Here is a 144,179-nt window from a genome sequence, read left to right as displayed (position 1 = left end):
GCGCCCGGAGTAGACAACATTCCATTGGAACTACTGACGGCCTTGGGAGAACCAGTCCTGACAAAACTCTACCATCTGGTGAGCAAGATGTATGAAACAGGCGAAATACCCTCAGACTTCAAGAAGAATATAATAATTCCAATCCCAAAGAAAGCAGGTGTTGACAGATGTGAAAATTACCGAACAATCAGTTTAATAAGCCACAGCTGCAAAATACTAACACGAATTCTTTACAGACGAATGGAAAAACTAGTAGAAGCCGACATCGGGGAAGATCAGTTTGGATTCCGTAGAAATACTGGAACACGTGAGGCAATACTGACCTTACGACTTATCTTAGAAGAAAGATTAAGGAAAGGCAAACCTACGTTTCTAACATTTGTAGACTTAGAGAAAGCTTTTGACAATGTTGACTGGAATACTCTCTTTCAAATTCTAAAGGTGGCAGGGGTAAAATACAGGGAGCGAAAGGCTATTTACAATTTGTACAGAAACCAGATGGCAGTTATAAGAGTCGAGGGACATGAAAGGGAAGCAGTGGTTGGGAAGGGAGTAAGACAGGGTTGTAGCCTCTCCCCGATGTTATTCAATCTGTATACTGAGCAAGCAGTAAAGGAAACAAAAGAAAAGTTCGGAGTAGGTATTAAAATCCATGGAGATGAAATAAAAACTTTGAGGTTCGCCGATGACATTGTAATTCTGTCAGAGACAGCAAAGGACTTGGAAGAGCAGTTGAATGGAATGGATGGTGTCTTGAAAGGGGGATATAAGATGTACATCAACAAAAGCAAAACGAGGATAATGGAATGTAGTCCAATTAAGTCGGGTGACGTTGAGGGTATTAGATTAGGAAATGAGACACTTAAAGTAGTAAAGGAGTTTTGCTATTTGGGGAGCAAAATAACTGATGATGGTCGAAGTAGAGAGGATATAAAATGTAGACTGGCAATGGCAAGGAAAGCGTTTCTGAAGAAGAGAAATTTGTTAACATCGAGTATAGATTTAAGTGTCAGGAAGTCTTTTCTGAAAGTATTTGTATGGAGTGTAGCCATGTATGGAAGTGAAACATGGACGATAAATTGGACAAGAAGAGAATCGGAGCTTTCGAAATGTGGTGCTACAGAAGAATGCTGAAGATTAGATGGGTAGATCACATAACTAATGAGGAGGTACTGAATAGGATTGGGGAGAAGAGGAGTTTGTGGCACAACTTGACCAGAAGAAGGGATCGGTTGGTAGGACATGTTCTGAGGCATCAAGGGATCACCAATTTAGCATTGGAGGGCAGCGTGGAGGGTAAAAATCGTAGGGGGAGACCAAGAGATGCATACACTAAGCAGATTCAGAAGGATGTAGGTTGCAGTAGGTACTGGGAGATGAAGAAGCTTGCACAGGATAGAGTAGCATGGAGAGCTGCATCAAACCAGTCTCAGGACTGAAGACCACAACAACAACAGTTGACAGTATACACTCTACTGAAAGATGTACTCAAATAAACGTACGTCTTTCAGCTGACACTGCATACCGTTAAGTGGAACTAAAAGTTGAGGACAGGTTGTTAGAGGTACTCTGAGATAAAGAGCTGTCTGAGAGAAATTCGAGGAATGTCGCATCAAACGAATCTGAAGAATATGATTTCACACATACAAGCTAATGCAGCCTGACACAAAATGTGGTCCCTGAAGGCTTCCATTGAAGTCCGTAATCAGTCCACACTACACAGGTAAACGGCCCAATGTAGAGAGAAACCCTCATGCGCTGTCACAACATTATAGGACCAAAGCAATGTTCTTGCCGAAATTAAGGGAACTTCTCATCCAGCCGCGAACTGCTGGTCCAGACCAGCCACGAGACAGTTACTGTTTCCCATTTTACGGTTTTTCCTCCCATCCTAGATTCTTTCCTAGTTTCAATTTACGAGCTGTTGTAATTGTTTTCTCCTCGTTCTGTTTCGCTCTGTTTGTTACCTGCTGCCTCTGTAAGTACGCAGGACGTCTGACGATCAGCCTCAGGATATATCTCTTCTAGGAGTCCTCTGCCTTCTCGAACAAAACTAGCGACATCGTGCGGAGGTGCTGCCCTATGTACCGGGCACCGTTTCCTGGTGCACCAGTCCCATTGGATAGTTTCGCGGTGGATGCGTCGCCTGGTTAAGAACACAGCTGTGGACACGCTCGGAAGGGTTGACCGAGGTGCTGTGCTTCAGCGTTACCACAGGAAACAGCTGCATAATCGATGAGGGGTCGCCAGAGTATCTGGCACAGTGTCGGACCAACGTTTGCTGGCAATGTAGATCGTGTATTGATACTGCAGACTCAGGTCTGTGACACCGCTTGCAGCTGTCTCTTACGTACCACAGAATTATCCAAAATCATACGAGTGACGCACAGAGTGCTGGTGCTATGGCAGACCGTCCAATTTCACCGTAGTATGGACAAGTGTTCCGGTGGGGTGATCATCTCTGTCTTGACATCTCCTGCCGTAAACAGTGAAAAAAGTCTGCCTTTTCGCAGTCGGAATGTGATCCATTGCTATCTCTGCAGGATACAAGGTTCCCCGTTCATATATCTGGGAGGGGACACCTAAGGAACTGTAGATATGAGGGAGAAGAAATTGATGAACCAAGAAACGGTAGCATCTTACAAGTCTTGAGTATGAATACGGTGGGGAAACCAGAAAATTTGAAATGTAAACAACAGAAGCTTCATCTAGATGTAGTAGTAGTAAGTAAAGTCAAAACAATGGGAGAAGAGGATTCCTGTCCAGACAATGAGAGAGCCGTATGGGATAACAAAATAATGGTTCAAATGGCTCTGAGCACTATGGGACTCAACTGCTGTGGTCATAAGTCCCCTAGAACTTAGAACTACTTAAACCTTACTAACCTAAGGACATCACACACATCCATGCCCGAGGCAGGATTCGAACCTGCGACCGTAGCAGTCGCACGGTTCCGGACTGCGCGCCTAGAACCGCGAGACCACCGCGGCCGGTGGGATAACAACGAAGCGTGAAAGCATGAGAAAATAGGGTATGGGTATAAGAGCTACTTTGAAATGAAGATATACCCAGGAAGCTGTGGTGATATGCATTTAACCAATCAGAGAACGTTGCTGTCTCTGGATCAAAGGGTTCCGGTTTCGGTCCCCGGCCGGGTTGGGGTTTTCTCCGCCAGGGGACTGGGTGTTTGTGTTGTCTTCATCATTTCATCATTATTCATGAAAGTGACGAAATTGGAGTGAGTAAGGATTGGGACATTGTACGGGCGCTGATAACCGCTCAGTTGTGCATCCTACTAAACAAACATCATCACCATCAATCAGAAGAATGACGACTCAAAATCTAGAAGATTAATAAATAAAACTCTAACCATGCGAAATATTGTGAGACATACGAGAGAGAGAGAGAGAGAGAGAGAGAGAGAGAGAGAGAGGGAGAGAGAGAGAGAGAGAGAGAGAGGGAGAGAGAGAGAGAGGGTGGGGGGGGGGGGAGGGAGAGATACAGACAGAGAAGAAGTGAGAGAGAGTGAGAGACAGAGAACAAAGTTGTTACTGTAGACTGCATAGATTTTGTGGATGATTTTGCTCTACTGTCTGAGAGTTTGACTGATGTAACGGTGCAAGTAGGTTTTCAGAAAAAAGTAGCCGGTTTTCAAGGAGAAGTGGCTGAGGTATCCGCCTTAAGAATCTCTGCAAGTAAAACAAAATTTATGACTGATACACAAAGTGTGACAGAACATTTAACAACAGATATTGGGCCAACAGAAAATGGATGAAAATCAAATAGTCGGGGCATTCATTTTAAGAAAAACGGTTTGGAAAAATCTGCTTTGGATGAAAGGATACACAGAGTGCAAAAGACGCAGGGTGTAACTTACAATTATCCTAAATTTTAAAATAACGCATTGCATCACACCAGTGAAACCGGAATGCCAGTGTGCTAACAAATGTCTAATATTAAATTGTAAGCTGTATAAGTTAGACACAAGTACTCCATGGGAAATAATAGATCTACAGATAAATGGGGCCTTTTTTAAAATTAGGAAGTAATCATGAAATTTATCAGAACGCAGAACAAGTGTCAGTTACAATTTGGAGGAGGAGTTTACTATTTGTAGACAAGTTTACAGAACTGATGAGAATAGACTAACCAAGGAGACTTTTTAATATCTCAAGGAAGGAAATTAACAATGGTCTCGATTGAATAGACTGGGAAAGAGTTGGAAAGAAATAATATATAAGAAAAAAGAGATCTTAAGGACAAAGTTTCCAAGGTCTGGAAACAGTAGAGAGAAACATCAGTGAATGTACGAAGGAATAGTGGAAGAAAAAGAAAGAATCTCTAGGGATTAAGAACTGAGAGTGGAACGTTGCCCCTAGAGTGCATTAATGCATGAAGAAGAAAATGAAAAATATATAAAATATTGATAGCAGTGGCCAGGGTAATCTGAAACGCATACCTTACTAGATACAAGAATTTTACACTAGGCAAGCTGGTGCTGAATATTGTAGCATCGCCGGCCGTGGTGACCGAGCGGTTCTAGTCGCCACAGTCTGGAACCGCGCGACTACTACGGTCGCAGGTTTGAATCCTGCCTTGGGCATGGATGTGTGTGATGTCCTTAGGTTAGTTAGGTTTAAGTAGTTCTAAGTTCTAGGGGACTGATGACCTCAGTAGTTAAGTCCCATAGTGCTCAGAGCCATTTTTTGTAGCATCCTTAATGAATTCGGAATTGAAATTCTCTACGTTTTAATTATTTACTCGAGAAACTTCTCTAAAGGATACGCCGACATTGTTCTCAGCATCTGCTGCGGCGCGCCGCCGTTACGCACATGTGATTCGACCGTAACGACGCGCCAGGAGTTTGGTAACGACCGACTTGGAAGTCGGATGTGCAGTTCCAGGACTGCCGGACCACGAAATCTGTGGGGAGAACTGCTGCGCCATTACGGGGTACAAACATCGCCGGGAGGTTTTACGATCACTTAACTGCGCGCAGCAGCCGCGAAAGAGCGCCGTGCTGGGTGGGGACACGTGGCGGGCCGTGTTGACTCAGCGTATGTGCCTCCGAAATTCCGCGGGCGGCACAGTGGGGGCGGCGGCGGAGGCGGCGGCGGCGGCGGCAGCGGCTGCGGCGGCGTGCGAGATGCAATCCGCGCGGAGTGTTTGCCGAGGCGCCCGCCGACCGTCCGGAAACCAATTGCTGGTGTTTGCCGCCGGCCTGGACGGCCGTCGCAGCGACCCTCGGCGTCAAATCGCCGTCGGCGTCCCCACGTGACGGGATTACCGGCGTCCAATGTGCAAGTGCTGCGGCCGCCTGCTTTAGTCTCCTCTTACTGCACGGAAGGTGCCGCGAGGCAGTTCTCACGATTGCACTTGGTAATGGAAGCAAGACTTAAGAAAAATCAAATGATGCAAGATGATCGAGATTCTCACAAGGAACCCGTGAGTACGAAGTCGCAAGTTCAATGTTTAATAAGGCTCACTGGAAACTGTTTTGTTACCTGTTGTGAGAGGAAAAATATTAGATGCTAATGACTCGCCATGTGCATCTGGAGGGCAAAGCAAAGCGAGTGTCCGGGAGGTGCAAAGATCAACCTTCTATGGGATGTTTGTGCCACACCTCACAAAATGGGCACCTTCGACATTCAAGAACAATGGTTATCCACAGTATCACAATGATTCGCACCATCAAGATAGAAGGCGAACACCTTGAGAGTTACAAATCATGCAGGACATTCAACAAGATGTCCACTCTTAAAGAATACATATAGAACCATATTGGTGTAACGGGGATGGAATGTGATGGCACGCAAACAAATGTGAAACAGTCTGTCGTAGAGTTTATGGTGAAACTGGCTATCCTTTAAGGCGTAGCTGCAGACAGGGCGATAATATGTTTTATGGGCGCATAAGAAATGAACACCTAGAGGCTGAAGTTTTGCAGTGGTTTCGGGTCACATGAGAAAGAGTCGCAGGGGCCAGAGAACCTCCAACTTGTCGCAGCACAACAGATAACTTTCCATACAATTTATCATCCAGATGAACAGTCAGCATAATTGCATACAAATGCGTTAAGAGACTGATGTTAGTTGATATTGATAAAACTCTCTTCGTACCTCTAGTTTCAAAGTTTCCTTTCGTATGCATTTCCTATTCAAATCCCGATTGGTCGAAGTTGAAAACAAATTCTTTTCTGAACGATGGCATAAGTTTGTTTATCTCATCTACAGATTTTGAGGCTGATTACGCAGTTTGCTGTGCATGGTCACGTGGACAGTTTGAAATGTAGTTAACTTACCCCTTCCAATTCCGTAGCACTGTTTGAAGTTATGCAACCATCCACTGCTTCCCTTCAAACCACTGTAATCAGTGTCGCGCAATTTGGTGCGCATAACGTAGTCGGTCACTATCATGCACATCATGTAAATTGTACTGAGCATCCTTGAAACGAGCAAACACCAGTTGTTTTGACGACTGCGCCTTGTCCTCCCTTCAATATCCGTAGTTTCTCTTATGCACTACACGGTCACATTGCTGCGGACTTATTCCAAATCTTTTCATTATTGTTTTTTTACTACGCTGAGGATGATCTTCTATGGACGTAACTATGTTTCGTACCCTATCTTCGGATGACAATTGTCTTTTACTACGTTTCACTGGAGACGGAATTTGTAGCTCACTGTCCGACAAGAATGCTGAACTACATGGCTCGAGACCTGTTTCAGTATCACTTGCACTTGTTAAGCATGTATATTGTCCACATAATCGAACGTATACGACACCATATGTTCCACTGATTCATCTTGCAGAAACGCTAATATTTCATCTGCCATTTCTTCCTCATTCTACGTAATTTCCTAAGTTTCTTTCCGATGAAATATCAACTTCGGTAACTGTTCTTGTAGATATAATGCAATATTTGCTTTGTTGGCTGTTACAATTACTCTGCTTTGTGTCAACACTGCTATCACTGTAACACTGCTGTGAGTTACTCGTCGACTAACCAGTTCGCCTATGCTCCGTACCCTCATACTGTGCTCACCATTCTATACCTCGAGTCCCAACCTTGTTTCCACTAGCACCCAGTATTACGGTCGCATGGTACTCAATATAATACTAGTAGAATACCGTAAGCATCATTGGGATTTTCGACGTCGCACTCAAGGGGTTGCTTGTCAGAAGGAAACGTGTAAGCTGTAGAAAAAGACAGGCAGTAATTAACAGGTACGGAAACAAGGAAAGAGCAAGATCCAACTGTTCGCATTAAAGAGGGTATAAGACAACAACGCAGCATTACTCCTCTAGTATTCAGTCTATACATCGAGGAAGGTATGATGGGGATAAAAGATGGGTCCAGTAGTGGAACTACAGGATGAAAGAGTATGGCTGGTAAGATAAGCTGATGACATTGTTCTCCTCAATGGAAGTAAGGAAGACTTAACAGAGTACATTGAAGAAAAACGAAAGTGAAGAGAAGCAGAAATGACGTTATTGATCAAAATAACATCGAAATCAACTACCTGGAATTAGACGAAGTGAAGGAATTGTGCTACCTTTGAAGGAAAATAACGTAAGGCGAATGTAGCTAGGACGACATGAAAAGCAGCACTAGCACACGAAGAGAGGGCATTATTGGTCAAAAGAAGTCTACCACTATCAAACATTGACCCACATATGAGGATGCAATGTCTGACAATCTATGTAGGGAAGACAGTATAGTATGGAGGTGAAGCACAGACTGTGGGTGAAGCTGACAAAAAGAATATCTAAACGTTTGAGATGTTGTACTATAGAAGGATGAACCTCTCCACAGAGCCGATGAGGATAGAAATATGTGGAAAAATTTGACAAGAAGGAGGACAGGACAACAGGACATGTGTTAAGACACTAGGGTACTATAGGGTGAGAGAGTATAATCTATAGAGGAGAGCCGAGATTGGAAAACATGGAGCAAATAATCGAGGAAGTTGGGTGCTAGTGCTAGTCTAAGAAGAAGAGGTTGACACGGGAGCGTAAGCCGTGGCGGTCCGCGTCAGACCAGACAGAAGACTGATAACGAAAAAGAAAACAGAAATGACTACTTAGTGATCCTCTCTGCTCTTAACGAAATACACAAAGTAACAGGAAGGCTGTTACACAGAAACTGTCCTAGATCTATGCTTTTTATGAGTGGTGGTCAGTGTCCTCACCTGTTTGATGCGTACATACAGGACATCCAGCAACACATTCAGTGGATTCTACATAGCCTCTGAACATAATATAGCACACAGTACTTTGCATCATTATCACTGAAATTCAGTATTATTCAGCTCGAGTTATAATTCAGTGTAATATGTCCACCTATATGCGTCTGAACGCACAATCTTCTTCACGTAAAAGTTCCCAAAATCAACCAAACATATTTCCGCTACAACTACGTAATTTTTCGCCCAAGGTCTCTCGTCTACCTTTCCTGAAAATGTCTGTTGTACTTTCATGAGGGCCATATTGCCATGTTACGATTTTAGCAGTGTTAGTCTGAACTTATTTGGTATCTACTCTCATGTCTTGTTGTTAAATGCTCCAGTGGCTGCATCAGTATTCCAGAATTGGTTTCACTATCGTTTTGTATGCAATTTCGTCTAAACGTGCACAGTATTTTCCCAGATTTATATCAACTAATGTAAGTTCCTCATTTGTCCTCACGCAACAGTGATTTTAGGTGGTTGTCTCCTTTCGTATCGCTTCTTAGTGTTACCTCCAAACACTTATCTTATTTAAATAGATTCACCGTCAGTACAATAACTGCATTCTTATGAAATTACATTTGTTTTTTTGTAATTACTTTATCTACATTTGAAGAGAGATGTCACAAGTGAAATTTGATCAAAGTCTTTTCCTTAAAGTCGTTCTACGACTATACTATGCTGCAAAGAACAGCATCTTCCTTGATGATCCGGTCAGACGAATCTTTACGATCAGAGGTTCTATTACGCTTCGTTGGGGTGCACCAGATGTTACTTTTGTTTCTGTGCAAGGAAGGAAGATTAGGCTTTACCATCCTGTCGACAACAAGGTTATTAAAGATGGAGACAATCTCGGATTGTTTCACTGTTGAGAGAGGAAATATGATGTGCCCTTTCGAAGGAACCATCCGAGCGTTTCTGCGCTCCACTGTACCTTACTAGATTCTGTTAGTCAATTGTTTATTGTCTCAATCACATAGTTGTCGTCCTCTGTAGCGGAGTGGTCAGCTCCGCTGACTGCCATGCGCTCGACCCGAGTTCGAGTCCCCGTGTTGATATGAATTTACCGTTGGTGAGAGGACAAGAATGGAGTGCGCCTAGCCTCGAGAAACCTACTTAAGTACTAATTGACTGAGGGGTAGCGGTTTAAGGTCAGGAAGACTGACAACGGCCAGGAGAGAGGTGTGCTGACCCATTAATGGAGCTAATGGCAAAGGACGACACGGCGGTCAGTCGGTCGGTATCAATGGGGCCACCAGAACCCATACACAGAGTTGAGTTTTTGATCGCATATTTGCAAAGAAACTGCGCATGACCGTACCAGCGTCGTATCGCAATGCTATTTCCATTAGATTCGATATGCTAGGATTTTATTTAATGGTTTGCAAATGGTTTACTCCAAATTGCGCAAGACTGCATTCCGGACCGGGACTCCAAACCTTCACTACCGCCATTTGCAGGCAGATGGATTAAATGTTAAAGTGCAACTTTAGTTCGCTTCCTACACACCTACAAGGTGAGCTTACGAGGGTCCCGTCGCCGATTTGCTTCATATTGACAGGATGTGTAGAGTACTACTAGGACTCCAACTTACATAAACAGGAGGACACCACTCTCAGCTGCTTTCGAGAAAATCAGGTTTCAGAACTATAGGCATTCTAATATACTTTGCGTCGTCGATAATATCCAAGGATTCCGCGGCCTAAGCTCAAGGATTCAGTATCAGTTCTCACTGCTGGTACTTCTATTTCATTTCTACGCATTGTTAACAAAAAATTTATTATGACTGTGCAGACCATCACTATTTAATTATTCATTTATTATTTTCATATTCTTTATCCTGATAAAAAGACAAAAATATTTGTAGTACGGAGGTTAGGGGTAAATACAGGATACACAACAACTTTCCATCACATCGGTACAGTCATTTTATTTATATTATTGTATCGACATTCGTGACAAGTGTAATGTGTAGCCTACGGAGCACTGACCCGAATCGTGATGATACTGACGAGAATAAAATGGAATACAGTTATTATTGAGGAACACAGCACATTTAATGAAGGCCAAATTTTTGCATGGGCATTGTTTTTTTTTTCCTCATGTCTACTGAAAAACATGGTTTACATTTGAGAATTGTTTTCTGTCATCACAGTTACGTGACGTACGTTGATATCAAGTGTTAGAATTGCCTGGGTAGGGAGATAAAAGTACCAGCCATTAGATTCGATTTAGAGCTCTCGCTATTATGAAACTAAGCTGTTATTCGCTCGGCTACAGAATCCCTAAATTTTAACAGCCACACAAAGTACATAAGCAGACCTAAAAGCTTCAAACTCGATATTTTCCAAAATGGTGAAGAGTTGCGTCCTGCTGTTTGCATATGTCAAACGAAGTCTTTGTCGTGTCCAACACACTTTGTCAATATGTAGCAAATCTGTGAGAGAACACCCTTACGTTCCCCAAGAGCGGTGCAACTTCTGTGATATAGACCGTCTAACATTACGCAAACGTCCGCGGCGAGTAAAAATACTGTCAACGATAAAACTTCTCCGGGTATATGACCGCACCATCATGTTTGTATGCCAGCATTTCGGCCACTGTAGCAAATGTCCTTCGTTGAGACGCTGTGTTTTCTGCAGCACTGTGATGAGGGGCACTCTCACAACTTTGCTCACAAGTATTACCTCGATGACAAGATGTTTTCTTTTTCCTTCTTTACAAGTAGAGTTATGTGTCATACGTTGTTGTCTTTGTTGTTGTGGTCTGGAGTACAGACACTGATTTGATGCAGTTCTCTGTGCCATAAAAGCAATCCATTAATTCAAACCCACCGGATACAAAATTCTTCACGATCGAGAGACACGCTAATACCGTGTAACACCGCCAGTAGCTATATTGATGATGTCTGTTCGGCGTCCACATGTTTCGTCAGGTACACAGCATCCAGCTGAAAGCATTCAGTGACGACTACACCCATTTTAACTACCAAATAGGGAAGCTGTTGACTGCTACGTTTCTCCCGTTCTTCTAAACAGTCCTTGATATTTCCTGTTGGATTCAAAATCCAGTAATTCAGAGGAGCAGTCGACGTGCGATAGCGTGGCTCAATCTTCGTCAAACGAGGAACGTATGCAAGCGGCCCTGTAAACACTTGTGTTGTCATCTTGGAAGACGGGTTCAGGTTCACCATGATCTAAACGAGTGCACACACACCATGGTACAATGAACACCACCAAAATAATCGAACGATCCCCTACTGCGTCAATGACAATTGCATACACTGCGAATAAGTGCCTCATTGGACTGTATATGCAGTTAAGGGTCCATTCTTCTCAGTCAGAGAATTTTTTGGAATTACAATTGTGTAGAATAATATATCAAAACCCAAAGGTGCTACCTCAAGAGGAAGAAAGATTCGCGTCCGCGTCATTTAATTCGGGCGCACAGTGACACGCCAGAAGGCAGATACAAATGATGGTCACTCTCGCCCCTCTCGATGAAATATCCGATGGTAAACATAAATGCCAGTCTGTGTGAACAATCCCGCAGTCTGTTCTGAAACACATCAATTGCGGCTCGAAGACCACTGAAATGTCGTGCTTTGCTGCATCTTCGATTCCATATGAACATTTCAAACCCGTTTCTAAAATGCTTGGAGTCGAAGTATTTGCCACATATCGAGACGCTGATCGCCTGCAAGACTCTCATTACAGAGCTCTGCACGATTCCCGCGAAGAGAGGGCGGCCAGCAAACGTGCGGGAACTATCGTGCTGCAGGATTTCGAGGTACTGGAAGGTCTCTGTACTGTGGCGGGATAGCAGACTAGCTGTGGGTATGAACATTTTTGCAAGAACAGAAACCATACATTATCTTTAAATGCGTATTTCTCAATGTAGTGTTTTTCAAGCTGACTACATGGATTTTGCGAACACTAATAAACACATATTTTTCAAATTAGGCGGAATCTCTCCTAGATCATGTCAGCAGCATGTAACAGGCTACTTCTTATTTTAATTTATTCATGCCTCTGTGGCACTGTAGTGAGAAGGAAGCGACTCTACCTTACTTCTCTGATTTCTATATAACTAACCTGGTGTTTAGATGCTTCGGTTGTCCGTCGTCGCACAATAGTAGCCTCAGGCGCCAGGTTCAGTGTTGGTGGGTGATCCTGCTGAAGTGGGGTGTGTGGGGATGCAAGTTGTTAAATGTTAGCAACGTCTTTTAATATACTCGTTTTAATGAAGAATCCTTTGAAACACACGTCACACACTTTTCAATATGGTGGCCCTTGGCTACGGCATTATAGTCAACCCTTTACAAAACAATGATTACTTTCAGTACTCGTTATAGATACTGCCCACGACACGTGGCGTTCACTGATAATTAATACCTTCATTTTATATTATTTTTATCACTGCTATATTTACTAGCGACCATTCTTTTGGAGCCGCCTCCGGTTACTCGACCGTGCGTTTTTGAGTGGTGCCTTGCTACTAACTCCCCCTGTCTTCCCGACGCACAAGAGAGACCCCCATCTTCCTCCCTCATCCAATAGGGACACTCCACTCGTCTCTTACTCCTATATATATCAAAGCTCTCAGGCAATAGGCGTTTAGATCGCTGTTGCCAGGCGGATCTGACGTCACGTTTGCGGACATTGTGACGGAAGTTTGTTTCGGAACACTGCCTCCGATTGTAAGTTCCTACTCCCGAATAGTCGGATCTTGTCCCTGTGATGTTTGATTCATTGGCTTTTCCAAAATAAAAACGTAAAAGTCGCTTATTTTAATGGTTATGGGAGATGGAGCCTTATTGTTTATCGCCATTTCAAAAGAGGTAACTATAGTGGACTGACAAGGCAGCCAGTCCACAGTGACGGGTAGCCGAAAGGGCACGCGTCAACTCACGCCGTCTGGCGTTAAGTCTGGAAAAGGATTCGTAATGAATGTGATAGAGAAAAGAACGTAGCTACTAGAACACTTAACTTTTATATTGTCCTTTGGTATACAGCATTCTGGATGATACAAGTGAGACTCTATCTTGAGGTACATGCAACGTTACAAATGGTTAATGGCGCCTTGCTAGGTCGTAGCCATTAACTTAGCTGAAGGCTATTCTGTCTCTCGGCAAATGAGAGAAAGGCTTCGTCAGTGTAGTCGCTAGCAACGTCGTCGTACAACTGGGGCGAGTGCTAGTACGTCTCTCGAGACCTGCCGTGTGGTGGCGCTCAGTCTGCGATCCTGACAGTGGCGACACGCGGGTCCGACATGTACTAATGGACCGCGGCCGATTTAAGCTACCACCTAGCAAGTGTGGTGTCTGGTGGTGACACCACATTCCTCCCCCGCAAATCGACGAACTGTCGTGTGATAAGTCTTCCGCCCGCCGTGGGGAGGACCCCATGTTGACGTATGCGATGGTGTGGGGAGCCTAACAACAGGCGAGGCTGTGCCACCCGCACCCTGCCATTCGGTCCGAGGGGAGCTAGGAAACGCCTGAAAACCTAGTCCAGGGTGCACGTCAACATGCGGTGTATGCGCCCGTAATGAGACAGGAGGGGCCGAAGGGTCGACCTCCATTTGGTCGGAGCACCCGATGGGCGAAGACGACATCTGGTCCGGAGCGGGCAAGAGTTCCATGGCGGAGGACATCTGGTCACGGGAAGCGATCGGTGGCGCGTGACTCAGGGAGGCGCTGGGCGGCTGCAGCGAAGCGTCCACTGCGGGCGGCGCCGGCGGGAGAACAGGCGGCGCCGGCATGTCGCCATGAGGCAATAGGGAAGGCAGCGTCGGTAACACCTGGGGATGAGGCGAGCCAGTAGATGGGTCCCCAGGGCGCTGACCGGACGGCACTGACGCTGAAAGCAGACGGGGAGCGGCAGAACCCAGGCGACGACAGAGGCGCAGCTGATTGAGATGCCGACGCACCTCACCAGAGGCCCCCAAAACCAAATACATCGCGCGGCCGAGGCAGCGAAGAATGCGCCCTGCGAGCCAACGCCGTGAACCTCGATAGTTGCGATAAAATACAACGTCGCCAGGAGAAAAAGCAGGAGTCTGCCGCTGCACAGGAACCTTATGCGGCGGATGCAGCAAAGACATCAAGGTTCGATGAGGACGACCATGGAGCAACTGAGCCGGCGAGCGACCATCTCGGGGCTGAGAGCGATACGAGGACAAAAAGAGCAACAATGCGTCCTCCCGAGAATGCGACTCTTTCAACTTCAACATCTGTGACTTGAAAGTCCGGACCAGTCGTTCAGCGGCACCGTTTGACTGAGGCGAAAACGCCGCGGATGTCAGATGTTGAATACCATTGGCCTTGCAGAATGACTGAAATTCTGCAGACATGAATTGTGGACCATTGTCGGAAACAATAGTCTGTGGAAGACCTTCAATGCAAAAAATTGCAGATAACGCTTGGATGGTGGCAGATGACGTCGTGGAAGACATCCGGACAATAAAAGGAAAATTACTGAAAGAATCGACCACAACCAACCATCGAGCATTCCAGAATGGACCAGCAAAATCGATATGTAAGCGTTGCCAAGGGGAAGTGGCTTTTGGCCACGCAAAGAATTTCCGCGGTGGTGCGAATTGTTGTTCGGCACACGCCATGCAAGAAGAGCACATATTCGTAATCGCAGCATCGATTCCGAACCAAGTACAGTGCTGACGAGCAAATTGTTTCCTGCGCACTATACCCCAATGTCCTTGGTGAAGAAGCCGTAAGACAGAGGACTGTAGCGAACGCGGGACCACGACTCTGGACTGGTCATTATCAGAACGCAACAACAAAACACCACGTCGTACAAAAAGTCTCGCCTTGTGAGCAAACAATCGGCGAACCAACGGATCCTCGATCTGTGACTTCGAAAAGGGCCATTGCGTAGCAACAAAACGCAAAACAGTAGCAAGGACCGGGTCAGCAGCTGTGGCTGTAGCTACACGACGAAAATCAATCGGAAACGATTCGACCACATCATCGGTTTCCGAATCAATGAACATGTAAGCAAGTTCGGAAGAATCGAATGCTTTATCCGCAGCAACAGGCAAACGGGACAACGCATCAGCGTCTCCGTGCTTAGCAGTGGACCGATAGAAGATATCGTAGCGGTACTGCGAGAAGAAAATAGACCAGCGAATGAATTTCTGCGCTGTACGTGGAGGTACAGGCTTGTCCGGATGAAAAAGCGATGTCAAAGGTTTGTGGTCTGTGATGATGGTAAAGTGACGACCATACAAGAAATCATGAAACTTTGTAACACCAAATACGAGAGCCAAAGCTTCTTTCTCTATCTGTGAATAATTTCTTTGCGCCGACGACAGCAATTTGGACGCAAAGGCAATAGGGCGATCATGTGAACCATCTTTGTGCGCAAGCACAGCACCGATCCCGAAATCCGATGCATCTACCATCAATAAAAGTGGTTTCTGGGGATCGAATGGCGTAAGGCAAGTATTAGAAAGCAACGCCGATTTCAACTGGCGAAAGGCGCGTTCGCATTCCATCGTGCAGACAAACGGAACACCTTTACGGCGTAAGCGATGAAGCGGAGCTGAAATGGAAGAGGCATTGCGCAGAAAGCGATGATAATAGTTAATTTTTCCCAACACACTCCGTAGCTGCTTCAAAGTCTGCGGCGAAGGCAATTCTTGTATGGCACGGAGGTGCTCTGGACTCGAATGTATGCCTTGGGCATTGATGACATGTCCCAAATAGGGTAAGTCACGAGCAAAAAACACACATTTGTCCTTCCGCAAGCGAAGACCATTTTGTCGCAATACCTGAAATAATGTTCGTAGATTTTCTAAATGTTCGTCTGCTGTCCTTCCGGAGATCACAATATCGTCCAGATAGTTCGCAGCAGTAGGGACCGACGCACAAACAGTTTGTAAATATTGCTGAAACAATGCAGGGGCGGATGCACACCCGAACGGCAGTCTTTTGAAGCGATACAACCCAAGATGCGTGTTAACCACCAAGACGCGCTGGGATTCTTCGTCCACCGGTATTTGCAAGTACGCATCTGCGAGGTCCAACTTCGAAAAATATTTACAAGGGCACAGTGTGACAAAAAGATCTTCTGGGGGGGGGGGGGGGTAAAGGAAAAGTAGCAGTCACAAGTTGTGGATTCACAGTTGCCTTGAAGTCCACGCAAAGTCTCAATTTTCCGGAAGGTTTTTTCAAAATAACTAAGGGTGAGGCCCAGAGAGAAGCCTGCACACGTTCAATTACACCTTGCGATTCTAAATCGTATAATGTTCTGGCGACCTCATCACACAATGCGTGGGGAACATTGCGCGTTCACTTTTAGTTCCAAATGTGCTTCATAGTTCTTAGCGCAACCAAGGCCCGGTGCCAAAATGTCTGCAAATTCTTCACATAGACTAGAAACACTGTCTGAAGGCACAGTCTCGTTCACTGATAGGACCTGATTTACGATAGACAAGTTAAGCAACTGAAATAAATCTAAACCCAACAAGTTCACAGCCGAAGAAGAACGAAGAACGTAAAAAGACACAAGGTTTGTTTGTCCCTTGTATGTTGCAAGAAGGCTGCACTGTCCTAACACAGGGACATTCTGTCCTGAATAACTCGTGAGCAGAACATTTGCGGCACGCAACGGAGGTGCGCCCAGTTGTTTGTACGTGGCGTGATTGAGCAATGAAACTGCAGCTCCGGTATCGAGCTGGAACGGTATCACTTGTCCGGGAAAGTCCAAATCTACAAAAAGTTTGTCCCGCTGACTACAAGAGCGACTGTTTTGTGCAACGAGAACAGACACTGGTACAGAATCACGTGCGACGTGACGGGAGTGGCATCGACGGCGACGCACACTTTTTGTGGGACGAACACAGTCACTGTTAGCGAGAGGAACACTGGGCGGAGTGGCACTAACTACCTGAATGTCCATGGGCGAAGGTTCCCGAGCCTGTGTGTCCTTGATTCGATTCCGGCGCGAAGTGTTGTGAGTGTCTGATCTGATCTTTTTCTGGCAAACACTTTGAACATGCCCTTTCTTATTACATAAAAAGCAAATAGCTTGGCGTGACGGGCAATTCTCACGCGAATGTCTAGTTGCACACCGCGGGCATGATTTCACTGCATTTGCTTGCTTCCGCGGGACACGTGGCAGTGCGGACGTGCGCGAAGGCTGTTTACAGGTCCGCGCAGCGCGCCCGGCAGGCCGGTTAATGCGACACACTGCTGGCGAAGATTCAAATGATTCCCGAGCAAAGTCAAGTGCGTCTTGCCTGTCCAATATGTCTATCACTTGTTGAAGGGAGGGATTGACTAGTTTCAAAATCTGTTCCCATATGCGAACATCAGAAACGTTCTGTGCTATTGCATCACGCACCATAGTATCTGAATAAGGGAGTCCACAGTCACATTCAGATGCACACTCCCTAGTAAGTCCTTGCAAAGTTGCAACCCACTCCCTATTAGTCTGACCGGCCGTACGTTTTGTACGAAAGAACGTATACCTTTTGGCAACGACATTTACTGTTTCCTTGAAATAGGCATCTAAAGCAGACAAAATTTCTTCGTAGGACAGAGTTGCTACGTCGCGTCGGGGAAACAATTTCACTATCACACGGTAGGTGGACACACCTACACACGAAAGCAAAAACGGCTGCCGCTCATTACCTTGAATTCTGTAGGCGGCGAGATGAAATCCAAATTGTCGGGACCATTCTGTCCAAGACTCTTCGTCCGCTTTATACGGACGAAACGGTGGTGCAACTGCGTTTTGTGGCTGCGGTAGCGATGAAGCGGCGGCGGCCGCATCGGTTTGCAGCGCACGTTCACCCTGGACGAGTCGTCAAAGGGCATCCAACAAGGCCTGCGTCTGCTGATTCTGCAAGCGATAAAATTCGGACAGTACATCTGGAGAATGTGGCGAAGCCATGACACAAGCAAATTAATACAATACGAACGCTAAAATCCCTTTTAACACTCGTCGCCAATGTAGTGGACTGACAAGGCAGCCAGTCCACAGTGACGGGTAGCCGAAAGGGCACACGTCAACTCACGCCGTCTGGCGTTAAGTCTGGAGCAGGATTCGTAATGAATGTGATAAAGAAAAGAACGTAGCTACTAGAACACTTAACTTTTATATTGTCCTTTGGTATACAGCATTCTGGATGATACAAGTGAGACTCTTATCTTGAGGTACATGCAACGTTACAAATGGTTAATGGCGCCTTGCTAGGTCGTTGCCATTAATTTAGCTGAAGGCTATTCTGTCTCTCGGCAAATGAGAGAAAGGCTTCGTCAGTGTAGTCGCTAGCAACGTCGTCGTACAACTGGGGCGAGTGCTAGTACGTCTCTCGAGACCTGCCGTGTGGTGGCGCTCGGTCTGCGATCCTGACAGTGGTGACACGCGGGTCCGACATGTACTAATGGACCGCGGCCGATTTAAGCTACCACCTAGCAAGTGTGGTGTCTGGTGGTGACACCACAGTTACATCATTACTTATGCGATAGCACAAACGGCCTCCAGTCTGTTATTATCATATTTCAGTGTTGCTTCGTCCATAAAGAAGAGCAGAGAATGTGCCGCTGTGAGGTACGCCATTTCAGGGCTTCCCGACTTCAAATGGCAACTGCACGCGACTCTTTTCGCAGTGTTCGCTCTAAAAGTGGTTGAGATTAACGAGCACTCACTGAAAACGACATTTTCCGTATTTTTTGAAACGGATAGTGAGTGACAAGGCGTGTATTTGTCTCCAGTTTTGGTTGGTGAGGAATCTTTTTACGGCTACAGTTCCTACGTCGTGATACATTGCTGCGTGTTATCACCGTTCGTTTTAGACACGTTGTACAGTCCGAGTTGATGCGCCAGCGAATAGGGAAGCTTCATGCACTGTGTGGTTGCGTGCATGTCCAAGCACGGTAGCGACTTTTTGAAGTTCTGTGAACTTCGACCAATCTTATAATGCTGATTCGCTAAAGGGCCATGTATTATCGTAAACGATGTGTAATCACGTGGTCATTCTGGCAATAATTCCACATCATCTAGAGTACTGAAAAGGTACCACTGCATCCTTTTAAGGGTGTGGGTAATAGTTTATCCACCTACCGTGGCATTCAGTATGTATGAGGACATTTGTGAAAGAGTACTCCTTGCTGTTATAATAAACTCTATGGAATTCATCATTTACTGGACTAAGCAGTCAATTTTGTTCTTCGCTATAGTTCCTGGACTGGAAGATGGAGGAGGCTTTTGTTTAATGATCACTATCTGCACCACTGGCGTGGAAATCTAACATATTACTATTAGGTAGGCCTCGTGGCCTACCTCTCTGCCGTAAACGTGAATAGAAAGGATGTATCTGCAAAGTACGGTAAACGTACTGTTTTCCGACGAATGTTGCCTCTACCCTGATGTCGAGCCACATTTTTCTGTTCTACTTCACGGTATTTGGACAGTATTTGTGTTTGTGCTAATAATGAGGTATCTGAACTTGGGTTACTGACTTTGTAGCTGCGTTATAGTGCAACATTGTGATTTATTCTTTGGCAGCCTTGCTATTCTCAGTATATGTTTTGTATGCAAACTTACGGGCTTTGGGCAGTCGTAGGGACATTCGAAAGGAGCGAATAGAAGACTGTGAAAGAAGCTATTAAAAATGATAAACACAGTTCTGGAAACCATTGGTTTCCCGAATTCGATGTATGCACAAATGCAGTCATGTACTACGTAATCAACTATTTGTATGTGGTACATGCACGATGTCACTTTTCGGAAACACTCAGTATTAATCTTCAACATTCACCAATACCACGTCCTCCCACATCTCCCGCAAACGTTCGATTTCTTTTCTATTTTTCGCGTGTGAATATTAAAAAGCTTTGGTGTGATTCCAGTAGGCATTGTTCAGCTGTGGCAACGCATTGTTGGTGGTTCTCAGTCCCTTCGGAGCACGCTTGGGAAAGCTTCCCAGTTGACAGTGATGAGCTCTGGTAACGCATTGTTGATGGTTGTCAGTGCCTACGGAACACACTTGGGAATTCTGGAACGTGTCTGAGAATCAGCGAGAAGACGTGATGAAGCCTGTTTTTCATGAACACTGGCAATGTGGAAGACTTGCGATGTCTTTGTCATCAAGCACTTATCGGCAGTTTGGGACCTCGTGGTCACTGCTACAAGATATTCACGTACTCAGTTACAATATTTGGCACCCGGAAAACCATTCGTCTCCGGATCCACGTTGATTATGATGATTTGCTTGTTTCAATTTCCTTCACTCGCCACTTTTATTTGCACCTATAACATTCAAACAACTCGCATAAGTACACGCTCATCACGACCTCCAGGAGGATAATTTAATAATAGTTGTGTAGTACAGACATAAAACCCTGATATTTATTTTCCGTGAATCGTCTAGTACACTTGAACGGCGTTAGAATATTTCCACGAAAGTGTCACGGCCTATTGACACTAACGTATGAAAAAGTAACGTATTGCTAATATACTTTGGGTAGTTCTGTCACTGTATGACATCACAGTTACCGATCAGTCATTGTGAAACGCGACTGTTAGCGTCCTTGTTAGTTAAGGACTATTGTTCCATCAATTTAACGCTTATTAGAATACACACCTGCTCTACATAACATCACATATCGATTATTGCAGCAGCAAACGTACATGTCATTCCACCAAGCGACAGAATCAGTCAGTAATTTTCTTGTGTAAAGCAATATCGAACAACCTACCTAGAGCGGTAAGCGGAGTTCTAATAGGGATAAGCGATTTAGTTACAACAAAGACCCTACCCTTGGATGCTGCATACTTATAGCCAGCAGCACATTCTGGAATTGTTAATCCTACATCCCGTTACCTGTGCTGCAGCTGTTATTACTTTGCACTCTTTAACGCCACGTAATTCTCTCAAATAAGTTTGCATACATGAAACAGAGAACGCATAACACTCTTATAAAATACGAAATCACACAAATTCATTTACAACACAAAATTATGTTCATGTTTGTTATTGGCAGTCCACATCTGAAGTCACCAATTTAATGTGACCGCCTCTCTCTACATGAATCGATGTTATGTAAAGTAACAAATAAATGAAAATATAAACTTTCTATTAATTCTGGTTTGAAATAAGTAGTAGTGACGACAATATTAAAGAAATGGTGCCTCCACACGTGTAATATAGTTCCCTTCATTATATTGTTAATGCTTTTGCGTAAATTATCAAACAACTGCAGTAGCTACGTTAAAATAGCTACGGCCCACAGTTAGTTTGGAAGGCAGTTCTTTTGGTAATCTATAAACAGACCGTGCTGTTTCCTTTCGGGAAGAATGTGTAATTTATAATCGGACTTCGTAATGTAACTATGATTGCAGTTTCTATCGGAATTTAAAGACTACAGAAAGCTGCGTATTGGAAGGTCGCTTGAAAATTACGTGGACCAAAAGAAAAGGTTGCGTCTTTAATTATTTCACAATTACTAAGCTTGCAAAGAAAGAGGTGGTGTTTTAAATGAAATAAGCAATGAATTTAACAATATACTTTCAGAGTAATTGATACAAATACTCATCACCATCACACTTACTAATGGATAGTTGGGACGGAAAGAAATATCTGTGAACACTATACTTTTATATGTTTCCTATACATTTAATTATTCCCGGAATCTGCTGGTACATTAGTCGCCAGATAATAATTAAAGCAGAACACTCAGTTAAATTAACATCATGTCAAAGCTAGCGCAATTCAGAGGGAACTAAACGAACGAATAAATTGAAATCAGAAAGTGAGATCGACGATCCTTGTGCAGTGGTTTATATAATCAACTATGTCGATGAGATCAGTTTATGATTACAGCTCTGATACCTCTGATACTTTACAGTGGCTTTTTACATACATTTACATCAATAAATTTCAGGTTCGGCAGCGACGCTACAAAAACCCCCTTGTTGAGGTAACACTATACGCTTTTATTGGAGATCAACATTCACCTAGTTTTCATTTTACTTGTCATTGATAGAGTTCATGGCTATGAGGTACTGTAGTCTACGTTGAAATGGATATTTTTATACTGCACCACAATCTGCACATGTCTTTACATTGTGCTACCACTATTCGCACGGAGGGAGTGTCCTTAATAGAGCACATATATGTCAATTACACTTTCAGCTACTGCCAGTACAGCACGATCAAGTGACTGACATTCCACGGTGACAGTCTAGATTCTCGAGCGGAGCTTTGTTGTTAGGCTTTGCTTTGACCTCGCAGAAACGGCTGTTCGTGGTACACATTGTGTTCAGTCACCTCGTAGTGTTTTGTGTCGGAGCACTCATGTTTATATAGGTGTTTTTTCACATGATACTGCACTTGGCCATGCGATTCGTCACTTAGATTAAGGTAAGTGTAACTTTTATTATGTATTTTCACCATTAACACGGTTGTCCTTCACAACACACTATTACACTTGCACTATTTCTTTTTATTTTCCTCTTGAAGTTCATGTATTATGGCTTTCAATGAAAGTCTGTAATGGTCGTGACTTCGGCATTCCGTTTCACTGCAACTTTGGATTACATGCAGTCTTTTCTTTAGATCAATGTAATGCTGAAACTATTCGCTTTGTGTAAAGTACAGGTTAGCTCTCATTTTAATGCGGGAGTGGTATTTTAACTCGAATATTTCATCAAAGAACTTGATTTACACATAATGTGAAGACATTAATATATATTTGCGTTATTTTCAATAAATCTTACTAATACGCTTCACGAGTCGCGACACGGACAGGTTGTGGCCTCGTTTCTTTGTGCTGTGTTGCCGTACTTCACTTGTGTCTATCCCATGAATATTTGGCATCACTCATTAACTGAAAGAAACCAATTCAAGAGTTTTTTTATATCTTTGTGCCTTGAACACAAAGAAAATCCCGAAGACAGACTCACTACAGAGTACAACTAATGTGCAACGACATCAGGTAGTGCTAAACATTAAATGCACAGTGTCTGTGACTGACACCGTCGAAGAGCCAGATGCTATTGCCCGTCCTCTGTCATAGGAAACTTCTCAGCCCGCAACATCCGGACAATCACAGAGGGTGGGATTAATGATAGTAATGAGTTCCAACGTTAGGCGCGTTATGCGGCCCCTTAGGAACATGGCTGCCAAGACGAGGAAGAAAACCATTGTGCACTCCGTGTGCATACCCGGTGGAGTCATCCCAAATGTGCCCGCATCTCGTGGTCGTGCGGTAGCGTTCTCGCTTCCCACGCCCGGGTTCCCGGGTTCGATTCCCGGCGGGGTCAGGGATTTTCTCTGCCTCGTGATGGCTGGGTGTTGTGTGCTGTCCTTAGTTAGGTTTAAGTAGTTCTAAGTTCTAGGGGACTGATGACCATAGATGTTAAGTCCCATAGTGCTCAGAGCCATTTGAACCATCCCAAATGTGGAACGGGTCCTCACGGATACCATGAACAGCACAGGGTGCTCGCAACTGCACGTGATTGCTCACGTGTCTCACTTTGGATAAGAAGAGATTCTTTCTGGTTTCTAGCGGCTAACAGAAGTGGTAAAGGCTGCCAGTCTTGCTTGCAAGATGAAAGCAGAGCTGACCATTAACCGCGTAGTCGACAGGACCGACTGCGGACCTCTGGTACATAGCTCAGTGGAGGGTCTGAATCAGAGGCTCTGACGGTTCTGCGACCGTGTAGGTTGCAGATACCTCGACTTGCGCCTAAGGGTGGCTGAGTTTCGGGTTCCGCTGAGTAGGCCAGGTGTCAACTATACACAGGAGGCAGCTATACGTGTAGCAGGGGCTGTGTGGGTAGGACTGGGCGGTTTTTTAGATTAGAGGGTATCGGAAAAACAGAAGAAGGGCTGCAGTCACAAAGGGTGCAGGCCGAACACAGGAAGGACGTAGATACAGGAAACATCGGTATAACATTTGTAAATTGTCGTAGTTGTCCTGGGAAAGTATCAGAGCTCCAAGCGCTAATAGAGAGCACTGATCCTCAAATCGTTATAGGCACTGAAAGCAGGTGAAGAAGGAGACAAGCTCAGCAGAAATTTTTGCGAAGAACCTAACGGTGTTCCGAAAGGATAGGCTAAACACGGTTGGCGGTGGCTTGTTTGTAGCTGTTAGAAGTAGTTTATCTTGTCGCTAAATTCAAGTAAATGCTACCTGTGAGTAAGTATGGGTAGAGGTCAATGTTGGCAACCGGAATAAAATTATATCTGGATACCTTTACCGACATCTCAATTAAGATGATACTGCTGCTGAAAGGTTCAATGAAAACTTGAGTTTGATTTCAAACACATACTGACTAATACGGTTATAGTTGGTGGCGACATTAATTTACACTCCATATGTTGGCCAAAATACATGTTGAAGTCAGGAAGTACGCATAAAATAAAGAATCACCCTTGTCACGTATTTGCTTAAGTAGATTGAGGGAAAGTACATTTTCAGACGCATCTGTGTTTACAATTACTACGGTAGGTACTTTACCCGCTACAGCTACAAATGAAGTTCGGACTACAGTGTCGTTATCTTCCTTACAGTAGTTCTCATCAGATAATAATTCGTCACGTTTACCTTTTCCTTCATTGTATCTGATGAAATCGATCTGTTCTGTAGTGCTGCAGGCTACATTATTCCGACCGCTATCTGAGGGCAGGATGTTGTCGAAATTAGATTGTTGACCTGCTGCTAGATGGTTGATCGCTTTCAATAACTTCAGTAAGTCTTACTGGTTGGTTTTATGTTCTCCCGTTTTACTACAGTTATTATGACTGTTGTTCTTTGATTCTCATTTTTATTTTAAATTTGCACTACTCTTCTGTGTCACAAGATTCTTTTGGCAGTTACTTTGGACATTACCTTGCCAAGCGTTTGATCTCATATTGTTTTTATTACGGCTATTATTATCATTTCGCTACCCGAGACTGTAGTATTTCGCTCATTCTCCTTTTGCCAAAAGATGGCCTACTAGAAACTTCATTAGCATGGCTTTTTTATATATTTTTTTGGGGGGGTCAGGATCTACCGTTACTATTACCGTTTTGATTTCGGCTTTGGTTGTTACTTTTTTTAATTATTATTGTTATTCTTCTTTCTTTCCTTTCTCAGATGTTATGTCTGGTTAAAAATGGAAAGTGACGCGGACCTTGATCAAACGTGACTTCCTTCTAACTGTACGGTATATGTTACATTGCATTTAGGAACTTTCGGGTAATTGAACATGTATCAATAATTACAGATTTCTGTAGTTGTATATATATCTTTGGATGTAGCTGTATTGCGTTGATGTACTGGTGGATAGTGAGTGGTATGATTCCTGTAGTTAATAGTATTATTGGTATAATGTCAAATTTATCCTGATGCCACATGTCCTTGACTTTCTCAGCCAGCTGGATGTATTTTTCAATTTTTCTCCTGTTTTCTTCTGTATATTTGTTTTATTGGGTATGGATATTTCGATTAGTTGTGTTAATTTCTTCTTTTTATTGGTGAGTATGACGTCAGGCTTGTTATGTGGTGTTGTTTTATCTGTTATAATGATTCTGTTCCAGTATAATTTGTATTCATCATTCTCCAGTACATTTTGTGGTTCATACTTGTATGTGGGAACGTGTTGTTTTATTAGTTTATGTTGTAAGGAAAGTTGTTGGTGTATTATTTTTGCTACATTGTCATGTCTTCTAATGTATTCTGTATTTACTAGTATTGTACATCCGCTTGTGATGTGATCTACTGTTTCTATTTGTTGTTTGCAAAGTCTGCATTTATCTGTTGTGGTATTGGGATCTTTAATAATTTGCATGCTGTAATATCTGGTGTTAATTGTTTGATCCTGTATTGCAATCATGAATCCTTCCGTCTCACTGTATGTATTGCCTTTTCTTAGCCATGTGTTGGATGCGTCTTGATCGATGTGTGGCTGTGTTAGATGATACGGGTGCTTGCCATATAGTGTTTTCTTTTTCCAATATACTTTCTTCGTATCTGTTGATGTTATGTGATCTAAAGGGTTGTAGAAGTGGTTATGAAATTGCCATGGCGTAGCCGATGTATTTATATGAGTGATTTCTTTGTGTATTTTGCTAGTTGCTGCTCGTTCTATAAAGAATTTTCTTAAATTGTCTACCTGTACATAATGTAGGTTTTTTTTATGTCGATAAATCCCCTTCTTCCTTCCTTTCTGCTTAATGTGAATCTTTATGTTGCTGAATGTATGCGATGTATTCTATATTTGTGGCATTGTGATCGTGTAAGTGTAAGTGTAAGTGCTTCTAGGTCAGTGTTACTCCATCTCACTACTCCAAATGAGTAGGTCAATATTGGTATAGCATAAGTATTTATAGCTTTTGTCTTGTTTCTTGCTGTCAATTCTGTTTTCAGTATTTTTGTTAGTCTTTGTCTATATTTTTCTTTTAGTTCTTCTTTAATTTTTGTATTATCTATTCCTATTTTGTTCTGTATCCTAGATATTTATAGGCATTTGTTTTTTCCATCGCTTCTATGAAGCCACTGCGGTTATCCAATATGTAATCTTCTTGTATAGTGTGTTTTCCCTTGACTATGCTATTTTCCTTACATTTGTCTGTTCCAAAAGCCATATTTATGTCATTTCTGAATACTTCTGTTATCTTTAGTAATTGGTTGAGTTGTTGATTTGTTGCTGCCTGTAGGTTTAGGTCATCCATGTATAGCAAATGTTTGATTTTGTGTGGGTATGTTCCAGTAATATTGTATCCATAATTTGTATTATTTAGCATGTTGGATAGTGGGTTCAGAGCAAGGCAGAACCAAAAAGGACTTAATGAGTCTCCTTGGTATATTCCACGCTTACTCTGTATTGGCTGTGATGTGATATTATTTGAATTTTTTGGATATTGTGGTTTTCCAATTTTTCATTACTATGTTTAGGAACTGTATTAATTTAGGATCTACTTTGCATATTTCCAATATTTGTAGCAACCATGAGTGGGGTACACTATCACAAGATTTTTGGTAATCAATGTATGCGTACTGCAGCGACCTTTGTTTAGTTTTAGCTTGATATGTCACCTCTGTATCTATTATCAGTTGCTCTTTACATCCTCGTGCTCCTTTGCAGCAGTCTTTTTGTTCTTCATTTATAATTTTGTTCTGTGTTGTATGTTCATTAATTTCTGTGTAATGACTGAAGTTAATAATTTGTATAGTGTTGGTAGGCATGTTATGGGGCGATATTTAGCTGGGTTTGCTGTGTCTGCTTGATCTTTAGATTTCAGATAGGTTATTCCATGTGTAAGTGTAACAGGGAATGTGTATGGGTCTGCAATGTAACTGTTAAATAATTTAGTTACATGTGAATGTGTTGAGGTGAACTTCTTTAGCCAGAAATTTGCTATTTTATCTTTTCCAGGGCTTTCTAATTGTGAATGGAATTAATTTCTCGGGTGACTTCATGTTGCAAAATTATCACTTCAGGCATTTGTGGTATCATCTTGTATGTGTCTGTTTCTGCTTGTATCAACCGTGCATGTCTATTATGTTGTACCGGGTTTGTCCATATGTTACTCCTAAAGTGTTCCATGTCTGTTGTGTTTGGTGGATTGCCTATTTTAATGTGTGTGTTATCTACTGTCTGGTAAAATTTCTTTTGGTTTGTGTTGAATGTTTGGTTTTGTTTCCTTCTATTTTCACTTTTTTTGTATCTTGTAAGTCGTTTGGCCAATGCTTGTAATTTCTGCTTCTTTTCATCTAATTGCTCTATCGCTTCTTGCTGTGAGATTTTACCTAACCTTTTTCGTTTTTTGTCTGATATTTCATTTCTTATAAATTGTGTTAGCTATCCGATGTCTTTTCTCAGTTTTTCTATTCTGATCTGTAGCCTGTGTTGCCATGCTGGTTTTGTGGGTTTCTTCTGTGTGTTGGTTGGTTCTGATCTCGGCCTAGTGTGTATATTTAGTGTGGTGAGTGCTCCTACATAAACCAGTAGTTGTAACTCTTCCATAGTGGTATTTTCATTTATTTTGCTGTGTATGATTGTGTTGATAGTTGTTATTGTTGTTTCAACTTGTGGGTTATTTGGTGGTCTATGCAAGAATGGTGTAATGTCTGTATTTGTCTCTTTGTATTCTGTATATGTCAACTGAAATTTTTCTTCTATGTCTAACATATGTGTAACTTCGTGTTCTATTTGTACTTGTTCTGGTGGCTGTCTTAAGATTTCGTTTTCCTCTGATTGTTTAGTTGATGTGTATTGTTCCTTGTTTGTTTGCTTTGGGATGTTTGAGTCCATTACTGTATTTTCTTCTTATTCTGATTGCACATTATTTTGTTCCAATATTTGTTGTACTTGTTGTTTGATGTTTTCTAATTGTGTCTGTGGTATCCTGTTTTTTTATTATTACACGGATCTGATCAGCTAGTCGTTGTTCTGTTAAAAATTTTAATTCCGGGTATCTGGTAATAAATGTTGTGTATACTTGTGATCTGTAGCCAGTTGTGTTGGTTCCTAAGTTTCTTGCTTGGTAATAACAGAACATGAGGTGTCGGTTAACTTCATCCGACCATCTCATCCTCTGCCTTTGTCTTTCTTCTAGAGTGGTTGCAGGAAGCATATCCTGCAAAACACCTCTATTTCGATTTAAACATTTGCCGTGTGGCTAGCAGTGTCGTTACCATTGTGGACGGGCATACGGTTCAAGTGTCGCCCCGACCATGACAGCGCTTGTCCGAGACTTCATTAGTTCTGTCCTGAACCAACTAATCACAATAAAAGGGGAGTTAGCCCTATTAGTGGTTTGTTCTTTTCGTCGCCTTTTACGACTGGAAGAACATACCGGAGGCCTATTCTTTTCCCGGGCCTCCATGGGTTATTATTATTATTATTATTATTATTATTATTATTGTTATATTGCTGTAGATTTTCTTTAGGCGTTATTGTGACTACTACCATGAATCCACGTTTTCAAGACCTTGTGCAGAAAGTCAGTTGAATCAGCTTCTGACGTGAACTGTTCCATGTCAGTTTCAGATGAATGTAACAACTTTCTTTCAGGTTCAGAAGCAGTTTTGTGATGAGGATTGTCATTACGTCCTTCTTTGCTATTGGATCACCCAAGTAGCTAGTTTTGTGTATGTAATTTTCGAAATATTTACTTTCAGTTCCCTGCTTACTGTTGTAAGCTTCTGGGGAATAAACTTCTTTGGGGAAGAATAGCTATTTCAGATTACTCTTAAATTTTTCACAGATCGAGTATTTCCATTGCCTAGAGAGCTCTATCACCGTGAATATGTGTAACGACAAATTGAATCTTCTGAGTGTCTGCCCAAGGCCTGAGCGGCAGCCCTCGAAAAATTTAGGGATGAGGTCCTTCTTTCTTGTCGGATGCATACACTTAAAACCGACGATGCTGTAGAAGACTTTCTTCCATCAATATTGTGGATGAAGCATTCGCTGCCCCCGCCTCGTACCACGAGTATTTTGTGTAGGGGTTTGGGTGATGGCTGCGTTGAAGCAAAGTATTCCTCGTCGTTGCTGGCTACAGATGGTGGACTCTCACCTGAAATCTTGCGGCGAGTGGCTAGTTCTTGCGATAACATATTTACGTGAGCTTCTACGCCTTGTTTCCATCGAGAAAGTTCACGTAGTAACATAGTTTTAATCTGAAGTAATTCTGCTTTGACTTTATCGTTTTCTTCTTTACTACTGGTCTGAACACCTATATTTCAGTTTTGTATTCCTGTGCTTTATTCGTTTGTCAGTGTTTCAGTAAATTGGGCGCTTTCTGATTCATCCAGTTAACAAATTATTTATTAATTCTACCTGTTTGTGCACTTAAACACCCGGTAACTTGTCCACCTTTGTTCTGTAACCAGGTAACAGATTCATCGTTCGTCTGGCTACTTTGCGAACGTATTCGTTGTGCAGCGTTCTGTAACTCAGACTGCATTCTTTTACAACAGATTTCAGTTACGTTACTGATTCTGGTAAACGTTTAGAGAAAGTTTGAAATTTGCTAACTCATTCGTGACTGTTTCTACATTAGCATTCAGTCTAGTAAATTCAGTGGATTTCTTTCTGCTAAACGTTTAAAATCTTTACTTGCTCTGGTACGATACGTATACTCATTAGCACAGTTTGCTCATTAGCAAAACGTTCGAAGTTTTTTTCCACTAGCTGTTGGACTTCGTACTACTAGTTCCTTAACAAGATGTAAATTTATTCTCTATAATTGTGCTTAGTCCTTTGCATAGCTGAGAAAATAGACCTGACACGGGACATGATAGTTCAGTGTTACATTCGGATTCCACCGATAAATTTATAACACCCACAGCGGAATTTGTTCAATTTCTTGATAAGGAATTTGCCGATCTTCGACATTTGATTCCCGATCTGGCGCATCATTCGCTTCCGCAGTTATCGAGACTTTACTGACTTTACCCATCTCCATTGGTTTTTTCAATAAATTATGAAAATTAAATTAATAATCCAACATCGCCTAGCCATTATGTATTCATGATAGCAAAAGTTTGATGTCTTGTGACCTGTAAATTTCAATTAACATTTCAATCAAATAAACTTCCACACGCTTTTCTGTTAAATCCACTATAAAGGAAAGAAGTAGAGGTACGTCTACTTTGGAAATCCTGATTTGGAACACAAATATTTTTCATTCTCAACACGAGATGACTGGCCTGGAGTTTGCAATCTATTATCGCGTTATTTCTTGAATTCTCTAGGCTGATTTTTTCAATTCCTTTGCCTTTTTATGCTTTAGTGCATGTTATTGTCTCAAATATGTCTCGATACATGAAACATAGAACCCATAATACAATTACAAAACCAGAAATTTCACAAACTAAATATGCATCAGCAAGGAAAGGAGACAGTAATATATATAATGAAATATAAACTTAATTTGGGAACATGTTTTCAAAGTACCTGGCTCACACTTTTGCATTTGGCCGTCACAGCGACTAATTAATAGTCATGGAAAAACAAAAAGAAAATTTTGTCCCCGAACATAAAATTTTATATAGTACCTACACATTTAATTATTCCTGGAATCTGATTAAACGTTTACGCTCCAGATAAGACTTGAAACTGAATATCCAGCTAACTAGCTAAATAAACATCAGGTGAAAGCTAGTATAATTGAGAATCGACTGAGCTAACAAAATGAGCGAGCAAAATAAGCAAAAATGGAAATCAAAACGTTAGATAGAAGACCCTTCTGCAGTGGTTCACATAATAAATTACTTTGATTATCTTTGTCCTTTTCGAGACTACATATATGTTACTGCTCTGGTACTTCTGATACATTTCATATATCCCTAAAGTTTTATAGTTTTCGTTTCTGCACTTTACAGTGTCTGTTTACACACATTTACGTTAATTAAACACTGGGAAAAATTTGTGAAATTCGGCTGTGACAGCAAAAAAGCCCGCTTGGTATTGAAATCACACCATACCCTTGACATCAAGAGTGAACCGCCGTTCATTTTACTCATCATTGACAACGTTCTTGGATATGAGTCTGAATTTTTGATTACATGAGAAACTCACAGCGGCATTGTTGTCATTCATTCAGTTAAATGAGGGCGACTCTTCGTAATTTTATTAGGTACTTCGTAATTTCTACTTCCATTCTTGACTTTTTCCTTTGGCGCTTGACGGGGGCCTGCGTTCTTGCTAAAGTTTTATACATTTCGTTTGTGCACTTTACAGTGTCGATTTGCATTCCTTTACATTAATAAAATTCTGGAAAACTACCTGCAAATCTCGGCTATGATGGCACAATACGCACATGTGACCCTAACTGAACCTTCCATGAGGGCAACAACACGCTGAAAGGGGTCGGTGCACCATTAAAGAAACCACGAACTAACGTGGTAAAAGCAAATATTTTAATCAGGACCTCTGCCCTCCAATTTGATTCATGCACATACGTTACAGAATATATGCCAAGCTGATAGAAGCACAGATATGAAACTTCCTGGCAGATTAAAACTGTGTGCCCAACCGAGACTCGAACTCGGGACCTTTGCCTTTCGCGGGCAAGTTCTCTACCATCTGAGCTACCGAAGCACGGCTCACGCCCGGTACTCACATCTTTACTTCTGCCAGTATCTCGTCTCCTACCTTCCAAACTTTACAGATGGTAGAGCACTTGCTCGTGAAAGGCAAAGGTCCCCAGTTCGAGTCCAGGTCGGGCACACAGTTTTTAATCTGCCACGAAGTTTCATATCAGGGCACACTCCGCTGCAGAGTGAAAATCTCATTGTGGAAACAGCCCCCAGGCTGTCGCTGAGCCACGTCTCCGCAGTATCCTTTCTTTCAGGAGTGCTAGTTCCGCAAGGTTCGCAGAAGAGCTTCTGTAAAGTTTGGAAGGTAGGAGACGAGATACTGGCAGAAGTAAAGCTGTGAGTACCGAGCGTGAGTCGTGCATCGGTAGCTCCGATGGTAGAGCACTTGCCCGCGAAAGGCAAAGGTGCCGAGTTGGAGTCTCGATCGGGCACACAGTGTTAATCTGCCAGGAAGTTTCATATCAGCGCACACTCCGCTGCTGAGTGAAAATCTTATTGTGATAAAACCACACATCAGAATTGAGGGGTCTGTGAGACTGAAAGTAATTCCCATTGACGAGACTGTTCCACGCTATCAAATTATGTAATCACACTTTACATTACAATCACTTAGCTGCTCTGCCGAGCGAGACTAGGATACGATTTGCCTGGATAGTTTTGCTTTCTGTTGGCAGTAAGTGACACAATTCCTCCACGATTAAAAATACGGCAACTCCACAGTCGTTACCAGACGGGCATCAACTATAATCTATAGCAACAATGAGCACGTACACAGCTTCACAATCCGTACCTTCCAACACACTCTCATTTGGTTGAGTGATAACATATTGTGCGTGATAAACTTTGTGCAATCCACCTACCTCCGTTTATGTCTGTTGGTATTACCACCAGAAAAAATATACTGCTACGTGACTGTACAATTGGTGACGCCTGCCTTTTGTCTACAGTTTCACTGAAAAATCGACATGCACGCCACCTCCTGGCCTATCACACCATGGTATTGGCTACCAACCGGCAGCCTTGATGAGCTGTCGCTACATGGTGACGCCCTTTACTGCACAGTAAGGTTCTTTAGATGTCGTATCAGGATAGGTTGCCCCTGGGTTGCCCTTGACTAGCAAGTGTTTTCTAGCCGCAGAGCTCAACACTCGGCCGAATTCTCCAGCCCAGTGCTACATGCAAATTAAATAGTTTATAGTAAATCAGGGTTACTTTAAAAGGGATAGCTTAGCTCGACCTCTGCAATTATCTATATCATCGATTTTGATATGAAAAGTTTGAATTCATGGAGAAAAAAATGAAAAGTTCTCCTGTGATTGAAGAATACTTACTGATAATCACAGTCAAAGTACTATCTGGATCAGCGTAATTGTTCGTGTAATCTGGAGGATAAATTCTGCAGATGATGTCGCACATTGATAGATTTTTGTGTGACTATTAATGTAAAACCTATTGATATCCTTCACGTGGGAGGTCGCTAAGCATTCCAGCAGCCACATTCATCCATATAAGCAGGAATGGGATGGATTACTCTGTTAATGTCAATTAAAGACACCAACTGCAATTATAATCTTAAGGAGGACCTTGACAGTGATTACATGGAAAGAACTAACTCTCACTGTTTTGTGATTCTGATGGTATTTCATGCATGCCATATAAGGTTTGTAGAGGCTGACACTGGGGTGTCATGAGCGGGCGAGTCCTAGGAAGAATGGCCATCATTGGGGTTCGTTCCTTTTGGACGCAGGAGGTGATGTCCTTTCACATGTGCGACTGTGAACTTACGGCCAAGGGAAAGTGGAAGAGTGCGGCCTTGTGAAGGTGGCCAGGCAGTCGGTAGGCCACCACCGTGCCCCCAGACTACCATGGTCAAAGAAATTATAGCGGGACGCAACCGCGATGCTAAAAAAAACCCAGTGTTCTCACGGTCTAACCTGTTGGCTGTACAACGCACCTCAGAATTACACTCTGCCCACGATGTGTATTGGAAAGACGTTAACAATAAGGTTGAGTGAAAGGCCAAGCACTGACATACAATAGCATAATTGAATGTACCATAACTGAGATTAATAAATGAAATATCTGTTGATATCGATAGGAAAAATAAGCAATAAAAATCGCATTTTAATGAAATTGGTAACACACAACTCAATGCCCAAACATCAGCGGTATTACATGTCTTATTTTACTAGTGTCAAATCACAGATAGCTAGGTGCTTTCATCACATCATTTGGCTAGACAACTATACTCTATTAAGGTAGGCAATGTATTATAAAATAATTCAGAGATAACAAAAATGAAGTGAGTGTTGTTGTTACTTTGCTACATGTAAAGACAGTTTGAACAACTCACATTTTTATGTTTCCTAAACAATCTTATATGGAATTTTGTAGAACAGGAGTTACCTTTTCTGTCATTATTGCACTCATTTTCACTGTATGGGTCACATCGACGAGGTTTTTTTGCAGTTTCCCAATTTCGCTATCATCTTATTCTTTGCCGAGATAACACTTGATATAAAATCGAATTTCCCTTGGTAGACGAGATTGGAAGTTCTTTTTCACAAGAAATTGCGGTATATCAGAGGAAAGCCTTTTCAGAAATCGGCCGCGTTACCTGCTAGAGAAAACATGAGTATGGGGGTGATTCAGTTTCTAAAGTACAAATGCATTCATACCACCAGTATTCAGAACACCATAAAATTACCGTAGGGGTCATCTTCGAATACTACTTGGTACTCTTAGTAACGAAGTTAGTCAGAAGAGTCCACTAGGGAATTTGTCATATTGTACAATTTGATTTGTTCAGGTTTTTGAGAGTCCGCATGGTTGCTAAAATAATAATATTTTAGTCTTTATTTGGTGTAAAAGAACCATCATTTTATCAGGGTCGTAGAGAAAACTGGATGACATAACAGTTGCAATCTGGAGAAGATCATTTCCGGTGGTGTCTGCGGTTCATTTATGCGTAACCTGTCATAATGTGAGTTTCACTTTAGTCATCTCGTCGGTCAGTTCACACGATGTGAGCCAATCGTCGGTCGTGATATATATGTCTCTTTCACAGATTCTCAAAGCTGTTTTACATGCCTCTTTGGCGTGGAAAGGTATACTGGTTCTTTTTCCTTCGGTTCACCCAACGTAAGGAATTCCATCAAAAACATAAAATGTCATTGCATAACATACGCTGACAACTTTAGAGCCATATCTGCCAGGTATTTTTGACACAAACATTTCGAAAATTCAGCATCACTCCATCTACAGTATAGTATTCAGGTGGGGTATAATGGCCTTCACACTGTGTGGTAAAAAGAGTCCAAAACTCTCGAAAGGACGCTAATTTGTTTATCTGTTGCCTTTGATCGCTTGTTTTCTTGTCGACGAATCTAAGAGCACAGACAAGAAATCCAGACATGTTTTTAGACATTGTACATCGAAATATCAATGGTCTGTCCTGTTTTAAAAATATTTCCTCGGAGCTCAAACGGAAGTTCTTCGTGTATCCGCTCATGTATCGACAAAGCGCTTTCATATCAAGTTAGTCTGAGGTGCGGTATATCACTCGGCAGAACTGACTAGCCTGGTTATTGCTTCGAATTCCTGATCTGTGTATTTCATTAGCAAATAACTTATTTCTTTGCTTACAAACAACGAAAATAGTTTTCCCTCACCTGTCACGCCATAACAATATCCTTAGGTAAGGGAAAGTGTAACACTATGTATTTTGTTGGCTGTTTGGCTGGCATATGCAGACTTTAGAAATGTGTTGGTGCTCATTGTTTCTAAATCTTTCCCCAGCGTAAAATATCTTCCTTCTTCGTCGTTGTCTCTGGGTATATTTCTTTGTCGGGTGATAACTCATCATCCATTGCCTCGTCATCAGATAATGCACTATCTCATATCTCTGGGCAAGATTCATCAAAATTGTCTTAAACCTCGTCTTCGTAATCCACCGCCATTTGATTTTGAATTCCTTTAAATCCTCTTATGGGTTAGTGAACAAACTTTTGTGGGCCATAGTGATATACCCTAAAATAGAACAAAAACAATATTAACAAGGTCGAATGGAAATCTACCACAGCCACTCTGACGCGTAAAACAGTATCAGGACCGAATGTAGAGCGGGTGGTACGTACCACAGATCTGGCGATCGCTCCAGTACTCTGATCCTGACGAGCTATAAGAATATACTAATTAGGGATAAGGCCTGAGCTACACCGCTCAGGAACACCAAGGCAAATAGAGCGGGGGAGAGGTTTTCCACCCCACCCTCTTGCGAGAAGGCCAACAAGAAAAATTTGTCTAGTGGTGACGGAGATTTCAGAAAAACGCTGCTCTGAGTGTGCAAAAGCCTAAGGTTGCATTAACATCTTTAGAAAGCATATCATAAATACTACTGACTGTAACTTTTTTACATGGTTGCTGGCCCACCAAGCTGATGCCAAGGGAATATGACCTTTTCCTCTTTTCTTTTCGCATTGTTTCCAGTTGTTCTTGTGGTCTTCAGTCCTGAGACTGGTTTGATGCAGCTCTCCATACTACTGTATCCTGTGCAAGCTTCTTCATCTCCCAGTAGGTACTGCAACCTACATCCTTCTGAATCTGCTTAGTGTATTCATCTCTAGGTCTCACTCTACGATTTTTACCCTCCACGCTGCCCTCCAATGCTAAATTTGTGATCCCTTGAAGCCTCAGAACATATCCTACTAACCGGTCCCTACTTCTTGTCAAGTTGTGCCACCTCTTCTCCCCAATTCTATTCAATACCTCCTAATTAGTTATGTGATATACCCATCTAATCTTCAGAATTCCTCTGTAGCACCACATTTCGAAAGCTTCTATTCTCTTCTTGTCTAAACTATTTATCGTCCACATTTCACTTCCATACATGGCTACACTCCATACAAATACTTTCAGAAACGACTTCCTGACACTTAAATCTATACTCGATGATAACAAATTTCTCTTCTTCTGAAACGCTTCCTTGCCATTGCCAGTCTACATTTTATATCCCCTCCAATTCGACCATCATAATTTACTACCACTTTTTCCATTCGTATGTAAAGAATTCGCATTAGTATTTTGCAGCTGTGACTTATTAAACTGATAGTTCGGTAATTTTCACATCTGTCAACAGCTGCTTTCTTTGGGATTCTAATCATTATATTCTTCTAAAGTCGGAGGGTATTTCGCCTGTCTCATACATCTAGCTCACCAGATGGTAGAGTTTTGTCAGTACTGGCTCTCCAAAGGCCGTCAACAGTTCCAATGGAATGTTGTCTACTCCTGGGACCTTGTTTCGACTCAGGTCTTTCAGTGTTCTGTCAAACTCTTCACGCAGTATCGTATCTCCCATTTGATATTCATCTACATCCTCTTCTATTTCCATTATATTGTCCTCAAGTACATCGCCCTTGTATAGACCCTCTAAATAATCCATCCACCTTTCTGCTTTCCCTTCTTTGCTTAGAACTGGGTTTCCATCTGAGCACTTGATATTCATAGAAGTGGCTCTCTTTTCTCCAATGGTGTCTTTAATTTTCCTGTAGGTAGTATCTATCTTACCCGTAGTGAGATAAGCCTCTACATCCTTACATTTGTCCTCTAGGCATTCCTGCTTAGCCATTTTGCACTTCCTGTCGATCTCATTTTTGAGACGTTTGTATTCCTTTCTGCCTGCTTCATTTACTGTTTTTTATATTTTCTCCTTTCATTACATAAATTCAATATTTCTTCTGTTACCCAGTGATTTCTACTAGCCCTCGTCTTTTTACCTACTTGATCCTCTGCTGCCTTCACTACTTCATCTCTCAGATCTACCCATTCTTCTTTTACTGTATTTCTTTCCCCAATTCCTGTCAATTGATCCCTAATGGTCTCCCTGAAACTCTGTACAAGTCAGTTTATGCAGACCCATCTCCTTAAATTCCCATCTTTTTGCAGTTTCTGCAGTGTTAATCTACAGTTATTAACCAATAGATTGTGGTCAGAGTCCACATCTGCGCCTGGAAATGTCTCACAATTTAAAACCTGGTTCCTAAATCTCTGTCTTACCGTTATATAATCTATGTGACACCTTCTAGTATCTCCAGGATACTTCCATGTATACAACCTTCTTTTACGATTCTTGAACCAAGTGTTACCTATGATTAAGTTATGCTCTGTGCAAAATTCTACCAGACGGCTTCCTCTTTCATTTCTTAGCCCCAATCCATTTTCACCTACCATGTTTCCTTCTCTCCATTTTCCTACTCTCGAATTCCAGTCACCCATGACTATTAAATTTTTGTCCCCCTTCACTACCTGAATAATTTCTTTTATCTCATGATACATTTAATCAATTTCTTCATCATCTGAGAGCTAGTTGGCATATAAACTTGTACTAATGTGGTAGGCATGGTCTTCATGTCTATCTTTGCCACAGCAATTCGTTCACTATGCTGTTTGTAGTAACTTATCCTAATTTGTTATATATTATTAAACCTGCTCCTGCATTACCCCTATTTGCTTTTGTATTTATAACCCTATATTCAACTTACCAAACGTCTTGTTCCTCCTGCCACCGAACTTCACTAATTCCCACTACATCTACCTTTAACCTACCCATTTCCCTTTTTAATTTTTCTAACGTACCTGCCCGATTAAGGGATCTGACATTCCACTCTTCGATCCGTAGAACGCCAGGTTTCTTTCTGCTGATAACGACGTCCTCTCGAGTAGTCCGCGCCCGGAGATACGAATGGGGGACTATTTTATCTTCGTAATATTTTACCCAAGAGGACGCCATCATCATTTAACCATACAGTAAAGCTGCATGCCCTCGGGAAAAATTACGGCTGTAGTTTCCCCTTGATTTCAGCCGTTCGCAGTACCAGCACAGCAAGGCCGTTTTGATTAGTGTTACAATGCCAGATCAGTCAATCATCCAGACTCTTGTCCCTGCAACTACTGAAAAGGCTACTGCCCCTCTTCAGGAACCACACGTTTGTCTGGCCTCTCAACAGATACCCCTCCGTTGTGGTTGCACCTACTTCACGGCTATCTGTGTCGCTGAGGCACGAAAGCCTCCACAACAACGGCAAAGTCCATGGTTCATGAGGGGGCTTTGTTTCCTGCGACGGCTAAATTGTGCGGACAGAAGAAGCACGGTGTTTCATTGGTAGACGACCTGTAACCTAACGTCCTGAGTTGCTCGTCGTAATCTGAGAATGGTGGTAAAGTAGTCGATTGGGAGAGGAGATTTTACATAGCCACTGAAGAAGGTCTGAAAGACATCACAGTATTATACCATTGGCCGGTGTTGGCGCCAATTTGGTTGACTGGCAGGAAATTTTACTCTCACAATTTTAAACGCATGAAAAACTATCGCCATGTATGGGGAGGGGGGGGGGGCGTTTTGGACATTCGAAGTGGAGAACACAACAAGATACATTCAGCGTCACACTTTCGGAGTTGGAGATCGGTAGATGGATGGACGTAGAGAAACGCGGCCCTTACTTGCAAAGACGTACAACCCCCCTAGAGTTACGTCACTTAGGTTCGACTTTTAAATGTTCTTCATGCCTCTACATATGTTCGTTGGCAGCTACTTTCTTCCGACAACTCGTCCTCTCACATACATGCCAAATAAAACATGGGATTTGTAGTTACTTTGTGACAATACTGTCTTTCATGATAATTATCAACGGACATGCGATGGTCACTATCCATGTAGTCCTTGCACTCGCATTTCTGCAATACTGAGTTTTTATAACACTTATTGCCGAATAAAATATATCAGAGACGTCTCTTATGGACTTGTAGCTAAGAGACTAGTCTCTCAGATGCTGTCAGAGAGAAAATGTATCTCGCGAATTTGACACTGGTTTTGAGGTAGGAGTCACGTGCACTTGGCATTATGTGATGTATAAGGGAGAGGTGATGGTGTGGTGGAGCGATGTGGTGCATTGAATTGATGGCGAAGGAAGGCGTACAATAGGTCAGAGTAGGCTTTTAGTCTCAAGGTTTTCGGAGACAGGAAAAGCGCTCAGGGTATGATTGCAGACATTATACAAAGCCTGGGATCAGCCATTCCGAAGTGGTCGAACAAAGCGTCTACCGGCAGTTTCTAACCTAAAAACCGACCACGGTGTTTAACGAATATATTACAGGCACAAAAGAGTAAAGATACGTGCACACTGCAAGCGTGGAAAACTTTCTAAACGTTTGAACAACGCCTCCGGCAACGTGACACCCACCGACAGCAGCACACGCCGCCCTCTCGAAACAAAAGAAACGTCCAACTCCTTTTCGTGGCAGACGATTTCTAATAACGTGGGCTATATAACTATCGGTACTCTAGTTTTTCGAGCCACCGGGTCACGAATAATTAAAAAAATACACCTATAAAGCTAGATACGTCATCGGCCAGACGTTTCCACCTTGTATCACGATTACACAAGACAAATGAGGGGGAACAACTCCCTCACTTGACGGAGAGGCGGGCTAGGAGTCATTTAGTGGTGAATAGTTCTTATCTGTAGTTCTTGGTACACCATGAGTAATATGAGCCAATCAGTAACAAATGTAAGTAATAAGTTCCATGCATGTATTCAAGTATTAGCCGCATATGAAATAATTCCAACAACCAAGTAATCTTTCGTATACTTCTCATCGGTCACATGGCCAGTGAAGTCAACCAACCTTCAACTACATGAAAATGTTTTAATATTTCTTTTTTTAACAAGATACCTTCCTATTTAGTGCAGCAATTTTCCTAGACGAGTTCTGGTGGCGACCCGATGCCGTTGCCGTGTGTAAATAACATTGATTTTTCATCTTGCATTAGAGGTCAATGAAAATTGAAGTGAATGAATCTGGTATTAAAATGAATGCAACACACGGCGTCTTTGTACCTTTTCACAAACGGACGACTAACGATTTACGCTGTACCAAGAGTGGAAACGGTTATGGAAGATATGTGCAGTAAATGGCATAAGAATGAACGAATCTTATGTTGGTCACATTTGAGTATGTAATGCGAAATTTCTTCAAGAGTTTAGTGTGGCGTCAGTGCAGACTGAGCAGCGGTCGCCATTCATGAAACTGAGAGTGTGACGTAATCAGTTTATATCGTGTGTTACAGGCAGAAGCTGAACCATGCTGCCACACTTCTTTATCCAGCATTCTGTCCAGTGGACTCCAAACGTAAATCACACGATGTGTCCGTACGATGTCCTATAGAAAAATACTATACCTACATCTACATACATACTCCGTAAACCACTGTATGTCAAGTGACGGAGGGTACCATGTACCACTACTAGTAATTTCCTTTCCTGTTCCACTGAAGCTGAAGCGACGGCAAATTATCGTGTGTGTGTGCCTACGTACGAGACCTAATCTGTCTAATCTCATCTTGGCGGTTCTTACACGAAATGTACCTTGGCGTCACTAGAATTGTTCTACAGTCGGGCTCAAATGCCGGTTCTCTAAATTTTTTGAATTACGCTGATCGAAAACGGCGATGTCATTCCTCTGGTGATACCCATATGAGTTCTCGAGGATCTCCGTAATACTCCCGTTTTGTTCGAACCTGCTAGTAATAAATCTTCCAGCTCGCCTTTGAACTGTTTCGATGTCTTCCTTTAATCCGACCAAGTGTGGATTCCAAACACTCCAGCGGTATTAACGAATGTGTCGCACTAGCGTCGTATTTGTGGGCTTTTCCAAAGACAAACCAGAGGTGCCTAAAATTCTCCAAATAAACTGTCGACCATTTGCCTTCCCTAATCCAATCCTTATAGGTTCATTCCATTTCATATTGCTTCGCAGCGTTACGCATAGGTAGTTAATTGACGTGACTGTCTCAACCAGCTCTCTCATAAAGCTGTACTAGACGTTTTTCCTACTGATCTCCATTAGCTTAAATTTTTCAACATTCATCACGTCTACTAGAAGTTTTGTCGAAGTCATCTTGTATCCACCTACAGTCATTTAATGACAACATCTTCCCATACATCACAGCGTCAGCAGAAAACAGCCACAGAGCGTTGCTGAATCCCAGTCCGCTAGATGATTTGGGCCCACTTACGCAATATGGAACGAACTCCAAATTTATAGTGTTGAGCTGCATCATGTTTTGCAAAACATTAAAAATGAAACTCTACAAGGACAGTATAGACAAGATGAGAACGTCATCACAATGTACATTTTCGATACCAGCGTTTCAAATAAAGAAAGATATAAAATGTAAATTTCTGTAGGTGGAAAGGGACCTAAATGGGAATTGGTTCCTTATTGCTTATCTCAATACGTTAAAATAACAATTGGATTTCTTGTGTTGTATTTTGACGAATTGGGTTGCGTTCATCAGTAGATTGAAAAACCTGGCAATAGTGGTGTTTGCATGTATTAACATGTTAAACTTGAATTATTTACCAAACAGTATGAACATAAGACAGTGAGAGTGGCAACTATATAATACATTTTGCACAATGAATTCGATGTTATTCCAAGGTGAAGTCCAGCTCCCCATGAATCCCATCAATATCATCCACAATACCGCAATCTACTGAAAGATTACTGTAGAACGTGGTAGTATCACTCGGAGTGAGGTACATAATGGATGCCAATTTTGGCTATGATGTAGGCTTTCCATTAGACCACAAAGGTCACAGCAGCAATGAGAAGTTTACTGCTGATTTTGGGCAACCAGCTCTTCTTTTCTCGACATCAACTTCAACAAAATTTTCATCCAATTCTCTATTCGCAAATACAGGACTTCCTCTTTAAGATTCTAATCTGACGGAGTTGCAGCCAGCTTACTTTGTCCTGATGTACTTCCTGTTTCCTATTAATAATACTCTTAAGTTGTGTGGTTCCTTTAAAGTCATGTTTTTGAATCCTGTGGACATGTAAGGGATTCTTTTTCCTTGCCTTCTGCATTACACGGCTTTAGTCTTATAGCGTATAGCGTCTATCCTGCATCTTCAGAGCCCGTTCTATATCGCCAAAATCACTATCCTTAGGCAGAAAACGATTGCCCGAGATACACTCCTGGAAATGGAAAAAAGAACACATTGACACCGGTGTGTCAGACCCACCATACTTGCTCCGGACACTGCGAGAGGGCTGTACAAGCAATGATCACACGCACGGCACAGCGGACACACCAGGAACCGCGGTGTTGGCCGTCGAATGGCGCTAGCTGCGCAGCATTTATGCACCGCCGCCGTCAGTGTCAGCCAGTTTGCCGTGGCATACGGAGCTCCATCGCAGTCTTTAACACTGGTAGCATGCCGCGACAGCGTGCACGTGAACCGTATGTGCAGTTGACGGACTTTGGGCGAGGACGTATAGTGGGCATGCGGGTGGCCGGGTGGACGTACCGCCGAATTGCTCAACACGTGGGGCGTGAAGTCTCCACAGTACATCGATCTTGTCGCCAGTGGTCGGCGGAAGGTGCACGTGCCCGTCGACCTGGGACCGGACCGCAGCGACGCACGGAGCCACGCCAAGACCGTAGGGTCCTACGCAGTGCCGTAGGGGACCGCACCGCCACTTCCCAGCAAATTAGGGACACTGTTGCTCCTGGGGTATCGGCGAGGACCATTCGCAACCGTCTCCATGAAGCTGGGCTACGGTCCCGCACACCGTTAGGCCGTCTTCCGCTCACGCCCCAACATCGTGCAGCCCGCCTCCAGTGGTGTCGCGACAGGCGTGAATGGAGGGACGAATGGAGACGTGTCGTCTTCAGCGATGAGAGTCGCTTCTGCCTTGGTGCCAATGATGGTCGTATGCGTGTTTGGCGCCGTGCAGGTGAGCGCCACAATCAGGACTGCATACGACCGAGGCACACAGGGCCAACACCCGGCATCATGGTGTGGGGAGCGATCTTCTACACTGGCTGTACACCACTGGTGATCGTCGAGGGGACACTGAATAGTGCATGGTACATCCAAACCGTCATCGAACCCATCGTTCTACCATTCCTAGACCGGCAAGGGAACTTGCTGTTCCAACAGGACAATGCACGTCCGCATGTATCCCGTGCCACCCAACGTGCTCTAGAGGGTGTAAGTCAACTACCCTGGCCAGCAAGATCTCCGGATCTGTCCCCCATTGAGCATGTTTGGGACTGGATGAAGCGTCGTCTCACGCGGTCTGCACGTCCAGCACGAACGCTGGTCCAACTGAGGCGCCAGGTGGAAACGGCATGGCAAGCCGTTCCACAGGACTACATCCAGCATCTCTACGATCGTCTCCATGGGAGAATAGCAGCCTGCATTGCTGCGAAAGGTGGATATACACTGTACTAGTGCCGACATTGTGCATGCTCTGTTGCCTGTGTCTATGTGCCTGTGGTTCTGTCAGTGTGATCATGTGATGTATCTGACCCCAGGAATGTGTCAATAAAGTTTCCCCTTCCTGGGACAATGAATTCACGGTGTTCTTATTTCAATTTCCAGGAGTGTATTTCAGTGCAATTTTCTCCAACGAACTATGCTCTTCCAGGGTTGCTTTTAACATTAAAACCATTTTTGTATTACTGTTTTGTCCCCCACATGAATCCGACCACAAAACGAGTTTCTTCAGGATTTACATTTTTCAGTACATGGCGTCGAAGACATGACTCAACTTCTTGAGTTCCACGGCCAGCAGTGCCTTCTCTCCAGGTAGGACATTGCGCTTCATTACATTTGCCCAATATCGAATGCACAGTTGTACATCCAGAGCTGTCTTTTGTAAAATATGATATCTGTGGTAATGGCAATGTTTTTCTAAATCGTAAGTTTCTCTGCCTCGTGATGACTGGGTGTTGTGTGATGTCCTTAGGTTAGTTAGGTTTAAGTAGTTCTAAGTTCTAGGGGACTGATGACCATAGATGTTAAGTCCTATAGTGCTCAGAGCCATTTGAACCATTTCTAAATCGTAAGTGAATGTTTCAATCTCATGTTCCTCCTGAGCTCTAATCATGTCCTCTTTCGGCATTTTCTGAACTTGTCCTGCTCTATGTATGTGTTTGTCATCCTGGTCTTTTGAGCATTGCCTTAACCAATGGAGCATTCGTTGATAAAACTTGTCGCAAACAGTGGTTGTGTCTCTGTGAACTGCCTTCCTTCTTAAATTAAATTTTTCCGAAATACTTCTTTGTACTTGGAAACTTGGTGAATATCACTATGTTTTTCCTTATATAATTCAAACAATTTGCTTACCTTTAAATCAGGTGCAACGTATTCTGTATCTGACTTGTTTCTGCTACAGTGACTTACACACTTTGGGAACTTACAAATATTCTGCATAGTATCCCGTTTTGCTGATTTGTAATATTTTTATGATCTCTCTTACATTTCCTTTTATCCAATAATGCACTGTTATCTTTGGAACATCTTCTCTATTGCTGTATTCAGTCTCTTAGTTGAAATACGCAATGTCTGGCAGAAGAAATACCTGCAAACTGTAATATCACTAATTGTGAAAATCCTACAGTAAGTACGTTTATTATTGTCTTTATTTCCTCGGTGACGGCAGACCTCATGTTGCCCAACAATTTTACCTACCACAGCAGTTCGTATATTATAATCTCCACTTTTCCAAAAATTATCACATCACAGTGTCGTCTTCTGTATGCTTGTTTTGTCAGTACAGTTTCTTGAACACTTACAGCATCTCTAAACAGTTTTGACTCCACTGATCTCTTTGCAGCCTTAACATATTTTTTGTTCCTATTTCTTAGGATATTCCGTTGCTCTCTTCACAAACCTTTGAATTTTCTCTTCCTTCTTTTTTGGGCCTTCCTTTACCTTTACCTGCAGCACTACTACTGTCGTAATCACTATGGCTATATACATAAATTTTATGTATACAAGTAATAACAGCTGCCTTATCACACTCCTTGGGGCAGACCTGGCGATATTCTTGTCTCTCATAAACACTCGCCATCTACAACAAATTACTGCGATCCACCACATAAGACGGCAGTAGCACCGTGGCAAATGCTTTACGGAAACCTGGGAATGTAGATTCCGCCTGTTGACTTCGTGCTTGGTTCGCAGTATATCATATGAGAGAAAGGCAATCTCAGTGTGACACGAGCGATGCTTTCTAAAATTGTGGTGATTTGTGGACGGAAGCTTTACGCTCTCAAGGAAATTTATTATATTCGAACGTAGAATATTTTATAGGACTCTGTAGCAAACCGTTGTTGAAGAACTGGTCTGTAATTTTCAAGTCCGTTCTTTCATCCTTCTGATATACAGGAGTCACCTGCGCTGTTTCCCGGTTACTTGGGACTTTGCTCTGGGTGAAAGATTCGCCATAGATGAAAGCTAAGTAAGGGACTAGTGCTGTATAGTACTCTTTGCGAAACCGAACTGCGATTCCATCAGCATCGGGGGGTTATTTGCTTTCAACTCTTTCATTTGTTTCTGTACACAAGAGATGTTTACTTCTATGTCCTCCATGCAAGAGTTTGTGAGATGGTCGAACGACGGTATGTTTGTCTCTCCAGCGCGAACTATTTCTTAAATGCAGATTGGTCAACGAACAATAGAAAAGAAGTCTTAGAGCCACTTAACAATTTTAAGTAGGACCAGAATTTTCTCGGTCCTCGGCAATTTCTATTGCTGAAGGTATGACTGTTGTAGTCATTGTAAGCTTTGCGCATCGATCTTCCTTGTTAGTTATTAATTGTATGCTCACCCATTAGTAATTTTCATTACAGTGTCATGTGTGGTGAATACAAGAATGGTATATAACAGAAACGTACCGCCAAACGATCAGAAAACATTTAAAATTTCACATAAGGTTTATAAACTGTTACTACATTCCGTAGAATTGTCACTTCTACATGTAGTTCTTCTTGCAAGGAGCCCTGGGAAAGGTGATATAAACAATTTGATGAAAGGGGATATGAAATCAAACATATACGTAGCACATCTTTACGGTTGAGAAGTTGAGGTACATTGTGGAATGATGGCTTTCACGACCGGGTGACATGGCTGTTGATATACTTTCCGGGATGTGAGGTCGTGGTCCAAGAACTTTTCTGCTCCTTACGTTTCGTCCAGGACTCAGTCAGTCGGCAAGACTCAGCGGAGCAGCGCCTCTGAGGAAGTCCAGCGCAGTCCTGGACGAAACGTAAGGAGCAGAAAAGTTCTTGGACCACGACCTCACATCCCGGAAAGTATATCAACAGCCTTGAGGTACATTACTACCCAACAACGATGTTCTTACACATGGCCTCCCGTGGTCGTTACCTGAAACACGCGGTCAGTTACAGTAAACAAGTACAGTGACGGCTAACGAAAACGCATCGCACTGTCAGTGCTTTCAGGTCAGTTGCGTGTTTACTATCAACCCCCAAGTACGCGTTGATTCACGAGAAGCCTTAACGAACGGCCTCACAGACAGGTGCAATAATATTGCAGGAGGTCCTGGAAAGTGCTTCCCCAAGCTGTGTATACATGTCAATAAGGCGCTGCATGTTCGTGAATGTTGCTGTCAGAGTATTGGATTTCATAAAGATGTGGCGATACCGAAATTGCACAAGCTGTGTGCGGATCTCGCGTTACAATGTAGCATGACTTACTGTAGCTTTGTTTGCTGGGCGACAAGGTTCTCGAATGCTGTTTTATTCTGACAATGCTTCGATATGCTGTGGAAGCCTTTCATGAAAAGTGTAAACTAGTAGGATGACGAGGAACTGAAACCTGTTTGGCTGCTCCAAAATACATTACACGCCACACGTCCAAAGTGAATACGGCTGTGGAGGAATCACATTCCACTGACGGAGCGATTTCTTATGAAATTTGGCCCAAGAAGGGACACCTCACCCCTCCTTTATCCCATCCCCCTCCCCCCCCCCCTCACCCATCTTCTTTCTGTGGGGTCAACTTAAACGTATTGCGTACAGAAGCAAACGCATCATCGACGAGCATCATGAGAATATCCGCCATATAAATCAAGTTGTCATGCGGAGTACTCTGACAGCAATATTGACACTCATGGAGGACCGTGTTGAACTTTCAGTACAGGTGAGGGCATGTCACTTTCAGCAGCTGTTGTGATGTACCTCCTATTCGCTGCTATAAAGGCATGTCGTATATAAATCTGGTTCCCTATCCTATTTTATTCAGATTTTTATAACATCTTTTCCGGGAACCGTTACGAGTGGAACACCCATTACACAGGGAGAGTCACCTAACGTTACCGCTGGGTATATTTTTCTTAAACCACATCAAATACTGACGAACCGATTACACATACCGAACATGAGGAGAGGGGCTAGTGTATTTGTTTAATACAAACCATACAAAAATGCACGGAAGTATGTTTTTTAACACAAACCTACGTTTTATTAAATGGAACCACGTAAGTTTTGCTAGCACATCTGAACATATAAACAAATACGTAATCAGTGCCGTTTGTTGCATTGTAAAATGTTAATTACATCCGGAGATATTGTAACCTATAGTTGACGCTTGAAACCTCCGACGTTCAGTTGCGTGTTGTAACAAACACGGGCCACGGTCGGCGAGCAGCATCTGCAGGGACATGTTTACGATGATGAGTGTGGCTGTAGTGCACTGTTGTGGTTTGGTCTAGCTTTCGCAGTGTCCACATGTAGCGCTTGCTGCTATTGTTATTCTGCATTCGTCTCCGCACGCAGACCAACTGTAGTACACCGTGTTACCAGACGTCTGTGATAGTGTAGCGTTGTAGGAACTGTGACCATGGTGTGTTCGAACTCTGAAAAGGCGGAGATGATACTCATCTATGGCGAGTGTCGACGAAATGCAGCTGAAGCCTGCAGGGTGTATGCAGAACGGTACCCGGACAGACAGCATCCAACGTGCCGCACATTGCAAAACATCTACCGCCAACTGTGTGCAACAGGTATGGTCGTAGCACGCAAACGGGTCCGTAACAGGCCCGTCACAGGAAAAGCGGGTGCAGTTGGTGTGATAGCTGCTGTTGCCATGAACCCACACATGAGTACACGGGACATTGCGAGAGAGATTCAAAGTAGTGTAATGTGCATACTGCATCGTCACCGCTTTCACCCGTTTCATGTGTCGCTACATCTGCAATTACATGGTGATGACTTTGATCATCGAGTGAAATTCTGTCAATGGGCATTAACAGAGAATGCGTTGCAGTTCTGCCTGTTTACCGATGAAGCGGGTTTCACAAACCACGGGGGAGTGAATCTACGGAACATGCATTACTGGTCCGTGGACAATCCTCGCTGGCTCAGACAGGTAGAGCGACAGCGACTGTAAATGTATGGTGCGGAATCATTGGTGACAACCTCATTGGTCCTCACTTCATTGCAGGGGCCCAAACAGCTGCAACATACATCGCGATTCTACAGAATGATCTGCCAACGTTGCTCGAAAATGTCCCACTGGAAACGCGTCGACGTATGTGGTATCAGCATGATGGTGCACCTGCACATTCCGCAATTAACACTAGGCTGACCCTTGACAGGATGTTCGATGGGCGTTTCATAGGACGTGGAGGATGCATAAATTGGCCAGCCCGGTCTCCTGATCTTACACCTCTGGACTTCTTTCAGTGGGGTACGTTAAAGGAGAATGTGTACCGTGATGTGCCTTCAACCCCAGAGGATATGAAACAACGTATTGTGGCAGCCTGCGGTGACATTGCACCAGATGTACTGCGGCGTGTACGACATTCATTACGCCAGAGATTGCAATTGTGTGCAGCAAATGATGACCACCACAATGAACATCTATTGGCCTGACATGTCGGGACACACTCTATTCCACTCCGTAATTGAAACCGGAAACCACGTGTGTACGTGTACCTCACCTCTCATGGCAATGTACATGTGCGTCCGTGAAAAAGACCAATAAAAAGGTGTTAGCATGTGGACGTAATGTGCTGTTCCAGTCTCATCTGTACCTAAGGTCCATCACCGTTCCCTTTGGATCCCTACGTAATCCGGTGCTCTCCGATACACACGATCGAACAGCGGAGGAGTGGTACTCAAACGTCAACTTTAGGTTACAATATCTCCGATGTAATTAACATTTTACAATGCAACAAACGGCACTGATTACGTATTTGTTTATATGTTCAGATGTGCTAACAAAACTAACGGGGTTCCATTTAAAAAAATATAGGTTTGTGTTAAAAAACATACCTCCGTGCATTTTTGCATGGTTTGTATTAAACAATTACACTAGCCCCTCTCCTCACGTTCGGTCTGTGGAATCGGTTCGTCAGTACTTGATGTGGTTCACGAAAAATATCCAGCGGTAATGTTAGGTGATTCACCCTGTATACTGGCCTGGTGTGTAGTTAGTAGCCTTTTTGTTTTGCGATTTGGTATTCCGTTTGCTATGGGTTCATTTGTCGAGTGTCACTGTAATTCGTAGTTCACTGTTGGTTTCTGAGTTTACATAATGTCATCTTGTCCTCTGGAGATAGTGAATGGAGTCGTGGAAAGTAGAAATAGAGTGCCAACTGGAGAAATCGGAACATTTCCGACATATAATGCTGTTTGAGATCGGTAGAGGGCTAACGACGGCGGAGGCAGCCAGAAATATTTGCGTCGTGTATGGGGATAAGGCTGTTGAACAGAGCACTACAAGAAAATGGTTTTCTCTTTTTAAGGAGGATCGATTTATTATTAGTGACTCTCCAAGTTCAAGAAGACCTTCAGAATTTAATGAAGATAGTTTAAACCCATTACTTCCCAGTGAACCACGTCAGGTACTCGAGAACTGGAGAATGTGATGAACTGAGATCATTCCACTGTCGTGCAACGTTTTCGTGCGATACAGAAGCTTCAAAAATATGTGTGTGAATACCGCATGCTCTAAGCTAAAATCACAAAAATCAACGGGTGGTCATATGTGCATCGCGGCTTGCTCGCCATCAATTGGTTTGTGAACGACATGGACCATTTCTATCCTGTATCGCTACTGGTGACGAGAAATACTGTCTTTAAGCTAACATAAGGAAAAGAACAGAATGGATGAGACCAAGCAAACCAGTAACGAAGACCTGCGTGCATCCACAAAACATACTGTTACGTATCTGGGGGAACGGCGACGATGTGGTGCACTATGAATTGCTTCCCCGAGGTGTGAGCGTCACTGATAACATTTACTGCTAACAACTGAGACGCCTTGCAGTCGCTGTCCATGAACAACAACCAGGAAGACTGCCGAAGTAAGGCTACTCCACTATGCCGCCCCTCCCCCCCCCCCCCCCCCCCAGCAATCTGCAAGACTGACAACAACACAGTTTACAGGAGGTGGATTGGGAAGTCATTCCTCACCCACCTCATTCTTCTGATCTTGTGCCCTCAGATATTCAGCTTTTCCGCTCTCTATCGAAAAACCATCCAAGAATTTCCTTTCCAGATGAAAATGCCCTCCGACCATGTATTGACGAGTTCAAATGGTTCAGATGGCTCTAAGCACTATTGGGACTTAACATCGGCGGTCATCAGTCCCCTAGACATAGAACTAAGACCTAACAAAACTAAGGAAATCACACTCATCCATGCCCCAGGAAGGAGTCGAACCTGCGACCGTAGCAGCAGCGCGGTTCCGCACTGAAGCGTCTAGAACCGCTCAGCCACAGTAGCCGGCATTGGCGAGTTCTTCGTCTCAAAATCACGTGATTTCTGCAGTCGCGGAATCGAAAAGTTATCCCAGCGTTGGTAGACTATTGTAAATAGTGAATGAGAAAATGTTATTAATGATAGGCATTTCATATACGTTACATTAATAACCACTTGCATGGAATTTGCACTATCGGCGTACTACACATTCTAGCGGATCAGCCTTTCATTGGACATCAAGATGTCGGCAATACCTCTTTCTCGAATCACATTTTTCATGTTTTAACTCTTACCTCAGCCATAAAATCCTACGGTCTTCTTACATGCTGACGGAAATGTTGAGCTTAGAATATTAAATTAGATAGTGTTATCCATTACAAAGTTTGAGACTACGATTTTCCCATTACGTGTAGTAATATGTGAAATTCTTTGGTAGACCTATGCTTACTGTTAACCTACGTTACATTTTTAACAACTGCTAATAATAATTTCTAAGTGACATTTTACTGTATTTTTGCCAACATATTAAGAAGTACAATTCAACTGAGTGTTTGAAAAGATGTACTAGTTTTATTTCTCTCTTCGCCTTCGCAATGTGTTGCTAGGAAATCCTCTTTTAAGCGTTAAGTACTGTGCAAATGGTACTTATATTCAATCATCAAAGGAGCGATTGCACTTTCATTTATTTCATGTAGAGGAAAAAAGTACATAACAACGAGGCACGTGGTGTTATGAAATGATGACATGAATCTAAGACCGGAATATGCACGGACATTTTCTTTGCTAGTACTTCGTGTGCGCGCTTAACTTCGACTAGCAGTTAGAACTGACCTATAGAAAACCTATTTTTATTCACGTATTGTAATGATTATCATTTCCGTATTATTCCACAATATTATTTCACCTCTACAAAAAGAAACCTGAGCTGTCTGCTTCCTATTCGGTTACTGTTATTGCTTATTAACCATTTTCATACGTCGCTGAGGGTTAGATTTGGGCACTATAGTTTTCTGTGATTCCAACGTTAATTTTCTTGGCAGAGATAATATTTTTACAAGTCCAGCATTACCTGTAAAGTTATTAATGTGTACAATGATCAAAGATGATCCAAAAATTGTACCGCATAGAATGAATGTTTCAGAGAATTAGTTTCCATCTTGTAAACTAAACGTTTCGCTATGAGAACAAACTGTGCCACATTCCTTGAGAAACGTGAGCATCTTGTGAGCATACTAGCTCGAGTGAGCCTTTGCGGAAGGTACTTTGCCTTGTCCAGGTGACGGGGCACGCACGTAAATAGTTTGCTTTGTGTGACGCAGGGTGGTGCAGCCACTGAAAACTCCAGATAGCGTACGTACAGTGTGTCCCTGTTATCACCATTCCTTTGTCGACATAACACACACACACACACACACACACACACACACACACACACACAAACACGCATGTGTATTCACGCACGCTATCAAAGCAGGTCGTCGTTTTAATAGCCTTAGGTAGGTAGTTTTTTGGCATGTGGCGAACGAACCATGCATAATCCAGCCACAGCCTCCACGCCAGGTTTGTATATTCGTTCATTTTTTTCTTTTCTTTAATTTTACAGTGGTCTGGTTTTCGGCTGCAGGTAGATATGATAGCATTATCAGGTAGTATCCGGGAAGGGTCAAAGCCTTTATACATGAATTGTGGTAATATTTACGACCTTTTTTGCATTTTTTCAGTAGAGATGTGCTTTTAGGATTGAATATTTCTGTAGTGTCCTTAAAACCCATTGTTATTCACCGCTTCTTAATTTTTGTATTTCATTTTGAGTAAAATAATTTTGATAGAAGATCTAGATTAGTTTACATTACTAAATTTCTCAATCTTGTTTCGAACAGACGCTTGCTAATTTTGCACCTCTTCTCCATGGATTAAATTTTCTCCACAGAAAAGTTAAAATAATTGTCTGCAAGAGTTCACCCTTCGCCATCCACGTTTACTTCCTGTCTGTACTCAGAGAAACGTCTGTATATTCAATTGATAAATCGTGGGAGACGTTTTAATACCACATGCTAACTACACATGCATTGAATGATTCAAATGATCGTTGGCAGGTCGTCCTTAATTGCATGCCGATTGTACTGTCAACTGAGTTAATAGAGTTACCCCCGTAATACACACATACACACTCATCCTTACGTTCATTTCCATCTGTATTCATAGCGTACAATTGTCCGTAAAACCATTCAGCCCCTTGAAGCAAAATGCAGAGAACTGGAATAAAAACTTTCTGAGATTCGCGATAGAACAAAGGGCAGCACCAGTCCTAAATTTGTAATATATTAACTGCAGATCTACTTCAGCTACGGTGTAGCTATGTTCAGCGTATTATGTAATGCACGGCAGATATCTACACGGTAGCTGAGACAAATCTACAATAAATAGATTAAAAATTTACGATCGACGCTGCCCTTCCATTTATCGAGCATCTCACTAATACGGTCATGAGCCACTCTGTTTCCGACGGTAACAAAACTGAAAAATAAACTTTCTAACTGCCTAATTGAGTGAGAGTATTGTGCAAAGCACAGAGCTTGTAATAGTGGCATCACTGAGGGATGCCATGCACAGTTCTGTAATACAGATTGTTCCGTATCTTATAAAACATAATGAAGATATCTTTTACTCTCAAACAGCAAGGGAGGAAACGGTTTTTTTATAAGTCTTGCATAAACAAAATCGGTCTCATCTTCCCGATCCAAGGAAAGCAATATTAAGTGCACACTAAATCAAAAATTTCATATGAAACAACAGAGACATGTCTGTTGTATAGAAATATAGGCACATGACGTAGGCTACGCCGATTAACACATATCAGTCCATCTGGTTTTCTCAGCTTTCACGGCACTAACTGCGTTACTGAAGAATAAATTTACTTGTACAAGATTTCAGTTGTCGAGCAAAGTTAATACTGATAATATTATAGATTTCAAAACCAATTTCATTTTAGAGTACTCATGATAATGTTAGGTAGCGTTCAGTCACCTACAAAAAGCATTGCATAAAGGGATCTTCCAATTTCGTAGTAACGCAATTCACCGACTGCAAATAATTAAACTGGAAAATGGTTGTTCCAGTCCGTCACTGAACTACATTCTTCTGGGCTACAGTTCTGTGCATTTCAAAGGAGGTACAATTCTCATGCTAACTCGCTGACAGCCGCGATCCGCCATACTTTTTTTCCCCTTCCTTTCGTTATGGCGCCCGTGGGATGGCACGACACTATCACTTCCTTCCATGTTTTCTTATCCTTCGATTGTAACTACCTTTTCTCTTTATCAATAGAGGTACTCGGAGATCTCTCTTGTTAGCCCTTTTCTCAATAACTCGACGCTAATTCAGTGAAACTTCTCCGGGTGTGTGAACGTTTTGTAAATTTTCTTATATATTTTCACATACCGAAAGACTACTTCCGTCTCTTACGTGAATACCTACTTATTTTACGAGAGGAGACTACGGAACGTTTTATTGCTAGTTAGAATCTTGTTTAACATTTCATTTTATTTAAAATTCTTCATTGAGACAGTTTCGCCAATGGTTTGATACAAGTACACTACCCGAGAAAAAGGAAAGGCAGAGACATGGTCGGATGTCCATCTACACTCCTGGAAATGGAAAAAAGAACACATTGACACCGGTGTGTCAGACCCACCATACTTGCTCCGGACACTGCGAGAGGGCTGTACAAGCAATGATCACACGCACGGCACAGCGGACACACCAGGAACCGCGGTGTTGGCCGTCGAATGGCGCTAGCTGCGCAGCATTTGTGCACCGCCGCCGTCAGTGTCAGTCAGTTTGCCGTGGCATACGGAGCTCCATCGCAGTCTTTAACACTGGTAGCATGCCGCGACAGCGTGGACGTGAACCGTATGTGCAGCTGACGGACTTTGCGCGAGGGCGTATAGTGGGCATGCGGGAGGCCGGGTGGACGTACCGCCGAATTGCTCAACACGTGGGGCGTGAGGTCTCCACAGTACATCGATGTTGTCGCCAGTGGTCGGCGGAAGGTGCACGTGCCCGTCGACCTGGGACCGGACCGCAGCGACGCACGGATGCACGCCAAGACCGTAGGATCCTACGCAGTGCCGTAGGGGACCGCACCGCCACTTCCCAGCAAATTAGGGACACTGTTGCTCCTGGGGTATCGGCGAGGACCATTCGCAACCGTCTCCATGAAGCTGGGCTACGGTCCCGCACACCGTTAGGCCGTCTTCCGCTCACGCCCCAACATCGTGCAGCCCGCCTCCAGTGGTGTCGCGACAGGCGTGAATGGAGGGACGAATGGAGATGTGTCGTCTTCAGCGATGAGAGTCGCTTCTGCCTTGGTGCCAATGATGGTCGTATGCGTGTTTGGCGCCGTGCAGGTGAGCGCCACAATCAGGACTGCATACGACCGAGGCACACAGGGCCAACACCCGGCATCATGGTGTGGGGAGCGATCTTCTACACTGGCCGTACACCACTGGTGATCGTCGAGGGGACACTGAATAGTGCACGGTACATCCAAACCGTCATCGAACCCATCGTTCTACCATTCCTAGACCGGCAAGGGAACTTGCTGTTCCAACAGGACAATGCACGTCCGCATGTATCCCGTGCCACCCAACGTGCTCTAGAAGGTGTAAGTCAACCACCCTGGCCAGCAAGATTTCCGGATCTGTCCCGCATTGAGCATGTTTGGGACTGGATGAAGCGTCGTCTCACGCGGTCTGCACGTCCAGCACGAACGCTGGTCCAACCGAGGCGCCAGGTGGAAATGGCATGGCAAGCCGTTCCACAGGACTACATCCAGCATTTCTACGACCGTGTCCATGGGAGAATAGCAGCCTGCATTGCTGCGAAAGGTGGATATACACTGTACTAGTGCCGACATTGTGCATGCTCTGTTGCCTGTGTCTATGTGCCTGTGGTTCTGTCAGTGTGATCATGTGATGTATCTGACCCCAGGAATGTGTCAATAAAGTTTCCCCTTCCTGGGACAATGAATTCAAAGTGTTCTTATTTCAATTTCCAGGAGTGTAACTTGGTACACGTACACACTATCAGAATGTATGGAAATGATTAGAGGTGGAACTGACTCAGACAGTTTATGCGTACGCAAGTTTGCATTAACATTGCTTCCAATGTCCTCGGTTGTACAGCTGGATGCAAACGTCTGAGGTCCATGATATATCGGCGAACAACCGTTTCGCCGTCATCAGGTGGTACTGATGGAGTGACGGGTCAAGGGTGTGCTTCCTGTATACGTGGTGGTCATAAACTGTATGCCAAACATGTAATGGCAGGGAAAGGGGACCGAAAGGAGCATATGTTGTTCCGACACCAAACCAGGAGCGGTGTCTACACGAAGAGAATACAAGCACCGCACCGTCTACCGCGGCCGAGTGTAAGATGAGTCGTCATACAAACGCTACAGTAGTGACTTATGAACTGAATTGTTTTGCTTGCATTGGAATTGTATATATTGAGGGACATTGATTATTTGCATGTCGCCATTTGCTTTCAACACACCTTTGTGAATACGCAAAGTTACGTTTTGCCAATTTATCTTACTGTAATAAACTCAATTAATAGGATTTGCTCGTACTGTTGATTAGCGATACGAGAAAGCAGTTTCCCTAGGCACCCTGTATTAGACGAGCGGGCAGAACGCAACAGATGTCGTATATGAATGTGTGTGCAGTAGTGCCGCCTTGAACTGGTAGAGAGCGCTGATGACTGCGACGTATAAAAGCTCTTCGATAGCTGGATTCATAGTTTCCCGCACGCATCTCGATCAGTGGTCATCGTTTCACCAATGCGGAGCTGGACGACAAGCGTTTCACGTGTGGGGTAGCACAAGGAAGTGGATTGGCTGCTCAAAGAATGTACAGGGAGCGGTTCTCGAACAATAATCAGCCAGATCGTCGAATATTCGAACGTCTCCATTGGGTGTTACGCAAGAGTGGATCGTTCCAGAAATGGAATTGGCATTGGAAGATATTGCTAGACTAGTGTAGTGGAATATAGAACAGTAAACACAGTAGAGGATAATCCTTCAACAAGCTCGAACGCTGTAGGACGTGCGTTGGGTGAGAGCCATCAAAATGATTTGAGGACTTCCCACGGAGACGGAATGCATCCGTATCATTTAGAAAGAGTGCAAGCAAAGACCCCTGACGATTGTCTTCCACGTCTCAACTTTGCTCGTTGGTACCTACAGCAGACTGCAGTCGATGATACCTTCCCTGCAGATGTTTCGTTTACTGATGATGCTATCTTTACGCGGTCGGGTATGTTGAACATCAATAATCCTCACATTTGGGCTCATGGTAACCCACATGGCACAATAGTAAACGCCTACCAACGAAGGTTCCCATTAATGTTTGGGAGGCATTGTGTACATCACAGTAGCACTGTTCATTCCACCTAGTCGTTTAATTGGCCACGCATAGATAATTTTCCTACAGGAAGTAGGATTTCTGGCTGATGTTCCTCTAGTTGACCGCTGACGAATGTGGTTCCAGCACGATGGGACCCCATCTCGCTTCGGTCGAAACGTCAGGAATCACCTGTACGCTGTCTACGGCCAGCAGTCGGTAGGAGGGGGCGGTGTGGTTCCCTGGCCACGGCGTTCGCTCGATTTAAACTGCACAGATTTTTTCTTGTGTTGTTACATGAAAATCCTGGTGTACGAGAGTTCTGTCACATCTGTAGAAGTTCCAATTACGCATGAGTCTGTTACTGGTGGATATCTGATCGACATGCCTGACGTCTTTTCTAAAGTACGCCGATTCATGCACAGTCGCTGTTAATCGAGGATAGCTGTTGGTAGCAGCTCTTTCGACCACCTTTTGTAAATAGTTAATAAATTTCCTATGTCAATCGCCTTTGCAGGCCTTTTCAGTTTAATGTGGTACATACTGCTATACAAGATAGCGCTGTAAAGTGCCATTGCCGCACACACATTCCTATACGAAATCTGCCTTTACATTTTTGGCTAATGGTATATACCTGCGTGTCCAGACTTCTGGCCTCACTGATTCTGCCGTGCTAGGCGACGGAGAGGGGTTGGGGGGGGGGGGGGGGGGTAGGAAGACGTGCGGGAGAGCCCCAGTTGTCCGCCGGCCGCCGTCTGTGTCGAATCTCGCGTGGATATGCTACGATTTTCTTTGACGGAGCTAACAAGGGAACCTCCCCATCGCACCCCACTCAGATTTAGTTATAAGTTGGTAGAGTGAATAGGCCTTGAAAAACTGAACACAGATCAATTGAGAAAACAGGAAGAAGTTGTGAGGAACTATGAAAAAAATTAGCAAAACATAGGAACAGAGTAGTCCACGTGCAACATATGTAAATTCAAGGGTAATGTACAGACAGGAGCGCCGTGGTCCTGTGGTTAGCGGGAGCAGCTGTGGAGTGAGAGGTCCATGGTTCAAGTCTTCCCTCCACTGAAAGTTTTAATTTTTTGTTTTCAGACAATTATTATCTGTCCGTCTGTCCGTCCGATGCGATCACTTTTTTGGGAGTGATAATCACATCCACAAGAAAACCTAAATCGGGCAAGGTAGAAGAATCTTTTTACCTATTCGCCAAGTGTACATGTTAGGTGGGTCGACCACATATTACTGTCATGTGACGCACATGCCGTCACCAGTGTCATATAGAATACATTAGACGTATTTTCCTGTGGAGTAATCGGTTGACCTATGACCTTGCGATGAAGTGTTTTCAGTTCCCATTGAAGAGGCACGTCCTTCAGTCTACTAATCGCACAGTTTTGCGGTGCGGTCGCAAAACACAGACACTAAACTTATTACAGGGAACAGAGACGTCAATGAACGAACGGACAGATCATAACTTTGCGAAAATAAAGAAAGTAAATTCTTCACTCGGGGGAGGACTTGAACCATGGACCTATCATTCCGCAGCTGCTCACGCTAACCACAGGACCACGGCGCTGCTGACCGCACGTCACCCTTGAAGTTGCATATGTTGCACGTGGACTACTCAGTTCGTATATTTCGCTAATTTTTTTCATAGTTCCACACAACTTCTTTCTGTTTTCTCGATTGATCTGTGTTCAGTTTTTCAAGGCCTATTCACTCTGCCAACTTATAACTAAATCTGAGGGGGGTGCGATGGGGAGGTTCCCTTGTAAGTACTGACTCCCATGTCTTAATTACCTGGAAACCAGTGTCCCTGTTTATTAAATTATCCGTTACACATAGTTGTCCGTTACACATAATTCTGGGCGTTGGTGGCCGGTAGACAACCGAGGCTCTCCCACCACCGCCGCAGGTCCCACCACTGATCACGGTCCGGTGCCTGCGAGGCCCAAACCCTGGACCCGCAGGTATGCTGACCGGGAACGCACAACAGCCCCTCATTCCTACAGTACCACATGATCATCGTTGAACAGTTGTTCGCCGAAATATTGTGGACTTTCGACGACTGCTGCCGGCAGTACATCCAGCAACCTTGGAAGCTTCACCCTAGCCAGGAAAGCCTCAGATCACACAATGCATCAGTATTATTCGTGATTCGTGCCGTTGCCAGGACTATTTCGTTAAAATTATCACGCGCGTCAATAGCGTCAGATGATAAGTGATCACTGTGAACGACACTGAGGTGCAGCGCACACTTGTGAGACAGTGTTGTAAGCAGCTAACAGAGTTCGTAAGGGTCCTCATTGTGAGTCTACGCTTGGAAGGCCGGCCAAATCGTGGTACATCCAGTTTTGTGGGGCATCGGACGTAACAGGGGCCCGATGTTGGTGTACAGGGAAACGAGGGGGCAGGCATAGTCGTCATTGTCTTCACTTAAAATCTGAGCCCCCCATCCGATAACAGGGAATGGACTGCTTGCTGTTTTCCGTGACACGCTCCAACATTAGTCAGAGACTAGCATTCGGTCTAGAGTATTACGGAAGAGTGGAGGAATCAAGTGGTGTAATTTCCGACACGTATGCTTAGCTATGTTAGTGAAGGATGGACGATATTTCCAATGGCGCAGTCGTGAGACGAATCTGAGACCAATGCCGAAAAACCAGTTGTGATGTGAATTGTCGCCGTGCTCGCTGTACAAGGTAAGTCTATATCATATTTTTTCAACAGTTTCTTATAACCTGTGAATAAACCTTAACAAGTGAATAATATTTTAGTTTCAACATTGAAACGTGATACCTATTTTACAGCACTAATGTCTAATTAAACAACGTTTTTCGTACTCGCCGCAGGAATCATGCTAATCTAGCATCAAATAAAGATATAGTTTCGAGTCGCCATATGTGTTGGGTAATGACGGACATTATGACTATGGTAATCCAGACCGTTCGTAGTTGTTGTTGTTGTGGTCATCAGTCTAGAGACTGGTTTGATGCAGCTCTCCATGCTACTCTATCCTGTGCAAGCTTCTTCATCTCCCAGTACCTACTGCAACCTACATCCTTCTGAATCTGTTTAGAGTATTCATCTCTTGTTCTCCCTCTACGATTTTGACCCTCCACGCTGCCCTCCAATATTAAGTTGCTGATCCCTTTATGCCTCAGAATATGTCCTACCAACCTATCCCTTCTTCTAGTCAAGTTGATCCACAAATTTCTCTTCTCTCCAATTCAATTCAATACCTCCTCATTAGTTATGTGATCTACCCATCTAATCTTCAGCATTCTTGTGTAGCACCAGATTTCTAAAGCTTCTATTCTCTTCTTGTCTAAACTATTTATCGTCCACGTTTCACTTCCATGCATGGCTACTTCTGGAGTTACCCCTACACAATTAGTCACATCTGTTTCAGATGCCACGAAATAGCCAAGGAAAGAAGGAGACCAAATACAAATTAGATGACTTATGGAGAGCCATAAAGGATGTAAAAAGCAAAACACGTTCACTAGGAGAAGCAGCTGCTACTTACTCTGTTCCAAAAACTACTCTACACGACCGTCTGAAGAAAGAGGTAATGCAACAATGGAAACGTGGACTTAAGGCTATGTATTCGGAAGACCGAGAAAGGGAATTAGAAGAACATATCTTAAAAAGCAGTAAATTATTTGATGGGTTGACCATAGAGATGGTGCGGAAAACAGCTTTCAGAACTGCTGAAGTAATTAATTTGAAGCATAATTTTCACAAAACATCCCAAATGGCAGCTGAGACTGGTTCTATGGATATAAAAAAAGGCATCCTAATATTTCGCTAAGCATATCTGAGTCCATTTCCGTCAATATAATTCCAGCTTTTAATGAAACGAATGTGAAAATGATCTTCAATAATTTGTAAGCTTTGCAAACAAAAAAACAGCTGTGATGCTAACCAGATTTACAATGCTGACCAAATACGCATTTCTAGTGCCCAAAGAAATTCAAGGACTAAGCAGCAATCGTTCAGAAAAAAGTGGGATTGACAACAGGTGGTGAAAGAGGAATTACAGCAACAGTTGTTTACAAATTAAAAGTTGAGTAAAGTATGTTCCTCCTTTTTTTAATTTTAAGATGACGGAAATGAATGATCAGTTATTCCTTCAAAGCAATGTTAATACGATTGCAGCAGTCAGCGATTCGTATTGAGTCAGTGAGAAAATTGTCGTGAGTTATCTACACCACTTCATCTCCTATAATAAGCCAACCATAGCAGAACCAATTCAGTCTACATTAGACAGTCATGAAAGTCACGTTAGTATTCCCTGGTATCTTTTTTTGTCTCCAGAATCTGGTAATATTGTCATCTTTCCACCGCATACATCACATCATGTGCAACCGCTGGAGCTGATATAGTCTGGACCATTCAAAACTCCATCTTCATAGAATGCAATTTGTGCATGGCTTCAAACGTAGACTGACGGATTACATGTTATGAAGTTGTCGAACCTTTCACAAAAGCCTTCAGTCGCATGAGCAATATAGAAAAAAGAGGAAACTGTTATTGAGCCGCTGGTATTTGACCAATAGATACAACTAAATTTTATGCACATTTTGTAGATGTGACATCACAGACACTTCATGCAGTGACATCAAATGTGCAGGGAGTAGTGATACTTGTTACGTAAATAGGCCTACTACCGATATTAAACGTGCAGCAGAGTCCAGTGGCCCCTGTGTCTGTATTAGACAAAACATCTCCACCTCAAGATACTGTTAGGCTTGATGCTTCCCAACTGCCACATCCGAAATGTAAAGAAAATATCCGGAAAAAATGAAACGTTAGTGTAGCATTGTTGCCCGGGAAGCCCCAATCGGAGAAGTTCGACCGCCGGGATGCATCTCTTATTTCCGGTGACGCCACGTTAGGTGATTTCCGTGTCAGTCGTGATGAAATGATGGTGAGGATAACACAACAACCAGTCAACGAGAGAAGATATTCTCCACCCGGTCGGGAAGCGAACCAAGGCCCGCTGATGGAAGCACGTAACCACTCAACTAAGCAGGAGGACGAAAACGTGAGAACACGACACTCAGCTATAATAACCAGTTTTCCCATGAATGGTACTTCAGTAAACGTTGATACAGTAAGGAGCAGTTGAAATAAAGTGAATAAACAGTGCGTTCCAATAAAGGTAAGATGGGTGTCCAGAAGCGTCAAAAATTTGCATATGATCACATTGAGATGAAGGTTCAAGAAAAGAAACATACCACACAAGAAGGAGAAAGGTAAGAAAAGGAGCTGCAGTGGAGAATGAGTGTTATTGCCTCATCCGTGAAGAAAATTATGCAAATCCTCCACACCGAAGATTGGATAATGTGCCATAAACGAAATATTTCAGCTCACGAAAATTGCATGTGTGGTGAATGTACATCAAGGGGATTTATCTTTGACTTATATCATGGTTAGACTACGTCTATGATGACCCATACACAACCCACTATTGGCCGGCCGAAGTGGCCGTGCGGTTAAAGGCGCTGCAGTCTGGAACCGCAAGACCGCTACGGTCGCAGGTTCGAATCCTGCCTCGGGCATGGATGTTTGTGATGTCCTTAGGTTAGTTAGGTTTAACTAGTTCTAAGTTCTAGGGGACTAATGACCTCAGCAGTTGAGTCCCATAGTGCTCAGAGCCATTTGAACCATTTGAACCAACCCACTATTACTCCATGCTCTGTTGGGTAATTCTAGACACCAAGGTTTTATATTTTGTTAATACAGTATTTCATTTTGTATTGATTATGCAAATTTATGAATGAAACGTTTAAGTAATGTGTCATAACAAATAGTATTCGTAACTTTATCTGTTTTGTTTTATTTCATTTCTTCCTTAAGTGTTCACAATAATCCCACTCTCCCCTACATCTGACGGTGGTCCATATTCTCAAGTGCAAACATATTTCTTTCATTTCATAATGACTGTAATGACTGCAGTGCCGCATGCATGCATGTCCGAAGGAACACAGCATTGTAATGCTAAGCAACATAGGCAATGCAATAAGGTATATATTTTCCGACAGCGGACAAGCGACTTTCATTTAAGGTATCTCCCTTATACGGAGTATGCATAATGGGCATTTGAGTGCAGGTTGCACGGACATGGTTGGCGACATATAGAAATTTGGGCGTGGCCATAGGCGTGTTGGCATAGCCTAATGATAAGGCTACTGCTCGCGGCAGGTGGGAAATCCGTATTCTAGTCCCGGTCCGGCACAAATTTTCATTCTCGTCATTCGATTATACAGCTGATGCTTGTAAATAATCTCAACTGCGAATATGTTTCATGTATTATAAACGTAGTTTGCTTGCAGACAAAACATGCTATCTGGGAGAGATTCAGATGTCTATCATGATGCGCTTGAAATTGCATAAAATTTGCATTCAACTAAACTTAAAAATAAATAAAAGATAATTTCAAATAAAATACAATCCGTGACAACGACGTATGACTTCGTTGACGCTATAGCAAGACTGTCACAAGTGTCGTTGCACAACTATCATGCAGCGTTAAGGCTAACAGTAAAATGAGTTTGAACACAATCTGTGGTTTGTTAGATATTATAACATATACTCAGGTCAGAAGATTAAACTAAAACTAACTGCTATTAGACCCAAAAGGAAAGGGAGAAACGTAATAAGCTCTTTGCAACGACATTTTCTTTACTGCTCTGTGGGAACTGACATAGGAAACAGAACAGGAACAACAAATCAGTATTTGTAAACTAACAGTATACATGTAATAATGTTTTATAATGTTTATGATGATGCTATTTTAGCATGTTTTAGACTAAAGGACAAAAAACACTGACGATAGTAGTGTTGTTGGTGAAAGTAAGTTGGGAAATAAAATAAAATAGATAAAACCCAAATGCTCGAAGCAGACGAAATGAATTATAATTTGCGCTGCGGTCTGCACTCGAACCCGGGCCTTCTTGCTTGCTAGGCAGAAATGCTAACCAAATCACCACCGCAGAACGATGGTCAGCTTTGCTGCACAAACTGCCTAAGCTGAGTGCCCTCCCCAACACCAACTTCAATTAATTTTTCCCTTAGATATTGTCAATACTGCACTCTGTCTAGCCGGCCGGTGTGGCCGTGCGGTCTAGGCGCTTCAGTCTGGAACCGCGTGACCGCTCCGGTCGCTGGTTCGATTCCTGCCTCGGGCATGAATGTCTGTGATGTCCTTAGGTTAGTTAGGTTTAAGTAGTTCTAACAAGGGAACCTCCCCATCGCACCCCCCTCAGATTTAGTTATAAGTTGGCAGAGTGGATAGGCCTTGAAAAACTGAACACAGATCAATCGAGAAAACAGGAAGAAGTTGGTGGAACTATGAAAAAAATTGTCACAATATACGAATAGAGTAGTCCACGTGCAACATATGCAACTTCAAGGGTAACTTGCAGTCAGGAGTGCCGTGGTCTTGTGGTTAGCGTGAGGAGCTGTGTAGTGAGAGGTCCTCGGTTCAAGTCTTCCCTCGACTGAAAATTAATTTTTTTTTGTTTTCAGGCAATTATTATCTGTCCGTCTGTCCGTTCGATGCGATCACTTCTTTGGGAGTGATTATCACATCCACAAGAAAACCTAAATCGGGCAAGGCAGAAGAATTTTTTACCCATTCGCCAAGTGTACAAGTTAGGTGGGTCGACAACATATTACTGTCATATGACGCACATGCCGTCAACAGTATCGTATAGAATATATCAGACGTGTTTTCCTGTGGAGGAATCGGTTTACCTATGACCTTGCGATCGAATGTTTTCAGTTCCCATTGGAGAGGCACGTCCTTTCGTCTACTAATCGCACGGTTTTGCGGTGCGATCGCAAAACACAGACACTAAACTTATTACAGTGAACAGAGACGTCAATGAACGAACGGACAGATCATAAGTTTGCGAAAATAAAGAAAGTAAATTTTTCACTCGGGGGAGGACTTGAACCACGGACCTCTCATTCCGCAGCTGCTCATGCTAACCACAGGTCCACGGCGCTCCTGACTGCACATTACCCTTGAAGTTGCCTATGTTGCACGTGGACTTCTCAGTTCGTATATTTTGCTAATTTTTTGATAGTTCCACACAACTTCTTCCTGTTTTCTCGATTGATCTGTGTTCAGTTTTTCAAGGCCTATCCACTGTTCCAACTTATAGCTAAATCTGAGGGGGGGGGGGGTGATGGGGAGGTTCCCTTGTAAGTTCTAGGGGACTCATGACCACAGATGTCAAGTCCCATAGTGCTCCGAGCCATTTGAACCATTTCTTGCACTCTGTCTTCAGGCCACGAGTGGCCTACCGGAATCATCCGACCGCCATGTCATCCTTAGTGGAGGATGTGGAGAGGAGGAGCGTGGGATCAGCACACCGCTCTCCAGTTGTTATGATGATATTCTTGACCGAAGCCACTACTAATCGGTCCAGTAGCTACTTAATTGGCATCACGAGGCTGAGTGCAATCCGAAAAATGGCAACAGCGCATGGCTGCCTGGATGGTCACCCAACCAAGTGCCGACCACGCCCGACAGCGCTTAACTTCGGTGATCTCACGGGAACCGGTGTATCCGATGTGGCAAGTGGCTCCCCGATATTGGCAAGCACCCCAGTATTGGACGTAATGGGACGTCCTTGTACCATTGGTGACCTTATAGATCTTATAATTTTAACCTTTCTATGAGTAGCATTTCTGCCTAGCAAGCAAGAAGACCTGGGTTCGAGTCCCGAACGCAGAACAAACTTTAATTCATTTAGTCTGCATTGATCATTGTCGTATATAATAAAATGAGACGTAAATGTCTCAGGGAAACATTTAATTATAAGATCTATTAAAAACCAATTGCATGTTGCATCAGATCGGACCCACAGTCCCATATTGTTGTTTTCATGCTAACAAAGACCTGTGGAATAGTTTCAATAAAAAACGACTAGTTATTTAAGATCCTCGAAATCAATGTAACAAGGTTACTTCAAATGACTATAGGACTGGTCTGGTGGTTGAGTGCATCTAAAATGACGGCATTTCTCTTAGTGTGACGCTTACTTGCCAAACCGAAGTCCTAGTGATTATACATGAACAGACCTAAGTCGACCATCGTGCACCATTGTCATACTGAAGATACTGCTCCTCTAACAATGGTCGGTAATACCCAAAGTTAAGCTGTCCTGTGGGACTGACCTGTGGAGAACTGCTGCGTATCCTGTATTGCAGTGCGAAAGTAACGCATCCCGTACAAACGATTTGTATGATATCGATGGGCACCTAAAATGGTAGTACAACGTGCCAGCCATCTGGCATAGTCTCTATTGAGATCACTGTGTCATGTATTACAACGTTGCCGAGGCAACCGCATATGTTGGCGTCATACAGAAGAGCTTGAACTCAACTAAAAGTATTAATATTAAGTATTATAAGGTATATTAAGTATCATAAGGTATTAACATACCTTGCACCTAGACATGCACACAATATTAAAAATGATAGTGATATCCATTCACGGAGCACTTGGATTCTAAAGGGTGTACGGGAGGGATACAGTCTCTCTCCCCTGCTATTCACCCTGCACATCGAAGAAACTGTATCTGCAATTAAGATTCAAGAGTGGGTTCAAAATTCAATCGGATAGAATACAAATGACAGAGAGTCGCTGATGGGATGGCTGTACTCATATTAGAATTGGCAGAATTCAAGTTACTGGTTAACTTAATTTGCAAGGAGGGCATAAGAAGCGGACTAGCACCGATAAATAGCACACTTCCCGATGAAAGAGTTCTACTAGCACTAAGAAATACCCCATTAACAAGAAGAAAATATGAAACTTCCTGGCAGATAAAAACTGTGTGCACCGACCGAGACTCGAACTCGGGACCTTTGCCTTTCGCGGGCAAGTGCTCTACCATCTGAGCTACCGAAGCACGACTCACGCCCGGTCCTCACAGCTTTACTTCTGCCAGTATCTCGTCTCCTACCTTCCAAACTTTACAGAAGCTCTCCTGCGAACGTTGCAGAACTACCACTCCTGAAAGAAAGGATACTGCGGAGACATGGCTTAGCCACAGCCTGTGGGATGTTTCCAGAATGAGATTCTCACTCTGCAGCGGAGTGTGCGCTGATATGAAACTTCTTGGCAGGTTAAAACTGTGTGCACCGACCGAGACTCGAACTCGGGACCTTTGCCGTTCGCGGGCAAGTACTCTACCATCTGAGCTACCGAAGCACGATTCACGCCCGGTCCTCACAGCTTTACTTCTGCCAGTATCTAGTCTCTTACCTTCCAAACTTTACAGAAGCTCTCCTGCGGACCTTGCAGAACTAGCACTCGTGAAAGAAAGGATATTGCGGAGACATGGCTTAGCCACAGCCTGTGGGATGTTTCCAGAATGAGATTCTCACTCTGCAGTGGAGTGTGCGCTGATATAAAACTTCCTGGCAGATTAATACTGGCAGAAGTAAAGCTGTGAGGACCGGGCGTGAGTAGTGCTTCGGTAGCTCAGATGGTAGAGCACTTGCCCGCGAAAGGCAAAGGTCCCGACTTCGAGTCTCGGTCGGTGCACACAGTTTTAATCTGCCAGGAAGTTTCATATCAGCGCACACTCCGCTGCAGAGTGAGAATCTCATTCTGGAAACTCCCCCAGGCCGTGGCTAAGCCATGTCTCCGCAATATCCTTTCTTTCAGAAGTGCTAGTTCTGCAAGGTTCGCAGGAGAGATTCTGTAAAGTTTCGATGGTAGGAGACGAGATACTGGTAGAAGTAACACTGTGAGGACCGGGCGTGAGTCGTGTTTCGGTAGCTCAGATGGCAGTCTGCGTTCGGCAGGGCAGCAGTGCGCACCGCGCTCGGCCGTCCACGCCGCTGCGCGCGCGGAGTGCTTTGTTTACTTCGTCGTCACCGCGCTTCTCAGTCGAACAAGCTGTAATGGCCAGCTCTTACAGGAAGAACACTCTTAACCCTAGCATTACCAACGTATTTTTTGTTACATGTAATACCAACGTGGGGGCCTCAAAGGCCCATAAAGAATACCACAATTTATTTTATCATAAATCAAGTTTATTTACTTCTGATACCTCTAATAACAATTCAAAATGCTTAGACATTGTTTTTGTATACTGGATAATAAAAGATGTTATTATAATAGGAATAAAATGAACAAATCACGAGATTCAGTTTATATATTTTTTGGAATAATGTTTCAAAATAGTGTTTTCTTATAAAAACGACTTTTTTAATTCGATACACTACATGAAGCAAACAAAATTTATTGTCTCATTCTGCAACGCATTTTTCACACAACACTGTCTTCCTGCAGTGTTTCCCACAGACGTGTTTGTGGCACTGAGAGCAGGTAACAGTTGACTTTCCCAGCTTGTTGTACTTGATCTTTTTAGATGCAGCTTCTTGGCAGCATAGGTGGCACCGTCCACGTGTTCCTGGTTCTGCTGTTGAGGATGATGGTTCTACAGAGCAGCTGAGCTTCCGTTGTGTGATGCTTTCCATTGCCATTACTACTGGCTTCTGAAGTCCATACAAATTTTGTGCCCGTTTATCTACTTGAGATCTTATTAGTTCGAGACCTAAGTTAGTGATAAAAACTCTTCTGCGGTTTAGCAAATTCTTTTTCCAATTCGGAAAGTTGAGGAGGAAGAGTGAATATGCATTTATTGCTGCTATGTCAATGAGTGTGTAGAAGAGGGAGAAAGGCCATCTTCTTGTTCCTCTCTTTGTGCTGTAGTGTCTTGCCATCTGGTCTATGGTGTCCACGCCTCCCTTTGTAGAATTATAAAAAATATTTATGTTAGTCTTTTTTGAGTCTTCATTCAACACCCCTTCTGAGTGATAAGTTGAAAGCATCAACAGCAGTCGCTTTGGCTTCTCGCGGACTAGCGTTGATGCAAGAGTAACTGGTGGCCTCTGTGTCTGAGGGTCAGTATAAGCAAAGATGGAAGAGTGTAAACTGCGGCCAGTTGTAGTCTTCAGCTCTTCAGGTATGTGTCGTCTGTTAGACTGTAGGGTGCCAACAAGTGTGAGGTGAAAATCATTCCATAGAGTCTCAGCAAGCTCCACTGAAGTATAGTACCGATCTGTGGTAACATTACGGCCTGATTTTTCAATAGGTTTTATTAGTCTCTTTACAATTTCCATCGGTCCATTTGAATGCTGTGTATTTCCTGACTTGCCTGTATAGATTTCCATGCTGATCACATATCTAGTCTCAGAATCAGACAGCATTCGAATTAGAATGCCGTATTTTCCAGGTTTATCTTTTAGAAACACCTTGAATGGACAGCACCACGGAACAAAGACAACATCTCATCCACTATTGTATGTAGACCAGGAATGAAATACAATGGAAGTGAAGAATTGAATCTTTCAAAAATTTCCCTCATTGGAGCAAACTTGTCAGTCTGGCGACGAATTTCTCTTGTGTTCTTATCATCAAACCTCAATATTTTAGTCAATTCGAAAAATCGGGTCCGACTCATTGATCCATAGTACACTTGTCGGCCCTGAAGCAAAGACCATAAATCTAGGACAGGTATCTTATTGTCATGATTTGAACCCATGATTAGCAAGAGTCCTATATAACAAAATAACTCATCTTCATCTGTGTGCTGAATACCTAGTCGAGAAGCCTCTTCATTTGAGTGTAGTTTTATTAGATTCATAATTTGAGGTGTAAAAAGGAGCTCTATAGCCTCTTTCGGAGACGCAATTCTTCCTTGTTGTCCTAGCCCCATTCTTTCTCGCACTATATTTTGTACAGAACGCCGATATTGTCGAGATGGCTTCGTAATATACTCTCGTCCACTTTTTGCAATGAATTTATCACATTCCGTATCATTATCATCTGGTGGATTGGCTTCAGCCTCATCTTCATTCTCAGACGATGAATCAGTTCTAATTTCTTCCACATCATCATCCACTTCACTTTCCTCTAAATCTGATTCGTTCAAAACTTCTTCTAGCACTCTTTCAATGGAACTATCACGTAAACGATGTCTACTCATGTTGCTGGTTCAACAGCAGCAGAAACACTGAAAATAACAATGGTCCGCTTCATAATAATATGTCTGAAGGCAACAATGCCAAAATTCGTTTCATGGTAAGAATTTGAAACGAGAGACTCAACCTCGTAAATCTTTCCTTGCTATTACCAACGGGTGGGCTTCTAAGGCCCACAGAGAATTAAATCAAGTAAATGAATTTTAATTACATTTTTATTCCGAAATTCTGTAATGACTCAATAGTACATTCAATAACGAACAATTACCTTTGATTTCAAGTTCATATATCAAAGGGTGTGGATACAACATAGAAAAACTGAGTCAGTGGGCCTACGAGGCCCCCCCGTTGGTAATGCTAGGGTTAAGTTCACCTTCTGAAACGAATACTCACGACCCAAAACACTGGCCGTCGAACGCTTCCTACGCGAAGACGTGAAGATCCCGCGTGACGAACTCTTCGGCATACACCTATCGATCATTAGCAGCGTCGTTTATGTTAAGATGACTTCCGACGCTGCCTGCAACGAGATAATTCAAAGGACCCGACATGGACTAAAATTTCGGCACTCCGACTGAAACGTCTGGCCTGTGGATGTCGACCATGCAGGACTTGGCCTTCGGACGATCCGTGTATTCGAACTGCCTTTCGAGGTGAATGAAGATGAAGTCATCGCGGCGCTAAGCCCGTTCGGAAAAGTCCAGAGCCACGTAGCCGAGACATGGGCACAGTTTACGACGTATCCGGTGCTTAATGGTGTGAGACGAGTCCGAATCGATCTCAAACGGCACGTTCCATCGTACATTTCTATCGGCGGCTGCCGTGCGGTGGTCATTTACGACAGACAACCTCGAACATGTTCCGGTTGTGGCAAAGAAGGCCACGTCCGTAATGAATGCCTGCAACGCCGCATCACACAACTAAGGCCCGACGATACGAACACCAACAGAACCATTACCACCCTTCCAGTCACCTATGCGGCGACACTGCACGTCCACCCCTCACAAGGCGCCGTTCATGAGCGTCGCTCTGGTCCGATACACCCGGAGGCGTCCCAGCACCTTGACACCGGTGATGCCGCCCGTGAACATGTCCAACAGCCGGACACACCCACGATAAAAGATCACAAGGATACCAATGAGATACCTGAACGACGTGAATCTCTTCCTTCCTCAGACACCGAAACTCATTGCCGAAAGCAGAAGTCGCCCAAACGACGAAACAAAAAAGCCGCAAGACATCAGACTCGAGCATTGAGCCCCCTCCGCAGGACGAAGAGATGCCACATCACTCCGACGGAGAATACGATAACACTTTCTCCTCTGCCACGGAGACGCGTCATCCACAAGACGGTGAACCGTCCAACAGAGATCGTGCGCAAGCCCCGCGCCCAGAAGCCATGCAACATAGCACGCCTGTTGTCACCGACGCCATTCAGCCGACTCGGCCAGCGCTGCCACCTCTCGCCGATGTCAAACCTGTCGGACACCTTTCATGGGTGGATGACACGGATTTCCCACCTCCATCTGATGCGGAAATGAGATCTGTTTCTCCGTTAGACCAACACTAAAATGGGGGAAGTTTCTACGGCGACTCCTGCGACTTCTATGGACTTCCAGCATCCACAACAACAATCTTCACCAGCTACGAACCTATCGGCAGCACGGATCTCCCATCAGGCGTACCGAATAGCTACTATCAATACTAATAATATCGGCTCCCACGCTAAACTTCAACTGCTCCGTGACACGCTAAGAGCAGCGGACATCGACATCGCCCTGTTACAAGAACTGAGGACAGCGACTTGGACTGGGTGTTATGGATATGAGACGTACGCCGCCCCTGTAGCTATGGAACACACAGGCGCAGCCATCCTCCTCCGAGAAGGAATTGCAGTTTCCGATGTCTCATACCTCCCAACAGCGAGAGGGGTGGCAATAACATTTGAAGGACTCATAATCATAAATCTCTACGCCCCAACGGGCACTGATAAACGGAGGGATCGCTCCCAGTTCTACACAGAAGATATCACGCGTTTATTCCTCGGTCGATACGATCATCTCATCGTAGGTGGAGATTTCAACTGTGTTCTCGAGCGCATAGACCAATACCCTCATTTCACCATATGTCCCGAACCTCGCTTCCTCGTCCGCCGCCTTCGTCTAGTCGACACTTGGCGAGTGCTACACGGCGACCGCCCGAGGTATACACACATCACGAGCCACACCGCCAGCCGACTTGATAGAATATACATCTCTAACGCTCTAAAATCAGTTCTCCTCGACGCGGAACGTTGGCCGACTGCCTTTTCGGACCATGAGATCTACATCTGTACCATGAACCTACGTCGACAATCTACACTCCTGGAAATGGAAATAAGAACACATTGACACCGGTGTGTCAGACCCACCATACTTGCTCCGGACACTGTGAGAGGGCTGTACAAGCAATGATCACACGCACGGCACAGCGGACACACCAGGAACCGCGGTGTTGGCCGTCGAATGGCGCTAGCTGCGCAGCATTTGTGCACCGCCGCCGTCAGTGTCAGCCAGTTTGCTGTGGCATACGGAGCTCCATCGCAGTCTTTAACACTGGTAGCATGCCGCGACAGCGTGGACGTGAACCGTATGTGCAGTTGACGGACTTTGAGCGAGGGCGTATAGTGGGCATGCGGGAGGCCGTGTGGACGTACCGCCGAATTGCTCAACACGTGGGGCGTGAGGTCTCCACAGTACATCGATGTTGTCGCCAGTGGTCGGCGGAAGGTGCACGTGCCCGTCGACCTGGGACCGGACCGCAGCGACGCACGGATGCACGCCAAGACCGTAGGATCCTACGCAGTGCCGTAGGGGACCGCACCGCCACTTCCCAGCAAATTAGGGACACTGTTGCTCCTGGGGTATCGGCGAGGACCATTCGCAACCGTCTCCATGAAGCTGGGCTACGTTCCCGCACACCGTTAGGTCGTCTTCCGCTCACGCCCCAACATCGTGCAGCCCGCCTCCAGTGGTGTCGCGACAGGCGTGAATGGAGGGACGAATGGAGACGTGTCGTCTTCAGCGATGAGAGTCGCTTCTGCCTTGGTGCCAATGATGGTCGTATGCGTGTTTGGCGCCGTGCAGGTGAGCGCCACATTCAGGACTGCATACGACCGAGGCACACAGGGCCAACACCCGGCATCATGGTGTGGGGAGCGATCTCCTACACTGGCCGTACACCACTGGTGATCGTCGAGGGGACACTGAATAGTGCACGGTACATCCAAACCGTCATCGAACCCATCGTTCTACCATTCCTAGACCGGCAAGGGAACTTGCTGTTCCAACAGCACAATGCACGTCCGCATGTATCCCGTGCCACCCAACGTGCTCTAGAAGGTGTAAGTCAACTACCCTGGCCAGCAAGATCTCCGGATCTGTCCCCCATTGAGCATGTTTGGGACTGGATGAAGCGTCGTCTCACGCGGTCTGCACGTCCAGCACGACCGCTGGTCCAACTGAGGCGCCAGGTGGAAATGGCATGGCAAGCCGTTCCACAGGACTACATCCAGCATCTCTACGATCGTCTCCATGGGAGAATAGCAGCCTGCATTGCTGCGAAAGGTGGATATACACTGTACTAGTGCCGACATTGTGCATGCTCTGTTGCCTGTGTCTATGTGCCTGTGGTTCTGTCAGTGTGATCATGTGATGTATCTGACCCCAGGAATGTGTCAATGAAGTTTCCCCTTCCTGGGACAATGAATTCACGGTGTTCTTATTTCAATTTCCAGGAGTGTATATGGCGCAGTACAGGACCTTGGAAACCTAATGTCACGCTGCTGCGGGACCCTGAATGTCGACAACAGGTCACCGATACGTGGCACACCTGTGTTCAACGCATTATGCGTTACGAGTCCACACTGCAGTGGTGGTTGCTGTGCGCCAGACCGGCCATCCGACGCACATTGACACACTATGGCAGAGCCAAACCCAGGCGGAATCACCACACAACTGATTTCTACTATAGCGCTCTACGTGAACTCATGGATCATCCTCCATCCCCGGATCGCCTCAAAGAAGCTCAACGTATCAAGGCAAAGATTTTATCCTGACCAGATGCCGTCTAGAGGGAGCCATTGTACGAGCCCGCAGCCAAGACAGGATTAACGGTGAAGAACCTTCTATGCATCATGTTGTTCAAAATGTTCGTCGACGCCGACAGGCTTTAATGACAACTTTAGACTTACCTGATGGACGACGGCTTACTTCGCAAGCTACCATTGCGGATGCATTCACAACGCACTACAGACTTTTCTATCAAGAAGTACCTGCCGGTGCAGAGCCCATTGCTGAGGTTTCCCAGGAGACACTTAGTACTCTAAACGCAGCAGCTGCAAACCTCATGACTTCTGAAGTGACCACCGACGACGTCCAAGGGTGGCCAAAGGGTCTCTGAATCGATCTCCCGGCCCAAATGGTTTACCTCTCGAATTTTACAGAACCTTCTAAGATTTGATGATACCACGATGGACGGACATGTACTGGGAACTTTTGTCCGGCGCGGCGAACCCGTCACCAATGTTCATGGAAGGCTTACTTGTACCAGTCCCGAAACCCGCAGGAGGAACACGACTCGACAGTTATCGGCCGATCACGTTACTCAATTCGGACTTCAAGATTTTCACACGCCTTCTAGCAGTGCGACTCAAACGTGTCTTACGGGACATTGTTTCCCACGAACAAACATCCTTAGGCGGCGATCGTAAAATTCAAACAGCCCTCAGTGAATATCGAGATGTGATCGCTGTGGCAACACACTCGCGACTGCCAGGCGTTTTAATCTCCATTGACTTCAAACAAGCGTTTGACCGCGTCAATCATGCATTCCTCAACGCAGTGATGGACCGAATGGCAATTCCCCCGACGTTCACGCAAGTGATTATGCGGCTCCTTCGTTGAGCAACGTCCAGACTTCTCGTCAACGGTAGACTTACAGAACCTATACGGATTGAACGCTCAGTACGGCACGGTTGCCCTTTGTCGACGGTGCTTTATGCCATGGCGATGGAACCACTCATTTGCGGATTACGGCGACGTTTGACAGGTATTCCACTCTGGGATCATATGTTCCGCTGCCGAGCTTACGCGAACGACTTGGCCCTCGTCGTACTTTCAGCGGCCGACGTACAAGCTGCGATGCAGTGGATTACCCGTTACAGTGCAGGGGCAGGGAGCGCTATGAACGTGGCAAAATCATGCGCCATGAAGATCGGCCGCGGCCTTCCCGCAGACAGCGTAGTTCCATTTCAACTGGTGGACACCCTTCGTTGTCTCGGATTGGTGTACACGCGAGACATTCGCCGCACCTCGGTGATCAATTTTCGGGCGCTGCTGCAACGCATTCGGGCCAACATACAATATCACATACTACGCCCGCTGAATATGTGCCAGAGAGTCACCTTCGTCAATACCCATCTGGCAGCTCGGATACCCCATATAGCGCAGATTCTGCCCATCACTGCGACAATGGCGGCCAGGTTACAGGCGGCTTTCGGCTATTTCATTTGTTCTGGACACATCTTCAAAGTCCAGTATGAAGCTCTCACCTTACCGAAGTGGGATGGTGGCCTCGATCTGGTTAATGTGAGAGCCAGGACTACGGCACTTTCCACCAATACTATGCTCCGGTTATGGAAAAGCCAAAATGCTAGTTTTACTGGAATGTTGACCACCGAGCTCGCACCTGTTTCGAGACGCCCACCGACGTCTTTGGCACACATCCCACCTCCGATGTCACATATCGGCCGTTTCTTTTTGGAGTACAGGAACATATGCACCGAGCTCCCCAGGACCAGGAAGACGACCACCCGCGACATCTACCGCCTTCTCCGAAAGTCTCCACCCCGCAACCCCGTCGAAACACATCACCCCCAGGTTTCATGGCCTACAGTTTGGAAAACGATCCACCAACCATATTACACCAATGATACCACCTCGATGTGGTACCTTCTCGTCAACGGCAAGTATACTACCAGACAGAAACTGCATCGCATCGCACTGGTGGACTCACCCCTGTGCCTCAAGTGCAAGGTCGAAGATACAGATTTACGTCGTTTTGAGTGTGGGCCAGCAGCAGCTGTCTGGACCCTCGTACAGAAGATTGTGGCTTTCTACATCCGAGTACCACCACATCACATTCTCCCACTATGATGATACATGCCGACACGACCTGCTTTCCATCGGCTAAGTGGCACGCCATCACATGGATCAGTGGAATGGCTGTCAACTACCTCTTCCGGGACGACATCGTCGATACGGCAGACTTTTGGACACGCCTCCAAGTACATCACCACACCCTTCGCCGGCATCGACACTATCGGGCCACTTTCGCGAACTATTTACAGAGCATTTTCACCAACCCGCCTCAAAGTTGGAATCTCAACGAACCGTGCCAGCCAAGACTGGACGATCCCACGTTCCCCTTCAATGGTCAATGATAGAATGTATTTTGCTCTGATGGCGCGCCAAAGTGGAGCATGGTGCGGAAAGTATTCCTACTTTATTTCACTTCTCTTTTCTCCTCCTCTTCTAAGTTTTTTTTCCTTGCACATGTTTATCCTTTTCACACATAGCTCTCTATCTGCAGCATATTTGTTTTCTTTCCCTGGGAACCAAAAAAAGTGCTGCTGATGGTGAGACTGTATACACATTTATGTTAACATGGACGTAAAAATAAAAAAAAGACGGCCGTTGAGGATATATAGCTACCTCTTATGTTTTACGTTTACAAAGAACGTCCTCTTTTTATTTCCATACCCAAGAGGTTTTTATTTGTTTTCTTAAGAAAAGTTAGTAGAACACTTATAAAATAAAAAAAATTAAAAAAAGTCCGGAGCGCGCTACCGCTACGGCCGCAGGTTACTCAAAAAAAAGATTCATAATTAAAACGTCTTCGGTCCCCGGTTCGATCCCCGCCACTGCCTAAATATAAAAAAGAAAGAAAAAAAAGAAAAAAAAGATGGTAGAGCACTTGCCAGCGAAAGGCAAAGGTCCCGAGTTAGAGTCTCGGTCGGTGCACACAGTTTTAATCTGCCAGGAAGTTTCATATCAGCCCACACTCCGCTGCAGAGTGAGAATTTCATTCTGGAAAAATCCCCCAGGCTGTGGCTGAGCCATGTCTCCGCAATATCCTTTTTTTCAGGACTGCTAGTTCTGCAAGGTTCGCAGGAGAGCTTCTGTAAAGTTTGGAAGGTAAGCGACGAGATACTGGCAGAAGTAAAGCCGTGAGGACCGGGCGTGAGTCGTGCCTCGGTAGTTCAGATGGTAGAGCACTTGCCCGCGAAAGGCTAAGGTCCCGAGTTCGAGTCTCGGACGGTGCACACAGGTTTAATCTGCCAGGAAGTTTGATATCAGCGCACTCTCCTCTGCAGAGTGAGAATCTCATTCTGGGAACATCCCCCAGGCTGTGGCTAAGCCATGTCTCCGTAATATCTTTTCTCTAAGGAGTGCTAGTTCTGCAAGGTTAGCAGGAGAGCTTCTGTAAACTTTGGACGGTAGGAGACGAGATACTGGCAGAAGTAAAGCTGTGAGGACCGGGCGTGAGTCGTGCTTCGGTAGTTCAGATGGTAGAGCACTTGCTCGCGAAAGGCTAAGGTCCCGAGTTAGAGTCTCGGTCGGTGCACACAGTTTTAATCTGCCAGGAAGTTTCATATCAGCCCACACTCCGCTGCAGAGTGAGAATTTCATTCTGGAAAAATCCCCCAGGCTGTGGCTGAGCCATGTCTCCGCAATATCCTTTCTTTCAGGAGTGCTAGTTCTGCAAGGTTCGCAGGAGAGCTTATGTAAAGTTTGGAAGGTAGGAGACGAGATACTGGCTGAAGTAAAGCTGTGAGGACCGGGCGTGAGTCGTGCTTCGGTAGCGCAGATGGTAGAGCACTTGCCCGCGAATGGCGATGGTCCCGAGTTCGAGTCTCGGTCAAACATCCCCCAGGCTGTGGCTAAGCCATGTCTCCACAATATCCTATCTCTCAGGAGTACAAGTTCTGCAAGGTTCTCAGGAGAGCTTCTGTAATGTTTGGATGGTAGGAGACGAGATACTGGCAGAAGTAAAGCTGTGAGGACCGGGCGTGAGTCGTACTTCGGTAGCTGAGATGGTAAAGCACTTGCCCGCGAAAGGCAAAGGTCCCGACTTCGAGTCTCGATCGGTGCACACAGTTTTAATCTGGCAGGAAGTTTCATATCAGCGCACACTCCGCTGCAGAGTGTGAATCTCATTCAAGAAGAAAATATTTTTTACAATAGGCGCCTTTAGCACAACATTATATTGTGGCGAGCGATAGTCAGTGAGTTGGTAACTAGAGGGTGAGAAGGTCTCGGATTTTGTGTTTGAGAAGGGTAGATAAAAGTATGCAGGATGATAAAAACTGAGTGGGCTATTAGCAAAAAAGGAGTACGTGTAAGAAACTGACTAGAAGACAGGAAATGTCAAAACATAAGAGAATAACTCCCACTGTATTCTAGGGAGCCATAAGGGACAAAAGCGTAACGGGCAGCTAGAGTTGTGTTTACACCAAACAATCACTATACGTTCCAAATAAAAGTAGAATGATGTTATTTCTATGGCCGTATACGCCACGTAATTGGCATACGTCATCTTGAAATGTTTCTACCGTAAATGAAGATACTGGTGCTGACATATCCCTTCATTGTACTGTAGCCACCCGATGGTGATGTGTAACAGGAGCTAGGTAGAGTGACGGTCCAAATAGATTAGCAGACATAAAGGATCTCCAGCATAAATCAGGAGCCATCAACGAAGAGTATACCACACTCTTATTCATGACGCAGTGGGAAGCACTCCACTGACTCAGCATTATGGATTGATTCTGTGTAAGGGGAATTATTGTGGGCCGGCAGGTGTGGCCAAGCGGTTCTAGGCGCTACAGTCTGGAAATGCGCGACCGCTACGGTCGCAGGTTCGAATCCTTCCCTCGGGCATGGATGTGTGTGATGTCCTTACGTAGTTCTAAGTTCTAGGGGACTAATTACCTCAGAAGTTAAGTCCCTTAGTGTTCAGAGCCATTTGACCCATTTTTTGAATTATTCTGGTGACTTACAAAGCATTTGCATCACTAAACAGGCAAAACGGTCACACAGTCTCCATGTCACCAAGATGAAGTTTGCCCATCTGATTTCTTGTGATAAAAACTAGTTTGATTTTCAGTTCATATAATTATACACCGAATGTAAGAATTTGTAAGTTAACACGCTAGAACATCAGGTAATGGTTTTGGACAATACGGCAACTGTTAATATGAGAGAATGTGTTTACGTCTTGAGGTAACGTAACTATTGGAGCGCGTTGTTCTCACACTGTAGTTACCCAGAATTGGAGAATGAGAGGACTTGGTTACTTCCAACAAAGTATACACATATTTACAAACTTTTCTGAAACTTTTCCTCGCTGGCAACTGCCACTAAATAAAGAAACGTCAAAAGGTAATCGCTAAATACATTTTTACTGTTAATGAAGCGAATGTTCAACTTTCGGTATGCCGTTTTATTTTGCACTTCGGCCTTCTCCTTATCGCTGCAGCGTTTTCCCACTGAGGTCAATATAGAGCAGAGCTGGGAAGAGCTCACACCACTTTGTGACCTCTGCTTCGGCAGTCAACATCATCTTGTAGGGAAGTGTTAGTCGAAGTCTCAGTGGAACATGTAGTTGCGTTAATATTGAACGTAGTACTGCAAGAGAACAGTTTCTGATTTTATGCATCAAGTGATGCTTTCTCACTCAACGACAGTTGTAAATATTCTACACTCTCCTTTGGCAAAAGGTGTCTCACGTCAACCACACCTTTTTATTCATTTATGTAATGAAGTGAATTAATATTTCATCGGTTGTCGTTGAAAATAAACCAATTTTCCAGTGCACTCAAAGGACACGCATTTGTGGCTGGACGATTGATATAAACATTGAGATAAGTGAAAAATCTAGCGGTTCTCTGCATGAGAATTAGATTTTTGGAAGACGCAGGGATGGGGAGTTGCTGCTATTGTAAAAAATGTTAAGTGAAATGCTAGACGTCAGAGGCTCAGTAACATCTACAATGTGCCAGATGTGCTTCATTGTTGGATGGGTAGAAATAAGGACTTTCATCAAGAAAGGATCAGCTCCGAAACTGACAGATAAGACGTTCAAGTACCATTCGACAAACCCGTTACGTACCTCCAACATCAACTAAAGCGTTGAATATTCCGTGCAACACTTACGACGCCACATAGCCTAGATCGCTGCCTAACGGTAAATTTTTTCTGACACTAGCACTGGGCATAGGCTTGGTCATGAGTAAGACTGCTATAATAGGCCTCCCATGAAGCCTTCTCTTGTGCCAGCGTCTTTTTCTCCAAGTTGCACTTGCGCACCATGTGCAAACGACAGACTCGAGCTTTCGTCTTTGTGATCTGTTCTTTGTGGACCAACAGACAGACTGGTGGATCCCCATGATTTGAGGTAAGTATTCGCATTTGCCAAAACAAAGGCCCTCATTAGTGAGACTTCGGTGTTGTTTACTATAAAATTATTAATAATTGATGACTGAGGAACGTTATCTTTCTATTGAGTTGATAATATTGGTAGAAATTTATGCCGAATTTTATTTAGCCTTTGTGAGCATAAACACAAAAAGGAAGCACTCATTAATGAGATAGTGAAATACAAAATGGAAAAGTAACGCAAGCTCTGAACGTCGGGACTACTTCACTGACTCTTATATATGCTTAACAGACCCGAAACGAATAATTAAGGCGTGATAATCATCACAAAAAGGTTGTTCACCTGAAACACACATCCACTGTTCTATGCACAACAACTGCTCCAGTCATACGAAGAAACAAGGTATGGTTCCACACATAAATATTGGAAACTCTCTCAGACATGGATAATCCCTATGCTACAAAAACAAATTCAAGTCGGGTTGTCTAATGAAGTTTCAAGGAAATGAATATAAAACACTTAACTATTCTTCTCCCGAGGTAACCCCACCGTAAGCTATTCTAGCCAGAGTTGACGTTTCAGGGTGAGGAAGCCTGCATCGACGGTGGTCTGCTGGCGGCAACTAGTCGTTAATCATATTGTGACAGACTCTTTATTGAATTCCAGTTCACGCCTTAACATCCCAGTCTTCCGATCCAGTCTCTTCCTCTGCGTCTCCCGAAAAAGTCTCTCTAAAATATTACATTTGCCTCTAATACAAGGTCGCCAGCAACAGACCACACTAACTTTACCAGTAGCAATAATCAACGAAAGACTGAAAAATGTTTAGAAAACGAGTGTGAACTTCCAACCTAGCAGGTATTTCTCGAGTCTCCCAACGAGGTGCTTTCTCACATTTATTATTCTGAGAAAACACATTAATAGTAAGTTCCGCATATCTGTCCCACGTCAAAACAACGAGATCGCTATCTTCCCGCCAGGACGATTTTCCTCAGCTTCTTTTGGAGGTTTGACCACGGAAACACACCAACAAGAGGTTCCGTTTTTCATTGATGGCGGCTAGTTAGCAGGAATTGTAAAATTATTTATTTTGCATTCGTCAATAGCACTATACCGTTCCAAAGCAAGCCTCGTAGGGAGTTACTCCTATGATTCCGGACATAGTTTGCAATTCTGAGGATTTGGAGCCATACACGACTATAGGTGCCACTGTAAGTAAGTGGCGTGGCCGACGGAACCTATCTTTTCATAAGTGCTCAAGACACCGCCCTCTTCTCGAGTCGAGTTAGCTTTAGAAATGGCCCCATCTTTAGAGACTGGTCTATCGTCAGCAAATGGCTTTCCAGACTGGCTATTCTGCCACTTATCCATACCTTCTGCAGAGACGTCCAACTCATTAAGCAAAGAAACATTCAACTGGATAGATAAAAAATGGCTCGATTATTGCAATCATTATTGTTACCCATGATGCTAACGAAAAAATATCTGTAAATTGGCTCAATCATCACTCACTGGTGCAACAAAAATGAAACGTAGAATGTATCAACACAACCCTGTGCTATCGTATCTCAAACATGCTGTTTTATTCCTTACACATAAACCAAGTTGGACAAACAATTTGAGGTGCAAGGGGGATAACTATGAATAAACCTTTGATGACACAAGAGATATTCATTTGGCAAATAAAAGAGGAAGATACAAAAATGATTAGCAAAAGACACGAATAGAACAGTATAAGTCACTTATTAGGGAAATAAATAGGAAACATAGGAACGCTAAGGCTGAATAGCTGCCGGAAAAATCATGAAGAAATCGAAAAATAAATGTCTTCGGAAATGCTGGTTCAGCGCTTAGAAAAAGTCAAAGCAACTACATCGTATTTAAAGGGTAGGATCTTAACATTAAGGGGACTGGAGGAATTCCGCCGTTATACATACAGGAGACAGCAGATCATGGAAAAAAATACATCGAAGAACTATGTGCTGACGTGATAGAAAAAGAAATGGAAGTCGGCGTGGAAGACATAGTGAATCGTGTATTACAGAGTTTAACAGAGCTTTGCAAGTCTAGCACCAAATACTGCGGAATACGTAGATAGCATTCCTGAGGAATACATAATATAGCTGGGGAAAATTGTAATCAAATCATTCTTCAAGTTGGTGTGACGAACCTAGGAGCCTGGAAAAAACCCATGATGATTTCGGAAATATACATTTCTCACAGTTCCGAGGACAGCAATGGCAAATAAATGCGACGATTATCTCACCATCAGCCTAATACCTCACACATCCAAGTTCCTGATATTGGTGGTAGTAAGTTCATACGGCACCAAGCTGCTGACGTCATCGGTCCCTAGGCTTACACACTACTTAATCTAATAAACTAAGTTACGCTAAGGACACCCATGCCCGGACGGAGGACTGGAATCTTCGACAGGGGGAGCCCCCGTGGCAAGATGCCTGAGACCACGAGGCTACCCCGCATGGTGAGTTCCTGATAAAAGTAATACATAGAAGAATGTAAAACAAAATTAATGATCTCTTAGGTGTCGATAAGTATGACTTTACGAAAGGTAAAGGCACCAAAGAGCAGTTGGCGTTGCGCTTGATAATTGCAGTAAGATATAAGGAAAATGAAGAACCATTCATGTGATTTGTCCACCTAGAAAAACATTCCAAAATATAAATTGTTCAAGACGTTTGGAAGTCATCGCCATTGGTGGGACGAAAATATGGAAGCTGTCGTCACTGGGTGGACGAAAATGTGGAGGCCATCATCAGTGGCTGGACGACTATATTAAGCCAGGATGAATGAGAAACGGAGTTCGAAAGTACATACCTTACCGTCAAATGGACTGGGACGAAACTGGGAGGTGGCACGGACGCCAGTGGAGGACAGAAAGTATCCTTGTCGCCTTCTGGTATTGGGCTGAACTTGAAGAGGTGGCACCGGAACTCATGAAAACTCTGATAACCCGCCAAGTGCTAGGACGAAATGTAGAAGCTGCTGCCAGTGTTGCAACGAAACTTTAAAAGGCGGCACTGAATACGGGAAAAATGTTTACTCATGGTGGAACGAAAACTCAAAAATGTCCTGTCATCATTACCAGTAAATGAAATGGGATGAAAACTGGGAGTTGGGATTTGGGGAAAGGGGGTAGGGTGGAGGACCCTAGGGAGGGATAATTGCTCGTCGAAAATAAATCATGGCGGAGGAGATATGAACACTGAGCACCGTGGGCCGACAAGAATGTTCTCAACAATAAATAACGTATCATGTGCTGAATGGAAGTGCTTTCTATGAAAAAATTTAGGACAGGTTTACTGAATATTCTAGAAACATAAGTCTGATTTCTGTAGGTTTAGTTTACATACAAATGAAAGTTCATTTTTTAGTATGAGTACTAGTAAGGTAGACAAATAATGAGTAAATGGCCAAAACCCAAAATCAGTAACAAAGTGGCTCAAGCCTCGATTTGCAAGGAACGTTCTGAATAACAGAATTAGTCTTGATCTCGTCTAAAGGAAACGGCAGACATCCAGGGGATAGATGTCTGAAGAAATGAACCCACTACCGTAAGCTCGATTATTATGAGAAGTTAAACACTGCACGTCGACTGTCCGACAATGGTTCCTAGCAAGAGATCCTATTGTAGGGCTGCAGATGTAGCTGGAGCTTGGGCCAGTGAATTCGAAGAAATGACTCGTTCGATATGTGAGACCGAACTGTATGTGGTCGAGCGCTGACCTAAATGTAGTCTCGGTGTACGGATTCAGCACGAGCTTGAGTGAGCAAATTAACTTTTCGTAGGATAGTAGTGCCCACCCTTGCAGTGCGTTTGCCATGGAGGCACGCCTTGCTGGCAGCGGACTTTGCAACTCTCGTGGTAACTTACAAAGACTCTGCGGACAACAAATCAGGGTATTCCTGTTGTTGGTGGTGTTGTTCTTATTGTTCAGAACATTTAGCAACATGCGAGAAGATTAAGGATCAGTGCTTGGCTTGCAGGTGTTCGTGCCTTTTGTGGCAGACAATGCCTGAAGATGGTGCACGTGGGACATGCATGCATGGAAGCCTGGCATGTTGCTGTCTGAGCCGTGGTAAAAAATTGCTGTTTTGAAGAGTTCGCCGCAGCGCGATGTGTGAAGCAGTCGGCCTCCGTTTCTGGCGGTGGCACCGCTGTGGTAATCGCAGCTTTCCTGGTGGGAAAGCGGAAAGGCTGCCTGTTCACGTGCATTTAAGGGGCGCTATCAGCTCGGCAGTTGGTCAGTCGGAGTGAGACTAGGTCAGTCTCGCGTCACCAGTTGCTGGTCTGCCTCTCGTTCGCATTTGTGCGGCAGTTGGTGTCTGTCGGTCGTCGGAGTGCTAGTATGTCTGTCGTTTGGATCAAACTTTAAAGTCAGAAAATGAGACTCTTGCCACTTCACCAGTAACAGAACTCAGCTAGTGGCCGCTCGGTCGGGGTTGAGTTCCTCCATCTGAGTCTGCGCGTTGCTCGGGCAACGGTCATTGGCGGTTGGATCGGTCGGTTGGTCGGTCGTGCACTGAGACACGAGATGACTTGTCCGTCCTGATCGTCGGCGCATGTGAGCTCCCCACGTGAGTCCAGTGGGCAGCGCCGGATAGAAAGGAGTAGTGGTTTCGCGGTTCACACGAGAGCAACAGGAGTGAAACCACGACATCGGGCTGGCCGTTGCGAGCTGCGACGCCGTGAGACGGGAGGTCAACGCGCATTCCTGCGTCCGTTGAAGCGGCTGGCAGCGGACGGTTCAGGAGAGCCTTGGGGGTGCTGCGCCAGGTCTTCGCCAGATATCGCAGTTTATTAGAAGTTAAGTGACTGGAGATATGTTGTTTCATTTACTTGTAAAATTCTACTTGTTTTATAGGTGAGGTCACCAGCGGCTTTGTTTTGGGGTCGCTCCACCATTCTTGTCCGTTTGCCCACCCGCGGGAAGGAGGTTATTTGTGAATTGGGAGGTCCGTTTTTCCCTTGTGGAGTTGGGGAGGTTTAGAGCTATCTGCAGTTCATGTTATTTAGTACCACGCCCCCCCCCCCCCCCCTCCCTGTCAATCTGCCATACGTTAATGGCTGCCTCTGTCATATTCGTTGCATTCGGTGTTAACGAATTTAAGTCTTCAAGGCCGAATTCTTGAAATATGTTTTTATCTTGCCTATCATCTTGCGAGGTGGTATACGTGTAATGTAGAGCATGTTGTACATTTTGTGTAAGTCTGCATTTTATGGGTTTTATTTGAATAGTCATTTTCGGTTATAAGGTTACCACCCTTCCACCGTAAGAGTCCTTTAAAAATAATTGCACTTTCGGTGGCAAATAATTTGAGTGTTGTACCATTTCCATCCCTCTTACGGGGTGCATAGTTTACGTGTTCGTGTGAGTTGTTAACAAATTTTTAGTTTAAAGTAATCTGGTGTGTTGGAGATTTGCACCAGTGTACTCTTTCAGAGGTTGTTGTGAGCGGTCATGACTACGGCAGTGTTGAAAGGGAGCAGGAAAGCTTCTCAGCCCGAAGGCTCCTACTGTTAATATTGTTCTTCCTGCCTCAAAATATAATGGTAACTTGATATTTCGAGGGTGTTTTCTGATTATAATTTTAAATCTGTTTCTGAAGAGGCTTTTAGGAATGTAATTCAAATTTGTTAAAAGTAATTTCATTTTCCATCAGTTACTTCCTTGCAACTACTTCCACGCTCACCTAGTGTGATTAAATGTGTTAATGTTCTTGATGAATCGCTAGTAAGCCGGCCGAAGTGGCCGTGCGGTTAAAGGCGCTGCAGTCTGGAACCGCAAGACCGCTACGGTCGCAGGTTCGAATCCTGCCTCGGGCATGGATGTTTGTGATGTCCTTAGGTTAGTTAGGTATAACTAGTTCTAAGTTCTAGGGACTAATGACCTCAGCAGTTGAGTCCCATAGTGCTCAGAGCCATTTGAACCAATCGCTAGTAAATAAAGTAAATTTATAAAAAAAATTTGAAAGTAAATTCTCGGTTCACTGTCTAGTAGGACGGACACAGTAGTTGAGGTGCAAATAAAAGCGGAGATCCCTTGAAGCTTAAATGAGTATTTGGGCCAAACAGCAATAATTCCTCGAATACCATACTTGAATCAGGTCTGAAGTTACTTTTTGGAGCTGTGAGTGAAACTGTCATAAATGAGATTACGAGTTTTACCATTGAAAAGTGAAGCAAGGAGAAAACGAAACGTGAATGTTTTTCCTATGCGTCGTATTAAGTTTTTAAGGTGGTACCCCTTCTAGAATATTATACAATTCTTTTGGTGTTATAGATACGCGAACGGTTGATGAAATTGTAACATGTAGAAAAAAATGGACTAAATGAATTAAAGCTCAGTGGTCATTTACGAATCACTTCTCAAGTTTTCTGGGCACATTTCAGGCTATGTCCCGGCCAAGTTTCTTGAAAAGCATTATTAAGTAATCTACAGAAATAAATATGCCAGAAAACCTAAAGGGCTTTGCGTATATCGAGAATCGAGCTCGGCTATAATTAACAGCGCAAGACCAACAATAGCTCACAATCTGGTAGGAGTCGAGGCACATAATAGAAAACTCTTAGCACCTGAAGAAGACGGTTTCGTAGGTAGTCGAAACATTGTACTAAAATGGAAATAGCAGATTAACAGAGCACCCTGGAATACGTCATTCATTAGAATAACACTTTGGATTAAACTGAAGTCGAAGGAACCAACCTGCACATCCCGCAAATGCAGAGAAGGCAACATTTCTACTTGGAAACCACTGCTCAGTTAGCGTACTTAGCAGATGAGAACATGTGCGTCAGCTACAAACGGAATCCATTAAGCGGATTGCTGCTTTGTAATCTCACCGCGGACTAAAATAACACCTGCCAACCTCAGGAGCTTGCGTTTTTGGTAGTTACAGTTTGTTGCCTCCCACGTGTTCACTTTTCAACAGAAATTTCCTGTGAAAGTTCACTTAGACTGAAATATCTTTAGTTCACTGTGATGGCACAGTAGTGAATAAAACATAAAATTAAAAACCATCGTGAATGTACGTGAGTCTGAAACATTCATCACTTTAAAATTTAGAACAATTTGTATTTTTTTTATCGCTTTCCGGGAACTTAATTAGCCATGACAGAAATAGCCGTATTACAGATTTCTCTTAGTCTACAGCACGTTTAAACTTTTTGTGTGAGGTTTTCATGTAGAGCGTAATTTTTTTAAGTAACTCAGTTTTTCTCACATGCAGTTATTTCGCTCCATGAATATTCTATAGTTTAAGAAGCCCCCTTACAGTTCAATTTTCATGGTATCAATTCCAAATAAAACGAAAGGAAAGCTGAAGTAGAGGCACCTCTTGAAAGTTCTTGAAGGAAATTATAACGAATATCCGTCAATATGTAAATGAACTGCATGGTTTACAAATCGTTTTCAACACTAATCAGCATTTTACTTCGTTAGTATTTGGCCCTAATCTTGGTCACTCACTTAGTTTCTTTTAGTCCCATACCGTTTTTACAAAAACATTTATCGTTACTGAGACATTTTCTCCTCGAATAATGTTATACAACTTTCTCACGTTGGCTGGTGGGCATTAAATATGGTAGATGCCGATCATATCTGAGTGCAGGAAAATTTGTTACCTGATTTCCTCGGTGAAACATGGGTTTCAGCCTAAGAATAGACTGACTTATATATTGTGGTGCTCTGTTCAGCTATCGATTATGCTGCAAAGACGAATTACCGTCAAGAATTATGCGGACGTTTCATGCGATCTTCATCTTGTTCTGAGAACAAAATAGTTTATGTATGTCTGGAAGATTTAGTGGCCGTTATCTTTACAGGTTAAATCTCCGGGATGTTAAGATGCGATACATTCAATCGTCGTTTAGAACCATCCGCTTGTGTTGTCTTCAGGATCTTCTGGTGTTCACAGTTAGCTGAAGGCTAAGCGTCCTGGTCGTTTAAAATAGGGAATATTTCGTACTTACGCTGAAGCAGTTGGGTTACTGGATAAATTTCTTTGTGCTACTTGTCTGCTCTACTATATGTAGATCTATTCTACTATATAAAGTCAAGCCTTTAACATTGTTAGCAAATATTTCGAAAAATTTTTGACCGATTTACTTCAGATTCTACACGATACACTAACAAGCGATTGGATCGACAAACGCTACAAATTTTCAGTATATATGATTTGTAAGTCTATATGTACTATACAGGGTGGAGAAACATTGCGCCACGAAATTTTACCCCTGGATAGCTGATGCCAGTGACCCGCCAGGGTGGCTCAGAGCGCTGATGCGCTGTTTCCTGAACTCGGGTAGGCACGTTGGCCCTGGATCGACTCTGACAGGCGGATTAAAGACAAGGGCCAGTATGCCAGCCAGCCTGCATGTCGTTTTTAGGTGGTTTTCCACATCCCGCTAGGTGAATATTGGGATGGTCCCCACGTTTCGCCTCAGGTACACGACTCGCAGACATCTGCAAGCGTTCGCACTATTTTATCACTTACACTAGACACAGACAGCTGGGATACACTACTTCCGTCCCAGAGGATTCGGGGTGGCGGTAGGAAGGGCATCTGGCCACCGTCAATTACTAAGACTGCCAAATCCGTAATAACAAGGCCGGTTCCGCGTTGGAGTGGGACAATTTTAGAATCGAAGAAAGAAAGAAAAATAGCTGATGGCAGTAGGAACCCAAATTACTAATTTTGTGTAAGTCGACAAAGCACAGTTTTTAAACTACAGAAACTTGGCGCCACGCACTCCGATTGGCCGTGGGATTACCCTGTTACCGGATGCTCTGGACAACGCATGACCGCGAATGCTTTGGTTGCTGGAGATCGCGATGTATCCAAGGCGGTCAGCACGCTATGTGATAGCGAGCCAGCCTTCCACTTTCCACTCTGGGAGTGAATCCGCCGGGTTCACGACACATCATCCATTGCAGTTTCATGCCGTACCAGGAACAAACCCGTCAACAACTGTTAGTTCGCGTACAGAAAGTATTTTGCAAATTATGTCGGCCCTGATAATCGCGTATTTTGTAACGCAGGCATTGTTTACGTAACTATGGGATTCATATACAGGGCCTCCGAGGCCCTGGTATGTCTTCATTTTTAAAAATTTTTGTAATTTTTCGTTTGATTTCAAACTGCTTTCCAGTACTCTTTCACTAACACTGTGACATTCCTCCTATCATGTCTGGACGAGGTACCTTTTTAAGCTTTTTGTATAATTCCATATGTTTACCCATACACTGTGGCTGCATAAGCAAAGTTTCAGAAGCCCTCACACATTTATAAATGTTCTTTAACCTATATTGTCTTCAACATTTCTTTGGGAGCAGTTATTAATGCAACAATAACTGTAGTGGAATTCCAGCAACAGGAGTGCCAACAGCAGCAGTAGCTTTAATAGTAGTAGTATCACATAATGGCGATGTCGGTGTATTATTGGTCTTTTTGCTATCAGATGTTTTATTATTGCATAGTATTGTTATCCTGTGCTGCTCTTGACAGCCTCATTGTTATTATAGTTTGTTTGTTGCTGCAAGGCCCATATTGTTACGAGTATGACTTGTTTAGTGCTACACAAGCTGCTGTTCGAGAGACACGCGTTTTGCTATGGCTTCGACACGCAAAGTAAGAGAGTCAGTACGCGCAAATGCAGTTAGTTTTGGAAGTGTTGTGGCTCAGTGGTTTGAAGAAGATGATTCTAGCGAGGATGGAAATATTTTTGAAGATGCAAGTAGCGAAGAATCAACCAATGAATCTGCGGATGTGAATATTGAGGCAGATGACAGTCCTTCCGATAATATTACTTCATCAGAGTGAAAATGAAGAACCACCACAAAAAGGTATACGGGGTCAGGGATTTTCTCTGCCTCGTGATGGCTGGGTGTTGTGTGCTGTCCTTAGGTTAGTTAGGTTTAAGTAGTTCTAAGTTCTAGGGGACTGATGACAATAGCTGTTAAGTCCCATAGTGCTCAGAGCCATTTGAAAAAGGTATAGAAGACCTCACATACATTAGTCGGAATGGAACGATCTGGAAATTAGATCCTCCTGCAACTTTTCGTATTCATGTCCATAATATCGTAAAGAGGGCACCAGCCCATGGTTTGAAAACCTGTAAACCTAAGGATGCCTGGAACTATTTCATCTCCAAGGAAATACTAGAGGAAATCATTAACTGCAAAAATATTGAAGGTAGAAGAGTGGCTGCTTTACGTGGTAAAACGTGGAAAAACGTTTCGCTTGTTAAAATTGAGGGTTTTCTTGGTCTTTTACTGCTTTCTGGTGTTCAGAAGAGTTGGGATGTCCCTATTAGAGAATTATTAATGGATGAAAAGGCAAATTCTACATATAAGGACACCATGTCAGTAAATAGATTCGAGTATATATAAGGAGAATGATTAGATTTGATGACAGGCGTACCCGTGAAGCTCGATCTGCAGATGACAAACTTGCACCTGTTCGCTATGTATGGGAACTATTTATTGACAAGTGTAGAAATAGAATGACTCCCAATGATTCGCTCACAGATGATGAACAGCTAGTCCCATTCCGTGGAAGATGCAGCTTCACCCAGTATATGCCCTCCAAACCAGCCAAGTATGGCATAAAAGTATTTTGGTTATGTGATGCTACATTTGCATATGGTTTGGACGGAATTGTTAAAACAGGAAGGATGCCCCATGAACCTGTTCAGAAAAATCTTGGATTGAATGTGGTGAAAGATCTTGCTAAAAGCATTGAACGATCATCAAAAAATACTTCTGTTGAGAACTTCTTTACTAGTGTGCAGCTGACAGAAGAGATGCTTCAGAAGCAAATTACAGTGGTGGGAACAATCGAACAAAATATAACAGAAAATCTTAATGAGGTGAAACCATCTGCCTCAAGAGCGATTCATTCCACTTTGTTTGCATTTAGAGGTGACATTACAATGGTGAGTTATGTCTGTAGTTCTCATTAAAGCAATGCATCACGACAGAAACTTTGATGAAACTCATGCAAAAAAGAAACTAGATATAATAAAGTTCTATAACTCTGCGAAGGGTGGAGTAGATCAAATGGACCAGAAAATCCGTTATTACACTTGCAAGAGACTAACAAGAAGATCGTCATTTGCATTATGGATGAATATGATGGACGTCGCAGCAATGAACAGTGAAATTTTATTTTCCGCCCAACATCTGACGTACCATAGTGGAAGAAGACATAAAAGGCGTTTATTTCCTAAGAGATTTAGCAGAGGACATAGTAAGACCACTAATGTAACTTCGTATTCAGATCCCTAATCTTCCAAAGAAAATCGTTGATGCCATGTAAAGATGTGGTGTTCAAAAAGATGCCACATTGCGGAACCAACTACCTTTTTCAGGAAAAAGAAGAAGATGCAATTATTGTCCATATAATAAACACAGGATAAGTGCTATGAAATGCATAAAGTGAAACACCAACATTTCTAAGGAACATAGTGACGTTCTTTGTGCTTCTTGTTTGTCACATGTTGAAAACTAAGAAAAATGCAATTCTATGTCAACAATGAACAATAAAATTTTGTCAAAATAATACCTATATACATAATATTGTGAATAACGAGTATGTTTTAATTGAAGAAATTGGTTGTAATAAATGTTATAAAATGTAAACTGCAACTTACAAGTGAATTAATAAAATTATTTGTATATGTTGTATGTAAATGGATGTAACTAACAAAAATTCACTCTTAGAGTTTTTAGGAATAATTAATAAAATGTTAATGAGGCCCACCGGACTCTCTTAATGTATCTTAGGAATCTTTCAATATGACAAAAAATTTGACAGAAATAAATTTAACTCCAAAGAATGATTATATGGAAAGAGGAAAATTTTAGATTAGCGCAGGGCCTTGGAGGCCGTGCATATGGATTCACGAGTGTTTTCGGCACCATGCATCCCAGGGTAAGCAGGTGCTCGAACTGGAGACTCTGACGCGACACAAGCTTGGTAACATCTAACGGTGTTTTTCCGAACTCTTTCAACGATTCGTGGCATTGCTCTGACATGACTCGAGGCATGTTCAATGCGATCCTCTTTGTTTCTAGGTGGTTTGCGTCCGGGTGGCTGAACTAGAACCTAGAAGAATCTCCACAGGAAAAGTCCAGTGGCGTGAAGTCTGCTGATCGCGGGGGCCATGTCCTACGAGCACCTCTGCCAATTACCCAGTCGTCGAAGAGTTCAATTAAATATCCGAGCACAGCACGAATTTTATGTGCGTGCGCCCCATCATGCTGCAAGTACACTGCTGGCCACCGTAAATGCAACACCAAGAAAGATAAGAGGTAGCACAACAAAATTTATTTTGTAGATAACATATTGACCAAGTATCAAATGATTACGTTTACAGACGTCTGTGACATGTGGTTCCTGCCAGAATCAGTAGCCAGAGTAGCCGCCATTGCTGGAGATCACCGCTGCCACACGTCTCGGCATTGAGTCAAAGAGACGTTGGATGTGTTTCTGGGGTACAGCAGCCCAAGCAGCTTCCACACGTTGCCAAAGATCATCTGGTGTGGCAGCTGGGGATGTAATCTGGGTCACTCGTTGAGCAACCATGGACCACATGTTTTCTATCGGCGAAAGATCCGGAGAGCGAGACGGCCACGGAAGCAATTCAATCTGGTTATTGACTAAGAACCTTCGGAGAATGCGTGCCACGTGTGGTCGCGCATTATCCTGTTGTAATATGGCTGTGGCCGAGCCCTGAAGGTAAGGAAGGACAACTGGCTCCAGCACCTCGGATATGTAGCGCCGGCTATTTAAAGTACCGGCAATGCGTACTATAGGCGTGCGAGAGTAATATCCAATACCGCCCCATACCATAACACCCGGTGCTAGACCAGTGTGGCGGTTCATAATGCAGCTGTCCAGCATCCTCTCTCCACGGTGTCTCCACACTCGAATCCGACCATCGTGGTGCTGCAGACAGAAGCGTGCCTCGTCAGTAAAGACAACGTCATTCTATTCTGCCGTCCACATCCGTCTGTCATGACACTATTGGCGACGGAGACGTCTGTGGTTCTGCGTCAATGGTAGACGAAGCAATGGACGTCTTGCGGACAGACCACTCTGATGTAAACGGCGTCGAATGGTACGCACAGACACTGGATGATGCGTTACAGACGCAATGTGCTGTACTATGGTTCGGGATGTCACTGAGCGATCCCACACTGCCATTCGCACAATTTGACTATCAGCACGTGCAGTGGTGCACCGAGGTGAATGCGATCGACCACGTCGGTCCGTCGTACCCTCCTGCATCCAACGGTCACATATCCGCATTACAGTTGTTTGGTTTCGTCCAACATGACTAGCTATTCCTCTGTATGATAATCCACAATCTCGGTAAGCCACTATCCTTCCTCTGTCGAACTCGGATACTTGATCAAAAGATGTTCGCTGTTCTCTACGAGGCATAACTGATCGTCGTGTGAAACAACCACAAGGTAAACACACGTGCCGAACGTACACTCGTCGAAATCGCCAAGCCTTAAATGGCGCTATGAGGTGGCGCCACAGGCGCGCATGATGTGCGTCTGCGATGAAATTCTAATCAGTTGCACATCTCATCGCCACAAACCCATGGTGTAAATTTCACTTGATTCGGATGCTTCCTTCAGGGTGTTGCATTTACGGTGGCCAGCAGTGTACATGCGTAGCCGTATGTACAGGGGGACGTATTTCAACAGGCCGGTTAGAGTTTCTTGCTACAAGTGAATGTAATTTTCCCCAGTAAGTCGAGGAGGTAGACGGACTGGCTCAGTCATATGGTCACCCACAATGCCAGTCCAAATGTTGAGCGAAAATCGCTCCTGATGTCCGTGAAGGTACGTGACGTGAGGATTTCCCCTTGCCCAGTAATGGACGTTTCTAATGTTGTAAAGGCCACCCCAGTGGAAGTCGCACTCGTCGGTAAACAGCACAACGGCCGGGAAGTCGACATCTTGTGCAACACGACCCAGAAACCACCAGCAAAACCCTACCCTCTCTTCATAATCCGCAACAGGATTTATGTCTTGGACAGGGTGGAAACTAAACGGATGCTGGTCCTCATCCCTCGAATCCTCCCATACTAACCAATGAGTGACCCCCCATGTAGTTTCCAACCGCTCGAATAGTTGTCGTAGGTGCTACTTCGAAACGCTCGAGAACGGTCTCTTCAAATGCAGAGTCCCGTCATGTTCGATGTCTTCCAGCATCACCATTTTATCCCGCTAACGAGCCTGTTTCACGAAGTCGCCAGTGAATTGCTGTAAACGTTTGCAGGTGAGGGTGGCGTCTTGCTGGGTAGCGCTTCTCATGCAACCGTCGAGCTTCATGTGCATTGCCGTCGGCTAGTCCATACACAAAAACCATATCTCGTTGTTCTTCAAACTAATACTCTACCGCCATGCTTCCTGTATGACTGAATACCAGGAGACGTGTGTGCTCCGAAGCGAAGCTTACGTGTGAAAGCCTCTGACGTGAGGCGGAGACAAACAGCAAGACTTCTTCGACACGTGTGCGTATCATTTTGGGGCGACTGACGTTTGCGTGTCTGAACCGACCAACACAGCGCTGCCCGTCAACCGACGGCAATAGGGCAATCCCACGGCCAATCGCAGCCCGTGTCGCCAAGTTTCCCTACTTTAAAAGTGGTGCGTTGTTGACCTACACAGCATTAGTAATTTTGACTCCTACTAGAATCAACTATTCAGGGATAAAATTTTTGTGACACTTTTTCTCCGCCCAGTATAAATGGAAAAATGGGAAAGGATGTTAGCATATATCCTAATAAAACAGACAAATGGAAGGAGCTGATTCCTAACGACAACAAATGATCCCGAAACACAGTACAGAGTTGCATCACATCCACATCACATACGTAAAGTGTTGGTCTTTATGGGATGCAGTGTACACAGTAACACGTTGCAGCATGGCTTGACGCACTCTTTCTTACGTTCCGGTGCAAAAATCATCGACAAAATTCTGGAGAGGTAAATCCGCTGTTGAGAATCCACGCACTCGTTGCAGGTAACAGGAAGAGTAGTGTTTGTCATGCAGGATACACGTAATCGTACTCTGCGCTACACCATATTGGTTGGCCTGGACCTTATACGAGGGTTCGTCGTAATATCTTGCACAACTTAGTGCTCCAAATCTTGTGCACGCACATTCCACCGCCTCCCTGTACGTTCGTCCGTCTGAAAGGACCCATTATCGCACCGACGCCCAAAAATGGCTCGAAATGTTGTATGACAGGGTTGGTGTGTGCGAGGGTACTTTTTTTGGTATAGCCATCCTGGCTCCCAACAGTTCCTATCCGCTTAGCTGTACACAAACTTCATCTCGGCTTGTTCCGGACATGAATACCCGATAATTTCTATGCTTACAGTACGCTGCGGTGACCACACAGCCTGCAACACACTAGGAAGGCAAGGGAAGTAGTCAGAGGAACTATCAGTCGTCAGCGCAGTCCACCGTGACAATGATGTACTTCTGGACATACACTCCTGGAAATGGAAAAACGAACACATTGACACCGGTGTGTCAGACCCACCATACTTGCTCCGGACACTGCGAGAGGGCTGTACAAGCAATGATCACACGCACGGCACAGCGGACACACCAGGAACCGCGGTGTTGGCCGTCGAATGGCGCTAGCTGCGCAGCATTTGTGCACCGCCGCCGTCAGTGTCAGCCAGTTTTCCATGGCATACGGAGCTCCATCGCAGTCTTTAACACTGGTAGCATGCCGCGACACCGTGGACGTGATCCGTATGTGCAGTTGACGGACTTTGAGCGAGGGCGTATAGTGGGCATGCGGGAGGCCGGGTGGACGTACCGCCGAATTGCTCAACACGTGGGGCGTGAGGTCTCCACAGTACATCGATGTTGTCGCCAGTGGTCGGCGGAAGGTGCACGTGCCCGTCGACCTGGGACCGGACCGCAGCGACGCACGGATGCACGCCAAGACCGTAGGATCCTACGCAGTGCCGTAGGGGACCGCACCGCCACTTCCCAGCAAATTAGGGACACTGTTGCCCCTGGGGTATCGGCGAGGACCATTCGCAACCGTCTCCATGAAGCTGGGCTACGGTCCCGCACACCGTTAGGCCGTCTTCCGCTCACGCCCCAACATCGTGCAGCCCGCCTCCAATGGTGTCGCGACAGGCGTGAATGGAGGGACGAATGGAGACGTGTCGTCTTCAGCGATGAGAGTCGCTTCTGCCTTGGTGCCAATGATGGTCGTATGCGTGTTTGGCGCCGTGCAGGTGAGCGCCACAATCAGGACTGCATACGACCGAGGCACACAGGGCCAACACCCGGCATCATGGTGTGGGGAGCGATCTCCTACACTGGCCGTACACCACTGGTGATCGTCGAGGGGACACTGAATAGTGCACGGTACATCCAAACCGTCATCGAACCCATCGTTCTACCATTCCTAGACCGGCAAGGGAACTTGCTGTTCCAACAGGACAATGCACGTCCGCATGTATCCCGTGCCACCCAACGTGCTCTAGAAGGTGTAAGTCAACTACCCTGGCCACCAAGATCTCCGGATCTGTCCCCCATTGAGCATGTTTGGGACTGGATGAAGCGTCGTCTCACGCGGTCTGAACGTCCAGCACGAACGCTGGTCCAACTGAGGCGCCAGGTGGAAATGGCATGGCAAGCCGTTCCACAGGACTACATCCAGCATCTCTACGATCGTCTCCATGGGAGAATAGCAGCCTGCATTGCTGCGAAAGGTGGATATACACTGTACTAGTGCCGACATTGTGCATGCTCTGTTGCCTGTGTCTATGTGCCTGTGGTTCTGTCAGTGTGATCATGTGATGTATCTGACCCCAGGAATGTGTCAATAAAGTTTCCCCTTCCTGGGACAATGAATTCACGGTGCTCTTATTTCTATTTGCAGGAGTGTACATTCACAGAACCTTCTATTCTCCATTTCCAGTTAGCAATCCGTTCCTGCAGTTTGTCTTGTTTATTAATGTCACCACACACACACACACACACACACACACACACACTCACATAGAACTATTTTTGACATTTGCGAGCATGTACATACACAGGGGAGGTTTGAGTTCATATCACAAAATTCGAAAAGCTCTGAAGGGACTTATCTCACTTTAGTTTTATTTATCTTACTTTTTTATCCAATACTCTATTAAACTTTTGGCTGGACGTAGGTTGGGTATTATTAATATTTCTCGTATACAAATATATATGCCGTATGAAGGGGAACGCTTTTTACCGAAATTCTATAGAAGTTATTGACCGATTTATTTCAAATTTGTACGCGATGCACTAACAAACATTGAGATTGACACTGTCGTTATATTTTCTTAATATATGTGACATATAAAGCTTAAAGGTTGTAAGAAAGTATCCGTAGAAGATCCTGACCAATTTACTTGAAATTTTTACGCAGTACTCTAGTAAATATTCACTAAGACATTGGCTAATTACTGTTTTAACAACAATGTAGAGGTTGATGGTTTTAGGACAGCAACCAGCCACAAATATACTTCGAGTTCCTGTATTCAAAGGAAACCGTTACCGGTTTCGAATCGTCGTGATCCATCATCAAACGGTTTACACGCTTTCTTTCTGACATTTGGTGTGTTTTTATAGATTAATTGTCGTGTATCAAAACATGTGGTGCGTGGTTGAAATGATCTAAGCGACAAATCTAAAGTGTACAGTGAGAAGTATTACGTGTGGGAACAACGAGGATGCAGTGGGAATGCATTTACATCGATTGGACGAACGTTATGGAAACAATCACTCGAAACCGACGTTTCACGACAATTAATCTATGAAAACACACCAAATGTCAGAAAGAAAGCGGGTAAACCGTCGGATGATGAATCACAACGATTCGAAAACGGTAACGGTTTCCTTTAAATAAAGGAACTCCAAGTAAATTTGTGGCTGGTTGCTGTGCTAACACCATCAACATTTGAAACTTCCTGGCAGATTAAAACCGTGTGCCCGACCGAGACTCGAACTCGGGACCTTTGCCTTTCGCGGGCAAGTGCTCTACCAACTGAGCTACCGAAGCACGACTCACGGCCGGTACTCACAGCTTTACTTCTGCCAGTATCTCGTCTCCTACCTTCCAAACTTTACAGAAGCTCTCCTGCGAAAGGCAAAGGTCCCGAGTTCGAGTCTCGGTCGGGCACACGGTTTTAATCTGCCAGGAAGTTTCATATCAGCGCACACTCCGCTGCAGAGTGAAAATCTCATTCTGGAAACATCCCCCAGGCTTTGGCTAAGCCGTGTCTCCGCTATATCCTTTCTTTCAGGAGTGCTAGTTCTGCTTGGTTCGCAGGAGAGCTTCTGTAAAGTTTGGAAGGTAGGAGACGAGATACTGGCAGAAGTAAAGCTGTGAGTACCGGCCGTGAGTCGTGCTTCGGTAGCTCAGTTGGTAGAGCACTTGCCCGCGAAAGGCAAAGGTCCCGAGTTCGAGTCTCGGTCGGGCACACGGTTTTAATCTGCCAGGAAGTTTCATATCAGCGCACACTCCGCTGCAGAGTGAAAATCTCATTCTACCATCAACATTTGTCTTCAAAAACAGCCACGGTCCCCAACATGTCATCATATGACAAAATTGCAATGTAGGGGTTACCTGTTAACACTGCGGCAAGGGGGAAAATGTATGCTATGCTGTCTGAAAAGTATGGTTTAATTTTCTTTCCTGGATTCACATTTAACTACAGTAGCAAGTCATTAAAACCATCACACGTACGACTGTTTCTCCTATATACGTTCTCTCTGCTTACATATAATTTTAAACAGAATTTATCTATACAGTTACATCCTGTTGTGTGATATTTCCTGCAGACTGTCCTAACTACAAATAGTTAAGTTTTACTTAAGGTTTATCGACTATCAATTACAATACCTCTAAAAAATCTGAATCGTCTTAATCTTTGTAATCCTAATTATTTGCAGGTTAAAACTGCGCGAAATAACGTCAATAAAGCCACTAACCTCACAGATGCAGCAATTGGAAAGGTCTCCTATATTTTGTATACCAATTATCCCAGCCCATTTTCTCATTAATTTGTAGCTACTACAGTTCTCAATCATAGTTTATCGGCAACAGCATTAAACCAGACTCGGGATCAGAGAGACAGGAAAAGAGAACATGCACAGAGAGGGGGGAGAAAATGGGTATAGAGAGCGGGTAAGTGAAGATAGTGAGACAGAGGCAGGACAAGAAGGTGGAGGGAAATAGGTGGAGGGAAGAGACGCGTAGAGAGACGGAAGACGAGGACGAAGTCAATGAGAAGAGCAAAAAGAATGAGAGTGAGGGACAAGGCGTTAAGTACACATATCCCATTCTTGTAAATATTTAGCAACAGCGAAACATTGCTGGGTTCACTTCTTGGATTCAAAGCAAAATTAGCACAAGGTTGTTGCAAACGCATTGGTTTCCCATTTATCTCGACAGGTGTGGAAAAATTACTGTGTGGTTATCTACTTATATGCTACTTTTGGCGTCCCAGAGTCACGATTGATTTTCATCTTCCAGTGAGATAACGTAAGTAGTGAAGTGAATGGAAGTATGAAATGGTAAATGGTGCTCATATTTTCAAGTTCAGAAATATTCATACACATCAACACACCTCTAAAAATTATGTTGTGAATACAGATCGGAAACAGTTAATGATATTTGCAGTTTTTTCAAGTTTTCTGTGGTGGTCTTAAAGTCGTTCGTCGTTTGATTATGGAAAACATGACAGCATTTCAAAGAAAGTCCGGAAATTAATTTTTAGGTTCTGGATCCTACTTACACATCATTATCCACTTAAAAAGTGAGTTGTTGATAAAAGTTAACAACAGTCAAGGAATTCTTTTAATAATTTTATGGTGGACATATATTACCCGTACCTAGTAATATACGTTATGGGAAATACGTTCGTACTACTAAGGTTAAAAATGCTTTGTCTGCTTGATACAGACTGTAAAACAAACACATTTCAGTGGTAAACCTTCACATCCCAGTTTCTGGATCTGGATATTACCTGTAATAGGCGCTCACATTTACTGAATCTACTCCAAAACTTCCTCGGTGCTGAGAAAAGTATTTGCTAGACTGTCTCATTAATGGCCGGTAACGAGTAGCTGACTAGGATACATCGTTTTCTTCTTAGCTAAAGATGTTAATTTAGAGTGCGTTCACGTATAAGAACTAAAGTTTTAAATAATAAACTTTATTTCTGGACAGTCGAGGACTGCCGGTGGTTGTTTGTGCACTTTGCCAATGTTCGGATATGTGAGCGAAGGCTGAACAGCATAGAGTTATCAGAAGCAATGTGACGAAGCCTTGGGCTTGCTAAGTGTTGAGGAATACAGGGTACCTAAGAGGGGAAGATGGGTTAATGTCTACTTAGCAGACATTCACCTGATGAAATGCCACTAGGAAACAAATTTCGGGGCAGAGGGCCGCTTACAAAAACGTTTACAATTGCGTGAGATGAACGTTTTCTTGGAATAGTCATAAACGACCATGTACGGAATGCACTTAAGGACGTAATTGCTCTTCTCAGCAGCGTAACGGAGCAAATGGCTACTATCATCGGACTAGAGTAAAAGGGCATCTCGATCACTAGTGATGTGAAAGACACAATAATTCATTAAAAGTCTGAAGCAGTATAATTTGATGGTATTGGATCAATGGAACTCTATCCTAGAATCAAGGGCAACAAGATTTATTCGATAACATAAGCTGGAAGAAACAAATAATATAAACTAATAGCTCCTGAAGATCTGTGAAATAACTGATTTCGCCAAACAACCAGTTCCCAAAATATGAGGATTTAAATAACTGGAAACACACGATTACGTCATGATCACAGAAAGAATTAATAAACAGATACAAAACTATAAAGGATACCAAAACTGGAATAGTTAATCTTTGTTGGAACATAGAAGTGTGGAACAATAAATATAAATTCTATAACAATAAAAGCCTTCCAATGCGACTTCAGCAAAAACAGAATCAGGCTAATCATGATAATCTGAGGCAACAATAAACAGGCAAAATAAAATACTGGTAGGAAATTCAGCAGAAAAGATTTGGAAGATAATTGAAAAACAAAATAATAAATGTAGGAGAAATTAAGATAGCAACAACAACATATGGGGCAAGATAACCATGGCAACATCCATGTTTTCCCACGGCAGAAGAGATTACCGGAACTCTTGAAACATGCACGGAACGAGCATAAAACTGCTCAGGAATTGAAACGACGAAGCCTATATACACTCCTGGAAATTGAAATAAGAACACCGTGAATTCATTGTCCCAGGAAGGGGAAACTTTATTGACACATTCCTGGGGTCAGATACATCACATGATCACACTGACAGAACCACAGGTACATAGACACAGGCAACAGAGCATGCACAATGTCGGCACTAGTACAGTGTATATCCACCTTCCGCAGCAATGCAGGCTGCTATTCTCCCAGGGAGACGATCGTAGAGATTCTGGATGTAGTCCTGTGGAACGGCTTGCCATGCCATTTCCACCTGGCGCCTCAGTTGGACCAGCGTTCGTGCTGGACGTTCAGACCGCGTGAGACGACGCTTCATCCAGTCCCAAACATGCTCAATGCGGGACAGATCCGGAGATCTTGCTGGCCAGGGTAGTTGACTTACACCTTCTAGAGCACGTTGGGTGGCACGGGATACATGCGGACGTGCATTGTCCTGTTGGAACAGCAAGTTCCCTTGCCGGTCTAGGAATGGTAGAACGATGGGTTCGATGGCGGTTTGGTTGTACCGTGCACTACTCAGTGTCCACTCGACGATCACCAGTGGTGTACGGCCAGTGTAGGAGATCGCTCCCCACACCATGATGCCGGGTGTTGGCCCTGTGTGCCTCGGTCGTATGCAGTCCTGATTGTGGCGCTCACCTGAACGGCGCCAAACACGTATACGACCATCATTGGCACCAAGGCAGAAGCGACTCTCATCGCTGAAGACGACACGTCTCCATTCGTCCCTCCATTCACGCCTGTCGCGACACCACTGGAGGCGGGCTGCACGATGTTGGGGCGTGAGCGGAAGACGGCCTAACGGTGTGCGGGACCGTAGCCCAGCTTCATGGAGACGGTTGCGAATGGTCCTCGCCGATACCCCAGGAGCAACAGTGTCCCTAATTTGCTGGGAAGTGGCGGTGCGGTCCCCTACGGCACTGCGTAGGATCCTACGGTCTTGGCGTGCATCCGTGCGTCGCTGCGGTCCGGTCCCAGGTCGACGGGCACGTGCACCTTCCGCCGACCACTGGCGACAACATCGATGTACTGGGGGGACCTCACGCCCCACATGTTGAGCAATTCGGCGGTACGTCCACCCGGCCTCCCGCATGCCCACTATACGCCCTCGCTCAAAGTCCGTCAACTGCACATACGGTTCACGTCCACGCTGTCGCGGCATGCTACCAGTGTTAAAGACTGCGATGGAGCTCCGTATGCCACGGCAAACTGGCTGACACTGACGGCGGGTGTGCACAAATGCTGCGCAGCTAGCGCCATTCGACGGCCAACACCGCGGTTCCTGGTGTGTCCGCTGTGCCGTGCGTGTGATCATTGCTTGTACAGCCCTCTCGCAGTGTCCGGAGCAAGTATGGTGGGTCCGACACACCGGTGTCCATGTTTCCATTTCCAGGAGTGTACATCTCTTCAAAAGCAAAATATGTTCTAAGAAAATTATCTTAGGAATATTATAGGCACATATTAATGGTGCAGTACAGCAGAATGTGCAATAAATTGAGAGAAAGAGATATGTAATAACGAAAGCTCTTGCCAATGCCAGTCACTAGACAGTTCTCTGATGTATCGGTTAGAATTCACAAATAAGACTTTTCAAACCGAAATTTCCAAGACTTCCATTATTTCAGTCTACTAAAGTAATATGCCAAGAAATTCAGCATGCAATTTGTAATTTGCTGAGAACAATATCACACAGGCGAATAAAGAAAACAAGTTATTGTCACTGGATGACCATCAATTTCAGCTGGGTAGACAGTACTACCTTTACACATTCTACTTCGTCATTTTATTCACTTATGGAGTTAATATTAATCACATGACTGAGAACAACGTTATGGTAGTTGTAGAAATGGTCCATCAGTAATCAGGAAGCCAATGAGTGTTAAAAATGTTTGGGAGAAGAAAGTATTGATGCTGAGAAGTACCATGGGCGATGTGAAGGTCTCAGTTGCTGCGAATCCTAAAGTACTGCGGACATTGTCATTTTTAAACCCAGTTTACTGCTGACACAAGTAGTAGAGGTTTCTTTCTGTGGAGATTTTGCAGCTGACCATTCTGTAGTAATTGTGATTGAGGCAAAAAACATTCGGGATATGGGCTGGGCATATAATGTAGGTGTCGGTCTGCAGAATATAGTTTTACAGACTAACGACACCAATGTGGACTTCGTTGCGTTGTGCCAGACTCATGGTCAACCGTGCTGTAAGCCGTGTTAATACATACAACGACAAACAACTCATTGGGCATAGTGCACTTGACCAGTTGGGAACATTGGAAGAAGGGGTTTCACGTGGCCGGACGTGTGTACTTAAGAGGGCTGAAAGGGAAGTTTGACTTGTAATATTTGCGCACTCTCCAGTAAGCTAACATTCTGTAAATTACGAGAAAATGAGTGTTTTCTGAAGAATTTGGTACCGACAGAATAGGTAAGTATATTGCTGAATATTATTAAGCCCACAAAACACATTTCACTGATAAAAATCGAAGCTAGAAAAATACGTAATTCTGTTTGTCACTTTTGTGTATTTATTGAAAATGTTATTACTTATGAACAGAATTTTAGCGAAACAGTTCTTTTTCTGAAATAATACGGTCGCCAGCTCGTGTTAGAGCAGAAGTTATGAAACTGATTATGTTGAGTGAAAACATTACATAATAATTACTGAAATTTATGCAGGCAATAACAATCAATGCAAGCGTGAGAGTTGGGATGGAATTGCAAAACGCTGTAAAATAACTGAAAGTTAATTAACATGGCACTGAACACTTCACAATAACTCAAAATCAAAAGTCATTAACTAATTGCCACATGCAAAGTGGTAATGCCGGAGAAACGTTCCTTAACTGTAATAATTGTTGTCTTTGAGATTCATAAACCGCCTCCTTTTTGGAAACACAGGTTATTAGCTGAAACACAATAAGTAAACATTGAATGCCATAATCAGCAGCAATGGAAACAGATAACACCATTTGTACGAAAGCCAGGACTGGCACAAGATACAGATAAACATATTAATGTCTACTCTACTGAGTAAATCAAATATGTACCATAACTTCATCAAAAAACTGAGTTAATTCATTAATAAATCTCATTCTGAAAAACATAAAGAATGTACTTAAAATTACAAAAAATCATCAATAAGGCAAATAGTATAGTCCATTTTCCACTGAGCTAACAAAATTAAAGGCAGACTATCTGCCTCTTTCATAAATTCCATGTCTACGTAAGTCGCTTAATTTACCATAATGATTGGAACAGAATTCTACCGTTGATAATGATTATTCAGGATACATATCAACACTGAATGACTTGAAATTAACAAAATATACCTTTACTTCGGTTGCTGATTTTAGAAAGTTCGTAATTTTTTTCATTTGTAACTTTCTGAAATAGACGGCTTTACTCTGAAGTAGAGTTTCTGCAGGTGCTATGTGGTGATGCCTTTTATTAGGTAACATGCTTTTCCTTTAGCTTATGAACAGAATTAAGAATATGTTCCCTCTCAGTACTCTTCTTCTATTAATACTGTTCAAGTTTTCTGTCAAAGTGCTTGCTCTGTGGTCCGTACTATTGATGGTTATCTTCCAGATGTGATGACCAACGTTTTAACGCCACAAAGCTCACACTCTAAGCTTTTCACGCGCATTCGCAATAGTCTATGTCGAGTCTGTCTCAATGACAACCCGGAACTGTTACACGTGCACGCTCAGGTACCAAGAATGTGACTCCAGTGCTGAGATTGTGTTTGGTTAGAGACTCTTACTACACATAGAAGAAACCTTCATTTTACCAACAACAGTATTTTTCAATGATTTGCAACAACTTTGTGTTACAATATTCCAGATAATTAATACTGACCAACAAATTACAAAGTATACACATTTTTAATTGGAAATTACTATCATAATGTGAGAAAAATGTGTTGTTGTGTTACAGATTGAGTTGGTTAATAAAAGCGTTGTCAGGGAAGCAGCATAAAAATGATGAAGTAAGAAAGCCCCTTTAATGTTCATAATAAATGAACCTTTACATCAGGTAACATTCTGCAGTATCTGAAAAATGCAAGAGTTTGGCTGTCATCATTCTCAGCAATATTGGAACCTGTAATTAAGGAAGACTGATGAATTACTTGAAGAAATGGAACCTCCTCAGTGAAGTGCAGAATGATTTACAGAGCAGTAGACCTACATAACTATACATAGTTGAGTTTACAAAAGTAGCATATGATAAAGAAGCCATGGATGAATCTGTCACAGCTATATCTTTAGATCTATCATAGGCCTTTGAGACTGTTAACCACTAAAAAGCTAGGGTCATTAGGAATAACAGGAACTGTTCCGAGACATATTCGGAAAGTAATGTATATAAGATAGAGGTAGAACTGATTTCAAATAAAACAAATTTCACTGAAATTTTTATTACATCCCGAGTATATTAAAATAGTCCATCAGGGCAGCATGTAAGGACAGTATTGTTTCTGATATACAAGAATGACTTTCCAAACAATGTTAGACGTGGGAAAAATATTGTTTTATGGCAGCAACATTGTAATCGCAGGTAAAACATTAATGTTCCTAGTAGTAGGAGCTAATGAAACCCTAAAAACGTTCATAGCTGGTCATCATAAATCAGTCTTACACTGAACACAAAAAAGCTACAATCTCTGCTTAAAGATGGAAAATATGTTTGTAAAATGAAATGTTGATGAAAAGCCCATGAATTTCAGTGCAAACACACTCTCCTTAGAAATCTACATCGACTGCCCCTAAAGTGGAATGAGTACACCAATACACTAAGAAAGAAAATGTCATCAGCATACGATACCCATAGAGTCACATGATAAGTGCATGACAAAGAATGCACTGTAGTTACTCTTTATTGTTATACTTCCCAATCAACAAAGACAAAGAAAAGATCGAAGATTGGAGGAAACTCGTGTAGTAGCAGTTTTTTGTACAGTAGTAGGAGTGTGTGCCATTAACAATATGCTAAGATTCACCACCACTGAGATGAGAGCATTGGGGGTGGGGGTTAAGTAATTTACGTTTTCCTTGAATAACTCGAAAACTACGACTTCTTGCGATAATGTTACCCACTTCAAATTAAACTATGTAAAACCTCTTACAAACAATGGTCCTATTCACTTTTGCTCTAGGATTAATATTTTGCACAATGCAGACAATGGACAAATTGTAGATTATTAAAAATGTGGTTTTAATGATGAAAATTTTATGTTCACTGTTAAATGAAGCTGGTTAAGAACCAATAATAAATGGAGTTCTCGTGTCTAAATGCAGTAGAGCTGTACTAACAGATTAATTGTGTTCTGGAGTTAGTAACATCGTTTGGTATGGTGGTGTAGGGTAGTAGTGCAAAGAAGGGTGGCTTGCCAGATTGTGGTCATGCAATTCCCATCTTCATGGGTCTGTAAACTGAAGAGCAAGCAGGTGATTTCACATCGTAATCAAACATGCATGTACCAAGAAGTCAGATACATAAAGTGTGTGACTTCGCCGAAAAGCGATCACTTTGACGTTACAGTGGACATAGCTCAGTGTAAAAACGACGAGAAGTGAATTATCTACGTTTTACCAATAGTTCTGAGATGTATATACTACTGTCAAGTCGAGCTGTAATTCACACACAAGACATTCCAGGGGTGGTCCTAAGTATAAAATGGCCTGAAATTCAAGGTAGATAACCATTACTTATGTGTATCGATGCATGATTTTAAACATTATAAATTTGAGTACTCTTTTTCGTGAAGTAGCAAATGTCTATTTCCTACAAAAAAAGTAGCTGTATCGAGGAGCTTTTTCTAGCAGTAGACAGTGTTATCAGGACTAGAAATGTCTTGTCTCAGATTCAAGCTATAAAGCGAATGTTTGCACACTTGAACAATTTGCATAACTTATGACACAAAAATGGCTGCCTAGACGTCGGACGCATGAAATGTATGGTGTCATATTTAAAAATCCGATCATCTATTTATTTAGGACATGCATGTATGTTTAAAATCATGTTGCAGACGTCACCAGTGCTATGCTAAGTATAAAATGCATGATAGTTAACATTCGTATATGTGTTTTAATGCAGTATTTAAACAAGAATTCGGAATAATTTAAAAATGAAGCTAATGTGCCCACACCAAACAACTTTATGTGGTTGTGTTTAAAATGTGCGAATCTTTCAAACACATTCGGAGAACTGCTATGGATGTGTGTTTGTACTAGCAACCAGCTATGCCACCCCTAGTCGGCTATGCCAGCACCAGGTGCAGTCCACATTGGTGGACAGAGGTCTGGCACCATTATAACGCAACTGTGAAACACCATGCCTAAGCAATAGCAGAAGGAGACTTTGGAAACATACTTGTAAGGCACTTATTCCTATAATTTATTATATAGATGTTTTCCAAGGTCATCTACGATACCATTAAAATGTATTATCTACCCGGTGGTCCAAGTTCCAAGATGACTTTCCTAGAGCTTGTCCTTTACCTCCCCTCACTTTTTACTCTGATGGCTGCCATATGCTTTTCCTTATTGCTATTACTTTAGGAGTCTGTCAGTTGGGCAAATCTTCAGCATCTGCCTCCTATTTTTATTTTCCTGTTGGGTGGAAAAACGTTGTGCAGGTACCTCTTTGGCTGTATGGGTAGCTTTTTCCCCATCAACATAATGCAGATATGCAAACAAACTGCTTCCAACACCCACCCCTATCACCATCCCTCTCAAAGTGAGCTCTAATCGTTTTGAATCATGACGAAGAACGTACTGTGAGATGGTTGCTATCTGAGCTTGAACAATTTGCAAGGCAAGTTGGTGATATCTATTAAATATAAAATAGTCATGACGAAATCGCAGAAAAATAAAGCATTACACAAGTAAGCATATTTCCAGGCTGCCATTAGATAGAAAAGCTGTAACTCTGCACAAGGTTCATTGTCATTTAACTGGCACTTTCTGTGGTGCATCACTATGCATGGTACCTAAACCACCGGCTACCGTGGCACAAACCTCGTTTCTTCCGCAATTTGAGTGGGAAGATCCTCATTTCCATTTGGATCACTAATCTGATTCTGGTCTGTCCAATGCACAGGTCTGTGTCCTACCTGAAATTATAGAAAATTATAGTTCATTTCCCTACATTTCGCTACAATTTTTACATGCACCACTTCAGAAACTTGCTGAAACCATGTTGTGTTGTTCTTGTGGTCTTCAGTCCTGAGACTGGTTTGATGCAGCTCTCAATGCTACTGTATCCTGTGCAAGCTTCTTCATCACCCAGTACCTACTGCAACCTACATCCGTCTGAATCTGCTTAGTGTATTCACCTCTTGGTCTCCCCCTACGATTTTTACCCTCCACGCTGCCCTCCGATACTAAATTGGTGATCCCTTGATGCCTCAGAACATGTCCTACCAACCGATCCCTTCTTCTGGTCAAGTTGTGCCACAAACACCTCTTCTCCCCAATCCTATTCAGTACCTCCTCATTAGTTATTTGATCTACTCATCTAATCTTCAGCATTCTTCTGTAGCACCACATTTCGAAAGCTTCTATTCTCTTCTTGTCCAAACTATTTACCGTCCATGTTTCACTTCCATACATGGCTACACTCCATACAAATACTTTCAGAAAAGACTTCCTGACACTTAAATCTATACTAGATGTTAACAAATTTCTCTTCTTCAGAAACGATTTCCTTGCCATTGCCAGTCTACATTTTATATCCTCTTTACTTCGACCATCATCAGTTATTTTACTCCCTAAATAGCAAAACTCCTTTACTACTTTAAGTGTCTCATTTCCTAATCTAATTCCCTCAGCATCACCCGATATAATTTGACTACATTCCATTATCCTCGTTTTGCTTTTGTTGATGTTCATCTTATATCCTCCTTTCAAGACACTGCCCATTCCGTTCAACTGCTTTTCCAAGTCCTTTGCTGTCTCTGACAGAATTACAACGTCATCGGCGAACCTCAAAGTTTTTACTTCTTCTCCAAGAATTTTAATACCTACTCCGAATTTTTCTTTTGTTTTCTTTACTGCTTGCTCAATATACAGAGTGAATAACATCGAGAAGAGGCTACATCCCTGTCTCACTCCTTTCCCAACAACTGCTTCCTTTTCATGCCCCTCGACTCTCATAATTGCCATCTGGTTTGTGTACAAATTGTAAATAGTCTTTCGCTCCTTGTATTTTACCCCTGCCACCTTCAGAATTTGAAAGAGAGTATTCCAGTTAACGTTGTCAAAAGCTTTCTCTAAGTCTACAAATGCTAGAAACGTATGTTTGCCTTTTCTTAATATTTCTTCTAAGATAAGTCGTAAGGTTAATATTGCCTCACGTGTTCCAACATTCCTACGGAATCCAAACTGATCTTCCCCGAGGTCCGCTTCTACCAGTTTTTCCATTCGTCTGTAAAGAATTCCCGTTAGTATTTTGCAGCTGTGACTTATTAAACTGATAGTTCGGTAATTTTCACATCTGTCAACACCTGCTTTCTTTGAGATTGGAATTACTATATTCTTCTTGAAGTCTGTAGGTATTTCGCCGGTCTCATACATCTTGCTCGCCAGATGGTAGAGTTTTGTCATGACTGGCTCTCCCAAGGCCATCAGTAGTTCTAGGGGAATGTTGTCTACTCCTGGGGCCTTGTTTCGACTCAGGTCTTTCAGTGCTCTGTCAAACTCTTCACGCAGTATCTTATCTCCCATTTCATCATCATCTACATCCTCTTCCATTTCCATAATATTGTCCTCAAGTACATCGCCCTTGTATAAACCCTCTATATACTCCTTCCACCTTTCTGCCTTCCCTTCTTTGCCTAGAACTGGGTTGCCATCTGAGCTCTTGATATTCATACAAGTGGTTCTCTTCTCTCCAAAAGTCTCTTTAATCTTCCTGTAGGCAGTATCTATCTTACCCCAAGTGAGACAAGCTGCTACATCCTTACATTTGTCCTCTAGCCATGCCTGCTTAGCCATTTTGCACTTCCTGTCGATCTCATTTTTGAGACGTTTGTATTCCTTTTTGCCTGCTTCATTTACTGCATTTTTATATTTTCTCCTTTCATCAATTCAATTCAATATTTCTTCTGTTACCCAAGGATTTCTATTAGCCCTCGTCTTTTTACCTACTTGATCCTCTGCTGCCTTCACTACTTCATCCCTCAGAGCTACCCATTCTTCTTCTACTGTATTTCTTTCCCCCATTCCTGTCAATTGTTCGCTTATGCTCTTCCTGAAACTCTCTACAACCTCTGGTTCTTTCAGTTTATTCAGGTCCCATCTCCATAAATTCCCACCTTTTTGCAGTTTCTTCAGTTTCAATCTGCAGTTCATAACCAATAGATTGTGGTCAGAATCCACATCTGCCCCTGTAAATGTCTTACAATTTAAAACCTGGTTCCTAAATATCTGTCTTACCATTATATAATCTATGTGATACCTTTTAGTATCTCCAGGATTCTTCCAGGTATACAACCGTCTTTTATGATTCTTGAACCAAGTGTTACCTATGATTAAGTTATGCTCTGTGCAAAATTCTACAAGGCGGCTTCCTCTTTCATTTCTTCCTCCGAATCCATATTCACCTACTATGTTTCCTTCTCTCCCTTTTCCTACTGACTAATTCCAGTCACCCATGACTATTACATTTTCGTCTCCCTTCACTACGTGAATAATTGCTTTTATCTCGTCATACATTTCATCAATTTCTTCATCATCTGCAGAGCTAGTTGGCATATAAACTTGTACTACTGTAGTAGGAATGGGGTTTGTGTCTATCTTGGCCACAATAATGCGTTCACTATGCTGTTTGTAGTAGCTAACCCGCACTCCTATTTTTTTATTCATTATTAAACCTACTCCTTCATTGCCCCTATTTGATTTTGTATTTATAACCCTGTAATCACCTGACCAAAAGTCTTGATCCTCCTGCCACCGAACTTCACTATTTCCCACTATATCTAACTTTAACCTATCCATTTCCCTTTTTAAATTTTCTAACCTACCTGCCCGATTAAGGGATCTGACATTCCACGCTCCTATCCGTAGAATGCCAGTTTTCTTTCTCCTGATAACGACGTCCTCTTGAGTAGTCGCTGCCCAGAGATCCGAATGGGGGACTATTTTACCTCCGGAATATTTTACCCAAGAGGACGCCATCATCATTTAATCATACAGTAAAGCTGCATGTCCTCGGGAAAAAGTACGGCTGTAGTTTCCCCTTGCTTTCAGCCGTTCGCAGTACCAGCACAGCAAGGCCGTTTTGGTTAATGTTACAAGGCCAGATCAGTCAATCATCCAGACTGTTGCCCCTGCAACTACTGATAAGGCTGCTGCCCCTCTTCAGGAACCACAAGTTTGTCTGGCCTCTCAACAGATACCCCTCCGTTGTGGTTGCACCTACGGTACGGCCATCTGTATCGCTGAGGCACGCAAGCCTCCCCACCAACGGCAAGGTCCATGGTTCATGGGGGAAGTGAAACTATGTATTTGGAGGAAAATACACCTCCCTCAATGTGACCATCCGCTGAAGCTATATTTCAGTTCATTATTAAGAAAGGGGTCATCCAAAATGAATATCTGGACTTGATGTAGGAACCCGTCCAAAGCACAAGACCTGATATAAACACATTTTCCATTAACGTGCATGGGGTAAGGGCTTATGGCAGGAATTCAGCATTCTGATTTAAGATGTAATGCAAGGCTTACATAGGCCCAGACATGCGATTACAATATCCCATGCATGTTTAAAATTTTTACCATGACGAAGAAGTTAGCCAAACACCAGTAATGCCTTTACCAACCATTGTGAAATTATTTTTCACGGTACAATGTCTAAATATTTGAAACACTCATTATTGGTTATAGAAGTATCAGGCATTTCCCATAATAACTATTCAAGTACTATTGGGTTCTTCTCAGGATTAGTCTGTCCCAGAGAGTATGAGTTACTATTCATTATATTTCATAACAGCATTGGTTCCTGTTTTGCATTCACAATGACTTACTTCATCTCAAAGTATCGCATCCGCATCTTGAGTGGTACACACCTACATAGTCACTTATCGATCCGTCTTTTTAGCCTAGCTTTTCTAAGCAATTCAAGTCCAATGTTGATTCAGAGGTATACGTTAAAGGGTTGATTTGATTCCACCATTTCTTTCGTGGTCAATTCCAATACAGTTTAGCTCGTGTCTTACTTCTTGAAGCAGGAATCCTAAAGACTTATGTGTAAGTTGGGATGTCAAGGTAGGGTCTCCATTGTTTTCGCAAAATTTTCCTTCCAATTATAGGAAACCATTGCTGGGAAATCACAAAACATCCTCTTTGAATTAGACACTTAATCTCACCTTTATTATTTAACGCTGCTTACCGCAAAAAGTTTGTGAGAGAAATATTGCTGCTGCGTGATTCCCTCTTCATATATATCTGGAGTGGTTATACTAAGTGATTCACTGTGTGGTTCCTAGCCTATCGAATTAAGGAGCTTCTAATTTTCCCATGTTATCATGTCGTGCTCCACCTGCAAAGTTGTGTCCTGGTGGCTGTATGTGAACCCACTATGCCACTCCTGATTAAAGATTAGACACATTGCAATTTCTTCATATCAAAAGTGAACTACACTTTCGTATTCGCCTATATTATTTGAGTCAGTATAATATCTGGTCAGTCACCGGAAGGTATATGACTTTGGTGGGCACCTCAAAAATACACAACAAATTACATAACTTTAGGGAAAGATGTATAGGTTATGTGAATCAGTTAGTCTTTAAGATTGTGTTAATTGCAGTATTACACAATAGACGATTTCAGCTGACTGACTGGATTCATGAAATTAACCTAAATTTCACTCCAAAACTTCATGTATTAAGAGAGTTAGTATTGGTCTTGTACTTGGCTAAAGTCGATTGTCTACTGTGAAGTTTCCTACCCTAATTATGTACCCACAGCTCTCAAAAGTTTATGCTAATTCAGATGGTCAAGATGAATAGGGTACTGAAATGAAACATTTCCCTCTTCAGACTTAGCTTATAACAAAGCCAACACGTGAATTCACAGACATAGTAGCCAGCCAGGTTGGCCGAGCGGTTCTAGGCGCTACATTCTGGAACCGCGCAACCGCTACGGTCGCAGGTTCGAATCCTGCTTCGGGCATGGATGTGTTTGATGTCCTTAGGTTAGTTAGGTTTAAGTAGTTCTAAGTTATAGGGGACTAATGACCTCAGAAGTTAAGTCCCATAGTGATCAGAGCCATTTGAACGATTTGAACCCAGACATAGCATACAGATCAAATTGCAAAAGAAAAAGACAAACAAACATGAAACAAGATATACAGTGACAGATGATGCTGATGGCACGCAAAGCTATTACATGGGAAAGGGGTCAAGCTAAAACGAGGCCTTCCTCAAGGTAATAGCAACAACGATTCCTGACCATATGTGAGATACTAACCAAGTTTGTGAACCACTAACTGAACTGTAGTATGTCATAGGTTCGTTGGAATGCAGGACTGCAGGTCCGATGGGCACGTTGCAGTGAAAACTAAGTCCTCAGACACACCTTTCTATTTGGCCTGGGTTGCCAATATGCTCACTGCTGAATTGCCCAACGGGTGATGTGGAGAGAAGTGCCCAACGGATAATGTGGAGAGAAGCCGCGTGTGCATAACTGCAAAGGCCGAGGCTGGATTACCCAACTTACAGTTATTCTGAGAAACACGGCTGGGGCGCCGAAAAAACCAAGACTGTCCTCTGTGGTGGCTCTCCGCCAATTTGCAGATTGTACAGCGTAGCTTGGCCAAACCGCTCAGGCCGTCCATCCACCAAATGTTACGAAAATCTCTGCTATGTTTCCCCTCGAAACCAGATCCATGTGGAGCAGCCAAAATTGACCCCTCAGATAGCCAAGCTACCCACGCAAACTGCGCCAATAGCTTGCTTATAACACTGCGCCAACACTACCACCTAGATACGGCATACTGATATTCTTTCCGTGAGGAAGTATTCCTTCAAAATCTATGCTCGTCCCCGCTAATTTTGGCACCGGAGGAACGCGCGCGCATTCCACGTCTGCAGCAGATAATGCTCTGCTTCACAGAGCCATCATAAAGCTTAGGGGCTGTCTGTTGGTCGCACACCAGAGGTGGACAACACGTGTCTCGAATGCAAGCCGCTGGCCAATGTCCTGCTGAGGTAGGGCCGCCCTCGAAGGATGACTTTCCGGCGGGCCTCCACTGCCTGAACCAACGATACTGCAAAAGATCGAATGTTTTCTTGGAAGAGCCTACGGATGTATCTTTGACTTCTGCTGCCCTGGCCACGTCCTCTTGTCGTCCTCGAAGACACAGAAAGAGTCTAATGGCATAATTATTATTGCTAGCTGCAAACAAACTCTTTCATTCCACATCATACCTAAGATTTACTCGTTCTGACGGCTCGCTACGTAGCTGAGATTGCTGCAATACCTCTGCAGGGACTACATGCTTAACAAAGGATGACAGATGGAGTGCCCAAGACATCGCCACCTTGCAATTCCTCCCGCCGGCTGACGGTTTTTCACTTAGGAAGTGTCACTCTTATATTACACTACACTGACAAGGAAAAAGAAAGAAAAAAATTAAATTACAAGAAACCATTGTTGTTCGTTTTAACTAAAAAAGGAGAATTTACCAATCATCTGACTCTAACATCTAATTATCACCCACTACAGATACATACCCAAGGACGTCAACGCACTCATCACTTTCACACTTGTTCTCTGAAAACGCTAAAGGGTGTGTAGGAAACTGCAGTAATTAATTCACAGTTTTTGTTGACTATCCAAAATTGACGTTGGTCACAAACTTATTCAACAAGGGAGCATTCACTCACTAACAGAGATCAGTCTTATAATTATTCCAGTACAACAGGACATATTAAGTTTACAAAAATACTGAAACCCTTTAACAATGATCTCCCTGCAAATCAGTACAAAATTGATCCTTTACTGAAGTCCAATTTATAACAAATACTTCGCACAAAGGCAGTATTGTAACTGCGTTCACCTCACATTCATAAACATACAAATATCTTGCAATAAAATGACGAAGAAGAGGTTACCAGACAGCGCAAAGAATAGTGAACACTGCATGTGAACGTCATCTGTCACGGTGTCACATGTGAGAGGAAAGTGTAGATGCGATAGTAAAGAAATAGAGTCACATTAGAGACAACAGGGTTACATCATAATTAATAGGACTACTCGAAAAATTTATACTCGTCGACCTAAGTCACAGCAATGTCCTAGGCATGGAGAAGCTTGTTACTGACTAGTGATTTTCTTGTCGCTCATTCACAAGACACACAACATTTTTTTTTTATCTCACATACTTCCAGCTTTCAAAGAAGTTTTCGCCCGGATCCAGTGTCAAAGTCAGAGTGCAGATCTCACGGTTGGAGGTAGGATTATCTGCAGTTGTACCACAGAGTGTGATACATTTGTAAACAGTGCCAGACATCTTCGTCATGGGAGCTGGCTCGAGTGGACCGTGTGACGAGTCTGCAAGTGAAGTCAGCAAACAGTGAGGCAGCACAGAAGGTTCAACGTAGGGGCTCACTGACAAAAGGATGACTTAGGACCTGTTCACAGTGACGTTATTGGCCTCGTCAGTAAGACTGGTAATAATTTTAAGTCACATGTCAGTGAGGAGTGTCTCTTGGATGAGGTAATAGGTAGTGGGTGGTTGGAATGGTTTCTGAGATGAGGATATTGCCATGCAATTTGATAGACGTTGCGATAGTTGTAATCAAAAAGAACATCAATATGGTGGATAGTAAAGCGTTGCTCTCCCAAGCAGAAAACTGTATACTCCGGGAATTCTATTCCTAGCAATTGTTATCTTGTGCAATGCAAACTCTACAATCCCCTTGTGCTGTCCTCGGGTTCTTGATGGGAAGTCAACGATTTCTTGTATCAGGTCCTTAGGCTGACTGTAACAGGGACTATCTTTGTTATTCCCTTGGGTACCTCGTTCATAACATCTTCAAAATCTTTCAGAAAGATATCTTATGTCGTGTCCTGTTTTGCGCAATATATCCGGCATAGATTGCTGAATTCGTGTGTTTCCACAATCTCGATAGTTCTGAAAATTTTGCATGGATATAAAATGTTTGTGGTCTAATCCCAGGTCCTTAGTTGCTTGTGCGCTCATTCCCGTCTCTGTGACTCATCCATTCGATACCCTGTGAAATTTCGTCCCGTCGACTATTATGGCCGTGCACCTCACTGCTTCCGTCATAGACTTGCGCATCTAAGATTTTAATTGGCATGCAGTCATGCCGCTTGCGTTGCGCATCCTCGTGGTGGGCAAACATAAGTAGATCTCAGCTGCGGGGATTCAACGATATTTACCGGGTAAGTAATATCGGAGGGAGTGCCAGTCCTTCTTCTCTCCGGTTCGGCTTGTCTCTGATGTTCCATGTCCCCTACTGTCCATTAGCTCCCTGCATTTCCAAATACTTTATACGGCTTCGCATGTCCGTAATATGCTTCGCGATCTCACATTGTCGCTCAGCGACACGCTTGTGGTCTTGCTGCAGCTGTGACAATTTCGTCCGCTGGTCTTCCACTGTCTTAATTTTTTAGAGTGCAGCGAAATACGTTCTTCAGTTTCCCGAATTATCTCCACTCTCTGTTCCTGCATCGTGGTCATAACTTTCCAAGCTTTATGAACGACACTTTTAGCTGTCCTAGCATACTTCTTGGCCACACAGAGCACCAACTGCCTTCATTATAGCAAGGCCAGCTTCCCTTTTGGCTTGTGTGGTAATATATTTTGTTTCCTCTGGTTCTCTGCGCCTTTCTTCTGCTTCTTTCCTCAAAACATCGAGGATGCTGTCCATCCCACTGGTGCTTTCAGTATTTGCTCTCAAACCTTCTAATGTCAGCCACAGACTGGTTTCTACTGTGAACTACTACCTCGACATGACATTTGTCTTCCTTATCTTATCCCCTCGCTCACTTCACAGTCGGCTTCAGAGTCCTCTAAACGTCATTTTGAGCAGAGTCTATTAGCTACCTCTGAATTTGATTATTCCATGGAAGAAACAGCCCCTTCGCCGCCTATTTCGTCCCGATCTATACGCTGATTGTTCTCCATGTTAAGAGAGCCCACTAGTTCACGCTTTGCGTTAACAACCGTCGCCCTGCTGCTAGTTATCATCCAGACGTCAAAGAAGCATCTCAAAACACGAACCTACAGTGAAGGCGGTTCCTCTAAATACCTTCAATATTGAAACTCAGAAATATATCATGAAAATAACCTTCCCAAAATGTACGTCTTTGTTAAATCCGAAAATCAAAGGACATATGTGGTACGGGAACCACCAAACACAAAAGTGAAAAACGTACAGTGAATTAAACACATACATTAGTATATATCAGACAAGCAACTTGAGATTAGCAAGAGTCTAATTTGTTAACAATCTGTTTCTGACATGAAATACTTAAAAAAATCTGACTGTATATCATTAGAGTCATCTTGGCGGGTGTCATCACTTTGTAAGGCTTCCTACCAATATTACGTACCCTCAGCTTTAAAAAAAAATTGTATATCAGATGGTCGAGATGAACAGGGTACCTAAATCAATTGTTGTTCTTTTCAAACTTACCAAACTTACTTTATTCGAAAGCTAACAAGTGGCATAGTTTTTATTAAAGGGGAAGGGGGACAAGCTAAAACAGTGCCACCCTCAAGGTAACAGTAACAAAAGTTCCTGACTCTATGTGAGGCACTGACTGAGATAGTGAACCGGCAGGTGAGCGTTAGTACGACATAGGTTGGTTGAGGTACAGGGCTGCTGGGCTGTAGGTTAGAGTAAGTCTTCTGACAGAGATTGCTAAAAAGCTTGGGCTGCCTATATGATACGAACAGAATTGCCCAATGGGTGGTGTGGAGACTGGCCACAGATGCACAACTGCAAATGCCAGTTCCATCGTACCCTCGAGCCCAGTTGTGCATAGAATCACGGCTGGCGCGCCGAAAAAACCAAGGCTGTCGTCTGTGGCGTCTGTCCACTAATTTGCTGAAAGTACAGTACTCCTCAACCAAACTGCCCACACCGCCCTGTACGGTTGACAGGCACCCAATGCTACGAAGATCTGTACTCTCTTCCATCATTGACACAAAATGCATGTGCAGTCGCAAAAAGTACTCCCCTGTAATAGCCATGTTGGCTGCACAATTGCGCCACTGGGGTACTCATTACACGGCACCAGAACTCCCGCCTAGGTACGGCATACTGGCATTCTTCCAGTGAGAAAATTTGCCGCCAAAATTTATTCTATTCACCGCACTCCCTCACAGACCATTCATAAAGCTCGGCGCCCGTCTGTCTGTCGCACACACCCGAGGTGGACATTACGCCTCCAGAATGCAGGCCGCTGGCCATTGTCCTGGTGAAGATGGGCCACCCTCGTGGACCGACTTTATGCAGAGTGTCCACCGGTACCGCTCACGAGCAAAGTGGTCACCCTCTCGTTGGTGTCAGAAGTCTTTGCTGGAAGAACCTAGCCACGTCTCCCAGCAGTCCATGCCGACACAGAAAATACCCTAGGCCAAAACCATTATTTTTAATGGCAAACAAAGTGTGTCAGTCCCTGTCATTTCTACGGTTACTCGTCCTGATGGCTCACTACGCAGCTGAGATGCCTGCAGTGCCTCCGCAGCGACTGCTAAATAACAAGGGATGTAAGATGGTGTGCCCAAAGGGCCACAAGTTTTCAATTCTATGGTTTTTATTTTGTTTTATATACATTAACATGTGCATAAAACACGACTTTTTTTACAGATTGTGTTACAAATACATGTACGAGTAAGTCATCAGTATCGTATCAGACAAGGGATACTTCCGCAGGTTTTGCACTGCCCTCTAGACGAAGTTTATTGATCGTCCCTGTGACATTAGGAATGCTGTGGTACGTTTCAACCCCAGTCAGTGCAATACTCCATTGCCTGTTGCATAAATCACTTGCCGGAAAATATTTAGTGCATATAACTGACAAACGTTATTTTAGAGTGTACATCACATCAAAACCTCTAGTGGCGATGCAAGGTGATGGTTGGTTCTGTGCACTCATCAGGAGGAACATGAAGCAAAAAGGTCCACATAGATAAATATCGAAGTTTTGCAGCATCGTACATTGTTGAAAATACGGTTGGTGGAAGAGTAACAGTGCAATTTTTCTGGTGGATGTAAATCTCCAAACAAATCAAATTAGCAATCATTATTCGTGTTCTCCTTCTCCCTCTCTCTTTTTCTAACATATCAAGCCCGTGTGAGTCAGAGGTAATTCTCGAACACCTGAATTTACAGTCCCACAATCCTTAGGTATCATTACACAGTAGTATTAGGCATTGCATACAACATGAACCCATCACAAAAATTTTGGCAAGCAGATATGGTGAATTTAAGGAGCTCAGTACTTGTAAGTCGTCTATTAGGTTGTTAGGTTACGAAGGTTCTTATGAAGGACCCAAGACCCTTCCTGTATGGTTTTCAATGCAGTTCTTCCAAATAGAGACAGTGTCCGTCAACCTATTGAAACTTTCGTTTTAAGTTAGTGACAGATTATATCATTCTGTATATTTTCACCTTATCAAGTAGCTCTTGAGCCCTTTTTGATTTTGGCACGGTGTGAGCAATTGTGGCTGCATTCTTGGCTAATGGTCCAGTAGCTGAAAGGCCTCCCATCACAGGAATTATAGGGGATAACTCCTCTCGATGTCACGGTAAGTGCTTTAACCAGGTCTCTTCATCTTTTCAGAATCAGGGAACTTTTAGCTGCTGACACTGCTGACTGGATGCAACGATATAAACATCTTAAGGTTTATCTCTCCTTTAGGGCATGATGAGCAGCGTTCATACCCTGTTGGAAATTATCTCTGCTACCAATATTACTTTTGCACAGAGTATTTTATCAATTACAATTGCTGCAATACATTTCCCTATAGCAAATAGTTTTCTTGCTTGTTTTTACTTACACCTGTCGCTGTGTCTGCATCATGAAGTTCTGCCAAACTTTTATTTCCAGTGTGTTGTTTACAATCCACATATAGCTGATTAGTTTCCTTAGTGCCATACATAGCCGCTTCTCCAGCTTTTTCCCCAGACTGAAATAGCTGTATACAGTAGTTTGTAATTCTACAGTTAGCTTGTCGAAGGGTAAAGCCGCCATCATGTGCGTCATGTACAGTGTGTCTCCTACCAGTCAAGTCATGCTACTGCATCACTTGATGTTTCGTGCATTTCATTATAAATCACATCTTTAACAATCACCCAACTGTTGTTCAATGAAGTGAATCCAAGCCAGTTAACCAAGGGTTCAGTGCTGCGTCATTTTATGAAAGCCTTATGAGAAACACATTTATTTCATAAGTTTTCTGTGAATCGTCACACAATAACTAGCAGTGATGTCACTAACATCATAGCCCTTTAAGATTTATATTCTAGAGATCGTTCGCTGCACTTCAGAAACTCTCAACATCTCAGCTAACCACTTCAGTAAGTATCATTTATCTAAAGCGGTCTTGTGTTCTGAAATATGTACAGAACTACCTCTATTAAATTTCAATTCTTTCGGACCAACCATTTTAAGGTGATTGTATACTGTGTTTAGAAGTTCATTATTACACACATCAACTGGTTAAATTTTTTATTGTTTGGTGTGCAGTTTGTTTATACTGCCCAATTATAAGTAGAAGAATATCCATCCATTTCTACGATCAACAACGATTCAAAGACATTCACATAGAGGTTCTTATAATTCTGTTCAGATGTTTCACGATATTTGTTTACACCTCAGAAAATGTTGGGCAGTGATGTACTCCATACTGCTCCGTTACTGAACCATAAATACTTATTGTAAAGGTCACAACGATGATCAGTTTGAAGGTTTACAGCACAAGTGGTTCTCATCTGAAGTTATGTTTAAAGTACCTGTATAACATTCTTCCTGTACTTTGTTTTCGGAGGTAAGACCCAAGCAAAGTTTGACTGCATGACAGTGAAGTTCATAATATATTTGGAACTCAAATTTGTGCATGTATACCAAGACAGGCTTCCCATATATAATCTAAACACTGAATTACAATAACCCTGCACAGGAATGTCTTGCACAGAGGTTTGTGGATTTCTTAACTTACTGTCCCCATAGTTATTCAATAACACATCTTTCATAAAGCTCTGAAATGACTGATGTGATTTCCTTAGTAAGAACCATATTCTTGGTAGTGGTTGAGGCTGTAAGCAGTTGTAACCATTCTATTGTTTCACTGGGATCATCATTTTATATCGTTTGTTCATTCTTTTATTGCTTACTTCAATATGTTTTCCTCCACTACATCAACCAGCTAACATGGTTTTATTCTTTGAGCATTTTATTCGTGCATTTGTTGTGTTGTATTTTCCATTTATATTATACATACTGATTATTTCTGCTTAAGTTTGTATCTCTGCGAAAAATAGTATTAGGCTTCCAAGATCTTAAGAAAATTAGATCCACTCAACAATACATTTTTAAATTCTCTTTTTCGTATGTGCCATCCGTTTCTGGATCTATATGATGGTTAGTGAAATCGCCAACAGTGCACCTCTATTCTTTTTCATATTCTTCTGCTTCTTCTTCTTCTTCTCTTCTGCCTCCAGCTGCCTTGTCAATAATGTACAAGAAAGGTTTAAGAGCATCAGTTACTAGGTAAAACGTTTCTGTGAGAGATAAATCTTGTTCATAATTTTAGTAGACTTTTTGCCTCAACAACTACGATTTAAACAGCTGCTGTGCATTAAGCAGGCTTTGAGACAGCATGCAACTTAAATAGCCTCACGGAGTTGTCTATGTATATTTTTATGTTTTTTAATATCCTGAGTATTGTACATCATTAAGTTTAATATTTTACATGACTAGAAAACTATCTGTAATACTTATGCTAGGAGTTTTTCATAACTTAAAACGGTTTTTCAACTTCAAAAATCTTAGAAGCTACTTTATATATGTGATTTAAATTGTTTCTAGTACTGCTATCTTCTTGAACATTCAGATAAACAAGACTTTTAGTGACCAAGTAAGCATCTTAGTTAAGCACTTTATTATATTTTTGATTATTTGGATGTCCATATTAGGATATAATGGTAAGACCGAGATTTAGGAACCAGGTTTTAAATTGTAAGACATTTCCAGGGGCAGATGTGGATTCTGACCACAATCTATTGGTTATGAACTGCAGATTGAAACTGAAGAAACTGCAAAAAGGTGGGAACTTAAGGAGATGGGACCTGGATAAACTGAAAGAACCAGAGGTTGTACAGAGTTTTAGGGGGAGCACAAGGGAACAATTGACAGGAATGGGGGAAAGAAATACAGTAGAAGAAGAATGTGTAGCTCTGAGGGATGAAGTAGTAAAGGCAGCAGAGGATCAAGTAGGTAAAAAGACGAGGGCTAATAGAAATCCTTGGGTAACAGAAGAAATATTGAATTTAATTGATGAAAGGAGAAAATATAAAAATGCAGTAAATGAAGCAGGCAAAAAGGAATACAAACGTCTCAAAAATGAGATCGACAGGAAGTGCAAAATGGCTAAGCAGGGATGGCTAGAGGACAAATTTAAGGATGTAGAGGCTTGTCTCACTGGGGGTAAGATAGATACTGCCTACAGGAAAATTAAAGAGACCTTTGGAGAAAAGAGAACCAATTGCATAAATATCAAGAGCTCGGATGGCAACCCTGTTCTAAGAAATGAAGGGAAGGCAGAAAGGTGGAAGGAGTATATAGAGGGTTTATACAAGGGCGATGTACTTGAGGACAATAATATGGAAATAGAAGAGGATGTAGATGAAGACGAAATGGGAGATAAGATACTGCGTGAAGAGTTTGACAGAGCACAGGAAGACCTGAGTCGAAACAGGGCCCCGGGAGTAGACAACGTTCCATTAGAACTACTGATGGCCTTGGGAGAGCCAGTCCTGACAAAACTCTACCATCCGGTGAGCAAGATGTATGAGACAGGCGAAATAACCACAGACTTCAAGAAGAAGATAATAATTGCAATCCCAAAGAAAGCAGGTGTTGACAGATGTGAAAATTACTGAACTATCAGTTTAATAAGTCACAGCTGCAAAATACTAACGCGAATTCTTTACAGACGAATGGAAAAACTGGTAGTAGCGGACCTCGGGGAAGATCAGTTTGGATTCCGTAGAAATGTTGGAACACGTGAGGCAATACTAACCTTACGACCTATCTCAGAAGAAAGATTAAGAAAAGGCAAACCTACGTTTCTAGCATTTGTAGACTTAGAGAAAGCTTTTGACAACGTTAACTGGAATACTCTCTTTCATAATTCTGAAGGTGGCAGGGGTAAAATACAGGGAGCGAAAGGCTATTTACAATTTGTACAGAAACCAGATGGCAGTTATAAGAGTCGAGGGGCATGAAAGGAAAGTAGTGGTTGGGAAAGGAGTGAGACAGGGTTGTAGCCTCTCCCCGATGTTATTCAATCTGTATATTGAGCAAGCAGTAAAGGTAACAAAAGAAAAATTCGGAGTAGGTATTAAAATTCATGGAGAAGAAGTAAAAACTTTGAGGTTCCCTGATGACATTGTAATTCTGTCAGAGACAGCAAAGGACTTGGAAGAGCAGTTGAACAGAATGGACAGTGTCTTGAAAGGAGGATATAAGATGAACATCAACAAAAGCAAAACGAGGATAATGGAATGTAGTCAAATTAAATCAGGTGATGCTGAGGGGATTAGATTAGGAAATGAGACACTTAAAGTAGTAAAGGTGTTTTGCTATTTAGGGAGCAAAATAACTGATGATGGTCGAAGTAGAGAGGATATAAAATGTAGACTGGCAATGGCAAGGAAATCGTTTTTGAAGAAGAGAAATTTGTTAACATCGAGTATAGATTTATGTGCAGGAAGTCGTTTCTGAAAGTATTTGTATGGAGTGTAGCCATGTATGGAAGTGAAACATGGACGATAACCAGTTTGGACAAGAAGAGAATAGAAGCTTTCGAAATGTGGTGCTACAGAAGAATGCTGAAGATAAGGTGGGTAGATCACGTAACTAATGAGGAGGTATTGAATAGGACTGGGGAGAAGAGAAGTTTGTGGCATAACTTTAGAAGAAGGGATCGGTTGGTAGGACATGTTTTGAGGCATCAAGGGATCACAAATTTAGCATTGGAGGGCAGTGTGGAGGGTAAAAATCGTAGAGGGAGACCAAGAGATGAATACACTAAGCAGATTCAGAAGGATGTAGGTTGCAGTAGGTACTGGGAGATGAAGAAGCTTGCACAGGATAGAGTAGCATGGAGAGCTGCATCAAACCGGTCTCAGGACTGAAGACCACAACAACAACATTAGGATGTTTAAGATTTTCATCAAGCACTTAAATTGTCTATTTATTTATTTATTTATTTATTTTGTCATCAGCCTACTGACTGTTTTGATGCGGCCTACCACGAATTCCTTTCCTGTGCTAACCTCTTCATCTCAGAGTAGCACTTGCAACCTACGTCCTCAATTATTTGCATGACGTATTCCAATCTCCGTCTTCCTCTACAGTTTTTGCCCTCTACAGCTCCCTCTAATACCATGGAAGTCATTTCCTCATGTCTTAGCAGATGTCCTATCATCCTGTCCCTTCTCCTTATCAGTGTTTTCCACATATTCCTTTCCTCTCCGATTCTGCGTAGAACCTCCTCATTCCTTAGCTTATCAGTCCACCTAATTTTCAACATTCGTCTAAAGCATCACATCTCAAATGCCTCGATTCCCTTCTGTTCCGGTTTTCCCACAGTCCATGTTTCACTACCATACAATGCTGTACTCCAGGCGTACATCCTCAGAAATTTCTTCCTCAAATTAAGGCCGGTATTTGATATTAGTAGACTTCACTTGGCCAGAAATCCCGTTTTTGCCATAGCGAGTCTGCTATTGATGCCCTCCTTGCTCCGTCCGTCATTGGTTATTTTACTGCCTAGGTAGCAGAATTCCTTAACTTCACTGACTTCGTGACCATCAATCCTGAGGTAAAGTTTCCCGCGGTTCTCATTTCTACTACTTCTCATTACCTTCGTCTTTCTCCGATTTACTCTCAAACCATACTGTGTACTCATTAGACTGTTCATTCCGTTCAGCAGATCATTTAATTCTTCTTCACTTTGACTCAGGATAGTAATGTCATCAGCGAATCATATCATTGATATCCTTTAACATTGTATTTTGTTTCCACTCCTGAACCTTTCTTTTATTTCCATCATTGCTTCCTCGATGTACAGCTTGAAGAGTAGGGGCGAAAGGCTACAGCCTTGTCTTACACCCTTCTTAATAGGAGCACTTCGTTCTTGATCGTCCACTCTTATTATTCCCTCTAGGTTGTTGTACATATTGTATATGACCCGTCTCTCTCTATAGCTTACCCCAACTTTTTTCAGAATCTCGAAAAGCTTGCACCATTTTATATTGTGGAACGCTTTTTCCAAGTCGACAAATCCTATGAAAGTGTCTTGATTTTTCTTTAGCCTTGCTTCCGTTATTAGCCGTAACGTCAGAATTGTCCCTCTCGTCCCTTTACTTTTCCTAAAGCCAAACTGATCGTCACCTAGCGCATTCTCAATTTTCTTTTTCATTCTTCTGTATATTATTCTTGTAAGCAGCTTCGAGGCATGAGCTGTTAAGCTGATTGTGCGATAATTCTCACACTTGTCAGCTCTTGCCGTCTTCGGAATTGCGTGGATCACACTTTTCCGAAAGTCAGATGGTATGTCGCCAGACTCATATTCTACACACCAACGTGAATAGTCGTTTTGTTGCCACTTCCCCCAATGATTTTAGAAATTCTGATGGAATGTTATCTATCACTTCTGCCTTATTTGACCGTAAGTCCTCCAAAGGTCTTTTAAATTCCGATTCAAATACTGGATCCCCTATCTCTTCTAAATCGACTCCTGTTTCTTCTTCTATCACATCAGACATATCTTCACCCTCATAGAGGCTTTCAATGTATTCTTTCCACCTATCTGCTCTCTCCTCTGCATTCAACAGTGGAATTCCCGTTGCACTCTTAATGTTATTACCGTTACTTTTAATGTCACCAAAGGTTGTTTTCACTTTCCTGTATGCTGAGTCTGTCCTTCTGACAATCATACCTTTTTCGTTGTCTTCACATTTTTCCTGCAGCCATTTCGTCTTAGCTTCCCTGCACTTCCTATTTATTTCATTCCTCAGCGACTTGTATTTCTGTATTCCTGATTTTCCCAGAACATGTTTGTACTTCCTCCTTTCATGAATCAACTGAAGTATTTGTTCTGTTACCCTTGGTTTATTCGCAGCTACGTTTTTTGCACCTGTGTTTTCCTTCCCAACTTCTGTGATGGCCCTTTTTTGAGATGTCCCTTCCTCTTCGACTGTACTGCCTACTGCGCTATTCCTTATTGCTGTATCTATAGCGTTAGAGAACTTCAAATGTATCTCGTCATTACTTAGTACTTCGTATCCCACTTCTTTGCGTATTGATCTCTGTCTGACCATGATGTAATCTAATTGAAATCTTCCCGTATATCCCGGCTTTTTCCAAGTATTCCTCCTCCTCTTGTGATTCTTCAACAGGGTATTTGCTATTACTAGCTGAAACTTGTTACAGAACTCAATTAGTCTTTCTCCTCTTTCATTCCTCGTCCCAAGCCCATATGCTCCTGTAACCCTTTCTTAAAGCCCTTCCCCTACAACTGCATTCCAGTCGCCCATGACTATTAGATTTTCGTCCCCCTTTACATACTGCATTACCCTTTAAATATCCTCATACACTGTCTCTATCAGTTCATCTTCAGCTTGCGACGTTGGCATGTATACCTGAACTATCGTTGTTGGTGTTAGTCTGCCGTCGATTCTGATTAGAACAACCTGGTCACTGAACTGTTCACAGTAACACACCCTCTTACCTACCTTCCTATTCATAACGAATCCTACATCTGTTATACCATTTTCTGCTGCTGTTGATATTACCCGATACTCATCTGACCAGAAATCCTTGTCTTCTTTGCACTTCACTTCACTGACCCCTACTATATCTAGATTGAGCCTTTGGATTTACCTTTTCAGATTTTCTAGTTTCCCTACCACGTTCAAGCTTCTGACATTCCACGCCCCGACTAGTAGAACGTTATCCTTTCGTTGATTACTCAATCTTTTTCTCATGGTAACCTCTAAATTTTCAAATTATACCTTTCAATGCTGTCACTCAACATTGTATTTGTAACACATTGGCTATTTTTAATGTTCATTGATCGTTTGCATTTCCATAGTATGGTGTTTAATCCTTTAATTTATAGCTTCTATTTTGGCCAATGCTTCACCTCTTCAGAATGAAAGCATGTCATGTGTATAAAGCAACATAGCGTGGATTTTTAGTACATTGATGATCTTTTGAATATCCATATTTGTATGTTTAGCATTTTATCAAGAATTTCAATTGTCTCAATTTTCAAGTTGTATGTTCTGATGGTACATTGTGTGTGATTCAATTTTCTTGTTTTATCAATAACCAAGGACTTGTGTTGTCTGAACCTAGCAGACTCTTGAAATACTTAATAATCAGTTCCTATATGTGCTTCATAAACATGTTTTGATTTCTTATTGTCCTGTTTGAATGCAATTATAAGTTTGCTAATACCCCTACATATTTAACTAAAATTAAACATGTCAATCCACATCTGACAAACCAAAACAGAAATATTTCCATATATTTATGATCTTTGTGTTCCAAAACAACTGCATCAAATATATATAGGAAGTTTGTATGTACGTTTTCCAGTGGTGGGGGTTTTGCTGATTTTGCTGAATGTTGTTTATGTCACACCACCAGCGCCGGAATATACACTAATGGTCATTAAAATTGCTACACCTGGAAGATGACTTGCTAAAGACCCGAAATTTAACAGACAGGAAGAAGATACTGTGATATGCAAATAATTAGCTTTTCACAGCTTTCACACAAGGTTGGCGCCGGTAGCGACATCTACAACGTGCTGACATGAAAGAAGTTCCCAACCGATTTCTCATACACAAACAGCACTTGACCGGTGTTGCCTGGTGAAACGTTGTTGTGATGCCTCCTGTAAGGAGTAAAAATGCGTACCATCACGTTTCCGATTTTGATAAACGTCGGATTTCAGTCTATCGCGATTGCGGTTTATTGCATTGCGACACTGCTGCTCGCGTTGGTCAAGATCCAATGACTGTTAGCAGAATATGGCATCGTTGGGTTCAGGAGGGTAATACGGAACGCCTTGCTGGATCCCAACGGCCTCGTATCACTAGCAGTCAAGATGACAGGCATCCTATCCGCATTGCTGTAACGGACCGTGCAGCCACGATTCGATCCCGGAGTCAACATATGGGGACGTTTGCAAGACAACAACCATCTGCACGAACAGTTCGACAACGTTTGCAGCAGCGTGGACTATCAGGTCGGAGACCATGGCTGCGGTTACTCTTGACGCTGCATCGCAGACCGGAGCGCCTGCGATAGTGTGCTAACCAACGAACCTGGGTGCACGAATGGCATAACGTCACTTTTCGGATGAATCCTGGTTCTGTTTGCAGCATCTTGATGGTCGCATCCGTGTTTTGCGACATCGCGGTGAACGCACATTGCAAGGTGCCATTCGTTACACGTCTCGGTTACCTCTTGTTCGCATTGACGGTACTTTGAACAGTGGACGTTACATTTCAGATGTGTTACGACCCGTGGTTGTACCCTTCATTCAATCACTGCGATACCCTACATTTCAGCAGGATAACGCACGCCCGCATGTAGCAGGTCCTGTAAAGGTCTCTCTCGAGACAGAAATTGTTCAACTGCTGCCCTGGCCAGCACATTCTCCAGATCTCTCATCAATTCAAATGTCTGGTCAATGGTGGCCGAGCAACTAGGTCGTCACAATACGCCAGTCACTACACTTGATGAACTGTGGTATCGTGTTGAAGCTGCATGGGCAGCTGCACCTGTACACGCCATCCAAGCTCTATTTGACTCAATGCCCAGACGTATCATGGCCATTATTACGGCTGGAGTTGGTTGTCCTGGGTACTGATTCCTCAGCCTCTAGGCACCCAAACTGTGTGAAAATGTAATCACATGTCAGTTCTGGTATAATATATTTGTCCAATGAATAGCCCCTTATCATCTGCATTTCATCTTGGTGTAGCAATTTTAATGGCCAGTAGTGTATCGGTTGGAATAGTTGGTATTTAGATTGAGACAATGACTTTGAAATATATACACATGCTTCTAGCGATTCGCATTAGACAGTGTTAACAATGACGTAATAACGTTCATTTGCCACAGTCTGGTGGTCCAACAAGTATTGCTCACATATTATTGGGGAGAAATGGTCCACTTTACTTCTACTTCTGATTTTCAATGGTTTTCTATGATAGTTCTGGTGAGTGTGTTTGGTGACTATACATTTACATTTGCATCCAAATGATTTTATAGAGAAAAGAAGACATACTCATGTTTCCTATGTGTTTTAATTATTATGACCTCGTATATGTAGCTGGATGTATGTACATGCCTAACTACATCTGGCATGGCTGGTTCAAACGTGCTTCCACGTATTGACACACTATGGGCATCACAATTTTGAGCAATGATTTCTCCTCGTGGATGCAGAAATTGGCACACTAACTCCATCAGATTCATTTCTGTTATCTACTGATACCTGTCACATATGGCTAAAAGCTTAGTAATGTGTCTTGAGCATGCTGGATCGCATAACTGACAAACAACACAGTTTTAAATATCTGGTGTTGCAAGTGGATGAACTTTCTGTCGTAAATAAAGTTAGTCATTTTTGAGAAGTGGCCATCAGAATTTGTATGTTCACCTAATAACAGGGATGGAGTCTGAGCACTTCTAATTAGTGTAGCAATTTGCACTGTAGTATCACATAGAGAAATATACTCATCCAGTGATCATATGACTTTCACATCACTATATCAAGGATTTTTAGAACCCATCACCAAGTGCAATTCATGATCTCAAATCATTCCCATACTAATGTGCCTCCTACCAATGATATTTAATGCTCCACTCTCAAAAGAAATATATGTGGTTACATGGATAAGATTAGTATGCCATTTTTTCAACTAAAACATGAAGGCAATGAAGTTTAAAAAATTGAGGAATATTTTATGTGGTACTTATGGAAATGTTAGTAAAAATTATCAACAGAAGGTAAATACACTCCTGGAAATGGAAAAAAGAACACATTGACACCGGTGTGTCAGACCCACCATACTTGCTCCGGACACTGCGAGATGGCTGTATAAGCAATGATCACACGCACGGCACAGCGGACACACCAGGAACCGCGGTGTTGGCCGTCGAATGGCGCTAGCTGCGCAGCATTTGTGCACCGCCGCCGTCAGTGTCAGCCAGTTTGCCGTGGCATACGGAGCTCCATCGCAGTCTTTAACACTGGTAGCATGCCGCGACAGCGTGGACGTGAACCGTATGTGCAGTTGACGGACTTTGAGCGAGGGCGTATAGTGGGCATGCGGGAGGCCGGGTGGACGTACCGCCGAATTGCTCAACACGTGGGTCGTGAGGTCTCCATAGTACATCGATGTTGTCGCCAGTGGTCGGCGGAAGGTGCACGTGCCCGTCGACCTGGGACCGGACCGCAGCGACGCACGGATGCACGCCAAGACCGTAGGATCCTACGCAGTGCCGTAGGGGACCGCACCGCCACTTCCCAGCAAATTACGGACACTGTTGCTCCTGGGGTATCGGCGAGGAACATTCGCAACCGTCTCCATGAAGCTGGGCTACGGTCCCGCACACCGTTAGGCCGTCTTCCGCTCACGCCCCAACATCGTGCAGCCCGCCTCCAGTGGTGTCGCGACAGGCGTGAATGGAGGGACAAATGGAGACGTGTCGTCTTCAGCGATGAGAGTCGCTTCTGCCTTGGTGCCAATGATGGTCGTATGCGTGTTTGACGCCGTGCAGGTGAGCGCCACAATCAGGACTGCATACGACCGAGGCACACAGGGCCAACACCCGGCATCATGGTGTGGGGAGCGATCTCCTACACTGGCCGTACACCACTGGTGATCGTCGAGGGGACACTGAACAGTGCACGGTACATCCAAACCGTCATCGAACCCATCGTTCTACCATTCCTAGACCGGCAAGGGAACTTGCTGTTCCAACAGGACAATGCACGTCCGCATGTATCCCGTGCCACCCAACGTGCTCTAGAAGGTGTAAGTCAACTACCCTGGCCAGCAACATCTCCGGATCTGTCCCCCATTGAGCATGTTTGGGACTGGATGAAGCGTCGTCTCACGCGGTCTGCACGTCCAGCACGAACGCTGGTCCAACTGAGGCGCCAGGTGGAAATGGAATGGCAAGCCGTTCCACAGGACTACATGCAGCATCTCTACGATCGTCTCCATGGGAGAATAGCAGCCTGCATTGCTGCGAAAGGTGGATATACACTGTACTAGTGCCGACATTGTGCATGCTCTGTTGCCTGTGTCTATGTGCCTGTGGTTCTGTCAGTGTGATCATGTGATGTATCTGACCCCAGGAATGTGTCAGTAAAGTTTCCCCTTCCTGGGACAATGAATTCACGCTGTTCTTATTTCAATTTCCAGGAGTGTATAATGCCTCATATTTGGAAAAAATATTAATGCATCACAGCTTCGTACAAAATGACACCATAGCCCTTGATTGAGTAAAAAACCATCCATATTTTCATAAATATTAATGTAAGCTTGGTTTCCAGAACAAAACACACATGCAATCCTGAAGTGATAGAGGTTACAAACATTTTACTTACATCCACTTCACTTCCTTCTGCGCTCAGAGTAGTAATCCACATAACTTCTTTATGTCTTGCAAGGTTGATGTCTGACCCTCCACTGGAGGGGTGCGAGGTTTATCTTCCAGAATATGTTCAACCCTAAAAGTCGAGTCAGGAGTATCTTCCTCATTCTCAGTCTCCAACAGCGTCACTACAATTGTGTTTCTTGCTTGTGATAAAACTTATTACTGAACTGTAACAAAATTACATAATTATTTCCCAAGTTCGTAAATTCCAAAACAATAATTTGTTAATATAACAAAAGTAGTCTAACAATGAAGGTGGGAAAAGCGCTAAGAATAAAAAACTGCGTTAGATAACTTTCATAATTGGTCGTGTGTGTCAGGATGGTAGACTGCAAATTTCATGGAACTCCTGTAATGCAAACACTTGTGATTGGAGCTCACATAAATATGAGTTAGATAGCAATCCATATTAAAGCACACAAAGGATGAAACCTGTCACTATCTGACCTCCATGTTGTTGTTGTTGTGGTCTTCAGTCCTGAGACTGGTTTGATGCAGCTCTCCATGCTACTCTATCCTGTGCAAGCTTCTTCATCTCCCAGTACCTACTGCAACCTACATCCTTCTGAATCTGCTTAGTGTATTCATCTCTTGGTCTCCCCCTACGATTTTTACCCTCCACGCTGCCCTCCAATACTAAATTGGTGATCCCTTGATGCCTCACAACATGTCCTACCAACCGATCCCTTCTTCTGGTCAAGTTGTGCCACAAACTACTCTTCTCCCCAATCCTATTCAGTACCTCCTCATTAGTTATGTGATCTACCCATCTAACCTTCAGCATTCTTCTGTAGCACCACATTTCGAAAGCTTCTATTCTCTTCTTGTGCATACTAGTTATCGTCCATGTTTCACTTCCATACATGGCTACACTCCATACAAATACTTTCAGAAATGACTTCCTGATACTTAAATGTATACTCGATGTTAACAAATTTCTCTTCTTCAGAAACGCTTTCCTTGCCATTGCCAGTCTACATTTTATATCCTCTCTACTTCGACCATCATCAGTTATTTTGCTCCCCAAATAGCAAAACTCCTTTACTACTTTAGGTGTCTCATTTCCTAATCTAATACCCTCGACATCACCCGACTTAATTCGACTACATTCCATTATCCTCGTTTTGCTTTTGTTGATGTTCATCTTATATCCTCCTTTCAAGACACTGTCCATTCCGTTCAACTGCTCTTCCAAGTCCTTTGCTGTCTCTGACAGAATTACAGTGTCATCGGCGAACCTTTAAGTTTTTATTTCTACTCAATGGATTTTAATACCTACTCCGAATTTTTCTTATGTTTCCCGTACTGCTTGCTCAATATACTGATTGAATAACATCGGGGAGAGGCTACATCCCTGTCTAACTCCTTTCCCAACCACTGCTTCCCTTTCATGCCCCTCGACTCTTATAACTGCCATCTGGTTTCTGTACAAATTGTAAATAGCCTTTCGCTCCTTGTATTTTACCCCTGCCACCTTCAGAATTTGAAAGAGAGTATTCCAGTTAACGTTATCAAAAGCTTTCTCTAAGTCTACAAATGCTAGAAACGTAGGTTTGCCTTTTCTTAATCTTTCTTCTAACATAAGTCGTTAGGTCAGTATTGCCTCATGTTCTCCAGTATTTCTACGGAATCCAAACTCATCTTCCGCGAGGTCGGCCTCTACTAGTTTTTCCATTCGTCTGTAAAGAATTCGTGTTAGTATTTTGCAGCTGTGGCTCATTAAACTGATTGTTCGGTAATTCTCACATCTGTCAACACCTGCTTTCTTTGTGATTGGAATTGTTATATTCTTCTTGAAGTCTGAGGGTATTTCGCCTGTTTCATACATCTTGCTCACCGGATGGTAGAGTTTTGTCAGGACTGGCTCTCCCAAGGCCGTCAGTAGTTCCAATGGAATGTTGCCTACTCCGGGGTCCTTGTTTGGACTCAGGTCTTTCAGTGCTCTGTCAAACTCTTCACGCAGTATCGTATCTCCCATTTCATCTTCATCCTCTTCCATTTCCATAACATTGTCCTCAAGTACATCGCCCTTGTGTAGACCCTCTATATACTCCTTCCACCTTTCTGCTTTCCCTTCTTTGCTTAGAACTGGATTTCCATCTCAGCTCTTGATGTTCATACAAGTGGTTCTCTTACCTCGAAAGGTCTCTTTAATTTTCCTGTAGGCAGTATTTATCTTACCCCTAGTGAGATAAGCCTCTACATCCTTACATTTGCCAGCTAGCCATCCCTGCGTAGCCATTTTGCACTTCCTGTCGATCATTTTTGAGACGTTTGTATTCCTTTTTGCCTGCTTCATTTACTGCATTTTTATATTTTCTCCTTTCATAAATTAAATTAAATATTTCTTCTGTTACCCAAGGATTTCTACTAGCCCTCGTCTTTTTACCTACTTGATCCTCTGCTGCCTTCACTACTTCATCCCTCAAAGCTTCCCATTCTTCTTCTACTGTATTTCTTTCCCCCATTCCTGTCAATTGTTCCTTGATGCTCTCCCTGAAACTCTCTACAACCTCTGGTTCTTTCAGTTTATCCAGGTCCCATCTCCTTAAATTCCCACCTTTTTGCAGTTTCTTCAGTTTTAATCTACAGGTCATAACCAATAGATTGTGGTAAGAGTCCACATCTGCCCCTGGAAATGTCTTACAATTTAAAACCTGGTTCCTAAATCTCTGTCTTACCATTATATAATCTGTCTGATACCTTTTAGTATCACCAGCGTTCTTCCATGTATACAACTTTCTATCATGATTCTTAAACCAAGTGTTAGCTATGATTAAGTGGTGCTCTGTGAAAAATTCTACCAGGTGGCTTCCTCCTTCATTTCGTGGCCCCAATCTATATTCACCTACTACGTTTCCTTCTCTCCCTTTTCCTACAATCGAATTCCAGTCACCCATGACTATTAAATTTTCGTCTCCCTTCGCTATCTGAATAATTTCTTTCATTTCATCATACATTTCTTCAATTTATTCGTCATCTGCAGAGCTAGTTGGCAAATAAACTTGTACTACTGTAGTAGGTGTGGGCTACGTATCTATCTTGTCCACAATAATGCGTTCACTATGCTGTTTGTAGTAGCTTACCCGCATTCCTATTTTCCTATTCATTATTAAACCTACTCCTGCATTACCCCTATTTGACTGTGTTTATAACACTGTCGTCACCTGACCTCCATATTTTTTCAAAAAAATTACTACAGTGTATATTACAAATGTAATCATGTGACCCCTGGTGGGGTAACTGTAGTGGAAATAAAGGGCACTATTTGACATGAAATGGTTATGTCAGATTTACCTCACTAGCACGAAAAAAACCAATAAGGAATCATGCATATTTATAACTACATTCTGCTAAAACCGTCAATAATACTTACATGACTATTAGGGATGGGGTTTCAATGTGTTCACACACTGAATGTTCTCGTAAGCGTGTGTAATCTTATCCTCCCACACGTCACCTTTAACGTTCTCATTCTTTGCAGAAATTTTGAAAATTTCGAGAGGATTAAGATTGTAAAACAAGAGTTTTTTGCTTATCTTGATTATGTCATTGTTGTTGTTGGTGCTGGCTCAAAATCACGTTGTTTCTAGAAGTACATTCTTGCTGCAGAAAATTTTGATTTGACGCTGCGGGTTCTTGAAGACGGATTAACTTATGAAGAGCTGCCTTTTCCTATGAATATCTTTTTATTGTATCCCATTCCTCCAAATCACTTTATAAGTAAAGGAGTTTACAAACTTTCTCGACAAGAGAACAATATTTACCAAATTATATCATTATTTCATCAATGAATCCTGAAAGAAATTTTGTAATTAGTGTTTGATCGCGCAATTAATAATATCAATTTTAAGTATGTTAGAAATTTTATAATTTCAATTATTCTTAAAAGAAGAGCAATTTTAACTGTTAGTACACATCGATTCTAACGAATTAATTTATTTTTTGTACATTTTACTCTGAAATCGTATACAAAATTACATGAATTGTTTAAGTGAAACAGCTGAGGTAATGTTAAGCTAAACAAGAATAGATGGTATACACAGTATCACTTACCTTTAAAACAAAAATAAGTAATGTTAGAGGAGGATGATTCGTTCTAAATGGGAAAGCGTTTCTACATCTACATCTACATCTACATTTATACTCCGCAAGCCACCCATTGGTGTGTGGCGGAGGGCACTTCACGTGCCACTGTCATTACGTCCTTTTCCTGTTCCACTTGCGTATGGTTCGCGGGAAGAACGACTGCCGGAAAACCTTCTTGCGCGCTCGAATCTCTCTAATTTTACATAAGTGATCTCCTCGGGAGGTATAAGTAGGGGGAAGCAATATTTTCGATACCTCATCTAGAAACGCACCCTCTCGAAACCTGGACATCAAGCTACCTGTGATGCAGAGCGCCTCTCCTGCAGATCTACCACTTCAGTTTGCTAAACATCTCCGTAATGCTATCACGCTTACCAAATAACCCTTGGACGAAACGAGCCGCTCTTCTTTGAATCTTCTCTATCTCCTCCGTCAACCCGATCTGGTAGGGATCCCACACTGACGAGCAATACTCAAGTATAGGCCGAATGAGTGTCTTGCAAGCCACCTCCTTTGTTGATGGACTACATTTTCTAAGGACTCTCCCAATGAATCTCAACCTGGTACCCGCCTTACCAACAATTAATTTTATATGATCATTCCACTTCAAATCGTTCAGCACGCATACTCCCAGATATTTTATAGAAGTAACTGCTACCAGTGTTTTTACCGCTATCCTATAATCATACAATAAAGGATCCTTCATTCTATGCACTCGCAATACACTACGTTTGTCCATGTTTAAGGTCAGTTGCCACTCCCTGCACCAAGTGCCTATCCACAGCCGATGTTCCAGCATTTCGCTACAATTTTCTAATGCTGCAACTTCTCTGTATACTACAGCATCATCCGCGAAAAGCCGCATGGAACATCCGACACTTTCTACTAGGTCATTTATATATATATTGTGAAAAGCAATGGTCCCATAACACTACACTGTGGCACAAATTAAATACGTGCATTAGTGTATCGTTTAGTCTTGCCATTAAAGGTTTGACTTTTCTTTGCGTATTTTTTCAGAAAACACGAAAAGATCGTAACTTCGCGAAGTCGCGCTTGGGCTTAAATTTTGTAAACGTGTTTGTTTATTGTTTCACGGTAATTTAACTAGTTTCTCGGTAACAAATAAGTAAACTACCGTAAATAGCGTGTTACTTCATTGTTTTAATACAGATTTCAGAAAAACAGCGTAGCTTTATATCAGAAACTTGCCTATATACATTTGTTTATAGGCCTAATTCACGTAACGTTTTTGGAGAATCAAAGTTAAAGTACCTCGTTTAATTGTCCTTTTTTTCATTCAATCGAGTGAAATATATATAAAATAGCGTATACCTTCATTGTTTTAATACAGATCTCAGAAAAACAGCGGAATTTTAAATCAGAAACTTGCTTATATACATTTGTGAATAGGCTTAATTCTTGTAACGTCTTTTTTGATTTTCGGTAATTTAATTGTTTATTCTAGCTAAAGTATTATTTTTGCCATGAGTGAGAAGTGCCTGACTTGCCGTAGAATTGTTAGTTCCGGGGTTTGGTGTGATGGATGTAGTAGTTTTTTTCACTGGGGGGATTGCAGTGGCGTGGGTGTTGGGAAAGTGGATCAGGCTCATCAGTGGTTATGTAGGATTTGCAGCAGAGATAGGAAGATAGTGGAACAGGAGGGGAAAATTGCTGCCCTTCAGGCTGAGCTAGATCAGGCTAGGGAAGATCTGGACAGGTTAAGGAGGGAGAAGGGCAAAGAGAGGTGGGAAGTGGCAACAGGTAGCAGAAGGAACAGGCCTAGAACTAAGTCTGACAGTTTTGTGGTGAATGTCAAAAATCAGTTTGACCTGTTGCTTCAGTTAGAAACTGATGAGCCTCAAGCAGAGGTAGGTGTAGACAGGACACAACAAACTTTCAATAGGAAATTGAAAAAGAATGTAGGAAAGTCATCGAAAAGGAAGAAAGTTTTGTTGTTAGGCAGTTCTCATGCCAGAGGTGTAGGCCAACTTCTGCAGGAGGAATTAGGACCAGAATACCAGGTCACATATTTTTTCAAACCAAGTGCTAGTCTGGATCAGGTGACAGAGGATTTAGGTTCACTCTGTAAAGGATTTACCAGGGAAGACACCGTGGTTATTGTGGGAGGGCCAGGGAACAGCATCGACAGAGATCCAGGGTACAGTATAGAGTGTGACCTGGTAAAGATAGCGTCGGCATCGAGACACACCAATGTTGAGTTTGTATCTGTCCTGAGACGCCATGACCGGCCTCATTTGGACTCTTCTGTTGGGAGAGTTAATTTGGAGTTGGAATGGCTGCTTGGGTCGGGTGCGGGGGCTCATATTGGTGTGGTTCCTGTTGATTATCTCAGTAGGTGGGACTATACCAGGCACGGCCTACATCTCAACAGGAAAGGGAAGGGGAAACTGGCTGGGGTAATAGCAGGAAATTTAAGGGGGGGAGGCACTGCCATGAATGGTAAAATACCAGTGGTTACAGGTGTTGGAGCAGCACCTTTTTTAGGATAGGTAAGACAGAAAGATGTCAAGTTCTACGAGAGGTCAGGATTGAAACAAATCTTCAGTTTAGGAAAGAAATTAAACAGCACAATTCTAGCACATTGGATCACCAGTCACAGCTATCAATTATAAATTTTCACCAATCACCAGAAATTTTATCTCCACCAAGTTGTATCTCAGTCCTAGGTAATTGCATTGATGAATTAAAGTCACCCAACCCAGTTGACATAATCTGCCTCTCTGTACACCGTGTAACCACTGGTATAGGAACTAGGCCTAAGCACAATGAGAAACTCAGACAGGAGAGTACTGCAAATGTTAGAATAAGGAAAGGTTCTCATAAAAGTTTAATTAAAAATAATGTAAGTATATTTCATCAAAATATTGGGAGTTTAAAGAATAAAGTAGATGAGCTTCTGGTTTGTTTAGAAGATTTAGAAGCTGAGAATGAAATAGATATACTATGCCTGTCTGAGCATCACATTGTTACTGATATGGATAAGGTAAATGTAAGTGGATATAAGCTCTCTGCACATGTAATGAGAGAAAATATGGAGAAAGGAGGAGTTGCCATATATGTCAAAAGTTATCATTGTGCAAAAAGTATAGAAACAAAAAAGTTTTGTGTAGAGAAACATATAGAAGCATGTGCCTGTGAGCTTAAATTAAATAAAGGCACATTTATAATTGTAACTGTATATAGGTCCCCATCAGGAAATTTTCATCTATTTCTGAAAAATTTGGACTCCTTGTTGTGCTATCTGTCAGACAGGGGGAAGCAAATTATTATTTGTGGGGACTTCAATGTAGATTCTCTGAAAGAGGGTAATAGGAAAAATGACCTTGAAGTATTACTCGGTTCTTTCAATTTGACACCCGTTATTGATTTTCCTACTCGGGTGGTAAAGGATAGCAGCTCACTGATAGATAACTTCTTTATAGACCAAGATAAGTTTAACCAGATAAATGCTCAGCCTGTTGAGAATGGTCTTTCTGATCATGGTGCACAGCTAGTTACAATATATGACATAGCTCCATTCAGCAATACTAAACAGTCCTCCAAAGTAGTACGTTCAGTCAACGATTTAACAATTGCAAATTTCAGGGAAAGCCTACAGCAGTTAGACTGGGATGAGGTGTACCGTGAACCTGATGCCAATTTAAAATATAATTTATTTCATGACATTTTTGTAAATGCATTTGAAAACTGCTTCCCCAAGAAAATAGTTAAATATACTCGTAAGAAACCTTGTAACAAACCATGGCTTACTAAGGGTATAAAAATATCTTGTAACCAGAAAAGGGAAATGTATCTGACAGCAAGAAAGAGTAGTGACCCAGAAACTATCAAAAATTATAAAAACTACTGTGTTATATTAAGAAAAGTTATTAAAAAATCCAGGAGTATGTGTATCATGTCTGAAATCAGCAACTCTGATAATAAAATTAAAACAATCTGGAATATTATTAAAAGAGAAACAGGTCAACCAAGAGCAGACGAAGACAGTATTACCATCAAATTGAATGAAAACTTTACGAACAAAAAGTCAGAAGTTGAAAATATTTTTAATAATCATTTTCTAAATGTTGTGGATATAGTAGGATCCAGGTGTTCATTAGAAGATGCTAGGCTGTTAATGGAAGAGGCCATACCTATGCAATTTGATACAATTGAAATCTCACCCACTTCTCCCTCTGAAATTAGGAAAATAATAAACTTGCTTAAAAGCAAAAACTCACATGGAATTGATGGCATTTCCAGCAAAATACTAAAAGCTTGTTCTCAACAGATAAGTAAGATTCTCAGCCACCTGTGTAATAGCTCTCTGGAACAGGGCATTTTCCCTGATAGACTGAAATATGCTATTGTTATACCTTTGCATAAAAAGGGGGATAGATCTGATGTCAACAATTACCGTCCAATGTCCCTTCTAACAGCTTTATCCAAAATTTTTGAGAAAGTAATGTATTCAAGAGTAGCTTCACATATCTGTAAAAATGAAGTACTAACAAAATGTCAGTTTGGTTTCCAGAAAGGTTTTTCAACAGAAAATGCCATATATGCTTTCACCAGTCAAATTTTGAATGATCTGAATAACCGAACACCATCCATTGGGATTTTTTGTGATCTCTCAAAGGCTTTTGATTGTGTAAATCATGAAATTCTGCTAGACAAGCTCAAGTATTGTGGCATGAGTGGGACAGTGCACAAATGGTTTAATTCGTACCTAACTGGAAGAGTGCAGAAAGTAGAGATAAGTAGTTCTCGTAACATGCAAAGATCAGCACATTCCTCAAACTGGGGAACTATCAAGAATGGGGTTCCACAAGGGTCAGTCTTGGGTCCTTTGTTGTTCTTATTATATATTAATGACTTGCCATTCTATATTCATGAAGAGGCAAAGTTAGTTCTCTTTGCTGATGATACAAGTATAGTAATCACACCTGACAAACAAGAATTAACTGATGAAATTGTCAATACTGTCTTTCAGAAAATTACTAAGTGGTTCCTTGTAAACGGACTCTCTCTGAATTTTGATAAGACACAGTACATACAGTTCCGTACAGTGAATGGTATGACGCCATTAATAAATATAGACCTTAATCAGAAGCATATAGCTAAGGTAGAATATTGCAAATTTTTAGGTGTGTCCATTGATGAGAGATTAAATTGGAAGAAACACATTGATGATCTGCTGAAACGTTTGAGTTCAGCTACTTATGCAATAAGGGTCATTGCAAATTTTGGTGATAAACATCTTAGTAAATTAGCTTACTACGCCTATTTTCACTCATTGCTTTCATATGGCATCATATTTTGGGGTAATTCATCACTGAGGAATAAAGTATTTATTGCACAAAAGCGTGTAATCAGAATAATAGCTGGAGTCCACCCAAGATCATCCTGCAGACATTTATTTAAGGATCTAGGGATATTCACAGTAGCTTCTCAGTATATATACACTCTTATGAAATTTGTTATTAACAACCAAACCCAATTCAAAAGTAATAGCAGTGTGCATAACTACAATACTAGGAGAAAGGATGATCTTCACTATTCAAGATTAAATCTAACTTTGGCACAGAAAGAGGTGAATTATACCGGCACTAAAGTCTTTGGTCACTTACCAAATAGTATCAAAAGTCTGACAGATAACCAACAAGTATTTAAGAAGAAATTAAAAGAATTTCTGAATGACAACTCCTTCTACTCCATAGAGGAATTTTTAGATATAAATTAAGAAAAAAAAACAAAAAAATATTTAAAAAAATTAAAAAATAAAAATAAAAAATAAAGAAAAACAAAAAACACAATAAAATAAAGTTGTTATATTAACTTAAGTATGTTGTTAAATTAACCTAATTATGTCATGTATTGGAAAATTCGACTCGTTCCACATCATTACGAAATATCGTATTCATGATCCATGGAACTAGTATTAATCTAATCTAATCTAATCTAATCTAACGCCAGAGATTACATTAACGTCTGTAGACGTCTCTCCATTGAGAA

General features: G+C 42.9%; 1 non-coding gene across 1 annotated transcript; it reads right to left on the bottom strand.

Annotated features, from left to right (window-relative positions):
- Positions 1-68,145: 68,145 nt before the first annotated feature.
- On the bottom strand, positions 68,146-68,219 carry Trnas-cga (transfer RNA serine (anticodon CGA)). Its single transcript has one exon. It is a non-coding gene; the product is annotated as a tRNA-Ser (tRNA).
- Between the last annotated feature and the right edge of the window lie 75,960 nt (positions 68,220-144,179).

Source organism: Schistocerca nitens, chromosome 5 (genome assembly GCF_023898315.1).
Source record: "Schistocerca nitens isolate TAMUIC-IGC-003100 chromosome 5, iqSchNite1.1, whole genome shotgun sequence".
Classification (NCBI taxonomy): Eukaryota; Metazoa; Arthropoda; class Insecta; order Orthoptera; family Acrididae; genus Schistocerca; species Schistocerca nitens.
This window is presented reverse-complemented; position numbering and strand designations above follow the sequence as displayed.